The following is a 136,526-nucleotide window of genomic DNA, read 5'->3' on the forward strand; positions in this document are numbered from 1 at the left end:
CGGTGACAGGGAGACGGTGACAGAGAGACGGTGACAGAGAGACGGTGACAGAGAGACGGTGACAGAGAGACGGTGACAGAGAGACGGTGACAGGGAGACGGTGACAGAGAGACGGTGACAGAGAGACGGTGACAGAGAGACGGTGACAGGGAGACGGTGACAGGGAGACGGTGACAGAGAGACGGTGACAGAGAGACGGTGACAGAGAGACGGTGACAGAGAGACGGTGACGGAGAGACGGTGACGGAGAGACGGTGACGGAGAGACGGTGACGGAGAGACGGTGACAGAGACGGTGACAGGGAGACGGTGACAGAGAGACGGTGACAGAGACGGTGACAGGGAGACGGTGACAGAGAGACGGTGACAGAGAGACGGTGACAGAGAGACGGTGACGGAGAGACGGTGACGAAGAGACGGTGACGGAGAGACGGTGACAGAGACGGTGACAGGGAGGGTGACAGGGAGACGATGACAGAGAGACGGTGACAGAGACGGTGACAGGGAGACGGTGACAGAGAGACGGTGACAGAGAGACGGTGACAGGGAGACGGTGACAGAGAGACGGTGACAGAGAGACGGTGACAGAGAGACGGTGACAGGGAGACGGTGACAGGGAGACGGTGACAGAGAGACGGTGACAGAGAGACGGTGACAGAGAGACGGTGACAGAGAGACGGTGATAGAGAGACGGTGACAGAGAGACGGTGACGGAGAGACGGTGACGGAGAGACGGTGACGGAGAGACGGTGACGGAGAGACGGTGACAGAGACGGTGACAGGGAGACGGTGACAGAGAGACGGTGACAGAGACGGTGACAGGGAGACGGTGACAGAGAGACGGTGACAGAGAGACGGTGACAGAGAGACGGTGACAGAGAGACGGTGACGGAGAGACGGTGACGGAGAGACGGTGACGGAGAGACGGTGACAGAGACGGTGACAGGGAGACGGTGACAGAGAGACGGTGACAGAGAGACGGTGACAGAGAGACGGTGACAAAGAGACGGTGACGGAGAGACGGTGACGGAGAGACGGTGACGGAGAGACGGTGACGGAGAGACGGTGACAGAGACGGTGACAGGGAGACGGTGACAGAGAGACGGTGACAGAGAGACGGTGACGGAGAGACGGTGACGGAGAGACGGTGACGGAGAGACGGTGACGGAGAGACGGTGACGGAGAGACGGTGACGGAGAGACGGTGACAGAGACGGTGACAGGGAGACGGTGACAGAGAGACGGTGACAGAGACGGTGACAGAGAGACGGTGACAGGGAGACGGTGACAGAGAGACGGTGACAGAGACGGTGACAGAGAGACGGTGACAGGGAGACGGTGACAGAGAGACGGTGACAGAGAGACGGAGCTCTCTCCCACGTGACTTACGGAGAGCGGTACGAGGTGTGGAGATTCATGGAGATCCCGCTGGGGGGTTTTGTCCGACTGCTCCGGACAAAAACCACGCAACCGCCCACCCGCCCGGAGCTCAGCTCGGACTCACTCAGGGATGGAGGGGATCAAGACAGGCGAGAGGAGAGAGCGGAGGCGGGGGGGGGGGGGAACGATAGTAGGGAGGAGAGAGACAAAGCGGAGAGTGGGAGCATGGGCCCGAGTGAGAAGAGAGGCAAACGAAAGTCCATCGGTGAGAGACGCGGGGAAGAGAGAGAGAGAGAGGAGAGAGACGGAAGAGTGAGCGGGGTAGAAACAAGAAGGGAGCCATCGCTCGAGGCGGAGGAGTGCGGCAGGGTTGGTGGCGGGGGGGGGGGGGGGTCACAGCGCCTGCTGGGCGAGGGCGGCCGACACGTCGGAGGCGAGTGTGGAGAGGCGCGGCGACTCGAGGAGGTTGGCGCTGCCCGCGGAGCTCACGTTGCTGAGGCGACGCGGGGTGTGACCCGCCGACACGATGTCGGCGCCGTGGTCGGTGCGCGAGCGCGCCGACTCGCGGAAGTTCAGCTTGTGGCTCTCGATCTGCAGCGACGCGCACGGGAGTAACAAAACACACGGGAGACACGCACACACACACACACGCGACACGCGGAGACACTCACGCACACACGCACACACACACACACGACACACACGGGAGACACTCACGCACACACACGCACACACACGCACGCGGGAGACACTCACGCACACACGCACACACACACACGACACACACGGGAGACACTCACGCACACACGCACGCGGGAGACACGCGCGCGCGCACACACGCACACACACGACAAGCACGGGAGACACTCACACACACACACACACGCGCACACACGCACACACGCACACGCACACACACACACGACACGGGAGACACACACACACGCACGCGGAGACACTCACGCACACACACACGCGGGAGACACGCGCACACACACACACACGACAAGCACGGGAGACACTCACACACACACACGCGCACACACGCACACGCACACACACACACACGACACACACACACACACACACGACACGCACGAGCATGTTTACGCGCGAGACGGCGGTGGGGCCCCACTCGAGCCGCCCGGGGGAGCCAAGCGCGGGCCGACGTGAGAACCACGTCGCTCGCTCGCACGGTGTCCACCGCTCACTCGCGGAGAGGGAGGGAGGGAGGGGACGACTCGGGGAGAGAGAGAGGGAGGGGACGACTCGGGGAGAGAGAGAGAGAGGAGAGGGCTACTTGGGAGGCGCCAGGAGGAGGTGACGAGAAGCCGGCACTAAGAATTTCCCGAGCTCTGCAGTCCTCTACCCCATCCAAACAAAAAAGGCGGAGTGTCTACGTGTCGCTATCTTCTCCCGGCGAGCCGGCGTGTGGCTCCTCCTCGACTCCCATGCGGAGGGACTTTTACAGCGTGGAGTGAGAGGGGAGGGTGGGGTGAGAGTGGAGAGAGGAGAGGGGGTGAGAGGTGCTGGCCACCAGTCCCCTCACGGGTGCTGCTCGGCTAACAGCACTCGCCCCCAAGTCTGCTAAGACTACACGGGGGGGGACTTTGTCCCTGTACGAGCGAGCGAGCGAGCGGTGGCTTCACCCCACGCCCTACCCCGCCGGTCACGTTACATCCACGCCCAGTGGCCGCGACGCGACCGTTCGCACCGCCGGCGTCCAGGACCCACGTTACCTTGATGTTGCCTCCGCCGGGCGTGTGGGTCGTGTTGTCCAAGGACCCCACCTTGGACTTGGCCTTATCCTTGAACTCGAGCTTGTGGCTCTGGATCTGCACGTTCCCTCCGCCTGCACGAAGACAAAGATCCCCCCCAACGCGCGTGGCCTCAGCGGAAATGTTTGTCGGGCCGAGTGCCGTGAACGCCTACGGCGCCGACGGAGTGGGGGGGCAGAGGGCGGCCGGGACCACGCGTGGCGGATGTTGACGCGGCCTCATCGGAGAGGCCGCGGTGACGAAGGGGAGACGCGGGGACCGGTTGGACTCGGGTGTCCGTGTTCGTGGTGCAGCGCGCCGGGGGAAGTGCTGGCCACCCACCACCCCTCCCCACCCTCATGCGCCGTGCCGGCCTTCGTAGGCGCCGGCTGCCGCTCACTAACGGCGCCCGCCCTAGCAGCCGGCTAATCCTCTCCTGTTCCGAGACGCACTGCAAGTCGCGGGGCGGGTGGGCGCGTCTCCCCGTCCGCCGCAGAATCCTGGGTACGCGCGAGCGGCTCGGCGTTCAAGTCACTTAGAGAGGCGTAGCAGCAGCGGCGCCGTTGATTTTCAAGACGCCGTTACTCACCGCGGAGAACCGCAGCGGCGCCACCGACGCCGCTCTACGATCGCCGGCGACAAAACTGGTGCCAGGCGCCGTCCCGCGTGGCCTTTCACCTCCGATGCCGTTCCGATGACGCACGACGCGTTGTAGGGCGACGTAACACGTGTACGATGACGTAACACGCGTACGATGACGTAACACGTGTACGATGACGTAGCACGTGTACGATGATGTAACACGTGTACGATGACGTAGCACGCGTACGATGACGTAACACGCGTACGATGACGTAACACGTGTACGATGACGTAACACGTGTACGATGACGTAACACGTGTACGATGACGTAACACGTGTACGATGACGTAACACGCGTACGATGACGTAACACGTGTACGGTGACGTAGCAACGTGGACACGTACACATGGCAACGTACAGGTACCCAGTGGCGTCTCGTGACCTCTCCGCTAGATGGCGCTGTTGTGAGTGACCTCTGAATATTCGGTGTTCTAACAAGGGAAAACCTCGTCGTGTTATTGGCCTGCCCGTGAAAGCGATGCAACTGTCTTATCTACCAACGGTGAGGCATTTATAAACAAGGCGAAACAAAACAACATAGCACTCAAACGCTGTCCTCGCGGTCCTCAAGCCCACACTACACAACACATTTGACACTGCCAAAAGCCGAGAGGGTGCAAGCCGTGAGCTGCTATGTTTGCACAGTGCAACCTCGCGTCGTGACGTCGTCATTACAGCCACGGGCGCCTTCCTCACCCACCCTGAATGGGGTCTCAAACGGCGTGGCTACAATGCTCGAAGCTCATCATCGCAACGAACGAAGGGGAAATCTCTCTCACTCGGAGGACGCCTTCACAGCCGCCCCGACACCTCCCCGAGGCACAATTCAGACTGCGGCGTAGCAGCGGTTTCTAACACGAACAACTTTAAATGTTATCTTCATTAGGCAATGCGGATGTGTATGCTTTAACTTAGCTATTTCAATGCTAAATTCTATGCTAACTCCTTTGTCAAGGGGTGCCTCTGCGGATGTGTATGCTTTAACTTTAACATAGCCATTTCTGTGACCAGTCACAAGCTAATCACTCGGCCATTTCAATGCTAAATTATATGCTAATTCCTTTGTCAAGGCGCTTTGTTTCTTCTGACACAGCTTAAAGGTCGTGATCTGAACGTGGCTTTTTTCACTCCAGCGCTGTACTACCAGACAGTCTCGTCCCTTCACCTGATGAAGGCCGCTTGTGTTGTGGCCGAAACGTCGTGAGAATATTATTGTGTTATTTTATTTTATCAATTTATTATTTTATTCTCATTCTACGTGGTGACTTTACCGAAAGAACCAAAGAAGATGTATCGAGAAATATTTTCTATTGGAATTTTTTTTTCCCATCTCCAGCTGCTTGTTGGGACGGCGCCCCAACGCCCCGAGCGGACGAACCGCGCCTGCACGTAAACACGACGACGTACGTGCATCGGAACGGGAACGGGGTTAAAGGCTACGTGGGGGACCTTTGTGTTTGTGTGTATGTGTGCGTGTGTGCGTGTGTGTGTGTGCCTGTCATCTCAGTCATCTCAGTCATCTCAGTCAGTCGACCCGTGCCACCTGGGTCTGCCCAGTGACCTCCTGCCAGCGGGCGTTCGACACTTCACGTGGCCTCACGGTGCACATAGCCTGGCACAAGCGTCGTGGTGACGTCACCGCCACTTAGTGGCGAATGGCGGTTGTTGTTGTTGTGTGCCTGTGTGTGTGTGGACGGGTTCCGCAGGATTGGAAGGATGCCCTGGTGGTCCCCCTCTTTAAGAAGGGGGACCGCACAGACTGTAACAACTACAGGGGCATCTCACTCCTCAGTCTGCCGGGAAAGGTCCTGGCAAGGATTATTCAACATCGCCTTGCCAGGCACGCTGAGGAGAGGCTTGCGGAGCCCCAATGCGGTTTCAAGAAAGGGCGGTGCTGCACAGATGACATATTTTCTGTCCGTCTGCTACAGCAGAGGTGTAGGGAATTCCAACAAGACCTACATCTCTGCTTTATTGACCTGGTCAAGGCCTATGATACCATCAGTAGGCCTGGGCTCTGGGTTGTTCTTCGTGCTTTTGGAGTCCCTGACCCTCTGCTCACGATCATTAAGGACCTTCATGATGGTGAGCGGGCCCGGGTAAAACTACGTGGCCGGCAGTCAGAGCCATTCCCTGTACACCTTGGGGTGTGACAGGGATGTCCTCTGGCCCCCACATTATTTAACATCTATTTTGACCACGTAGTTCGTAAAAGCCTTCAATAGCTGTACCGGGGGAATCTCAATTTGGTACAGATATAATGAGAGGCTAATCGATGCCCGGGTGCGGTCAAGGGATGGCTCCCTATTGCTCATCCACGTTATGTATGCCAATGATTTGGTAATAGCTGCTCATTCAGAGGAGGAGTTGGAGACGCTGCTGCTGAGACTGGAACGTGCCACTAAGAGATGGGGCCTTACCATCAGCCCCACTAAAACTAAGCACCTGCCTGGGTATTTTGTACCATCGGACACTCCACCCCCACAACTCCCAATCGGTGATGGGGCAGTTGTAGAGAGAGTGGAGAGTTTCCCATACCTGGGCAGTGTGCTTATGACTGGCTCCAGTTTAACAGCAGAGGTCTCACTCCGAATCAGTCGAGCGGCAATATCTTTTCATCGGTTGCGTAACGCTGTGTGGAAGCTACCTGGTCTGTCGCTCCGCACTAAGCTTCAGGTCTTCTCGGCCACGGTCATTCCCTCCCTTCTCTACGCTTGCGAAACGTGGACCCCCCTAATGGAACATCTTCGCCGGTTAGAAACATTTAGGCTGGCCTGCCTACGATCCATCCTGGGTTTAACCAAACTGGATTGTGTGAGGAGCTCACAAATCCTTGAAAGATCTGGGCAGGGTCCCATCGGTGAGCTCCTCCGGCAGGCAAGGCTGCGATAGCTGGGTCATGTAGCCCGCATGCCCAGCCACCGCATGCCGAAACAGCTTTTGTTCGGCCGGATTGAGGGGGCTAAGCGGGCGCGGCACGGGCTAGAGAAGAGATGGAGTGATGTGGTACAGGAGGACGTGGAGCTGAGTGGACTTGCCGATGACTGGTACCAGCGGTGTCAAGATCGGCCTCTGTGGAGGAGGCTCGTGAAGGACGCTACTGGGCAGTTGGAGGCAGTCGCCCTCCAACAACAACGGAGGGCGGAGGAGCGACGCTCACAACAACGAGCGGAGTGCCGGGTGGCTAAAACACAGCAGGTTGGCACAGTAGGGGGCACAGGTGGTGCATCAGCCAGTCATCTCAGTCAGTCGACCCGTGGCACCTGGGTCTTGCCCCGTGACCTCCTGCCAGCGGGCGTTCGACACTTCACGTGGCCTCAAGGTGCACATGGCCTGGCACAAGCGTCGTGGTGACGTCACCGCCACTTAGTGGCGAATGGCTGTTGTTGTTGTTGTGCATGTTGTTGTGTGCGTGTGTGCGTGTGTGCATGTGTGTGTCCGTGTGTTTGTGTGTGTGTGTGTGCGTGTTGTTTCTGGAGAAAAAAAAGCGTCGTGATGACGTCACCGCCACTTAGTGGCGAATGGCGGTTGTTGTTGTGTGCGTGTGTGCATGTGTTTGTGCTTGTGCACGTCGCGAGGACACGGGGAGGGGGAGGTGGTGGTGGTGGTGGGGGGCGGGGGGGCGGCGCCGACGCACCAGGCTTGTGTCGCACGTTGTTGAAGGAGCCGCACTTGGAGCTCACGTTGGACAGGTCGATCTTCTTCGTGGTGATCTGGACCTGGATGCGCGGGCGGCACAGACGACACACCGGCGAGGAGGAGAGCGCCGGCCGTCGGCAGCAAAATCCGCACCGCGTTTTCACTCAAACCACCGCAACCCCCCCGCCCCCCCCCTCTCACCGGTCGCAGCAAAACGACGGTGACAACGAGATTTGCACCCGGAGGAGAAAAAAAGACGACATTAAATGTTTTCTATCGCCGCAGCAATAATAATAATGATGATGATGTTGATGTACACGTTGTCAATGTCCTTTCGCAAGACCATCCACTACCCAACATGGGAAAATTTGTTTTTACACAAAACAAAAGTTTCGACGAGGGGGGTGAGGGGGGGGGTGAGGGGGGGGGGGTGAGGGGGGGTGAGGGGGGGGTGAGGGGGGGTGAGTGAACAGAGAGAGCGTACACTCACATTCCCTCCGCCGGGCGAGTGCCTCAGGTTGGCCATGGAGTTGCACTTGGAGTTCACGTGGCTGTAGTCCTGCTTCTCACTGAAGACCTGCGTCTGCGTGGGACACGCGCCCGTGGATTAGCAAGCGAGCTGGTGGGGGGGAGCGATCGCTGGTTCACACTGCGGGTGACTGATCGCTGGTTAACACTGCCGGTGACTGATCGCTGGTTAACACTGCGGGTGACTGATCGCTGGTTAACACTGGGGGTGAGCGATCGCTGGTTAACAATGGGGGTGAGCGATCGCTGGTTAACACTGCGGGTGAGCGATCGCTGGTTAACACTGGGGGTGAGCGATCGCTGGTTAACACTGCGGGTGAGCGATCGCTGGTTAACACTGGGGGTGAGCGATCGCTGGTTAACACTGCGGGTGAGCGATCGCTGGTTAACACTGTGGGTGAGTGATCGCTGGTTAACACTGCGGGTGAGTGATCGCTGGTTAACACTGCGGGTGACTGATCGCTGGTTAACACTGGGGGTGAGCGATCACTGGTTAACACTGCGGGTGAGCGATCGCTGGTCAACACTGCGGGTGAGTGATCGCTGGTTAACACTGCGGGTGAGTGATCACTGGTTAACACTGCGGGTGAGCGATCGCTGGTTAACACTGCAGGTGAGTGATCGCTGCTTAACACTGCGGGTGAGTGATCGCTGGTTAACACTGCGGGTGAGTGATCGCTGGTTAACACTGCGGGTGAGTGATCGCTGGTTAACACTGCGGGTGAGTGATCGCTGGTTAACACTGCGGGTGAGCGATCACTGGTTCACACTGCGGGTGACTGATCGCTGGTTAACACTGCCGGTGACTGATCGCTGGTTAACACTGCGGGTGACTGATCGCTGGTTAACACTGGGGGTGAGCGATCGCTGGTTAACAATGGGGGTGAGCGATCGCTGGTTAACACTGCGGGTGAGCGATCGCTGGTTAACACTGGGGGTGAGCGATCGCTGGTTAACACTGCGGGTGAGCGATCGCTGGTTAACACTGGGGGTGAGCGATCGCTGGTTAACACTGCGGGTGAGCGATCGCTGGTTAACACTGTGGGTGAGTGATCGCTGGTTAACACTGCGGGTGAGTGATCGCTGGTTAACACTGCGGGTGACTGATCGCTGGTTAACACTGGGGGTGAGCGATCACTGGTTAACACTGCGGGTGAGCGATCGCTGGTCAACACTGCGGGTGAGTGATCGCTGGTTAACACTGCGGGTGAGTGATCACTGGTTAACACTGCGGGTGAGCGATCGCTGGTTAACACTGCAGGTGAGTGATCGCTGCTTAACACTGCGGGTGAGTGATCGCTGGTTAACACTGCGGGTGAGTGATCGCTGGTTAACACTGCGGGTGAGTGATCGCTGGTTAACACTGCGGGTGAGTGATCGCTGGTTAACACTGCGGGTGAGTGATCGCTGGTTAACACTGCAGGTGAGTGATCGCTGGTTAACACTGCGGGTGAGTGATCGCTGGTTAACACTGCGGGTGAGCGATCACTGGTTAACACTGCGGGTGAGTGATCGCTGGTTAACACTGCGGGTGAGTGATCGCTGGTTAACACTGCGGGTGAGTGATCACTGGTTAACACTGCGGGTGACTGATCGCTGGTTAACACTACGGGTGAGTGATCGCTGGTTAACACTGCGGGTGAGCGATCACTGGTTAACACTGCGGGTGAGCGATCGCTGGTTAACACTGCGGCTCGTGCCGCTCACAACCTGACCCCGACCTGACCCCGGCCTGACCCCGGCCTGACCCCGACCTGACCCCGACCTGACCCCGGCCTGACCCCGCTGCTTGGAGCCCCACGGCAGACTGGAACTGTGGAGGCCGCTGCCCTTGCACTCACGAGCCGGCGGCGGCCAGCGGGTGGCGCTGAAGAGTCGCAGAGCCCCGTGACAAACCACACCACAAAGCTGAGAGCCCCACGTGAACCCAGAGACCCCCACCTGAACCCAGAGACCCCCCACGTGAACCCAGAGACCTCCACGGAGACCCCCCCACCTGAACCCAGAGACCCCCACCTGAACCCAGAGACCCCCACGTGAACCCAGAGACCCCCACCTGAACCCAGAGACCCCCACCTGAACCCAGAGACCTCCACGTGAACCCAGAGACCCCCACCTGAACCCAGAGACCCCCCCTCACCTGAACCCAGGAGACCCCCCACCTGAACCCAGAGACCCCCCCTCACCTGAACCCAGAGACCCCCACCTGAACCCAGAGACCCCCCACCTGAACCCAGAGACCCCCCTCACCTGAACCCAGAGACCCCCACCTGAACCCAGAGACCCCCCACCTGAACCCAGAGACCCCCCTCACCTGAACCCAGAGACCCCCACCTGAACCCAGAGACCCCCCACCTGAACCCAGAGACCCCCACCTGAACCCAGAGACCCCCCACCTGAACCCAGAGACCCCCACCTGAACCCAGAGACCCCCACCTGAACCCAGAGACCCCCACCTGAACCCAGAGACCCCCCACCTGAACCCAGAGACCCCCACCTGAACCCAGAGACCCCCCCACCTGAACCCAGAGACCCCCCACCTGAACCCAGAGACCCCCCCCACCTGAACCCAGAGACCCCCACCTGAACCCAGAGACCCCCCACCTGAACCCAGAGACCCCCCCTCACCTGAACCCAGAGACCCCCACCTGAACCCAGAGACCCCCCACCTGAACCCAGAGACCCCCCCTCACCTGAACCCAGAGACCCCCACCTGAACCCAGAGACCCCCCACCTGAACCCAGAGACCCCCTTCACCTGAACCCAGAGACCCCCACCTGAACCCAGAGACCCCCACCTGAACCCAGAGACCCCCCACCTGAACCCAGAGACCCCCCACCTGAACCCAGAGACCTCCACGTGAACCCAGAGACCCCCCCCACCTGAACCCAGAGACCCCCCACCTGAACCCAGAGACCCTCCACCTGAACCCAGAGACCCGCCCAGAGACCCCACCTGAACCCAGAGACCCCCCACCTGAACCCAGAGACCCTCCACCTGAACCCAGAGACCCTCCACCTGAACCCAGAGACCCCCCCCACCTGAACCCAGAGACCCCCCACCTGAACCCAGAGACCCTCCACCTGAACCCAGAGACCCTCCACCTGAACCCAGAGACCCTCCACCTGAACCCAGAGACCCCCACCTGAACCCAGAGACCCCCCACCTGAACCCAGAGACCCTCCACCTGAACCCAGAGACCCCCCCACCTGAACCCAGAGACCCTCCACCTGAACCCAGAGACCCCCCACCTGAACCCAGAGACCTTCACCTGAACCCAGAGACCCCCCACCTGAACCCAGAGACCCCCCCCACCTGAACCTAGAGACCCTCCACCTGAACCCAGAGACCCCCCACTACCAAGCTGAGACCCCCACCTGCCCCCCTCCCCTACCTGCCCCCCTCCCCTGCCCCCACCTGCCCCTCCCCCACCTGCCCCCCTCCCCCGCCCCCACCTGCCCCTCAGCAGGCTGGTGTTTGCCGTTGCCGTGGGAGGATATCTTAGAGCGCACGTGTGAGAGGTCGAGCTGGGCCGGAGGGGTCGTGACCTCGCGGGGTCGAGCGGCGCGGGGCGCCGATCGAATGATCGCCACCTTGTCCCTGCGACGCGCACAAACACAACAGGAGGCCTTTGACGGGCTGTCGGGGCGACAGTTGATGGCCGGCGCTTCAGGAGCCCCGGCACCGCGCCGCGCCCGGCCGCCTTTGTCTCCCCGGTGCCGATGTATGAGGCACGGCACCGGGGGGTGCTCGCTTAAAGGCTGAGTCGACCTAGGGGAGGCCGAGGGGCGGTTCAGATAAACGTCGCTGGCGTTGGCCGCGGGCGGGAATCGAACCTCGTGCCGTGGAGTTGGTAGAAGCGCGGCACGCTAACACACACACACACAGACACGTACACACACACACACAGACACGTACACACACACACACAGACACGTACACACACACACACACACAGACGCTAACACACACACACACGCTAACACACACACACTGACACGTATACACACACTAACACAGACACGTACACACACACACACACAGACGCTAACACACACACGTATACACACACACGTACACACACACGCTAACACACACACGCTAACACACACACGTACACAAACACACGTACACACACGTACACACACACGCTAACAACAACAACCGCCATTCGCCACTAAGTGGCGGTGACGTCACCACGACGCTTGTGCCAGGCCATGTGCACCCTGAGGCCACGTGAAGTGTCGAACGCCCGCTGGCAGGAGGTCACGGGGCAGACCCAGGTGCCACGGGTCGACTGACTGAGATGACTGGCTGATGCACCACCTGTGCCCCCTACTGTGCCAACCTGCTGTGCTTTAGCCACCCGGCGCTCCGCTCGCTGTTGCGAGCGTCGCTCCTCCGCCCTCCGTTGTTGTTGGAGGGCGACTGCCTCCAACTGCCCAGTAGCATCCTTCACGAGCCTCCTCCACAGAGGCCGATCTTGACACCGCTGGTACCAGTCATCGGCAAGTCCACTCAGCTCCACGTCCTCCTGTACCACATCACTCCATCTCTTCTCTAGCCCGTGCCGCGCCCGCTTAGCCCCCTCAATCCGGCCAAACAAAAGCTGTTTCGGCATGCGGTGGCTGGGCATGCGGGCTACATGACCCAGCCATCGCAGCCTTGCCTGCCGGAGGAGCTCACCGATGGGACCCTGCCCAGATCTTTCAAGGATTTGTGAGCTCCTCACACAATCCAGTCTGGTTAAACCCAGGATGGATCGTAGGCAGGCCAGCCTAAATGTTTCTAACCGGCGAAGATGTTCCATTAGGGGGGTCCACGTTTCGCAAGCGTAGAGAAGGGAGGGAATGACCGTGGCCGAGAAGACCTGAAGCTTAGTGCGGAGCGACAGACCAGGTAGCTTCCACACAGCGTTACGCAACCGATGAAAAGATATTGCCGCTCGACTGATTCGGAGTGAGACCTCTGCTGTTAAACTGGAGCCAGTCATAAGCACACTGCCCAGGTATGGGAAACTCTCCACTCTCTCCACAACTACCCCATCACCGATTGGGAGTTGTGGGGGTGGAGTGTCCGATGGTACAAAATACCCAGGCAGGTGCTTAGTTTTGGTGGGGCTGATGGTAAGGCCCCACCTCTTAGTGGCACGCTCCAGTCTCAGCAGCAGCGTCTCCAACTCCTCCTCTGACTGAGCAGCTATTACCAAATCATCAGCATACATAACGTGGTTGAGCAATAGGGAGCCATCCCTTGACCGCACCCGGGCATCGATTAGCCTCCCATTATATCTGTACCATATGGAGATTCCCCCGGTACAGCTATTGAAGGCTTCACGAACTACGTGGTCAAAATAGATGTTAAATAATGTGGGAGCCAGAGGACATCCCTGTCGCACCCCAAGGTGTACAGGGAATGACTCTGACTCCCGGCCACGTAGTTTTACCCGGGCCCGCTCACCATCATGAAGGTCCTTAATGATCGTGAGCAGAGGGTCAGGTACTCCAAAAGCATGAAGAACGACCCAGAGCCCAGGCCTACTGATGGTATCATAGGCCTTGACCAGGTCAATAAAGCAGAGATGTAGGTCTTGTTGGAATTCCCTACACCTCTGCTGTAGCAGACGGACAGACGTAGACACAGACACGTATACACACACGTATACGTATACACACACGTATACACACACACGCTAACACACACACGCTAACACACACGCTAACACACACACGCTAACACACACACGTAAACACACACACGTAAACACACACACGTATACACAGACACGTACACACACACACGTACGCATCACCCTATATTGCTATATTTTATGTAATTAATGGATTTTTTTTTACTTTGCTCATTTGAATATCGAACAAAAAATTTGTTGATGGGGGCGGGGGCCTTGAGGGAGGGGGGTGGGGAGAGGGGGGGGCACGGGTGGGGGGTGGAGAGGGGGGGGCACGGGTGGGGGGTGGAGAGGGGGGGGGCACGGGTGGGGGGTGGAGAGGGGAGGGGGCACGGGTGGGGAGGGGGGCACCTGTAACTCTCCCCCCACGCTCCCCCACGCTCCCCCTCCGCCCCACTGACCCACACCCCCCCGTGCCCCCCAGCCCCACACCCCCCCCGGCTCACCGCACGGGCGTGGGCGTGGAGTGGGGGCGGCTCAGCGGGGTGAGGATCCCGCTCCAGTGGTTGAGGCTCCCGGGAGTGCCCGGGGTCGTGGGGGTCGTGGTGCCGCTCTTCTTGCGGGGTCGCGACGGCTTCGACGACGACGACGACGAACTCTTCCCTCCCCCGCCTCCCCCGCCTCCCCCGCCCCCCGCCGCCGACGATGCCGCTGATGACGGCTGCGAGGAGCTGGCGCCGCCGCCGCCGCCGCCCCGTGCTGACGCTGCTCCCTGCGGTGGCGAGGTGATGCCTGCGGGGTGAGAGGGGAGAGGGGAGAGAGGGGAGAGAGGTGAAAGGGGAGAGTGGAGAGAGGAGAGGAGAGAGTGAAGAGAGGGGAGAGAGGGGAGAGTGTAGAGGAGAGAGGGGAGAGAGGTGAGAGGGGAGAGGAGAGAGTGGAGAGAGGGGAGAGAGGGGAGAGGGGAGAGAGTGTAGAGGGGAGAGGAGAGAGTGAAGAGAGGGGAGAGAGGGGAGAGTGTAGAGGAGAGAGGGGAGAGAGGTGAGAGGGGAGAGGAGAGAGTGGAGAGAGGGGAGAGAGGGGAGAGTGTAGAGGAGAGAGGGGAGAGAGGTGAGAGGGGAGAGGGGAGAGTGGAGAGAGGGGAGAGAGGGGAGAGGGGAGAGTGGAGTGTGGGGCGAGCGGGGAGAGAGGGGAGAGAGGTGAGAGGGGAGACGGGAGAGTGGAGAGAGGGGCGAGAGGGGAGAGAGGGGAGAGAGGGGAGGAGAGAGGAGGGGGGAGACGGGAGAGTGGAGAGAGGGAAGGAGTGTGGGGCGAGAGGGGAGAGAGGGGAGAGAGGTGAGAGGGGAGAGAGGGGAGGAGTGTGGGGTGAGAGGGGAGAGAGGGGAGAGAGGTGAGAGGGGACAGGAGAGAGTGGAGAGAGGGGAGAGAGGGGAGGAGTGTGGGGTGAGAGGGGAGAGAGGGGAGAGAGGGGAGAGGGGAGACGGGAGAGGGGAGAGAGGGGAGGAGTGTGGGGTGAGAGGGGAGAGAGGGGAGAGGGGTGTGGTGCTGGTCACCCACCCCCTCATACGGCGTGCTGGCCTTTATAGGTGTTACTCGCTTTCAACACTTGCCCCAAGTCTGTTGAGACTATACGGGTGAGCGACTGTGAACGGCGTGTGAGAGTGAGTGCAAGTGAGAGTGAGTGCGAATGAGTGAGCGAGAGTGAATGAGTGAGCGAGTGTGAGTGAACAAGAGTGAATGAGCGAGTAAGTGAGAGTGAGCGAGTGAATGTGAGTGAGTAAGAGTGTGTGAGTGAGTGAGAGTGTGTGAGTGAATGTGAGCGAGTGAGTGAGCGAGTGTGAGAGAGCGAGTGAGTGAGCGAGTGGGTGAGCGAGTGGGTGAGCGAGTGTGAGACAGCGAGTGAGGGAGTGTGAGTGAGCGAGTGAGTGAGCAAGTGTGAGAAAGCGAGTGAGTGAGCGAGTGTGAGTGAGCGAGTGAGTGAGCAAGTGAGTGAGCGAGTGTGAGAGAGCGAGTGAGTGAGCGAGTGAGTGAGTGAGTGTGAGAGAGCGAGTGAGTGAGCGAGTGAGTGAGCGAGAGTTAGAGAGCGAGTGAGTGAGCAAGTGAGTGAGCGAGTGAGTGAGCGAGTGAGTGAGCGAGTGTGAGAGAGCGAGTGAGTGAGCGAGTGAGTGAGCGAGTGAGTGAGTGTGAGTGAGCGAGTGAGAGAGCGAGTGAGTGAGTGAGTGTGAGAGCAAGTGAGTGAGTGAGTGTGAGAGAGCAAGTGAGTGAGTGAGTGTGAGAGAGCGAGTGAGTGAGCAAGTGAGTGAGCGAATGAGTGAGCGAGCAAGTGAGTGAGCGAGTGTGAGTGAGCGAGTGTGAGAGAGCGAGTGAGTGAGCGAGTGTGAGAGAGCGAGTGTGAGGGCGCAAGTGTGTGAGCGAGTGAGAGAGCGAGTGAGTGAGTGAGCGAGTGAGTGAGCGAGTGTGAGAGAGCAAGTGTGTGAGCGAGTGAAAGAGCGAGTGAGTGAGCGAGTGGGTGAGCGAGTGAGTGAGCGAGTGTGAGAGAGCGAGTATGAATGAGCGAGTGTGCAAATTTGTGAGTGTGAGAGAGCGAAGTGAGTGAGCGAGTGAGTGAGTGTGAGTGAGCGAGTGAGTGAGCGAGTGTGAGAGCGAGTGAGAGAGCGAGTGAGTGAGCGAGTGAGTGAGTGACTGTGAGAGAGCGAGTGTGAGAGAGCGAGTGAGTGAGCGAGTGAGAGAGCGAGTGAGTGAGCGAGTGTGAGAGAGCGAGTGAGTGAGCGAGTGAGTGAGCGAGTGTGAGTGAGCAAGTGTGAGAGAGCGAGTGAGTGAGCGAGTGTGAGAGAACGAGTGAGTGAGCGAGTGAGTGAACGAGTGTGAGTGAGCGAATGAGTGAGCGAGTGAGTGAACGAGTGAGTGAGCGAGTGGGTGAGCGAGTGAGTGAGCGAGTGAGAGAGCGAGTGAGAGAGCGAGTGAGTGAGCGAGTGAGAGAGTGAGTGAGTGAGCGAGTGAGCGAGTGTGAGAGAGCAAGTGTGTGAGTGAGTGAGAGAGCGAGTGAGTGAGCGAGTGGGTGAGCGAGTGAGTGAGCGAGTGTGTGAGCGAGTGAGAGAGCGAGTGAGTGAGCGAGTGGGTGAGCGAGTGAGTGAGCGAGTGTGAGAGAGCGAGTATGAATGAGCGAGTGTGAGAGAGTGAGCAAATTTGTGAGTGTGAGAGAGCGAGTGAGTGAGCGAGTGTGAGTGAGCGAGTGAGTGAGCGAGTGAGTGAGCGAGTGTGAGAGAGCAAGTGTGTGAGCGAGTGAAAGAGCGAGTGAGTGAGCGAGTGGGTGAGCGAGTGAGTGAGCGAGTGAGTGAGCGAGTGAGTGAGCGAGTGTGAGAGGGCGAGTGAGTGAGCGAGTGAGTGAGTGAGTGTGAGAGAGCGAGTGTGAGAGAGTGAGTGAGTGAGCGAGTGTGAGTGAGCGAGTGTGAGTGAGCGAGTGAGCATGAGCGAGCGAGCGTTATTGAGTGATAGTGAGTGAGTGTGCGATTGTGAGTGAGCGAGTATGAATGAGCGAGTGTGAGAGAGTGAGCAAATTTGTGAGTGTGAGTGAGTGACCGAGTGAGTGAGTGAGAGATAGTGAGCGAGTGTGAGCGAGTGAGTGAGCGAAGGTGAGCGAGCGAGCGTGAGCGAGTGTGAGCGAGTGAGATTAAGTGACTGAGTGAGCGAGTGTGAGTGAGCGAGTGTGAGTGAGTGAGCAGATTAGCGAGTGTGAGTGAGTGACCGAGTGAGTGGCCGAGTGAGTGAGCGTGTGAGCGAGTGTGAGCGAGTGAGCAAGTGAGCGAGCGAGTGTGAGCGAGCGAGTGTGAGCGAGCGAGTGTGAGCGAGCGAGTGTGAGCGAGCGAGTGTGAGCGAGCGAGTGGACTTCTCACTTGTGGGGCGGGCGGGCGTGCCGGTCTTTGTGCCGGTGGTGGTGGTGGCGGCGGCGGCAGCGGTGGCCGGGATGGGCTTGGGGATGGCGGTCGGCTTGGGAAGGCCGGAGCGCCGCTCCCCCATCTTGCCGTCCTGGGGAAGGAGGGCCGCGCACGGCCGGAGCGCGGTGCGGATCAGGCGAGCCGCCCCGGTCAATACCGGCGACCCGCGCGCACTTAACCGGTAAATGCGCACACCGGGGCCAAATTGGCTCGCCGTGTACGCGACGGAGAACCAGTGCCAGATTAATCGAGGTGCGGGGGCCTGTAAGATGTGTTGTTATAAAGGGACCCTAAATTTAAAAAACAAATATTAAAACACAAATTTTTAACTTGCATGGTAAAGTAATTGTATTTTTTCACTTGCTATACAGCCGGAAATACGACAAATCGCTAACCTTAAAACACCTGGTCATTCATAAAAGTCGAAGGCGGTCTAGTACTATAGTAATAGAGCAAGTGCAGAATCACTGAACCGGAATTGATAGCTTGAAGCATTTAGAGCGGGGTCCTTGAAAGTGCGGGGCCCATAGCTACTACTACATATGTAGGTAGTATGTAGTAGCTACTACTACAGATGTAGTAGTAGCTACTACTACTACATATGTAGAACCTACTACTACATATGTAGTAGCTACTACTACATGTGTAGTAGTAGCTACTACTACACATGTAGCTACTACTACATATGTAGAACCTACTACTACATATGTAGTAGTAGCTACTACTACATATGTAGAACCTACTACTACATATGTAGTAGTAGCTACTACTACATGTGTAGTAGTAGCTACTACTACACATGTAGCTACTACTACATATGTAGTAGCTACTACTACATATGTCGTAGTAGCTACATATGTAGTAGCTACTACTACATATGTAGCTACTACTACATATGTAGTAGTAGCTACTAGTAGTAGCTACTACTACATATGTAGTACTAGTAGTAGCTACTACTACATATGTAGTAGTAGCTACTACTACATATGTAGCTACTACATATGTAGTAGTAGCTACATATACATATGTAGTAGTAGCTACATATGTAGTAGTAGCTACTACTACATATGTAGCTACTACTACATATGTAGAAGCTACTACTACATATGTAGTAGTAGCTACTACTACGTACATTTGTAGAAGCTACTACTACATATGTAGTAGTAGCTACTACTACGTACATTTGTAGAAGCTACTACTACATATGTAGTAGTAGCTACTACTACATATGTAGCTACTACTACGTACATTTGTAGAAGCTACTACTACATATGTAGTAAGACACACGAGTGGCATCTCGCAAGCACACGCAGCAGGCAGCAATACCCCCTCCTCCTCCCCAATCCCACACACTCCTGGTAGACTCGTGCCAGATTTTAGGGCCGGGCGCTGTGCTACCTTGAGCCGCACAGGGACATCTGCCACTGGGGGCGCCCTTGGCGTGATGGGGGGAGGGCCGTGCCCGTAATGTTCGTGCCAGCTGCATGCAAAAGCTCGCAACATTCTGAACGTGACAACAATAGAAATCGGCAATCTTCTCACCCGACACTCGTCCCTGGGTGACTGCGAGCGAGCGAGCGAGCCAGCCAATCGTGTCAGCCAAAACCCCTTGGCACCCTGCCTCTGTCCCGTGGCCTCGTGTCATCGTGGTATCCCACACTTCACGTGGCCTCCTAAGAGAGCAACCTAGCCTGGCACGAGCTCCGCGGTGACGTCACCGCCACGTGACGAGGGAGAGGCGGGACTCATCGGTGGTGCACACACACACAGAGCGAGCCACCGGCGCAGGGCGTGCAGGGCGAGGACAACGGGAGGGGTTGATGTTTGTGATCCGGTTCGAGGCTGACGGGTCGTCGGTCAGCGTGCCACCGTACCTTGCCCGGAGCTCCGTAGGCCTGGTCGCCGCCATCCTCGCTCACGGCTTCTGCAGGATAACGAAGCGAACCAGATGAGAGCGGGAAGGAAAACTCGCAGACGGCGAAACGAGCACGGCCACGCGCCCCGCCCCCCTCCCGACAGAGATGAGCGCTACACGACGGACAGCGGTGTGGGCGGAGCGCCGTGACATCGTCGTAGATGGAGAGAGCCAACAACCCCCCGCTACCCACCACCCAGAGAGAGAGAGAGAGAGGACGACTCGGAGAGAGAGAGGACGACTCGGATAGAGAGAGAGGACGACTCAGAGAGAGAGAGGACGACTCAGAGAGAGAGAGAGAAAGGACGACTCAGAGAGAGAGGACGACTCAGAGAGAGAGGACGACTCAGAGATAGAGAAAGGACGACTCAGAGAGAGAGGACGACTCAGAGAGAGAGGACAACTCAGAGAGAGGACGACTCAGAGAGAGAGAGAGGACGACTGAGAGAGAGAGGACGACTGAGAGAGAGAGCGGACGACTCCGAGAAAGAGAGCGGACGACTCAGAGAGAGGACGACTCAGAGAGAGAGAGGACGACTCAGAGAGGGCGACTCAGAGAGGACGAGAGGACGACTCAGAGAGGACGACTCAGAGAGAGAGGACGACTCAGAGAGGACGACTAAGAGAGGACGACTCAGAGAGAGAGGACGACTCAGAGAGAGAGGACAACTCAGAGAGAGAGGGTGACTCAGAGAGGACGACTCAGAGAGGACGACTCAGAGAGAGAGAGGACGACTCAGAGAGAGAGGACGACTCAGAGAGAGAGAGGACGACTCAGAGAGGACGACTCAGAGAGAGAGGGCGACTCAGAGAGAGAGAGGACGACTCAGAGAGAGAGGACGACTCAGAGAGAGAGGATGACTCAGAGAGAGGACGACTCAGAGAGAGAGGACGACTCAGAGAGAGAGGGTGACTCAGAGAGAGAGGATGACTCAGAGAGAGAGGACGACTCAGAGAGAGAGGGCGACTCAGAGAGAGAGAGGACGACTCAGAGAGGGCGACTCAGAGAGAGAGAGGACGACTCAGAGAGGACGACTCAGAGAGAGGACGACTCAGAGAGAAAGGACGACTCAGAGAGAGAGAACGACTCAGAGAGAGAGAGGACGACTCAGAGAGAGAAAGGACGACTCAGAGAGAGAAAGGACGACTCAGAGAGAGGGAGAGGACGACTCAGAGAGAGAGGACGACTCAGAGAGAGAGGACGACTCAGAGAGAAAGGACGACTCAGAGAGAAAGGACGACTCAGAGAGAGAGGACGACTCAGAGAGAAAGGACGACTCAGAGAGAAAGGACGACTCAGAGAGAGAGGACGACTCAGAGAGAGAGGACGACTCAGAGAGAGAGGACGACTCAGAGAGAGAAAGAGGACGACTCAGAGAGAGAGGACGACTCAGAGAGAGAGAGGACGACTCAGAAGCGCCAGGAGGAGGGACCGCAGAATAGGAGCAGGAAGGCAGCAGTAGTCAAGCGACGAGTTGGCACCACCAACATTGTTTAAGCTCTGCGTTCCTCTACATATCAAGGTGTTATCTGACAATGGAATGTTTACACTTGGGAGGAAACCAGAGCAGCCGATGGAACAGACGGAGTCCACAATTGTTGTACCGGCTGGAGAGCTCGAGCCTCCTGATGATGATGGTGACAGTGGTGATGATGAAGGGGATGGTGGTGATGATGATGATAATGATGATGGTGACAGTGATGATGGTGACAGTGGTGATGATGGTGATGATAGTGGTGATGATGACAGTGGTGATGATGGGGATGATGACAGTGGTGATGATGGGGATGATGGTGATGATGAAGGGGATGGTTTTGATGATGATAATGATGATGGTGATGATGATAATGATAATGGTGACAGTGATGATGATGGTGACAGTGGTGATGATGGTGATGATAGTGGTAATGATGACAGTGGTGATGATGGGCTGATGACAGTGGTGATGATGGGGATGATGGTGATGATAAAGGGGAAGGTGGTGATGATGATGGTGATGATGATAATGATGATGGTGACAGTGGTGATGATGGTGACAGTGGTGATGATGGTGATGAAAGTGGTGATGATGACAGTGGTGATGATGGGGATGATGGTGATGATGAAGAGGATGGTGGTGATGATGATGATGGTGATGATAATGATGACGGTGACAGTGGTGATGATGGTGATGACAGTGGTGATGATAACAGTGGTGATGATTGGGATGATGACAGTGGTGATGATGGGGATAATGGTGATGATGAAGGGGATGGTGGTGATGATGATGATGATGATAGTGATGATGGTGACAGTGATGATGATGGTGACAGTGGTGATGATGGTGATGATAGTGGTGATGATGACAGTGGTGATGATGGGGATGATGACAGTGGTGATGATGGGGATGATGGTGATGATAAAGGGGATGTTGGTGGTGATGATGATGGTGATGATAATGATGGTGACAGTGGTGATGATGGTGATGATAGTGGTGATGATGACAGTGGTGATGATGGGATGATGACAGTGGTGATGATGGGGATGATGGTGATGATAAAGGGGATGTTGGTGATGATGATGGTGATGATAATGATGATGGTGACAGTGGTGATGATGGCGACAGTGATGATGATGGTGATGATAGTGGTGATGATGACAGTGGTGATGATGGGGATGATGGTGATGATGAAGGGGATGGTGGTGATGATGATGGTGATGATAATGATGATGGTGACAGTGATGATGATGGTGACAGTGGTGATGATGGTGATGATAGTGGTGATGATGACAGTGGTGATGATGGGGATGATGGTGATGATGAAGGGGATGGTGGTGATGATGATGGTGATGATAATGATGATGGTGACAGTGATGATGATGGTGCCAGTCGTGATGATGGTGATGATAGTGGTGATGATGACAGTGGTGATGATGGGGATGATGACAGTGGTGATGATGGGGATGATGGTGATGATGAAGGGGATGGTGGTGATGATGATGATAATGATGATGGTGACAGTGATGATGATGGTGACAGTGGTGATGATGGTGATGATAGTGGTGATGATGACAGTGGTGATGATGGGGATGATGGTGATGATGAAGGGGATGGTGGTGATGATGATGATAATGATGATGATGGTGACAGTGGTGATGATAGTGGTGATGATGATAATGATGACAGTGGTGATGATGATGGTGATGATGATAGTGGTGATGATGATGCTAATGACGAAGATGGTAATGATGATGATGGTGATGATGGTGATGAAGATGGTGGTGATGAAGATGGTGGTGATGAAGATGGTGGTGATGATGATGGTGATGATGGTGTTGATGGTGTTGATGGTGATGATGACTGATGATGGTGATGATGGTGTTGATGGTGAGGATGATGATGGTGAGGATGATGATGATGATGGTGGTGATTATGGTGGTGATAACGATGGTGGTGATGGACGATGGTGGTGATGAAGATGGTGGTGATGGTGATGACAGTGGTGATGGTGGTGATGATCGTGATGATGGTGATGATGATTATGGTGGTGATGACGATGGTGGTGATGATGGTGTTGATGGTGAGGATGATGATGGTGAGGATGATGATGATGGTGGTGACGATGATGATGCTGATTATGGTGATGGTGATGATGATGGTGATTATGATGATGGTGGTGATTATGGTGGTGATGATGATGATGGTGATGATGGTGATGATGGTGATGAAGATGGTGGTGATGAAGATGGTGGTGATGAAGATGGTGGTGATGATGATGGTGATGATGGTGTTGATGGTGTTGATGGTGATGATGACTGATGATGGTGATGATGGTGTTGATGGTGAGGATGATGATGGTGAGGATGATGATGATGATGGTGGTGATTATGGTGGTGATAACGATGGTGGTGATGACGATGGTGGTGATGAAGATGGTGGTGATGGTGATGACAGTGGTGATGGTGGTGATGATCGTGATGATGGTGATGATGATTATGGTGGTGATGACGATGGTGGTGATGATGGTGTTGATGGTGAGGATGATGATGGTGAGGATGATGATGATGGTGGTGACGATGATGATGCTGATTATGGTGATGGTGATGATGATGGTGATTATGATGATGGTGGTGATATGGTGGTGATGATGATGATGGTGATGATGGTGATGATTATGGTGATGATGACGATGGTGGTGATGATGGGGATGACAGTGGTGATGATGGTGATGATAGTGGTGATGATGACAGTGGTGATGACGATGGTGGTGATGAAGATGGTGGCGATGGTAATGATGACAGTGGTGATGATGGTGATGATGGTGATGAAGATGATGATGGTGAGGATGATGGTGATTATGGTGGTGATGATGATGATGGTGATGACGATGGTGGTGATGATGATTATGATGGTGATTTTGGTGGTGATGACGATGGTGGTGATGATGATTATGATGGTGACTTTGGTGGTGATGACAATGGTGATGATGACAATGGTGATGATGATGGTGGTGATGATGATGATGGTGGTGATTATGGTGGTGATGATGATGGTGGTGATGACGATGGTGGTGATGGTGATGATTGTGATGGTGTTTATGGTGATGATGGTGAGGATGATATGATGGTGAGGATGATGATGGTGGTGACGATGGTGGTGATGGTGATGATGACAGTGGTGATGGTGGTGATGATGTTTCGTGATGATGGTGATGAAGATGATGGTGAGGATGATGGTGATTATGGTGGTGATGATGATGGTGATTATGGTGGTGATGACGATGGTGGTGATTATGGTGGTGATGACGATGGTGGTGATGATAATCGTTGTGAAGCTCAAGGGAAAGGATGCAAACGCGACGAAACTAAATCTCACTAAAAAATAAAAGTGCGTATTTTTTTAAAAAGAAGTGTATCCCTGGGAGAGGGGGCGGATGGGGGTTAATTGTGGGTTTCGCGATCCTCACGCACGGCACATCACGTCCAACATCGCTCTCTCGCTCCTCTCGCGATGGGGCCATGGCATCTGGTGGTCACGTGCCACCGACCAAAATTCTGCCAGCGAGCCGGAGAATATTCCGGGAGAGATTTAAGTCCCAACCGCGGGTCGAATCTCCGTCCGACCCGCTGTCCACACTGCTCGCCCGATGCTCGCCCGGTGCTCGCTCGCTCGGTGCTCCCTCGATGGTTTTACGCGGCAGAGAGGGAACCGGACATTACAGAACATCGTCCGAGTTTGTCAACGAGCCTCGGCGGTTGCCGGGAGCGACGCAACGACGTTGCAGAGCACGCGGAGAGAGGGAGGGAGGCACGCGGAGAGAGAGTGGGGAGAGAGCGGGGAGAGAGCGGAGAGAGAGTGAGAGCGGGGAGAGAGTGAGAGCGGGGAGAGAGAGAGCCGGGAGAGAGCGGGGAGAGAGAGCGAGAGCGGGGAGAGAGAGCGAGAGCGGGGAGAGAGAGAGAGCGGGGGAGAGAGAGAGCGGGGAGAGAGAGAGCGGGGAGAGAGAGCGAGAGCGGGGAGAGAGAGCGAGAGCGGGGAGAGAGAGCGAGAGCGGGGAGAGAGTTAGAGCGGAGAGAGTGAGAGCGGGGAGAGAGAGAGCGGGGAGAGAGTGAGAGCGGAGAGAGTGAGAGCGGAGAGAGTGAGAGCGGAGAGAGTGAGAGCGGGGAGAGAGAGAGCGGGGAGAGAGAGCGAGAGCGGGGAGAGAGAGAGCAAGGAGAGAGAGAGCGGGGACAGAGAGAGCGGGGAGAGAGAGAGAGAGCGGGGACAGAGAGAGCGGGAGAGAGAGAGAGCGGGGAGAGAGAGAGCCGGGAGAGAGAGAGAGAGGGGAGAGAGAGCGAGAGCGGGGAGAGAAAAAGCGGGAGAGAGTGAGAGCGGAGAGAGTGAGAGCGGGGAGAGTGAGAGCGGGGAGAGTGAGAGCGGGGAGAGAGAGAGCGGGGAGAGAGAGCGAGAGCGGGGAGAGAGAGCGAGAGCGGGGAGAGAGAGAGCAAGGAGAGAGAGAGCGGGGACAGAGAGAGAGGGGAGAGAGAGAGAGAGCGGGGACAGAGAGAGCGGGGAGAGAGAGAGAGCGGGGAGAGAGAGAGCCGGGAGAGAGAGAGAGAGAGAGAGGGGAGAGAGAGCGAGAGCGGGGAGAGAAAAAGCGGGGAGAGAGTGAGAGCGGAGAGAGTGAGAGCGGGAGAGTGAGAGAGCGGGGAGAGAGAGAGCGGGGAGAGAGCGAGAGCGGGGAGAGAGAGAGAGCGGGGAGAGAGAGCGGGGAGAGAGAGAGCGGGGAGAGAGCGAGAGCAGGGAGAGAGAGAGCGGGGAGAGAGCGGGGGAGAGAGCGAGAGCAGGGAGAGAGAGAGAGCGGGGAGAGAGCGGGGAGAGAGAGAGCGGGGAGAGAGAGAGCGGGGAGAGAGAGAGCGGGGAGAGAGAGAGCGGGGAGAGAGAGAGAGCGGGGAGAGAGCGGGGAGAGAGAGAGCGGGGAGAGAGCGAGAGCGGGGAGGGAGAGAGAGCGGGGAGAGAGAGCGGGGAGAGAGCGGGGAGAGAGAAAGCGGGGAGAGAGCGAGAGCGGGGAGAGAGCGAGAGCGGGGAGAGAGCGGGGAGAGAGAGAGAGCGGGGAGAGAGCGGGGAGAGAGAGAGCGGGGAGAGAGAGAGAGCGGGGAGAGAGAGCGGGGAGAGAGAGAGAGAGCGGGGAAAGAGAGAGAGCGGGGAGAGAGCGGGGAGAGAGCGGGGAGAGAGAGAGAGCGGGGAGAGAGAGAGCGGGGAGAGAGAGAGAGCGGGGAGAGAGCGGGGAGAGAGAGAGAGAGCGGGGAGAGAGAGCGAGAGCGGGGAGAGAGAGCGAGAGCGGGGGGAGAGAGAGAGCGGGGAGAGAGCGTGAAGAGAGAGCGGGGAGAGAGAGAGCGTGAAGAGAGAGTGGGGAGAGAGAGCGGGGAGAGAGAGAGAGCGGGGAGAGGGCGTGAAGAGAGAGCGGGGAGAGAGAGAGAGCGTGAAGAGAGAGCGGGGAGAGAGAGAGCGGGGAGAGAGAGAGCGGGGAGAGAGCGTGAAGAGAGAGCGGGGAGAGAGAGAGCGGGGAGAGAGAGAGAGCGGGGAGAGAGAGAGAGCGGGGAGAGAGAGAGAGCGGGGAGAGAGAGCGGGGAGAGAGTGAGAGCGGGGGAGAGAGAGAGAGCGGGGAGAGAGAGAGAGCGGGGAGAGAGCGGGGAGAGAGAGAGAGCGGGGAGAGAACCAGCGGGGAGGGAGAGAGAGCGGGGAGAGAGAGAGCGGGGAAAGAGAGAGAGTGGGGAGAGAGAGAGAGCGGGGAAAGAGAGCGGGGAGAGAGAGAGCGGGGAGGGAGAGAGAGCGGGGAGAGAGAGAGCGAGAGCGGAGAGGGAGAGAGAGCGGGGAGAGAGCGAGCGAGAGCGGGGAGGGAGAGAGAGAGGGGGAGAGAGAGAGAGCGGGGAGAGAGAGAGAGAACCAGCGGGGAGAGAGAGCGGGAGAGAGAGAGAGAGCGGGAGAGAGAGAGAGCGGAGAGAGAACCAGCAGGGAGAGAGAGAGAGAGAGAGCGGGGGAGAGAGAGAGAGAACCAGCGGGGAGAGAGAGAGAGAGCGGGGAGAGAGAGAGAGAGAGAGCGGGGAGAGAGAAATGAACAGCACTGCTTTGTCCCACGCTGCTCCCCCTACCCCCATCTCCTGTTCCAGCACAGCCCCCCCCCCCCCATTAAGAGTCTAGCGAGAGTTGGGGGTGGGGGAGCAGGGATTATGGAGACAGAGAGGGGAGGCAGGAGAGTGCGTGGAGGGGAGTGGAGTGAGATGAGAGGGGAGAGGCAGGGGAGTGCGTGGGATCTTGCGATAGAGGGATCGGGCCTGACATGGTCTCATAAATTAAACCAATTAGTTATAATCTGTAGCGAGCGCAGCTTCTCGTTAGCCTGAACGAGCGACAAAGATGAGAGAGAGAGAGAGACAACGAGGCACAGGCAACCACAGGCAGGCGATAAAGGCGGCACCCAGAACCGGCGCCACTAATAATTCCCCGAGCTCTGCAGTCCTCTAATACGATGTGCGGTGGCCAAACAAACTCCTGCACCTTGAGCGGAGCGTGGTGGCGATCCGTTGTGCGCCTCCTCCCTGGGGCCGCCCGCTCCGCCCACACCCCCAGCGGCAGTGGCACACAGAGACGAAGATCCCCCAGGTAGCCTCGAGCAGACTGTTGGGGCAAGGGCTCTTGGCGAGCGGCACCTGAGAGCAGGGCCGTCCGTATCGGGGGGTGAGGGGCTCCGTGGTGGCTAGGAGATGTTAACTACCTCGCCTGGTACGCAGGAGGTCGTGGGTTCGATCCCGACCCTGACGCCTGCTGCTGTATATTTGGAGTCTGCGTGTCTCTCTCTCATCATCATCACGGTGCCTAGGAGATGTTAACTACCTCGCCTGGTACGCAGGAGGTCGTGGGTTCGATCTCGACCCTGACACCTGCTGCTGCTGTATATTTGGAGTCTGCGTGTCTCTCTCATCATCATCATCATCACTACCTCGCCTTGTACACCCGGGTCCTCAGATGTTCCCCCTCCACACTAGGCATCAACGCCGCGCATTCATAGTATTCGGGCCGCTCCACGTTTCCACACGGCGATAAGCCACTCCGTTGAGCGATCACTTGCGATGGCCAGGTCGCTTCTGAGAAAGAGCTTCTTAGTAGCGCGGTGGGAGCCTTACCCGGTAAGAATAAAAACATGGTCGAGCGTTACTTGTTGAGTTTAAATCTCAGCGTGTGGGCAGCCCCACACCAACGCCTAAAAACGAAACCTGACCCCGGCGTGGAACCTCCACGCTGGGGTTTCCCCTCCAACACAGGGGAGCCATTTGAGCTCCCATTGCTGCTGATGGAATTCACGTCCCAAAACAAAACCCGAATGTAACCGGCACCCTCCTCTGATAACAATTGGTGTTGTGAATGCGTTTGTCTCATAAGTGTGTAGCGAGGGAGGGAGGGGGGGGGGGGCAGCTTTAGAAACACAACCCTCGGGAAGGCGTGAGACAGAAGCGATTTCTGTTTTCAACTAAAGTCCGAAATATTCCCACAGCCCCAGATCCACCACCCCCAGATCCACCCCCCCCAGATCCACCCCCCCCCCCCCAGATCCACCCCCCCCCCCAGATCCACCCCCCAGATCCACCCCCCCACTCCACCCACCACTCCACCCCTCACTCCACCCACCACTCCACCCCCCACTCCACCCACCACTCCACGTGCTTCCCTTGACTACTAATGCCACACAGAGCAGCAGGGAAAGAGAGAGAGAGAGTGTGGGGAACAAGCGGTGAGCTGGAAGAGTGGAGAGAGAGGAAAGAGTCAAGGGAGAGTTAAGGGAGAGTTAAGGGAGAGTCAAGGGAGAGTTAAGGGAGAGTCAAGGGAGAGTCAAGGGAGAGTTAAGGGAGAGTTAAAGGAGAGCTAAGGGAGAGTTAAGGGAGAGTTAAGGGAGAGTTAAGGGAGAGTTAAGGGAGAGTCAAGGGAGAGTCAAGGGAGAGTTAAGGGAGAGTTAAGGGAGAGTCAAGGGAGAGTTAAGGGAGAGTTAAGGGAGAGTTAAGGGAGAGTTAAGGGAGAGTTAAGGGAGAGTGAACAGGGGACGAAAACGGAGGGAGTGGGGGAGAGGAGAGAGAAGGGAGAGTGGAGACAGTGGATGTAGATGCTGACTCACACTAACATGCTGAATACATTAACACTGGTGGGGAGAGACGAGGGAGAGTGGGGAGAGAGGAGGGAGAGGGGGGAGAGGGGGGAGACGGGAGGGAGAGAGTGGGGAGAGATGCGGGAGAGGGGGGAGAGACGAGGGAGAGTGGGGATAGTGGGGAGAGAGGGGAGGGAGAGAGTGGAGAGAGAGTGGAGAGGGGAGGGAGAGAGTGGGGAGAGAGGCGGGAGAGGGGGGAGAGACGAGGGAGAGTGGGGATAGTGGGGAGAGAGGGGAGGGAGAGAGTGGGGAGAGAGTGGAGAGAGGAGGGAGAGAGTGGGGAGAGAGGATACAAAGTGCGAGGAGGGAGAGGGAGGATGTGGAGAGAGAGAGAGGCTCGGTATGAATGTTCCACTCGGAATCCGGCAGGGAGCTCATCGCTGGGCGAGAGAGAGCCCGCGAGCGGGCCCTGCACCCTCCCTCCCCCCACCGACCCCAGATCTGCCCCTCCACATCAAACACAAAGAGAACGATTCGACCCATCCCATCAGCCGCCGCGGGCCCGGCCTTCCCGTCCGCGGGCGGCCACTCTGGCAGCGTTGGGTCAACGCGAGGAGGAGCCGTGGGGAGCGGTTTCGACGTATCGGCGTCTCATCAGCATGCCGGGTCGGGGCAACCACCGGAACCATCCGCTGGTCACGCTGCCAGGCGTCATGGGCAAGGATCCCCGGCCTCTCCCAACTGCGTTCGACGCGACGAGCCCCCTCCGGCCCCCCCCCCCCCGGGACGAACCCCCGACCCTGCGGTGCGGAGCGAGCGCTCCGTCGTTGCATCGGGACGACGGAGCGCTCCGCCACGCGCGACGGGCGTCGTGAGGCGGACACGTGACACGTGCACACGCGTGACTCGCCAGCGGCACTGCGTGCGGTGCGTCTGTTTTGCGAGTGCACGTGTGTGGGTGTGGGTGGGTGGGGTGGGTGGGTGTGTGGGTGGGTGGGTGCGTGCGTGCGCAGAGCGCCGGGTGACTAAAGCACAGCGCGTTGGCAAAGTAGGGGGCACGGGTGGTGCATCTACGGGTCGTCTCAGTCAGTCGACCCGTGGCACCTGTTGGGTCTGTCCCGTGACCCCCTCTGTCAGCGAGCCGTCGACACTTCACGTGGCCTCGACGTGCACCTGGCCTGACACAGGTGCCCTGGTGACGTCATCGTCACTTGGCGGGTATTGGTGTACGTGTGTGTGTGCACGTGTAGCGGTTAGCGCTACGCTGCGCTATGAACCTGGCGACACGGGTTCGATTCCCGCTCACGGCCAACACCCAGTGACGATTATCTGAACCGGTCCCGGGCCTCCCCTAGGTCGACTCAGCCACAAATGAGTACCTGGTGCGGTGGATAAAAACATTGCCACTAGGGAGACAAAGGCGGTCGGGCGTGGTGCTGGCCACCCACCCCCTCGTGTACCGTTCCAGCCTTCATAGGTGCTGCTCGCTAACAGCACTTGCCCCTACAGTCTGTTAAGGCTATATGGGGGATCTTTGTGTGTGTGTGTGTGTGTACGTGTGTGTGTGTACGTGTGTGTGTGTGAACGTGTGTGTGTGTGTGAACGTGTGTGTGTGTGTGCACGTGTGTGTGTGTGTGCACGTGTGTGTGTGTGAACGTGTGTGTGTGTGTGCACGTGTGTGTGTGTGCACGTGTGTGTGTGTGCATGTGTGTGTGTGCACGTGTGTGTGAACGTGTGTGTGTGTGTGAACGTGTGTGTGTGTTGGCGAGAGGTGGTGTAGCGGTTAGCACGCTGCGCTATGAACCCAGCGACCCGGGTTCGGTTCCCGCTCATGGCCAACACAAGTGACGAATATCTGATCCGGTACAGGGCCTCCCCAAGGTAGACTCAGCCTCAAATGAGTACCTGGTGTGGTGTGTCAACATCGCCACTAGGGAGACAAAGGCGGCCGGGCGTGGTGATGGCCACCCACCCCCTCGTGTGCCGTGCCGGCCTTTATAGGTGCTCGCTAACAGCACTTGCCCCTATAGTCTGTTAAGGTTATACGGGGGATCTTTGTTTGTGTGTGTGTGCGTGTGTGGGTGGAGCTGAGTGGACTTGCCGATGAGTGGTACCAGCGGCGTCGAGATGGACCTCTGTGAAGGAGGCTCGTGAAGGACGCTACTGGGCAGTTGGAGGCAGTCACCCTCGGGAAACAACGGAGGGCGTAGGAGCGATGCTCACAACAACGAGCGGAGCACCGAGTGACTAAAGCACAGCAAGTTGGTAAAGTAGGGGGCACAGGTGGTGCATCTACCGGTCATCTCAGTCAGTCGACCCGTGGCACCTGTTGGGTCTGTCCTGTGACCCCCTGTCACACTTCACCTGGCCTCGGAGTGCACCTAGCCTGGCACAAGCGCCCTGGTGACGTGGCGAATGGCGGCTGTTGTTGTGAAGCGTGGCCGTGCACGTGTCTGTGTGTGTGCGTGTGTGCGCGCGCATGTTTGTGTGTGTGTGTGTTTGTGTGTGTGTGTTTGTGCGTGTGTGCGGGTGTTTGTGTGCGCGTGTGTGTGTGTTCGCGTGTGTGTGCGCGTGTGTGTGCGCGTGTGTGTGTTTGTGTGTGTGCGTGTGCGTATTCGTGCATGTGTGGCTGCTGCTGCTGCTGCTACAACAGCAGCAGCAGCCAGTCCTATATGGTAAAGGAAGGTCCCAAAACCACCACCGCCACCACCAAGACCACCACCACCACCAAGACGACTACCGGCCTCCCCTCCTCCCTGCTCAAAGGGTCCCCAAGGAGACCCCCAATACAGACCCCCCCCCCACCCATCTCCCCCCCCACCCATCCCCCCCCACCCATCCCCCCCCCCCACCCCGCCAGTAGCACACACAGGGCCAGTGTTGGTGGTGGGGGCCGCCGCCGCCTCCGCCGCGTGTGAACGAAACTCGCGGTGAAGAATTCCCTGGGGCCACAACAGGAAATGGTTTGGAGTGAGAGGCGAGTAGGGGCTGCACACGTGGCCTGGGGGGGGATCCCTGTTTGTGGGGGGAGGGGGGGCCCGGCATGGGGGGGGTACCCCAGTGGGATAGGGGGGAGGGGGGGTTGCCGAGGGAAGAGGGCGCCCACTCAGCTATGCAGTTCTTTTTTTCAGAAGCGGCTTTCACAGGTGGTAGCAGCTCAACCACGTGGCTCAGCGTCGTCAACACGTGGACATTCATAACAGCAGCCAAAACAACTCTAAACGCGCGTTGTCGATTCGAACGCGCGGAGGGAGAAAGCGGAGGAGGACCCGGAGAAAAATCCACGCGACCACGGGGAGAGAGAGAGAGAGAGAGACACGCAAACTCCAAATAATATTACATGCAGCAGGCGTCAGGGTCGGGATCGAACCCACAAACCTCGCGTATAGCAGGCGAGACCTCCGAGCCACCGCGATGATGGTGATGATGGCGATGATGAGAGAGAGAGAGACACGCAAACTCCAAATAATATTACATGCAGGAGGTGTCAGGGTCGGGATCGAACCCACAAACCTCGCGTATAGCAGGCGAGATCTCCGAGCCACCGCGATGATGGTGATGATGGCGATGATGAGAGAGAGAGAGAGACACCGCAAACTACAAATACACGGCAGGAGCCAGGGGTCGGCATCGAACCCTCGCCCTCCTGCACACCGCCAGGCGAGGGTGGCCAACACCGTCCCAGCCACCGCCGGCCTCACCTGGAGCCACCGAGAGGTGAGCGCCGCCGCTCCCGAAGCCGTTCTCCTGGAGCCACGGGGCGGCGTCCACAGCCCCACCGCTCCGCTGGCTCCCCCCCGCCGGCGCTGCCGCAGCGCCCCCCCCGGTCGGGCTCCCCCCCTCCACCTCCTCCAGCCCCGCCCCACGCTGTGCCCCACCGTCCTCCATGTGCCCCGTATCACCTTCCGACTCCTTCCGACTCGCTCCTCCTCCTCCTCCGCCTTCTCCTCCTCCTCCTCCTCTTCTTCCGCCTCTGCGTGCGTCACGCGCCGGCCTTGCCCTGCGGGGGTGCGGGGGGGGGGGGGATGCCCGTGAACTGCTGCACCACCCCTCCACCCGTCCCCATCGGGCCCCGAGCAATCCACCACCTCGGGAAAACTGATGCCCTATAGCCTCACACAAGAGACCCAGAGACTGGGGAGACAAAGGCGGCCGGGCGTGGTGGTGGTGGTGGCCACACCGCCCCCCTCGTGCACAGCTCTGCTCGGCCTCCATACAGATTCTGCTCGCCGATAGCACTTGCCCCAACGGCCAGTGTGGGCTACCCGGTGGGTGTGGAGGACCTTTGCCTCTGTGTGCGCGCCGCGCCCGTGCGGAGGCATCGGTGCCCGCCGCCGGCGAGGGATCGCGAGATGATCAAATGAGAGCGGGGCCTGTCGGTGAACCGTTACGGTTAAACCGCGGTTCACTTGCGGGGCGCTCGGCCAGGCAGCTGCCCACGGCACGGCACGTCGTGCGAGCCGGAGGCTTCCCCGGTCCGAGTCCATCTCCCGGCGTGGTGGTTGAAGCGCTGGGGGGGGAGGGGGGCGAGTTTCTTGAACCCGGGCGTCAGCTCGGCAGGGCCACGCGGCGGGGGAGCACCCACGCGGGGTGACGCCGCGAGGGTGCTCCCCCGCCGCTGCTTCCCGGACGCGGTAAGTTGCCCAATGTGGGAGGGAAGGCCAAAGATCCCCCGTGTAGCCTTTCGCCGACCGGCGGGGCAAGTGCAGTTAGGTCGGAACGGTGCACGCGGGGCGGATGGATTGATGGATGGTCGGCAACACGCACGGCCACCGCTGTCATCCCATTGGCGACGTTTGCACACCGCTCCTCTACCAACACCACAACCGCCACTACTACCATTACCATCACCACTACCACCACTACCATCACCACTACCATCACCACAACCGCCACCACCTACAACCGCTTCTCTACCAACACCAACACCACCACCACTACCATCACCACAACCGCCACCACCTACAATCGCTGCTGCTGCCACCACCACCGCCACCACCACTACCATCACCACAACCGCCACCACCTACAATCGCTGCTGCTGCCACCACCACCGCCACTACCATCACCATCACCACAACCGCCACCACTACCATCACCACCACTACCATCACCACCACCACAACCGCCACCACCTACAACCGCTGCTGCTGCCGCCACCACCGCCACCGCTCCACGCAATCTCATGATGCGAGCGACGAGACGCTCCGCTCCACAGTCTCTTTTTAAACGACTACACTATGTTTTTTTTTATTTTTACGAGGAAAGGCCCCGCTGAGCTACGTAGCTGTTTTTCAGACGCGACCTGGCCACAAACGATAGCTCAACGAAGTGGGTTAATCATAGCAGGCAGCGCCTCTAAACGCGTGACGTCGATTATAAATGCGGAGGGAACAACCGGAAGACCCGGAGTAAAATCCACGCGACCACGGGGAGAGAGAGAGAGAGACACGCAGACTCCAAATATACAGCAGCAGCAGGCGTCAGGATCGGGATCGAACCCACGACCTCCTGTATACCAGGTGAGGTAGGTAACATCTCCTAGCCACCGTGATGATGAGAGAGAGAGAGAGACGCAGATTCCAAATATACAGCAGCAGGCGTCAGGGTCGGGATCGAACCCACGACCTCCTGTGTACCAGGCGAGGTAGTTAACATCTCCTAGCCACAGAGAGAGAGGGGGAAGCGGAGTGGGGGGTGGGGGGGTGGTGGTGATTGCCACCCCCCCACCCCCCACCGCAACGCGTGGGTGCCCCGGGGGTCGAGGCGGGCCGGGCCCCTTAGCAAGGAGACGGTGCCACGTGGGGGCTTCCAGTTATATAAACACCGCTTGCTCCGCCTGCTGCTGCTGCTGCGATCGGAACCCGTTGGGTGATTTATCGTCTGACGTTGCATGACAGCAACCCCCCGCCCCGCCCCCGATCCCCCGGGGGGGGGGGGGTGAGTGGCTGGGCGGGTCTGGGTGTGGACGAGACAAAATAACAATGATCACACCGCACTGTAATGATCATCATTATTATAATTAGTGGCCAGACGAGAGGCGGCTAACGATTTGTCGTCTCCGGGCGATGTCGAAGTTCGTAAACCGACGGCGGTTGGGCGGCTGCCACGGTCTGAGATGTTGGGCGGCTCAGCGTGGAGGGCTCCGGCTCCATTCCATCTCCCGGCGCGGCAGTGTGCAGAGGAAACAATGCGAATACGTTTCCAAGATGCTCCCCAGCACCGCATCTGTTCAAATCCAAGGGCCCAGATCACAATAACCAGATCACAAATTCCAGGACCCAGATCCCAAGTTACCAAGTCCCAAACCCCAAGTGACAGATCCAAAATTCCAGATCCCAAGTACCAGATCCCGAATCCCAGGTTCCAGATTCCAGTTATGGTCCCTTATCTCAAATCCCAGGGCCCAGATCCCAGATCCCAGGTACGAGATCCCAGGATACCAGATCCCAAGTAACATGTCCCAGATCCCAGGGACCAGATGCCAAATCCCAGGGCCCAGATCCCAGGATACCAGATCCCATGTCCCATGAAGTACCATGTCCCAGATCCCAAGTAACCAGATCCCAGGGCCCGAACCCCAAATCCCAAGCCCCTGATCCCAGGTCCCGGATCACACCAAGAGTGCGCGGAACCCCGAGGGGGTCACACTGCGCGGGGAGGCAAATGGCTCGTCCCACCGGCGTCGGTGGTGACCGTGCGCTGCAAGTGAGCGGCTGCGCGCGCGAGACTCTGACCCGACGTGGAACTCTCGTCCGACTTGGGAACCCAATCGGCTGCGCGGGGCTGGGCTCGACACAAGCCACGCCCAATGCCGGCTCTCCGCAGCCCACGCGGAACCCCACCGGGGGGAGGGCGCGGGGGGAGGGGTGGGGGGAGTCGCACCACGGGCGCCGTCTTCCCGTCGACGAGCCCCCCTCCCTCTGCGACGCCGAGACGCCTCGAGCGGAGCGGCGGACCAACCGCTGTCACGGCGATGTCACAGCGCCTCCATTGTGCCGTCAAGCGTCTCACAAAGGTCCCACCCACCCCCCACCCACCCCCCCATTGACACCGCGCAATCGTTCCCTCCCGTATATACGCTTCGTAATTCCATACTTTATTTAAATACTTGTCTTATTATTATTATTGTCCCTTCTCATATCTCACCGAGCAAGCTGTTGAGCAAAGTGTTCATTTTGCTGCAATCGGTTCGCGCTGGTTTTGGCCACGTGGGTCGTTACACCGCGGGAATCGCTTGCAGGAGGGTCGCCCGTCTGTTCGGGGATAGAGCGTTGCTCCCTCGCACAAAGCGTGGGGGTTTTCTCCGGGCGCTCCGGTTTTCCTTCCTCCCACGTGAGTAATAATAAGTAAGAATCAAACACGCTTCGTCGCTAATTGGGCCAAAAACATTGTACTAATAAACAGCACAATGTAGCTGTTTGTTACATCTGTAGAACATGAAGAACCAGTGGCATCTACATCTGCAGAAGTGAAAAACCAGTGGCATCTACATCTGCAGAATGTGAAGAACCAGTGGCATCTACATCTGCAGAACGTGAAGAACCAGTGGCCTCTACATCTATACAACGTGAAGAACCAGTGGCATCTACATCTACAGAACGTGAAGAACCAGTGGCATCTAAAGTATTTGACCCCCTCTCAATCAGAAATATTTCTGGCTCCCAGGTGTCTTTTATACAGGTAACGAGCTGAGATTAGGAGCAGACTCTTAAAGGAATTGCTCCTAATCTCAGCTTGTTACCTGTATAAAAGACACCTGTCCACAGAAGCAATCAATCAATACGATTCCAAACTCTCCACCATGGCCAAGACCAAAGAGCTCTCCAAGGATGTCAGGGACAAAATTGTAGACCTACACAAGGCTGGAATGGGCTACAAGACCATTGCCAAGCAGCTTGGTGAAAGGTGACAACAGTTGGTGCGATTATTCGCAAATGGAAAAAACACAAAAGAACTGTCAATCTCCCTCGGCCTGGGGCTCCATGCAAGATCTCACCTCGTGGAGTTGCAATGATCATGAGAACGGTGAGGAATCAGCCCAGCACTACACGGGAGGATCTTGTCGATGATCTCAAGGCAACTGGGACCATAGTCACCAAGAAAACAATTGGTAACACACTACACCATGAAGGACTGAAATCCGGCAGCACCCGCAAGGTCCCCCTGCTCAAGAAAGCACATATACATGCCAGTCTGAAGTTTGCCAATGAACATCTGAATGATTCAGAGGACAACTGGGTGAAAGTGTTGTGGTCAGATGAGACCAAAATGTAGCTCTTTGGCATCAACTCAACTCACCGTGTTTGGAGGAGGAATGTTGCCTATGACCCCAAAAACACCATCCCTACCGTCAAACATGGAGGTGGAAACATTATGCTTTGGGGGTGTTTTTCTGCTAAGGGGACAGGACAACTTCACCGCATCAAAGGGAAGATGGCCGGGGCCATGTACCGTCAAATCTTGGGTGAGAACCTCCTTCCCTCAGCCAGGGCATTGAAAATGGGTCGTGGATGGGTATTCCAGCATGACAATGACCCAAAATACACGGCCAAGGCAACAAAGGAGTGGCTCAAGAAGAAGCACATTAAGGTCCTGGAGTGGCCTAGTAGTCTCCAGACCTAAATCCCATAGAAAATCTGTGGAGGGAACTGAAAGTTCGAGTTTCCAATCGTCAGCCTCGAAACCTTAATGACTTGGAGAAGATCTGCAAAGAGGAGTGGGACAAAATCCCTCCTGAGATGTGTGCAAACCTGGTGGCCAACTACAAGAAACGTCTGACCTCTGTGATTGCCAACAAGGGTTTTGCCACCAAGTACTAAGTCATGTTTTGCAGAGGGGTTAAATACTTATTTCCCTCATTAAAATGCAAATCAATTAATAACATTTTGACATGCATTTTTCTGGATATTTTGTTGTTATTCTGTCTCTCACTGTTCAAATAAACCTACCATTAAAATTATAGACTGAGCATTTCTTTGGCAATGGACAAACGTACAAAATCAGCAGGGGATCAAATACTTTTTTCCCTCACTGTAATCTGCAGAGCGTGCAGAACCAGTAGCATCTACATCTGCAGAACATGAAGAATCAGTGGCATCTCCATCTACAGAACGTGAAGAACCAGTGGCATCTACATCTGCAGAACATGAAGAATCAGTGGCATCTCCATCTGCAGAGCGTGCAGAACCAGTGGCATCTACATCTGCAGGAGATTATACAACTTTTAAAACCATTCCCCGTGTTTAGTGTACACACGCCGCACAACGTGTTTGGAATTGACAGGAGTAAAGTTGGGACTTGCGAACAAATCGACTTACGAACAGCACCTCTGTACCCTAACTCGTTCGTAAGTAGACGAGTCCCTGTATTAGTTGACGAGGCGTTGAAGGTAATTGTATTGATATTGATTATGTAAATACTGGGGAGTTGGCCGGCTGAGGTTTCAGAGACGCTGAACCCGGCAGCCGCTGCTGCTGTGCCGCTGGCTTCCCCATCCGGCCGGGTTTCCGCCACTGCCCGGAGGTCAACTGGGTTTCTCAACCTCTCCGGCGAGCCGCTGGGCTGACCGCGAGCGGGGTGGAATCCGAAACCCAACGTTGGTCTTTTGTCGGGACGGCGGGAAGGCAAACACAGACAAAGATGCCCCGTGTAGCCTCGGCAAGCTCTTGGGTCAAGTGCCGTTGGCGAGCGACTTTGAAGGCCGGCGTGGCGCACGTGGGCGTGGCCAGCACCACGCGCGGCCACCTTTGTCTCCCCAGTGGCTACGTTCACACGCGTCACCGGGTGCTCGTACGAAGGCCCAATGTCGGTTCGATTATTCGCCGCTGTTTATTGGTGGACGTTAGCGGGATTTCTTCCTCCGCGGGTCGTGGGGTTCATGGCACGATGCGCCGACTGTTGCGCCGCCGTTCCCCACGTGCACGCGCGGTCGCAGGAGAGGGTGGGAGAGGGTGGGGGAGGTGGGGGAGGTGGGGGAGGTGGGGGAGAGGTGGGGGGGGTGGGGGGTGGGAGAGTCCAGAACGGAGCGGGCGATATGGCACAATTTTTCGCTATTGCCACCACTTACCGCCGCCGCCGCCGCCGCAGCTGCAGACCCCCGGTTCCCCGATCCTCCGCTAATCGCCGAATTTGCCCGCTCGATTTCACCGCGGGCGGGCGCTCGGGCGAGGACACGGGCCGCGATCATCGTCGTCGGCACCACGCCAGCCCCCAGGGCCGCGCGTCACCCCAACATCGTGGCACCGCTCGCATTAACCCTTTCGTTTGGGTCGCGACCTTCGCCTGACCCATGACCCAACGTGCCGCACTCGGGTTGGTAAACCGGTGTGAACGGGGCGAACAATCGGTAATCAAAATCGGTTCGCGGTTTGGTCGCCAAAGCCCGGAACCGGGATCTTTAACGTCCACCGTGACGTCAATCAGATCCGGTGACGTCGCTCGACACCGAGGTGGCCTTTTTGTGCCTGCCCAAATCGACACGTGACGACAACAATGCCAACAACAACAAAATTCCACTCGATTGGGATGGCATGCGTCACAACATCACCCCCCACCCCCCTCCCTAACCAGGAGAGGGTATCCCATCTGTGCAAAAACAGCAGCGCCAACTCCTCCACAATGGCTCCCCGCATGCGTTATGAGAACGGCAGTCAACACCAAACCTACTAAGTCATCGATATTCTCATCGTTGTCGTGATTATTCGCGGGCTGCCCTTACAGCCTCACCGTCATCGCCATCGTTGCAACCGCCGCCGCCACGCCCACCACCATCTGCCCATTAGTTTCACTTCCCCTTGCAGCCACCCCACTTCCGCCATCTGCATCATCTCAGCCCGCGGTCGGAAATTACCGCCTGCATCGTGGCGGAAGAGCCGGCTTGCCATGCGCGTAATTCATAAATTAAATCGCATCCCATCTGCTCCGCTGCTGCTGCTGCTGCTGCTACTGCCGCGGTGGTGGTGGTGGTGTGACAGTGTTGGGCACCACGGCGGCCTGCAATCCCCAAGGTGCGTCGGTTCGATTTCCATCTCCCGGCGCGGCAATTGAAACGAGCGGTGGACATTTCTCAAACCCCTTCACGCCACCGGCGCCACCTCTGTCCCACCCAGCGGTGTCATCGGACGCGTCACAGCTGGTCTGCGATCGGCAGCGTGGAAGAGTAGAACAAACGCCCTCGATATTACACCTCTCGAGAGAGAGAGAGAGATCATTCGAGTGGACTGCCGCAGGGATGTGAAATTCCACGATTCGATGGCGGGCGACGAGTGTGTCTGTAGGACAAGCACAAAGTGTTGCCTATTTTATCCGCCACAGAGGGAGGGAGGGATGATGGCCGCAAGCGATTCAATCGGCAGAATGCAGCGGCAGCGCCCTCCCGCTTCCTGCGAGACTCAAAACCGGAGCGGATTCCATTCCCTCCCCAATGAGAATTGAGGCATTGGTGATCACCCCTGTTTACAGCCCCGGAGCCAGTGGTGGAAATTCCACATTCCTATGGCGGGGTGGGGGGGGGAAGTCTATCCACAGGACAACCGTTGTTGACTTTCCCCCACAACGGGGGTACCTATTTTATCGACCCCGGATGGAGGGATGATGATGATGATGATAACGGGCCGTGTCAAGCGTACCCCCACCCACCCTCGCCCTGCCAGGTTACGAACTCGCGACCTTCGACCTCCGGGCCACGTGGGCCGTGTCGAACCCCTTGCACCGTGCACACGAGGCCGTGACGGCGAAGCCGACAGAGAACGCCGACGGTGCCCGGGCTGATCGATCCGGCGGCGACGGGAACCGAGGAGGAGCAGCAGCAGCAGCAGCAGGAGGAAGAGAAGTGGGGCTCAACGCGCCGGCAGTTAAACGGAGCAGTCCACTCAAGCGCGCTCCATTAATTATTCAAGCCCGCAAGCTCCCGGAGCATTCATGGGGCGTGGGGCGCGGTTATGGGTGGCGTGGGTGTGTGCTGTGTGTGTGTGCTGTGTGTTCTGTGTGTGCTGTGTGTGTGTGCTGTGTGTGCTGTGTGTTCTGTGTGTTCTGTGCGTGTGTGCGCGTGTGTTCTGTGCGTGTGTGCTGTGCGTGTGTGCTGTGTGTGCTGTGTGTGTGTGCTGTGTGCGCGTGTGTTCTGTGCTGTGTGCTGTGCGTGTGTGCTGTGTGTGTGTGCTGTGTGCGCGTGTGTTCTGTGCGTGTGTGCTGTGCGTGTGTGCTGTGCGTGTGTTCTGTGCGTGTGTGCTGTGCGTGTGTTCTGTGCATGTGTGCTGTGTGTGTGTTCTGTGTGTTCTGTGTGTGTGTGCTGTGCGTGTATTCTGTGCGTGTGTGCTGTGTGTTCTGTGTGTTCTGTGCGTGTGTGCTGTGCGTGTATTCTGTGCGTGTGTTCTGTGCGTGTGTTCTGTGCGTGTGTTCTGTGCGTGTATTCTGTGCGTGTGTGCTGTGCGTGCTGTGCGTGCTGTGCTGTGCGCGAGACGCACACACAGCACACACGTGCCACATACGCACGCACACGCACGCGTGTGTGCGCGTGCGTGTGCGTGCTGTGGCTGTGTGCTGTGCGTGCTGTGTGTGCTGTGCGTGCTGTGCTGTGCGCGAGACGCACACACACAGCACACACGTGCCACAGACGCACGCGCGCGTACCCATTACCATACCACCCTTACGCAGGATTCTTGAACGGCAGCCAAGCCCACCCGAGGGCACAGACGAGCCAAGCTCGATAAACGCACCGCGAGTCCCGTTCGCTGCGAGCCGGGAGTGCTTCGCATAGCCACGCAAGCTCCAATCTGCTCATCTCCCACCTCCGCAGTACTGCAGAAGCCAGGGGCAAGCGTTCCACATTCCTCTGGCAGGGGGCGAGTCAATCCACAGGACACCAAACGGCATCCACAGTATCACCCGCGAGCATTTTGTCGTCATCATTATCGTGATGCCGCACGCCAACGCGTTGTGCGATTCCGTGCGACTGAACTTCGGCGCCGGCGTGTTCCTGGCCAGCCAACCGGCACACCACATCCATGCCAACGCTCGCTCGGAGCTGCTGCTGTTGCTCCTTGGTCACGTGACGATGCTGCTGCTGCTATGATGATGATGATGCTCTGATGATGATGATGATGCTAATGACGGTGATGCTATGACAGACACCGCGCGCTTCGTTTGATGAGGTCACCACGCAACCGCTGATTGAGTCATTCTCGTCTGCCGAACGCATATACGCCGAATGATACATTCATTAACGAGTCACTGTTTCTATGGGATGGGTTGGGCCCCCCCGCCAGAGGAATGTGGAATTTCCACGGAGACATCAATGACTGATCAGGAACATGGATTAGAGTACAGGGCAGCGTAGGAAGGTTATGGATTCGTCAATACCACCATCAGCAGCAGTACTGCCATCATCATAATCATCACCACTAACACCACTAACACCACCATCACGAACACCATCACAATCATCATTAGTATTACCCCTCCGGGCCATCACCATCACCACCAACACCATCAATCAATCCAGAGAGAATGTCGCAGCTGCTCAATTCACTGCCTGAAGAAGCTCCCGGCACGTGCAGTGAAACGTCGGACATCGCGACACAATCAGCAATCGCGTGGCAGAGGCACACGGCACCACCACCGCCAACACTACAGCGAAATCCGGAATCGTGGTGCCGAGCAGGCATCGAGTGGAGACACCACCACGCGCCACTGACTACGCTCATCACAAACGCCACCCCACAAAACACAACAAAGAGGAAGACCCCAACCCCCCTCCACCCCGTGTAGCCTTCACAGACTGCTGGGGCAAGTGCTGTGAGCGAGTAGCAGCACCTACGAAGGCCGGCACGGCACACGAGGGGGTGGGTGGCCAGCACCACGGCCGCACCAGGTTCTCATCAGAGGTTGAGTCGACCCCAGGGGAGGGCACGGGACCGGTTCAGAGAATCGTCACTCACCTACCCAGCCGACTCACCTACCCAGCCACTCACCGACTCACTTGCGCGCTCACCTACCCAGTCACTCACCTACCCAGCCACTCACCTACCCAGCCACTCACCTACCCAGCCACTCACCGACTCACTTGCGCGCTCACCTACCCAGCCACTCACCGACTCACTTGCGCGCTCACCGATCCAGTCAATAACCCACTCACTCACCGATAAACTCACTCATCCACCCACCCACTCGATCAACTAATGACTCACTCACTAACCTACTCACTCTCCACACTGCAGATCATCTCACTTCAATTGTCTCTGTCTCTCTGCTTCTTCACTCGCATCGCTCCACTCTGGGATTCCCTTTTCCACCCCCAGCCCCAAGGATCTCACTCCAACAACAACCTCGCTCACACTTCACAACGGTGCGGTTTGTTGCTGGCCGTTTGACGCCGCGGGCCTCTTGCCGAGCACTATACGACCCAGCAATGAACGCAATTTCGTGCCCACAGTTGCCCACGTGGCCCGCACACGCGCTTGTTGGGGCCACCCCAGTAGACATGGAACGTTGGAGGCCGACGTCGAGCCAACGTTGAGGCGGCACGGGAAGGCCGAAACAGATGGGCGAAGGGGCTCACAAAAGGTCGTGTGGTGGAGGGAGCGGCGGCACACTGGGGCAGAGAGACGCAGGGCAGACGCCACGGGGCCAGCAGCCAGGGAGGGGGGGGGGCAGGGAGGGGGGCCAGGGAGGGTGGCAGGAAAGGGGGGGCCAGGGAGAGGGATAGGGAGGGCGGGGCCAGGGAGGAGGGGGGGCAGGGAGGGGGGGGCAGGAGGGGGCGGCCAGGGAGGGGGGGCAGAGAGGAGGGGCAGGGGGGGGGGGCTGGGGGGGCAGGGAGGGGGGGCCAGGGAGGAAGGGCCAGGGAGGGGGGGGGGCAGAGAGGGGGGGTCAGGGGGGGCAGGAAGGGGGGGCAGGGAGGGAGCAGCTCCAACAGCGACAGTTAAAGCCGCCCAGGGCGAGTCTGCAACTCATACAAAGACAAAGGTCCCCGTGTAGCCGCGACAGGCTGTTGGAGCAAGTGCTCATCTATGACGACGCCCGATGAGGAGGCGTGAGAAGTACCCACGCCCGGCCGCCTTTGTCTCCCCAGGGCTTCACGGCTTTTCTACACCCGCCGGAGAATCATCGCCACCGACGTCGCCTCGTGAGCGGGGAATCGAACTCGGGGTCGCCGCTGCGAGCGTCGCGCGGTGCGCTAACCACTGCGCCACCGCTCCCCACTCACACTCAGTGCGCTAACCACTGCGCCACCGCTCCCCACTCACACTCAGTGCGCTAACCACTGCGCCGCCGCTCCCCACAAAGAGACAGGGGGGAGGAGGGGAAGATCGGTAGACAGAGAGGGAGGGAGAAAGGAGGACGGAGAGACAGGGACATGGGACACGGGGGAGACAGAGAGACGGGTAGAGAGACAGGGAGACGGGGAGACAGGGTGACAGAGACACAGAGAGACAGAGAGATAGGACGACAGGGTGACAGAGAGACAGAGAGACAGGGTGACAGAGAGACAGGGTGACAGGGTGACAGACAGAGACAGAGAGCCAGAGAGACGGAGAGACAGACACAGAGAGATAGGGTGACAGGGTGACAGACAGAGACAGAGAGCCAGAGAGACGGAGAGACAGACACAGAGAGATAGGGTGACAGACTGAGACAGAGAGACGGAGAGAGAGACAGAGAGATAGGACGACAGGGTGACAGAGAGACAGAGACAGACAGAGACAGAGAGACAGACAGAGAGACAGGGTGACAGAATCGGCCTACACAGGGTCAGGGACAGGCAGACCAAGTGGACAGGCAGACACAGGAAAAGGAGAGACAAAGAGACAGAGACAGACGGTCGGAACGACGAAGACACGCAGAGCCAGGGAGACAAAGAGGGACGGGGAGAGACAGAGAGAGGGACAGAGAGACAGGGATGGAGAGACAGGGATGGAGAGACTGACGAGAGCCACAAAGAGGAGGGAGGAGGCGGTTGGAGAGCTCGGAGCGAGGCGGGGAGGACAATGGGAGGGAGAGATGGAGATTGGGGGAGACGGGGCGAGAGAGCTGGGAGACGGGGGACATTGCAGAGACACGGAGTGACGGGAAGACACGGGGAGACACGGGGAGACAGTGGGCGAGAGAGACACGGGGCGAGAGAGACACGGGGCGAGCGAGACAGGGGGTCAGAGAGACGGAGGGAGTTAGAGAGACAGAGGGTGACGGGAAGACACTGGGAGCCACGGGGAGACACTGGGCGAGAGAGACACGGGACGAGAGACAGAGGGTGACGGGGAGACACGGGGAGACAGTGGGAGATGCGGGGAGACGCGGGGAGACACTGGGCGAGAGAGACGCGGGGCGAGAGACAGAGGGTGACGGGGAGACACTGGGAGACACGGGGAGACACTGGGAGACGGGGCGAGAGAGACAGGGGGCGAGAGAGACAGGGAGACGGAGGGAGTTAGAGAGGCAGAGGGTGACGGGAAGACACTGGGAGACGCGGGGAGACACGGGGGAGACAGGACAAAGGGAGACAGAAACAGAGGGGATAGAAAGGCAGAGGGGAGAGAGACACCGGGAGAGGAGGAGACAGGGAGAGTCGGGGAGATCGGGAAGCACGGGGAGACGGAGAGACGAAGACGCGGGGGGAGACGGGGGAGACAGAGGGAGAGGTACAGAGATGAGGAGAGATGCAGGGAGACAGACGGAGAGACAGAGGCAGAGAGGGCTCGCAGAGCGCAACATCACAGAATGGGCGACCCCTGATCGCCGCCACCACCATCGCTATTGTCACCACCATCATCACCACCATCGCTACTATCATCTCCACCACCACCATCGCTACTGTCATCACCACCACCATCACTATTGCCACCACCATCACTATTGCCACCACCATCACTATTTCCACCACCATCACTATTTCCACCACCACCATCACCACCATCGCTACTATCATCACCACCACCATCACTATTTCCACCACCACCATCACCACCATCGCTACTGTCATCTCCACCACCATCACTATTGCCACCACCATCGCTACTGTCATCACCACCACCATCACTATTGCCACCACCACCATCACTATTTCCACCACCATCACTATTGCCACCACCACCATCACTATTGCCACCACCACCATCACTATTTCCACCACCACCATCACCACCATCGCTACTGTCATCTCCACCACCATCACTATTGTCACGACCATCACTATTGTCATCTCGATCATCACCGGAGCATCGCCTGCTCAAGTGATGATGGTGATGATGTTAGCGATGGTGCAGGCGATGGCGATGACAATGGTGACGATGATAACGATGCTGGCGGTGGTGGTGATGGTGCAGATGCTGGAGACAATAGTGGTGGCGATGCTGCTGGTGGTGGCGATGGTGGTGATTACAGCAGTGGTGTTGGTGGTGACAACGGTGATCGCCCCCCCACCCGGCCCCCCCTTTACCCCCCCCGGGCCCCCCCCGGGCCCCCCACGGGCCCCCCACGGGCCCCCCACCTTCGTTCGCAGCTCGTCGGATGAAGGCGCAGCAGCTCCGCTCCCACTCCTCCTCCGCTCGGCTCCTCCACGCGGCGACGTCACCGCGAGAACTCTCGACGCGGTGACGTCACCATCGCTCCGTGCCGCATCTCGCTACGCCGTGACGTCAACGCGCAAAGCGCCAGCGGCGACGTCACAGCTCAGAGAGACACGCGGCGCGCCCAAACCCCCGACGGCGCGGTGATTTACAACACCCCGCCCCCCCACTTGCCGGGGCCACGCGGTGACGTCACAGCGAAACGTATCGCTTAGTGACGTCGTCGCGTAATGAGATTACGTCAGAACGCAGAGCGCCGCTCCTCCCCACGGCGCGTTATGACGTCATCAGTACTCATAACGAAATTTCAAATCGGCGACTTCGAGGAAGGCACCGCGCTAATGACGTCACATCGATGTGAATAAATGACGTCACGACGAGGTCCAATATTCATGATGTCATGAAGAGTTTAAAACCGGGTGATGCCATCGAAGTTCACATTCCGATAACGTCATAAAATTGCCGCCACGCGGTCAGACCCCATCACAGGAACGTGGAATTTCCACCGATGACTCGAGCCATTCGGGTGCCTGCATTTGGCGGAGTCAGTGGCCAAGGCTGTTGATGTCTCCGATATATTGGTGCAACAGATCACCATCATCTTCATCATCACCACCAGCTGCAGCAACATCAAACACCATTAGCACCACTACCATCATCAACACAACCATCATCTTCATCAGCACCACCATCATCATCATCATTCACCAGCAACATCACCCACCTATTAGCACCAGTGCCGCATTACCCTAGTAGCAAAAGTAGCTACATGTGTAGTAGTAGCTACTACATATGTAGTAGCTACGGGCCCCGCACTTTCAAGGGCCCCACGCTAAATGCTTTCAAGATATCAATTACGGTTTAGTGATTCTGCACTAGCTCTATTACTATAGTACTATACCGCCTTCAACTTTTACGAACGACCGGCTGTTTAAGGTTAGCGATTTGTCGGATTATCCGGCTGTATAGCAAATGAAAAAACACAATTACTTTACTATGCAAGTTAAACATTTGTGTTTTAATATTTACGTTTTTTTTTATTTAGGGCCCCTTCATAACTTATGCTACAGGCCCCGCACTAGCTTAATCCGGCACTGATTAGCACCACCACCACCATCATCTTCATCACCGCCATCACAAGCAGCAACCACCGTCAACCACCACCCTCCTCTCCGTCATCACCAGCAACTCTCCATCGCCACCGCCGCCACCGCCCGAGACCTCAAGCCCACCGGCCGCCACTCGTTCCTCGCCGACCGCGAGTGGTCACACAGCGTGGCCACACGGAGCCAACCTCGAAAACGACGCCTTTATTGACGCAACGCGTTTCTCCATCCGCAGCGCGCAGCAAAGTGACGGGCAGCTCCCCAGTGAGAGCAAGGCGGCGGTGCGGGGAGAGCCTCTCAAAAGCATTTTCACTGAAAAATAATGATGGTCTTCTTTGGTTCTTTCGGTAAAGTCACGTAGAATGAGAATAAAATAAAATAAGATAATAAAATTCTCACGACGTTTTGGCCACAACACAAGCGGCCTATCTCAGGTGAAGAAACAGAGTCTATCCTCGGGCTCTGTCTCCTGGATCGACCTGTTTCTTCACCTGAGGAAGGCCGCTTGTGTTGTGGCCGAAACGTCGTGAGAATTTTATTATCTTATTTCATTTCATTATTTTATTCTCATTCCACGTGACTTTACCCGAAAGAACCCAAATAAGACGAATCCTTGCAGTCACGAAAGCTTTAAATCGAAAAAATAAGAATGGGTTTGTCCCTCTCTGGCAACGAAACAGGTGCTGTGTTAAGACGTTCGCCAAACAGAAACTGTTATCAAGGAACTGAGCACTGCATTAACCACGCGGCACTTGTGGTGAACATGCAAACGTGCCCCAGATGATACACGCATTGTTTTTTTTTTAAAACTGATTTGGCCTACACCAGAGACAGTGGCTTTCTTCATGGGCCTAGTCTCACCAGCAGTGTCAGACCAGAGAACAGCGCCAAAAAGCGAACCGGTACAAGTACAATGCCACACGGAGCGCGGAATTTTTAGCTCGGGGTGTGAGCAGCTGTGTCGTGGGGTACCTTTTTTTGCACAGTATCAAAGTATGGAAAATAAGAATAGGTTTCACCTTTTCTGGCAATAAAATTCTTATTTTTCATACTTTGATACAGTAAAACCTTGGATTGCGAGCATAATTCGTTCCGGAAACGTGTTTGTAATCCAAAGCACTCGTATATCAAAGCACTCGGATATCAGTTGTGATCACGTGACGCTCGGCAGACAAAGCGTAGACGTGCTACTACTCGTATTGCAAGACCTCGCTCGTTTATCAAATTAATATTTATTTACAAATGTTTGCTCATCTTGCAAAACACTCGCAGACCAAGTTACTCACAATCCAAGGTTTTTACTGTACTGGCAAAAAAAGTTATCCCATGATAATATTTACACTGTCTGGGGATGACAAAAACACTCTTATTTGTTTTAAATCGCCCCCCAAAAAAACCAAGCAAATTTGGTTAAATGATCATTTCCGCGAGCAAATGTTAAAACGTTTCCCGACGAGACTGTAGAAATGCCACTTTGGGCGACGGACGTTAAACACGTCCAAAAACGTCGTCGGTACACACGGAGCACACACGTCTCCCGGAGACGCGCACTTTCCACTCAACATTTTAACAATAACTATCATAATAATAATGACCTCAACTTGTAAAGAACAGCAACGACCACAACAACAACAACTCGCTCTCGATGAGAGAAACGGGCTCAGAGGCGCGACGAGCCGCCATAGGCGAGCGGGGGGGAAAGTCAGCCGCGTGGCGAGCGGTTACCAACAACTGTCCCCCCAAGCTCTGCGGGGTCCTCTACATATCAGGGCGTTATCGGCCAATAAATGTTTATGCATGTGGGAGGAAACCGGAGCGCCGGAGAAAGCCCAGGCATTCGTCGTGAAGCAGTGCTTCGAATTAACCAGGGGGTGCACGCTGCACTCCCTGGGGGAGCGAGATGCCCTTTCTGGGGGTGCGAGACATGGCCAGGTATTTTTTTAGACGGTAAATCATCGAAAACACGAAATTAAGCACGGGGCAACGTAGGTAACGACCTACTTTATTTCAGTCAAACCCTCTGCATTTATTAACATTGTAATTTGTTTTACGATTGAGAACCAATGGGGTGCAAGGCTGGCAATAAAGTTTAAGAACTACTGGCGTTTAGAGACGGAACAGGTGTGGAGGGGTCCGCAGGGAGTTTCACACAATCCGTGCGTGATCCACCAACCCTCGGCGCTGCCTTCGCAGCGCCGGGTTACAGGCAGCCCACGTGCGCCAAACGCCGGGCCCGCCAAAATCGCCTCCACCCAAGTCGCGCGTTGCACCCGTCACAAAACCTCGTGGTTCGAATCCGGCGTCCGCCCTGGTTATGTAAACCGCGGTGTGCGACAACCGTGGGAGCAGTCGTAGTAACGACACTGCCACGCGCCGGTCACGCTTCGCTCACAGCGGACGTGGACCGTCGTGCGCCGGACGTCACGATCGAATCAAATTCGGAAATTTCACAAAATTCGAAAAGCGCGCCGCAAAAGTGACTCAATCGGGATTGGACGCACAGCGGCAATCACGGCCCCCTACGGGCAGACGGATGTCCCAGGTCACTCCTGCAAATATGACACTCACCCTGACCCTCTCTTTTCGGAGTTCTCAACCGGGTTAAACAAACTTTGAAACGTTGAAAACTGAAAGTGGAGGATCATACGCGGAGGAAATTGTTTTGCTCAGCTCCGCACCACGGCGAGGATGTGAGAGGTCGTCGCAGCCCGTGCCGCTGTGGTCTCTCCGGGGCTCTACGGAAGGCGAATCGAGGCCGACGTTGTCCAACGATCCGTCCGGGACGATTCGTCTTGGGGACGGGTCACGGAGAGAGGGAGGGAGCAAGAGAAGACGGTGTAAGACCACGGGGCAGCCCAAATGAGCGTCTTCCGTCAAAAGCAAAAAACATTTTCAAGAGTCGGCCCCGAGGTTAGTTCCATTTCCCAGCCTCGCTAACGGGGTTGCTCGTGAGCGACCCCCACACAAGGACGTCTGGGGTTCGACCCATACCCAGCAAACCAGTGGGTCAGCTCTCTAAACCGCTCCAGAGCAGAGGCACGGCAGATGCCGTCCCCTCCTCCATCAACGGAACGTGAAGAACGGCGGTTCGCAACGTTGATAGCAGCTGCAGTTACCAGAGCCAGGGCATGGATCATCACGTGGCCCAACACTGCCCCCTTCCACAGCGTAATTGCACACTCATGCAAACGAGACTGTATCCAGCTCTTTTGAGCTCCCAACTGGAAACCTGAAATTGTTAACACCGATCTGGACCCCAATCGGTCAACCCGCTCACCCCCCACCATCCCACTCACCCACCCACTCACCCACCCACCCACGCACCCCTACACCGTCTCATTCCACTCGTGTCGTGTGCCTTGCTCTCATCGCCGCGTGACGAGGCTTCCCGCAATCCCGGCGTCGCGAGCTCTCGCCCGGCACCGCCACCGTCGACGACAACCCCCCGAAACGAACTCGACACTCACGGCAGGCGCCATCAGAAGTCCCAGTCGCCGTCGCCGTCGTCGTCGGCGGCGGCGGCCTGCATGCGCTGCAGGCCGCGGACGACCCCGTCGAGGCCGTTGTCCGGGTGGGCGTGCGTCGCCGCCTCCTGCTGCTCCGTGAGCGGCGCCACGGGCCTCAGCAGCTCGGGAAGGGCGTCGCACTGCCGCTTGCGCACCTGCACGCGCCGTCAACGTTCCAGCAACGTTCCAGCAACGTTCCAGCAACGTTCCAGCAACGTTCCAGCAACGTTCCAGCAACGATTCCGCTGCGTTGGGTTTCCTCGGCGTTCACAGTCAAGTGTCCCAAATAATGTATCTATCGTCACCGCCGCGAGGACAGGGCGGTGGCGGTACCCATAGGGTAGATGGAGCAGCAATGTAAGCATGTCGACCTTTGATACAGAATATAAGTAAAGGGGACCAGAGGTCGGGAAGAATGCGCGATAGGCAGCAGCAGATCGCACTGTTACTTGGGGCTGCCGGTAGGTAGTGGTTAGATTATAGACAGGGGACACAAATTGCCTGCCCGCATGTATGCAGAACTTTTTTCGCACCGTATGTAGCCAACCGTGTTAATCGTAGGTGTGGAGGAACAACAACAAACTAAGCACAAAAAGCAGTTCTAAAGAAATTACTTTTCAATCCAGATTGAAAAGTGTCCATAGCTCCAGTGGCTGCCTAATATCAGAAGGCAGAGCGTTCCAGGTGGCCGCAGAAGTGCGTCTGAGAGCGCACGATGCGGTGACCGTCTACGTTCAATGGCCAGCTAAAGGCCGCTGCTAGGATGGCCGGAGTGCGCGTGATGGTTTTACGCTCCTTGACGAGGTGGGCAAGATATTGTGGCTCATTTGTGGCAAGCACTTTGCGTGTAACGAGTGCGACCTCATGACGTATTCGTTCGGCAGAAGTGAACACCGATGATTGTACTGGCCCGATGAGCCCTGCTGAGGACGAGGCCGGTCTACAGCTGTCGCGAGTTTCACTGCGGGCCCGTTGGAACGGCTACACTCTTCCAACTCCTCCACCAATCTGGCGGCGGCCTTCCTCGCCTCGCTGTCTTGCTGAACGTCGAAAGTCAAAAAAGCCAACCCAGATATTCGGATATTTAGCAAGCAGCGGAGGCCCAAACGACAACCGTCTCCAAGCATTCAGTCTCTCAAGCTGGCGAGGGGGCGGACGGCTGGGTCAGAGGTCAGATCAGAGATGTCGAGCCGGCACCGCTCAAATCCTGGATTTGAATCTGCAGGATCAGCCGCCCTGATCGATATGTCGGCACGTATAAATCATAATAATAATAAAAATGTGTAATCGTGTACGTGTGTATGTCGAACTTCTTTCGCACCGTACGTAGCCAACCGTGGCAATTGGAGGTGCGGTGGCAGGACAACAAAATAAAAAAAAGTGGATAATCTTGCCGGGTTGCCGAAGGGTTAATGACGAGAATAGGCAGGGCTAACAGACGCACGTGGATCGGTGTCACGAGCGTTCACGGGACTACCCGATGCTCCGTGGATGACGGCGACTGCTCACCTGCTTGAAGAACACGTGGTTCATCAAGGCTGTCGCCGACGGCCTAGATAGAGGAACAAGAAAACTGTGTTTTTAATAAGCCCCCCCCCCCGTTTGTAAGTACGGCACGACGCCGCACATCCGACTCACCGGGGGACGCACGTGTGAGCGGATAAGTCGAGGTCGGATACGTGAACATTGTTGCGATGTCGAACTTCTTTCACACCGTATGCAGCCAACCGCGCGAATCGGAGGTGCGGGAAATGTTGTGGGCCATCGGCCGTTCGGCTTTCCAGGACCAATGTTATCCAGGCAGCAATTATTTAAGCAAACAAACTCTGGACCGGTCCCCGAACCTTCTGGGTCTCATCAGCAGAGTCAGACTGGTCAGATCGGTCACACCATCCGTGCAACAAATAGGGCTTCGGGACAAAACATTGAAACTGAACCTGCACGAAGCAGGAAACGCTTCACTGTAGAAATCCGAGCTGCTTGAGAAGGCAAAACTTTCGCTCGGTTTGCGAGCGCCCAGCGCCGAACGTCACTTGAGGCAGGGGGGGGGAAGGGGGATGGTCGCTGAAGAAGAGGGGAAACGCGCCGGTACCGTCTGTCGGGGTCCCGCTGCAGGCAGATCTCGGTGAAGTTGTGGAAGGGCGCGGAGAAGGTGCGGTTGTACGGATGTGAGAACTGGTCGGGCGAAGACGCCGCCGGCCAGCCCGCCGCCCCGCCGCCTCCCGCCCCTCCTCCGCGGAGACGTGACGAGTCACCAGCGTCGCGCGCGGCGCACGACGGGAGACAGCGAGCCGATCGGACTCCAGGTAAGATAAAGCCGATTTCTTTTTTTCTTTTCATGTCAAGTGTGAGTTATGTTTTTCTTACTATGAAGCAGTGGTTCTTAGCCGTTACAGCAGCCCTTGCACCCCTTTGGTTTTCAATCGTAAAAAAAAATGCACGTTAATAAACGCGTAGGGTTTGCTGAAACAAAGGAGTTGCCCGTGCTCAATTTGTGTTTTCGATTATATACCTCCCAAAAAAAAAACCTGGCCATGTCTCGCACCCACAGAAAGGGCATCACACACCCCCAGTGATGCACCCCAGATCAAGAACCACTGCTGTCGAGTATGTATGACAGTATCACGTGCAACGGTAAGATATCTCTTCTCATTCGTGAGTTTAACAATGCATCATTTTTTGTTGAACCGTAATACATTTTATAACATACAGTCAAATATTGCGTTTCGAGATTACAAAGAGACACGGACTTACGAACGGGCCTCAGGAACGTAAGCCGTCGTTCATAAGTGGAGGGCTGCCCCGTGTACATATTTATTGTTTAAAATTTCGCGTTGCTGGCCCACTGAGAGGCGTACCTTCCACTCCGTGGGAAGCACGTGCGTTTTGTAAATTGAGATCCTCCGCGGGAATGGTGTGCGTGTCCAGCAGGCACGGCACGGTTCCGTTCAACTTTTCCAGCAACATCTGAGTTGATCGCAACATCGCACGCACACACAAAGACCCCCCCACACAGAGCCTCAACAGGCTGTTGGGGCAAGTGCCGTTAAGAGAGCGCCTATGAAGGCCGGCACGAGCGGGTGGATAGCAGGCACCACGCCCCACCAACCTTTGTCTCCCCTAGTGGCAAAGTCCACACGCCGCACCGGGTGGGGAAATAAAATTACGGCAACCCTGAAAACGGATGTGCTGCGATGCGACTGTTACCTGTGTGGTGGGCATGTCTTTAAAGGGCACGTGGGCGTTGGCAAGTTCACAGGCCATGATGCCCAGGCTGTAGATGTCCGACTTCGTGTCGTACCCTTCCAGGTTCTGCAAAGCAACAAAGCCGACAACGCTTCACAGCAGCGCCGCCGCCACCACCAAGGCTGAACGACGCCCCCACGGGCCCCTCCTGCTCAAGCCAACACCGAGGCATGAAAAATACGAATGGGTTTTACCGTTTTTGACAATCAAACAGGAGTTGTGTTAAGTTATTCAAACGCCAAATGGAAACCTTTTGCAAGGAATCAAGTCACTGCATTCACCACGCAGAGTGATTGTGGCGAACGTGCAAACAAGCATGCTCTGACAATGTGTGGCATCGTCTTTGAAACCGATTGGCCTATATCAGACAGCCTTCTTTAGGGCCCAGTCTCACCAGTGTCAGACCAGAGAACGCCAAAAAGTAAACAGTACAAAGACAATGTACGTATCTGAGCATTTATAGCTTGGGGTGAGTAGCTATATCATGGGGACCTTTTTACCAGTATCAAAGACTGAAAAATAAGAATAAGTTGTACTCTTTTTGGCAATAAAACAGGAGGCCTTAAGATTTTCAAACGCCAAATAGAAACCTTTTGCAAAGACCCAAGTCTGCATTAACCACACCCAGTACTTGTGGTGAACACCGAGGCATTGGTTCTCATCTCCTGCTTACAAAGCTGCAGGGGCCCAGCGGTGGAAATTCCACATTCGTACTGCATGGGGCGAGTCTCTCCACAGGACAGCCATGATGAAACGATGTCCGGCAGTGACCATCCCTGGTCCTTGGTGGTTAGAGGGGAGGAGGTTGGAGGTTGGTGATTGCACTGCTGCTGCTACTGCTGCGGAGAGTTCTACCATGAGCTGTGGTGCAGGCAGACAGGAGCGAGGAGACAGATGTGGATGACTAAGAGTAGAGGTGCCGTGATGGCGCAGGCAGGAGATCCTGTAGCGGACCCTACTGGTGATGGTGGGGAGCCAGTGGGGGAGAGAGTAGAGGCAGGAGATCCTGTAGCGGACCCTACTGGTGATGGTGGGGAGCCAGTGGGGGAAGGAGTGGAGGCAGGAGATGTTGTAGCGGACCCTACTGGTGATGGTGGGAAGCCAGTGGGGGAGAGAGTGGAGGCAGGAGATCCTGTAGCGGACCCTACTGGTGATGGTGGGGAGCCAGTGGGGGAAGGAGTGGAGGCAGGAGATGTTGTAGCGGACCCTACTGGTGATGGTGGGAAGCCAGTGATGGGAGAGAGTGGAGGCAGGAGATCTTGTAGTGGACCCTACTGGTGATGGTGGGAAGTCAGTGGGGGAGAGAGTGGAGGCAGGAGATCTTGTAGTGGACCCTACTGGTGATGGTGGGGAGCCAGTGGTGGGAGAGAGTGGAGGCAGGAGATCTTGTAGTGGACCCTACTGGTGATGGTGGGAAGCCAGTGGGGGAGAGAGTGGAGGCAGGAGATCTTGTAGTGGACCCTACTGGTGATGGTGGGGAGCCAGTGGGGGAGAGAGTAGAGGCAGGAGATCTTGTAGTGGACCCTACTGGTGATGGTGGGAAGCCAGTGGTGGGAGAGAGTGGAGGCAGGAGATCTTGTAGTGGACCCTACTGGTGATGGTGGGAAGCCAGTGGTGGGAGGGAGTGGAGACAGGAGATCTTGTAGCAGACCCTACTGGTGATGGTGGGAAGCCAGTGGTGGGAGGGAGTGGAGGCCGGAGATCTTGTAGTGGACCCTACTGGTGATGGTGGGAAGCCAGTGGGGGAGAGAGTGGAGGCAGGAGATCTTGTAGCAGACCCTACTGGTGATGGTGGGAAGCCAGTGGGGGAGAGAGTGGAGGCAGGAGATCTTGTAGCGGACCCTACTGGTGATGGTGGGAAGCCAGTGGTGGGAGAGAGTGGAGGCTGGAGATCTTGTAGTGGACCCTACTGGTGATGGTGGGAAGCCAGTGGGGGAGAGAGTGGAGGCAGGAGATCTTGTAGCAGACCCTACTGGTGATGGTGGGAAGCCAGTGGGGGAGAGAGTGGAGGCAGGAGATCTTGTAGCGGACCCTACTGGTGATGGTGGGAAGCCAGTGGTGGGAGAGAGTGGAGGCAGGAGATCTTGTAGTGGACCCTACTGGTGATGGTGGGAAGCCAGTGGTGGGAGGGAGTGGAGACAGGAGATCTTGTAGCAGACCCTACTGGTGATGGTGGGAAGCCAGTGGGGGAGAGAGTGGAGGCAGGAGATCTTGTAGTGGACCCTACTGGTGATGGTGGGAAGCCAGTGGTGGGAGGGAGTGGAGGCCGGAGATCCTGTAGCGGACCCTACTGGTGATGGTGGGAAGCCAGTGGTGGGAGAGAGTGGAGGCAGGAGATCCTGTAGCGGACCCTACTGGTGATGGTGGGAAGCCAGTGGTGGGAGAGAGTGGAGGCTGGAGATCTTGTAGCGGACCCTACTGGTGATGGTGGGAAGCCAGTGGGGGAGAGAGTGGAGGCAGGAGATCTTGTAGCAGACCCTACTGGTGATGGTGGGAAGCCAGTGGGGGAGAGAGTGGAGGCAGGAGATCTTGTAGCGGACCCTACTGGTGATGGTGGGAAGCCAGTGGGGGAAGGAGTGGAGGGAGGTGAAGAAATCCAGGCGAGAATGACAGGTGCTGAGGATGATGGGATCGAGATGGTTTTGAAACCATCGGGAGTTTCTTGAGGTTGCTCGTATGTTGAACTTCTTTCGCACCACACGTAGCCAACTGTGCTCATCGGATGAAGATCGAACAAGGCCGAAGTTGCAAGAGCCGAGGTGAGACCAGACGATGCTGCAGCCGTGGGTGTCCGCGATTTCCCTGGTGACGAGTGGCTATATATACGTGTGTGCGTGTGTGCGCGTACGTGTGTGTGCGCGCACGTGTATGTCCGCTAGTGCGGAAGACCGCACCTGCTGCAGCAGCTCCGGGCTGAGCCAGGGCAGGGTGCCCACGCTGTGGCGCGGGAAGGTGTGCACCGCTCGCAGCCGGTGCCCGTCCAGGATCATGCTGAGCGCGCTGCGTAACCCCGTGAGGTACACGCGGCCGTCCGCCGACACCAGCACGTGGCTCGCCTTCACGCTCCTAGCACAACACGGAGATCCCACCACCCACCCCGCCGTGCAGCCTCAACAGACCGCGGTGGCTAGGAGGGTGTTAACCGCCTCGCGTTTAAATTATTTCGAGTATTATTTTGCTGCTCTAAATGTCCAAGTGATGGGCCGCTCTGTTGAGCGGTCATTTGCCGTAGCCAGGTCGCTTCCAAAAACTAAGTCGATATCTCAGTGGGCTTTGCCGGGTAGGATGGGGATGGTCACGCGTTGTATTTGTTTGTGTGTGGGTGATTTGTTTACCTTTCTTGCACTTAGCGCTACCATCGTGTTTTTGTACTGTTCATTGCAGTAATGTTTTTTCCCGCCCCTACTGGACATCTGTGAAAAAGAGATGTATATCTTGATTTGAAGCTTTCGTGACTGCAGGAATCAATACTCTTTGGTTCTTTCGGTAAAGTCACGCAGGCAGAAAATTTTAATTAAATAAATAAAAACAAATCACGACGTTTCGACCGCAACACAAGCGGTCGTCCTCAGGCGGAAGAAAATCATCCAGCAGTGGAACTGCTGAACCAGCGAGAGAGCTGTTACAACAACAAGAGGTGATTTACATGTATATTTGGAGTTCGCATGTTCTCCCTGTGGGCGCGTGGATATTTCTCCGGGCTCCTCCGGTTTTTTCCTCCAAATTTAGAATGAACGCCACACGTTTTAGAGTATTTGGCTGCTGTAAATGTCGACGTGATGATGATGATGATGACAATGAGCCACTTCACTGAGCTATCATTTGTGGTCACTTTTGAAAAAAAGCTATTCAGCTCAATGGGCCTTACTTCCTGAAATAAAAATTCGTTTAGTTTAGTTTTTCACACTGCTGGGGCAAGTGCTGTTAGCGAGTAGCACCTAAGACGGCCGGCACGGCGCACAAGGGGGGTTGAGGGGTGGCCAGCACCACGCCCGGCCGCCTTTGTCTCCCCCAGTGGCGATGTTTACACACCGCACCAGGTACTCATTTGAGGCTACATCGACCTTGCGGAGGCCCAGAACCGGTTCAGATAATCGTCACCGGCGTTGGCCGTGAGCGGGAATGAAACGCGGGTCGCCGTTTCGTAAAGTAGCGCGCTAACAACGCAACAACAACAACAACCGCTGTTCGCCACTCAGTACCGGGCACCCCCCCCGCCTCCCCTCCAACCCCTCCATGGGGGCCCGTCTAGCCGACGTTTCAGCACCGCCGCGGTCGTCTCGCACGTTGGCCTCCTCTCACCTGTGCACGAAGCCCATCCTGTGGACGTACTCCAGCGCCCGCAGAACCTCGTACAGGACCAGGGCGATGGCCGGCTCCGGCAGGCCGTCCGTGAAGTGCGCCGAGATGAGGTCCTTCGCCGAGCCTGCGCCGCCACCTCCCAACAGGGCAACTGCTTGCTGTTGTGTTGTTTGTGTTTGTTGTTGTTGTTGTTTGTGTTTGTTGTTGTTGTCGTTTACGGTCACGTGACGCTCGCGACAACGCGCGGCGCGGGGCGGCCCCGCGTCCAGCAAAGTGGATGGGCGAAACGGGCCCGCGGCCTGCCGATCAGATGTTCGTGGTTTGAGATCCGGCAGGCCGCCCCGGTTAATCGGTGCGGCGCGTATCGAAGGCAAAGATGCTGCTGCGCGCCGTGGACGTTCAACGGTCCCCACGCGGCGGCGTTCCAAACAGGCGGCCCACCGCTGTGCCGGCAAAGCGACCCGCATTCGAAAAATTGCTCCGCGGGCTACTCGTTTGGGAATACACATCAGCAGCAACAGCAGCAGCAACAATCATCGCCCCTAGAAGGTGACTCAGCACCTGGCAGGCCAGGTGGCAGGCCAGGTGGCAGGCCAGGTGGCAGGCCAGGTGGCAGGCCAGGCGGCAGGCCAGGTGCTGAGACACCTTGTCTTGCACGGGGACCCGCCGCCAACTGGCAAGATGAGATGTGATGCAAGTCGCTTATCGCGTGTAGGGCCCTCCGAGAACAGCGCCATCGTGATCACGTTGCGGTAGTTTATTTTCACACGTGTAGCGGCGCATTTCTCACCATAAGCCATGAACGGAGTGATGATCCAGAGTTCGTTGTCCACCACAAAGGACGCCCAGTAAGGCAGGATGTTTGAGTGGTGGAAAAGCTTGGCGATATGAAGCTCATCCTGAAAGTAAACGCACACAATTCAAACTAATCTTTCAACTCGGGTTCCCGCCTTTTATCCACGAGCCAAAAAAAGCGCTCCAACCTCGTGTGGTGCGTGCAGTGGGCACAGCGCTATTACGAGGTGGGGTGGGGTGGGGGGGGGGGCATCAGCTCTTATTGAACGGCGCGTCAGGACACCGGGCGCATCGCAACGGCACGGCGTCACAACGCCCCGCTCGGCCCCGTCACGCCCGCAAACCGGTACGAGACACGTCACACGAACACGACATGCACAAATGACAAACACAAGACACACACACACGACACAGCATACGACACACACACGCACCCAAGGGTACGCAGGTGAACACAACACAAACCGGATGTTAAAACGCTCAAGCTCTTGATGATATCAACGAAGGTCTAGAGAGACTAGAGGACATAACCAGGTTTTAAAGACTTCATATTGACCGTTAATGGCGTGGCTTAATGTGACAGTGGGAGAGAAATGATGGAGGGGGAGCCACTAGGAGGGAAAGTGCCCCCAGAGAATGTCCACCATAAAAATTGCGCAAGTTATCGGAGAGTTAAAGGTGTTGGTACCACTCAAGCATGGCCTTCCCAGGTGGAACCAAACACAGACCGTGACGCCGTTCGAACGACATCACTGGTATTTGAACGTCTGCTGTGAAGCAAACGGCCTGCGGTATTTATTTTGTTTTCCGCGGTCAACACGCCCGCGCCATTGACCGGGCCAGCCCGTCGGTTTCGAACCATGAACCTCTGCAACGAGTGGGAGAGCTTTGGACCTCTGGGCCCACGTCACCGCCAAAACGTGCGTCTGGGGCAGCCGAGGAACGTGGGAGCACGCCGGCGAAACATCCGTCAGTCAGGCTCTCTCACTGCCCTGGATCTGCAGCGGCCATGCCACTGCCTTTCCTGGGTTTCACTGTGCCGCTCCTTCGGGGGGGGGAGGGGGGGGGGAGCGCATTTCGCGAGTCCTCACCTGCAGCAGCGAGAAGAGCTCATGGGAACAGCCCTCCAGGTTGATATGGCGCACGGCGACGTAGCTCCCCGAAGGCACGTGTCGCGCCAGGCGAACGGACATCAACTCCTCAAATCCGTTCCCTGCAACGGGGACAGGGTTGGCGATGCAAGGCGCGAAAGAGGCTCCGACATACGTACGTACAACGATCCCCCCAACCCCACCGGCCCACCCCGATCCCGAGGTGTAGACTTTTTGTCTCACATAATTGCAGAGGCCGAAAGGAGTTCTGCGCCGGGAATGGGATCTGATGCTTTTCAGATTCGTATCGCGCCTTTTTCCGAGGCGCTTCACAGCAATTATACAATTGCACAAAGCGTGATAGTAATTTGAAAACGACGAATTGGGTTATTGTAAGCGGTGGTGTAGTTCTGAGCGGGAGAAGGAATGGTGGCGACAAGATGTCAGGGATGATGATGGTGACGATGATGGATGATGATGACGACGACGATGATGAGAGGGAAGAGGGGGAGAAGCGAGAAGGAGCGATCAAGACGTGAACTGGCACGGACGGAGCAGCGTCTGTTTCCACAGGGGGCGGCGGTGACAGCGGAGGGGTTCAGAGCTGGGGGTGGCCACAACGGAAGTCGCGTGGTTTGCGGGAGACTTCAGCTCGAGAGGTACAGATTACTCGGAGCATTATTATCGTCGTCGTCACGCACCCAGCATGCTGATCGTCTGGTAGTGGTTGCGCTCGGGCAGGTAGGTGGTCATTGTTCTTTTCCCCCCGCACCTCTTCGGTCCGACAGACCATCAGCCTGCAGCGAAGGAGCAACGAGTCAACGCAACGCGAGCACTGCCGTACAGGGCACAGCACGCAGCAGCAGCAGCAGCAAAATCGACTGCCAGTGCAAGTGCCACAACACTGATGTAGCTTTTGATTTAAAGCTTTCGTGACTGCAGGGATTCATAATCTTGGTTCTTTCGGTAAAGTCACCACGTAGAAGGGAAACAATAAAATAATAAAAATATAAAACAATAAAATAATAAAAATATAAAACAATAAATTTATCATTATTTTATTGTTTCCCTTCTACGTGACGTTAACCGAAAGAACCAAGAATATTGATGTAGCTGTTGACCCATACGGTTTACCCCGTACTCTTGTGCAGGGAAATTTAGTTTTTTAAGGTCCATACGGTGGTACAGCCGTTTCAATACGGGCAACAACAACAAAAAGTGTCTTTGTGTTTCTCCCTTGTGATGGGACTTGGTAGGATGAACGTTGAGATGTATAAAGGCACGGGGTGACCAATAAGGCGTGAGTTGGTCTGCAATAAGGTAGGGCTCTGATAAGCGGTTGACAGGTATGGAATTTATAAGCGGTCAATGTTCCTTCCAAAAAAATGTCCCTTCACACACACAATTTTTTTTACGCATCCCCTCGGCCACACGGCGCTACCCTCTGGCAGTGCACAATCTCGGGCAGCATCGGTTCAACCAGGAGCTAAAATCTCGGACGGGTTTCGACGTGCAGTGTCTCATCAGCAGTCAGGCTCGCTTGAACCGGTGCTGGCGAACTGCCCAGATGTTCCCAGGCAGGCAACCTCGTGTTTTATTGCAGGAATACTTTGTTTGGCAGCAACACGTTCTCATTACGGATTGAAGGGTGTGCACGTTACTCAATGGCCACTAATATTGTAACTGTTCACGCGCCTATTTAACCGCTGGGGTCATCCGGTATTGGGCGTGAAATGCGATACTCATCATACCACCCCCCCCCTCCTCCATGGTGGAACCTCCACTCTCTCCAACTGTTTCATGTGCCATGAACAAGGACCGTGCCCCGAAACGTCGCCCATTGCACGCGTGTCCCCTTCTCAAGGCCACACGCACGACGTCGTTGTTGACAGGGAGCGTGTTGAGAGTGTGGGTGCAGCGGTGTAAGTCTGGAGTCAGGTCTGTTAAGGTCTCGGTGCGTGTACTTGGTAACTCTTCCATAATACAGGGTTTTGTTGGGTTAGATCACGTAAATATTAAAGTGTCGTTAAACCCGCCACCACCCGACACAGTCAATTAGTACAGGTTAGTCACGTAAACAGAACGTGGCCAATTCGTTACTAGTACAGCACTAACCGGTGTGTTGGAGAGCAAATCCACAACATTAACAATGAGTAGATTGTGAATGGAGATCAAAGCCACAACATTCACAATGAGTAGATTGTGAATGGAGATCAAAGCCACAACATTCACAATGAGTAGATTGTGAATGGAGATCAAAGCCACAACATTCACAATCTGAGTAGATTGTGAATAGAGATCAAAGCCACAACATTCACAATCTGAGTAAATTGTGAATGGAGATCAAAGCCACAACATTCACAATCTGAGTGGATTGTGAATGGAGATCAAAGCCACAACATTCACAATGAGTAGATTGTGAATGGAGATCAAAGCCACAACATTCACAATCTGAGTGGATTGTGAATGGAGATCAAAGCCACAACATTCACAATGAGTAGATTGTGAATGGAGATCAAAGCCACAACATTCACAATCTGACTGGATTGTGAATGGAGATCAAAGCCACAACATTCACAATCTGAGTGGATTGTGAATGGAGATCAAAGCCACAATATTCACAATCTGATTAAATTGTGAATGGAGATCAAAGCCACAACATTCACAATCTGAGTGGATTGTGAATGGAGATCAAATCCACAACATTCACAATCTGAGTAAATTGTGAATGGAGATCAAAGCCACAACATTCACAATCTGAGTGGATTGTGAATGGAGATCAAAGCCACAACATTCACAATCTGAGTAGATTGTGAATGGAGATCAAAGCCACAACATTCACAATCTGAGTGGATTGTGAATGGAGATCAAAGCCACAATATTCACAATCTGAGTAAATTGTGAATGGAGATCAAAGCCACAACATTCACAATCTGAGTGGATTGTGAATGGAGATCAAATCCACAACATTCACAACCTGAGTAAATTGTGAATGGAGATCAAATCCACAACATTCACAATCTGAGTAAATTGTGAATGGAGATCAAATCCACAACATTCACAATCTGAGTGGATTGTGAATGGAGATCAAATCCACAACATTCACAATCTGAGTGGATTGTGAATGGAGATCAAATCCACAACATTCACAATCTGAGTGGATTGTGAATGGAGATCAAATCCACAACATTCACAATCTGAGTGGATTGTGAATGGAGATCAAAGCCACAACATTCACAATCTGAGTGGATTGCGAATGGAGATCAAATCCACAACATTCACAATCTGAGTGGATTGCGAATGGAGATCAAATCCACAATATTCACAATCTGAGTGGATTGTGAATGGAGTTCAAATCCACAACATTCACAATCTGAGTAGATTGTGAATGGAGATCAAAGCCACAACATTCACAATCTGAGTGGATTGTGAATGTTGTAAATTTGCTCTGCAACACACAAGCGGTTAAGTGCTGTACTAGTAACGAATCGTCCGCACGTTCTGTTTACGTGACAAACCTTTACCAATTGGCTGTGTCTGGTGGTGGCGGGGTTAACGACACGTTCATATTTACGCGAACTTACAAAAAAAACGATATTACGGATGACATTGGTCGCGAAAGCTCACCACAACGTGTTTAAAGTCTGTGGGCGTAAAAAACAAATCGCTGTCTCCAGCCACCCCACCCCCCGTCTCTCTTCCTGGCCCACTCTACCCATGTGCGCTGCATATGCATGAGGGTCGTTGCCCGAAACGTCGCCTATTATTTCGTGCCCTTTTAAGGCCACGCGCGTTCGCGCTCGCCCCGTGTCGTTATCGCGAGACGGGAGGCGCCCCCCACCGCCGACGAATGCAGCCCGCCCCTCTGTCGCTACGGAGGTCCGTTGCCCGAAACGTCGCCTTGTTATACATACACACACACATGCGCGGTAGTCTGTCTATAGGAAGGCCCGGATCGAGCGAGTGGCGTTGACAGGCGAGCGGGTCGAGTTGCGTACAGTAGAGCGGACGGGCTCGGGTGGAAGAGTCAACATTTCAGTGTGGCTCGGCGTGCCGCTCCTGGGCAACCACAACCACCAACCCCGGGGTAGCCGCACCTCACCTCGAGCGCCCCACCACCACCGTCGTCCACAACAACAACCACCACCACCAGCTGCTGCTGCTGCTGACTCCCTGCCGGACAGTGCCGAGCGTGCAAGAGCTCGGCTCCACCGGCTGACTGATGACGGCACCGTGACGCCATTCAAACTCCTCCCCCACCCCCCACTTCTAGCACCCCCACCACTTCTAGCCCCTCCCCTACTTCTAGCCCCTCCCACCACTTCTAGCCCCCCCCCACTTATAGCCCCTCCCACCACTTCTAGCCCCTCCCCCACTTCTAGCCCCTCCCCTACTTCTAGCCCCTCCCCCACTTCTAGCTCCTCCCCTACTTCTAGCCCCTCCCCCACTTCTAGCCCCCCACTCCACTTCTAGCCCCTCCCACACTTCTAGCCCCCACCCCCCACTTCTAGCCCCCACCCCCACTTCTAGCCCCTCCCCGACTTCTAGCCCCTCCCCTACTTCTAGCCCCCACTCCACTTCTAGCCCCTCCCACACTTCTAGCCCCTCCCCCACTTCTAGCCCCCACCCCCCACTTCTAGCCCCTCCCACATTTCTAGCCCCCACCCCCCACTTCTAGCCCCTCCCCCACTTCTAGCCCCTCCCACACTTCTATCCCCCCCACCACTTCTAGCCCCCACCCCCCACTTCTAGCCCCCCCCACCACTTCTAGCCCCCCCCACCACTTCTAGCCCCCCCCACCACTTCTAACCCCCCCCCACCACTTCTAGCCCCCACCACTTCTAGCTTATCCCCCCCACCACTTCTCGCCCCCACCACTTCTAGCCCCCCCCCCACCACTTCTAGCCCCCCCCACCACTTCTAGCCCCCCCCACTTCTAGCCCCCCCCACCACTTCTAGCCCCCCTTCTAGCCCCCCCCCCACCACTTCTATGTGGTGGGGGGGGGCTGTCCGCCTGATGATGCTGGTTGTAATTACTGACGAAACGTCGTACTCGAATCGTAAATGTTGTTGATTTGCTCTTCAACACGCAAGCGGTAAGTGCTGTACTAGTAACGAATTGGCCACGTTCTGTTTACGTGACAAACCTTTACTAATTGGCCGTGTCGGGTGGTGACGGGTTTAACGACACATTTAGGCGATTTAATCCCTCCCCCCGCCCCCCCCCCGCCCCCCCCCGCCCCCCAAAAAAACAACCTGTATTATAGTCGATATACATTGTGGGTGAAATCGCTAATCTGAAATAAAAAAAAATATCTCGGGCCGCGAATAATAGTGGCCAGATGAAACGAGTCCACACTTTGCCATATCGCATTCTCCTGATGAGCGCGGTGATGTTGCACCTCGTCGAAGCACGGGGCCGATGTCGCAGATCGGATTTGAAATAATTCAAGATAAAAAATAAAGCAATGTAAATCTTGATTTAAAGCTTTCGTGACTGCAGTAATTCATATTCTTAGTTCTTTCGGTAAAGTCACGTTGTTTCCCTTCAACGTGACTTTACCGAAAGAACTAAGTATACAATGTAAATCTTCTTTGGTTCTTTCGGTAAAGTCACGTAGAATGAGAATAAAATAATAAATTGATAAAATAAAATAACACTGTCCTCCAGACAGTCTCGTCCCCTTCACCTGATGAAGGCCGCTTGTGTTGTGGCCGGAACGTCGTGAGAATATTATTGTGTTATTTTATTTTATCAATTCATTATTTTATTCTCATTCTACGTAACTTTACCGAAAGAACCAAAGAAGATGAATCCTTGCAGTCACGAAAGCTTTAAATCGAAATTTAAAGCAATGTAAAGCCTACGAATATTGTAAGCGGGCATTCCTTCAACTAAATTTGTAACTACGATGACCATATCGGATCGTGCAGCTCTGAAAGGACGCTGTTCATTTCCATCATGAGCACAAACACGTGCTTGTTCTTTTTAGGCGTAATATGGCTCGCTTACGAGTCGACGATTGGTCACCACTGCAAAGGAATTGCAACACGCAGCCAACAAATAGTGGCAAAAATAAAATAAAAACATTTTAACAAAAAAATATTCTAAAATGCAGGGTGTTTAAAAAAAAGATGGACCAAATTTCAAAGCGGTATATTTCACGATGGCAACACGTTACAATTACACGAAAAAAGTTACAAACGGTTTAATGAGTTATCAAGTTTCACTAACCATTTTATAAATGCTCTATGTGCCCTCCCACCTGCTGTACGGACAACATCGAGACGATAGTTGAATTCGTCCCAAACGCCTCTCAAAGTGCCTTCTCTTCCGCTGAAGTCACCGCTGCAGTGATTCTGTTTCTGAGGTCATCCAGATTAGTCGCTAATGGTGGCACAAAAACACCACGGGTCTTTGACGTATCCCCACAATGTGGCGGTGCTCCCTCTTGCTGAAAAATGTGGTCATCGGAATCGTGGAAAGAGCCATTTCTGCAGAATTGCGAGATACGCCTGCCCCATAATTGTGTTTCCTTCGAAAAAGAAAGGGCCGCAAACCTTTCCTTGAGAGACAGCACAAAACACGTTCACTATCGGGGAATTACGCTCATGCTCTGCAGTTTCGTGTGGATTCTCTGGTCCTCATATGCGCACGTTGTGACGGTTAACTTTACCGCTGAGATGGAACGTTGCTTCATCACTAAAAAATCTAACGCGGCAAGAAGCTGTCGCCCTCCATGTTCTGTAACATCGCATCACAAAATTCTACACGCTTTCCTTTGTCACCTGCACGAAGAGCCTGTACCGTCTGTAACCGGTATGGCCTCGTGATTAAACGTCGCCTTAACACACGCCAGCCAGTCGTACGAGGGATCGCAAGTTCTCGGCTGGCACGTCGAGTGGACTTGCGCGGGCTACACAGAAAACTCTCTTGAATTCTTCTCACGTTTTCCTGAGGTGCGTGGTCGCCCCGTGCTCTGCCCCTTACATAAACAGCAGCTCGCTTCCTCAAATTGTCGGTACCAACGACATTGGCGGATCAATGCCAAAACGTCGTTAAAACGCACGCCGCACCGCAATTACGGATTAAGTCTTGCTGAAATGCAGAACACAAAACGCCCCTTGTGTTTGCGGGGTCACCGTCTTGCGAATGACTGAGGCTAGGGGCTGTTTGTGCGCTGGGAGAGGCATCTAGCGGTAATAATTTGAATTTATATGCCCTGCCCTTTCAAGTGGTAAGAGTTTCATTCATGGGCAGTTCGTGGTTGCAGAGATATAGCGATTTCAAATCGGGTCCATGGTTTTGAAACACCCTGTACTACACTTTGTCAAAATTACTGTATTGAAAATGTTTGCCATATTTCCCCAAGTTTTCCTTACGTATTATCATTTCAGAAGTGGCAGGGACTTGGGCTATTTTAAGCTAAATTATAAAAAAAACATTAAGCGCCTTTGATTAGGCGCGGTCCGTCCACTAAGGGCATTGGGGCGCCGCCCCACCGAGCAGCTGGAGATGAGAAATTATTCTTTATCATCAAAAATACTTTTCTATAAATTTGTTTAAAAAATAAATATGATTCTCTCAACGTGAATTGCCTAATGAGGATAACATTTAAAGTTGTTCGTGTTAGAAACCGCTGCAACGCCGCAGTCTAAATTGTGCCTCGGGGAGGTGTCGGGGCGGCTGTGAAGGCGTCCTCCGAGTGAGAGAGATTTCCCCTTCGTTCGTTGCGATGATGAGCTTCGAGCATTGTAGCCACGCCGTTTGAGACCCCATTCAGGGTGGGTGAGGAAGGCGCCCGTGGCTGTAATGACGACGTCACGACGCGAGGTTGCACTGTGCAAATATAGAAGCTCACGGCTTTTCACCCTCTCGGCTTTTGGCAGTGTCAAATGTGTTGTGTGGTGTGGGCTTGAGGGCCGCGGGGACAGCGTTTGAGTGATTTAAAGCTTTCGTGACTGCAGGGATTCATATTCTTGGTTCTTTCGGTAAAGTCACCACGTAGAAGGGAAACAGTAAAATAATAAAAATATAAAACAATACAATTCTCTCGACGTTTCGACTGCAACATCATCTTAACGTTAAGAAAAAACCGCCACTTTTTTCAAATTTTCTTGCCGTGGTTTTTCACACCTGATGATGATTGCTCGTGTTGCAGTCGAAACGTCGTGAGAATTTTATTGTTTTATTTTGATTACTTTATTATTTCCCTTCTACGTGACTTTACCGAAAGAACCAAGAATATCATTTGAGTGTTTTGTTTCGCATTGTTTATAAATGCCTCACCGTTGGTAGATAAGACAGTTGTATCGCTTTCACGTGAAGGCCAATAACACGACGAGGTTTTCCCTTGTTAGAACACCAAATATTCAGAGGTCACTCACAACAGCCCCATCTAGTAGACATGTCACGAGCCACCACTGGTCTATACTTAATCGAATTCAAGTTATCATTGCATTTTTCCTTTCGTAGTAGTCTCTTATATTCCTGTTTGGCATAGCTGTTCAGGGATTGTTACTGGCTTCTTGCTTTGTGTATTTATTTAAAATAATTTACTCATATGTAATTTCTTACGCTGAAATTTTGCAATATTTTTAATCAATTAGTATGATCTATATACTTTAGGTGATCTCACCCTCCCCAGTCTTCCAATATGTCAGATGGATATAAAAGAATGAGTCAGGACACGATAAGAGGGAGAAACGAGAAGTAAACGATGAAGCATTGAAAGAGATCAAGGGATCTATTCTGAGGTTCATGAACAAGGATGTGAAGAGTGATAGTGCAAAACCTTCAATGGAATCATAGCTGATTAATGATACAGTTGGATCATAATAGTGAACCGTGTGAAAATGTTGTTTTTGAAACAGAATCTCATTCGTACATAGAGGGTAGATCAAGTGAAGAACAGGCTAATGCCCCTTTGGGAGCAAATGATGCGGTGGATAAAACATCACAAGAGACTCCAAAGGTAACATCAGATGCTGACTTTTCTAGAAGGCCTGCCAATGATCCTGCACTCTTGAGATGAAAAAACGGCAAAATGCATTTGCCAGATTGAATGATCGATTCAGTTTCCTTGTATCAATGTTCACAGATGAAATAGCTGCACGGGCCAATGCATTGGTGGCTGCATATCCAACAGATCTTGAAATATCATTCACTGATGAATTTCTGTTGTTCCTGCATCTGTATGCAGAGAAAAAAAAAGTGGCAGATGTGCTCAAAGCCCAAATATCCAACAAGCTGATGAGCAGCATTCGGAATGTTTACATTGCTTTGAGGATGTATCTTGCCATCTTGGGAACGAATAGTGAAGGAGAGCGTTCTTGTGCATGTTTCCTTGGATCGGGACGTTGCAAACCGAAATGTGTTGTCCCGTCCACTGTTTTGGCCGCCGCCACTGACGCGCCGGCTCTGGGTAGCTCTCTCTCTCTCAAACGGGTGGGGATTCGTTGTTTAATTTGACCCTCGCTGACTGGGGTCGGCTTCAAATGGGGGACGCGTCCCTGCTCACGCTACGTCGTAAGGCTGACGGCTCCACGGACGGTCGGAGAGGGGTCGATTCTTGGATAATGCGGGAGGGACTCCTTATGAATTGGGACGGAAAAGCCCTCCGTTACAGAATCGTCATGCCGTCTGCCTTGCGGGGTAGGGTCATTCTGGCCGCTCATGAGCGGCTGTTGCATTTAGGGTTTCACAAGACCCTAGCCATGCTAGGGTCTTGTGAAACCCATTGAAGCTCTGTCGTCCCGACAGGTCTGTTCCTTTCACCTGAAGACGGCGGCTTGCGTTGTGGCCGAAACGTCGTGAGAATTTTATTGTTATTTTATTGTTTTATTCTCATTCTACGTGACTTTACCGAAAGAACCAAAGAAGACGAGCCATGCTCTGCCTTGACATCTTCTGGCCGGGCATGGATAAAGATGTGTCGATTGTTCTCAAGGGCTGTGTGCAGTGTGCCCAACGAAAACCGCCAGCCAAAACGGGCCTGTCCGCCGTTACAATCCATTCGAGTCTCCCGCGTCAATGAGCTCGTCGTTCTCGACTTTTTTTTGCCATTCCCGGCAACGCCTAGGGGTAATAAATACCTGCTGGTTGGCCTCGAATATTTAACTCGATGGCCCATGGCCTGGCCACTTGCTAACCAGTCGGCAGCGGCCGTCGCCGAAGCCTTTGTCCAGGGCTATGTCCTAGACAAAGGCGCACCGGAACGGCTGCTGACCGATCGGGGAAAACATTTCTCGAGTTCCCTACTGCGTGAGGTGTGCGACCTGTTGGGTACAAAGAAAGTGCGTACCTCCCCGTACCACCCGCAGACGGACGGGATGGTGGAGCAGCTCCACAGGACGCTCACGTCCATGCTGTGCCATCAGGTGTGCGAGTCTCAGGTGGATTGGGACCTCCAAATCCCGGGTGTTCTTGCCGCCTATAGGATGGCTCCCCACGCGGCAACTGGGTATTCCCCCTTCTTCCTGATGTACGGCAGGGATACTGATCCACCGGTGGATGCCCAGTTGGGAATTTCGGTGCCCCACCCTAAATCCAAGTTGGCTGATCATGTCAAATTCAACCTTTTTAAATTGGCCGAGGCACGGGAGGCTGCGGCACAGCATTCAAGCTCTTGCCAAGTGGCGAACGAGCGGTTGCGTGCACACCGCACACACACCCACGAGTGGAAGCCTGGCGATAAGGCCTGGCTACACTGTCCGCAGGTACCGCTGGCAACATCCCCTAATCTGCTGAAGCCATGGAGAGGGGCGGTTGAGGTTGTGAAGGTCGCACGACCACAATGTGTTCGGATTAAGAGGGGGAAACGGCTATGGTATGTTCACCCCTCACGACTGAAACCGTTCATTTCACCGCATACCTACCATGGATGTCCTAGGGGCTGAGCATGTGATGTGTCCGTCGACTCGGGGAATGTGGTACCGTCGCCTGATCCTCACATGCCACTGCCTGTTCCACTTCCAGGAACACCGGAATTGACGGCTGACAAAGCTCATCGGCCACCGGAGCCGGACAATGAACGTGGAACCAGGCAGCCCACACCGTGCCCTCAGGGGCTGCCTGCCTCAACCCCCAGACCACCATTCCCTGCCCCGTACGACGGGCCAGCCAGTCGGACTCGTGCTAAATCACGCCGGTTTTCGTGAGGGATGGTTGCTCACTGTCCGGGCGTTCTTCTTCTCCTCACGAACTTCGCGTCGGGTCGGTCGTGTTGCGTTGCGGGCTACGGTGCCGGGGAGGGGGGGGGGGATATATATTTTCTATATATTGTGCATAGTGTCTATTTGTACAGGTGGGTTGGGGTAATTTGTTGTTGTTGTTCTGTTCTTGTTATTGAGGCACACGAAATTCGGGTTCTTGTTGAGCATTTTTTTAATTTTATTGTTGTGTTGTTGCAGCCGGGACAGCTGCGGGCTGTACAGGGGGGGGGGGGGGGGGTGATGTAGAGGTGTTACGGGAGGGGGACACGCGGTTGTAGGGCGGTGGCCACAAACACGTCCGCTACGGCCACCACCCTGGGGGGCTGTGGGGGACGCTGTGATCCCTCCCAGCCCCACCCCTCAGTGAGGGACTGTATAAAAGGTGGGACCCGGAGAGCTGAGGGGCAGTTCGAATCAAGCAAGATGAAGAGCCAGTGAAGAAAGAAGATCGACTAGCCAGACCCTGGGACTCCTTTGGCCCGCTGTCCTTTTGAGGGCCGGGCAAAGCAAGCCAGGGTGCGAGACCAGAGCCGTGTGGGCCGATGACCTTCTAAGGGCCGGGCTCGTGGGGCTGGTGGTCGGGACCTGCGCCGAAGCTGGGCCAGGTCAGATAGCCTCCTGCGAGAGGACCAGGATTGAGGGAACCAGGGAGCTAGCGTGGGCTAAAGCTCGGGGAACGTTCCCTCTGTAGGGTACGGGTGAAGAGGCCGTTACCTTTTCAAGTATCAGATTCGCCACTGTAATTGAAGTCTGTAATAAATACGTGTTGCCTCCAAAGAACAGTCTCCGACGTCAATAAGGCGACTACACTTGCAATGTAAATATATTTATCCAAGAATATATCTTGGTTGCATTTTTTTTATCATACAACCAGAAAAACATGGTAAAAAAATGTTTTTTGGTAGGCCCTTGGCACGGTGCCTACTGTGCCTATTGGATAATACGGCCCTGGTGACCACCACCGCCAAGCCATATCTGGACAACACCTAAGAACACTGGTATTATGGAACGACATAAAAGCAAACAGTATTCCAATACTTGGCCCACATTAGTATCAAATACGTTTAATGATACTGTAATACAAACGGCGATTTCGAAACACCAAGAGGCACAATCGTGATCGACCGATTCTCCCATCATGCATTGCTTGGCACGTGACATCATAATCATAGATATTATGTCAAATATTTTGTATTTTCAATCTCTCATGTTGGCTACATACAGTGTGAAAGAAGTTCAACGTACATTCTTAATGCTTCATTGCTGTGTAGCACTTTGTATGAATTTCTTTGGTTTGTCATTTTGGCGACCCTGGTGCCAATTGCAAATCCAGGTATCTCTTCACCTGGTTAATCAAAATCTTGACTGATTTCTTGTATCACCAGTGGTCAAAATGTAAACTGTACAAGTACCGGTATGAACCCTATTTGTCCTGCAGCCAATATTCAGGAAGAGACACACACCCTCAATCGCACCCTCGCTCTCATGCACATACCCTCACGTTGACACCCTCACACTCGCTGACACTGGCGCACACACACACTCGCACTTATAAACCCTCATACACAGACACTCTCACACATCCTTACACTGACACACACTCGAGTACTCACACCCCCATAACAAACCCTCACACGCAAAATCATACTCACAGACAAACCCTCGCACACTCACACCAACACTGTTACACATTCACATCCTCTCAGCCTTACACAGCGACACGCCCGCTCAACACTCTCTCACACACACCACCATCGCCCCCCCCTATGGAATCATTGCTGTATAGGAATGGGAAATGTTCAAGAAAGTGCCAGTATAGTGTACCGTGTACGGGCAAATTTCCATCAACGCGTATCGCCATATCGCCACAACCTTAAACACAGTCACCATTATCCGACAATAAGTTTGCAAAAACAGATTACCGCGTGCTCTTCTGCCGTACGACATGCACCGCGTAGTGTCGCGGAAAACCCGGCTGGTTGATCACTGCTGATGATACACAAGCGGCACGTGAGCTCCGCGGGCACTCGGGTGGCCGTGGCGGAGAGGGTCGAAACCCAGGCGCGTGGCCACGGGGGCGACCTGCGCTCGCTGGTAAGACAGATTCCTCAGCTCCAGTGTGGCTTGCTTGATACCCTGATACCGCAGCAGTTGCATGCTGGAAATTACAAACACACGGTGCGCGTATTAGTTCGTCCAGCATTGGGTTCAAAGCAAGGCTGACGAGGCACAGAATGTCGAAACCGCTCTGCGGTTTTTCTCGTTTTTAACCAGTGCTGTTGAAACTAGGCACTCCCAGAAGGCCGTGTGGCCAATGGGATGTGTAAACAAAAACATGTATTTTTATAATTTTGTGATGAAGAGGGGCACAGCTCTTTGCCAATTAAGTCATTTGTAGGTAAGGGGCCGTCCATAAATGACGTCACGCGATTTTTGACTCCCCCCCTACTCCCCTTCGTCACACGGCGTCACAAAAAGTCAGATCCCCTCCTCAAATATGACGTCACAAAGCTCTGCCCCCCCCCAAAAAAAATAAAACATGCTTCAAATCGCTTTAAACTATTGTCATCGTAGTGCGTATTTAATGTGGCGCTGCACTCTGATGTTGTAGGAGACAACATTTATTGAAAAATCTATTTAATTAAGTAGAACGTGTTGTCTATATTTATTTAAAGTTGCGCATTTTTACGTGACGTCACATTTCTCAAACCCCCCCTCCTCGTCAGACATCGTCACAAATGTCTGACCCCCCCCCCCCCCCCCCCCCAGGTGCGTAACGTCATTTATGGACGGCCCCTAAATTATCCGATTTTCAATTTGAACCTTGACGCCGGTACCCGGCCTGCTCTATTCAAATGACGTCGCCGGCTCATTAAATATCCCCTCTGAAGGAGGATGGTATAATTTTGATGGTTGATTAAGAAAAAACTGCAGTAATAACCAGGGCAGCCTGCCGGCTTGCAAACGCGAACCTCTGCAGCCAACGCGCTACCGCTGGGCTCCGTCCTTGTCCATCCCCCCCCCACCCCCACCTCCGTTTAGCACGGTTGGCTACGTACGGTGCACAAAAAGTTCAACGTACGTACATGCAAACGTATAAATGTAAGTTGTACATCTCTCAATCTAACTCGCCTTGAGCCTCCCGTATATCACGCGACTTCTGTGTGTCCACCCCCCCTCTGAACCCTCCCCGTCCCCTGTGGAAACGTTGCTCGTCCGCGCAAATCACTTCTGCCCGCTCCCCATCTCTTTTCTCTCCCTTCCCTCCGCTCCAATCGTCATCATCACCACCACCACCGTCTCTTCCCCGCACATCTTAGTCCGGTCATTCCCTTCTCCCCCACTTCCTTCCCAGCACTCCTTCACCGACAGGATCTAAACCCATAATAAACACATTTTCGCGTGTAATATCATTATTGCTAGTGCTACTAAATAATGGGTGTTAGAAACACAACACTTACCTTGGAGTTTGTTTGTCTCGCTTGGATCTGAGTACAACAAAAAAGTAAACATTTATTATGTAATGTGACATTGTTCGTAGGTACTGTACAGATTTATTTGGCCAACGCTGCCGCTGCTAAGTGCGTTTGCAGTGGTGCACCAGCACAGCTAACAACAACAACACCTCAACGCACTCGAGTGCTGGACCATCAAACCACACTTATCGCCGCTGCACGCTAAACTTCTATCCGGTGCAAACGAGGCAGGAACTGGGTGCATCAAACCCAGACGTGACAACGGCCGCATCGACTAAATACCAAACTCCCCGTGGGTACGCTTGGAAGTGATCGATGCCGTCATTGATTTGTCTTCAAGACTACAGCGCATGCCAACGTTACAGCGATTTGCAACTAATGTACAACACCAACCGGGCTGAAATGAGCTTAGCTTTTCAGTATGCAGTTTCCCGATGAGAACATAATAGGCTTCTGCCTTTTTGCAATCATACAGGGGGTGTCAAGATGTCCAAACACCAAATAAACACCTGTAGCGAGGCGCCAAGTCTGCATTAGCCACACAGGCTTGTGGTAAAACAGGCAAACAAATGTGTTAATAACACATTCTCCTGCGGAGGGAGGAACTGATAGGAACGTTGGGTTGCTCGGTCAATGGCCAGGGTCAACGGCGGCACCACGTGGTGTATTCCGCACAATATGCCCGACTGTGAGGGCGGGCACAAGCCGGCGTGAGTAGGTTAAACGTTGAGTTTTATAAGGGCACCACGGGGTGACCAGACCCTCCCCACCCAGCCCCACCCCTCCCACCCCCCACCCAGCCCCACCCTCCCCACCCAGCCCCTCCCCACCCTCCCCTCCCCACCCAGCCCGACCCCTCCCATTGTTTGGATGCACGACGGATGGACGGACACAATAATCCCCTGTGGGCTGGTGTAACCAGGAGGTTCCTACCAGTATAATGTACACATCGTTTGTGAAACTGATTGACCTACACCAGAGACAGCCTCCTTTATGGCCTCGTCTCAGCACCGGTGTTCGACCAAAGAATCCCAAAAGGTGAACAGCACAAAGGCAATTCAGGTATCAGAGCGTTAGTAACTCGGGGGTTGAGCAGTTGCATCTACGGGACCCTTTGATCTCGGTAAAATAAGGGGTCCCATAGGTATCCGGCTTCCCGTTCGCCTGCGCAAAGAGAACCGCTAACGGGGAGCGGAACCCACTGGGGCCCACCTGCCCTCGCGGCGGCAGCACATGACGTGGGCAAGGACGAGCGAGGCGAGCAGCGCGGCGCCGCAGGGCACGCCGAGCGCCAGCGCGAAGTCGCGAGCGAGGTGGCGCGCGGCGGCGGGAGCGGCGACGGCGTCCGGAGGGCTGAACTCCCCGAGCTCCTCGAGGCCCGTCCACCGCTCGGCCGGCACGGCCGCTCCTCCCCACCCCCTGGCCGCGCTCGCCTCTGCCGGTACATCGAGCTGGGTCGGAGAGGTCGGAGAGGGAGGAGAGCAAGAGGAGACGTAGGGTAGCGTGCTCGTTGCTGAGGTTCGCCGGTCAACGTCCGGCGTCCACCCTGGTGGCGGTCACTGCGGCGGCGCGGTGTTAACCGCAAGTGGCAATGCTACGCGCCGTCTGCTTTGCTCACTGTGGACGTTGACAATGCAGTGACGTCGCCCGTAAGAGTAGGCCATCGTGTGCCGGCATCTTGGTCCACATTTGCAAAATGTTAACAATTACACCGCTAAGTTATTCAATTCGTAGTTACATAGCAATGGTCGCCCCCCCCATCTACTGCGGGAACTCGGCACGACCCTCCTGAAAAAGAGTTATGAAACTCAGGCTCTCCTGGGAAAACAAACGCAATAATAATAGTTGCTTACATGAGGTCTCTCAAGATGTACTGCATGGGAGGTGCGCCGTAAATAATAAGTGATCACGACGTTTATCGTGCTGGCGATGACGGTGGTGATGATGACGGTGACAGGCGAAGTGAAGCACCAGGTTACCAGCTGTGAGCGGCACCAGTCCACCTCCATGCCCACGGCTCTCAAGCGCAGGTCCACGTCCAGCCGCGGCGTATCCCCACGACGGCACGTGTCCCGGATCTCCTGGCGTCTCAATGCCACCAGCTGGGGAGGGAAGGACTGCGGACTCCCGGCTCGTACGTACAGGCTGCGCGCGGAGCACATTGTAAACACCATTCATTTCAATATTTGATCCCGATATCTTCGCCGTCATCATCATCGTTGGATATTTTTTACTGCGCCTCCGATGGGCTGCATCTCCGAGGCGCCCTGCTACAGTTTAGCCAAGGGGGACCCCCCCCCCCCCAGCGGCAGCTGTCCCTGTGCAGCACAGGGTGGTAACGCGGCCCGGCGGTAGCGTGTTCGCCGTTTGATGCCGAGGTTCACGGTTCAAATCCAGTAGCCGCCCTGATTATTACTACCGTACTAATACGACTACGTGCCATCTGCTTCACCCGCATTGGTCGTTAAAGATCCCCTGACGTCATTCGCAAGAGCAAATTTGCCAAATTCAGACATTGCACCGCAAATTACTCTATTGGGACTAGACACAGTAGCAACCATGGTCCCTGACTGGTTCACAAATGCCCCAGGTCACTCCTGCAAATGAGACTCATCCTGCTCTCTCGCATTCTCCCCTGAAACTTGAGCTCGTCGTGGGAATAGAGAAAATCAGGCGCTGTGTTTCACAAAGTCTGCAGTAGTTTTACAGTATGGGCCATGTGGGTAATTAACCAAAATTGCCGGCGCACGATGGCCGACTCTCTTTCGAATAACCTAAGATCTTTAACGTCTACTGCGGGTTAAGCAGACGGTTGAAGCACACACCACAGTATTAACCAGGGGCGGCCGCTAGGCTTGAACCGCGAACCTATGCTACGAGCTGCAAACGGGCTTACCTACCGCTCGGCCGCGTCAGTGGCCCGCAGGAGCGGGCCGCCCGCCCGCCCGCCCGCCAGTTGAGCGAATAAATAACTAAATAAAAGCGGCTGCGATGGAACGCACCCTTCGGCGTGGGCATGAGCGGAGGGCACGGGGACCCGGCCCCCTCTATCGGAGGGGGTGGCGGCGTCGAGAATGCGCAGGTCGACGGTCGGCCGCAGCCCCCACAGCCGGCGCAGCAGATTCACAAACTCCGTCCTTGAGCTGCCGTTCATGAACCGCTCCAGCTGCCAGTTGCGCAGGAAGAGCTCCACCTGGTATGGGAACGGAACTACACGCGGACCCAGGTATAATAATAATTATAATAATAATTATAAATTACATTTGACAATATCAAGAGACACTCTCCCGTGTGCGACTGTGGTTATGAACTCCAAACCGTGGACCATGTAACTTCGCTTTTATCTTCATTGGCCATACGACGGAAGGTTGGCACATTTGCCATTGGTGTCGCTCACATGGGATAAATTGCCTTATCTTCTTTTGGCACACCACGAGTAGGGTCAAGTTTATAATGTGAGAGAAAAATGACCAGGAACGGGAAGGGGTGCCAGAGCGAAAGTGCCCAAGAGAGGGACGAAGAGGAGGAGGAGGTCACGGGTCATGATGAGCAGCAGGAAGAAAAAGCAGAAGTGCAGAAAGGGGAGGACAGTTTCAGCTTTCAGTTTATTTTGGTATAGCCCTGTGAGCCATTCGGCTCTTGAATCGGGTGCAACCACAACAAACAAAAAAACGAACAAGAAAACATCTTAAAGTGACTATGTGTTGACTGTGCAAACAGAAAATCCATGAAAAAAAACAACAAAATATTCCTGAAAAAAGCACTGTACACCAACGCTGTGTGCAAAAAATCCCAGTGGGATGCAAGTCAAACAACAACAACCACAAGACAACTTAGATTAAGGCCATCAGTCTAACTCCGTACTACAACAAAACAAACATGTCCAAACCAAAAAACTTTTAGAAATCACCAAAAAATAAAGCCATACTTGCAACGTAACAGTGATCATAGGGACTGTGACCGAATTTTTACAATAAACTACATAAATAACATGTAACACCAAATCCTAGAGCCATAGCTGGCTACATGAGTTACTCCACAAAAACAGAAGCATCAGTCGGAGTATTACATTTTTCAATGCACCTTCAAGATCAGCACGCCAAATCAAAATGCAGATAATACTTTGCAGCGTCATCCGGAGCGAAAACATTTTATTTTACGCCAATGAATAGCAGTGGCAGCTAGGGGTGTACAACTCCTCTAGAGCAGTTTTGAGAGAAGATCTCATTGGTAGCGATTCAAGTTGCAGTTTATTGGCAATAGCATTCCAGACCCTTGGGGCATCAATAGCAAAGGCCCTTCCTCCAGTTTTTGTACGGCAATAGGGAATGTGAAGCTGGTAAATGAGCAAAGACCTGAGGTCAAATTTGTTCTTTGAAACAGAGAGGAGATCCAGCAGGTAGTCTGCGGATTTTTTTGTAAGTACATCGTGAATAAAAAAGATCTGGTGCACAAGCCGTCGAACATTAAGAGATGTTAAGTTTGACCCAATGTAGAGATCACAGTGGTGAGTCCTATATGGGCAGTTCAATGTAAATCTTAAGGCCGAGTGATAGATGGAATCAAGCTTCTTCAGTACAGTACTTGGGGCTGACACGATGTCACAGTAGTCAAGTAGAGGCAGTATGGTAGCTTTTATCAATTCCAAACGGAACATTGGGGGGAAGCAGTGATTGTGTCAATGCAGAAAACCAATTTATATTTTTGTCTTTTTACCAATATAATCAATGTGATCTTCAAAATTCAGTTTTGAATCCAGGATGACCCCAAGATACTTATAGATCTTGACTTGCACTATTTGATAATTATTTAAGGACTGTCATTGGGGAAAAATAACTCTCTGCTTTAGTCCTGGTGAGAAGCATAGCACCTTGGTTTTGGAGGGATTCAGGACTAGTTTAAGAGCAACTAGCTGATGTTGTAGTTTGTTAAAATCACCCTGTAGCTTAGCAATCACATCATCTGGAGAGCGGCCAGCAGTAATCAGTATTGTGTCATCTGCAAAAAGATTTACCTTGGAATGATCCAGGTCAGTGCCCAAATCATTGACATAAAGATAGAATAAAAGGGGGACGAGGATGGAACCCTGTGGAACCCCTTTTGTTATCTTAACACTGTTTGACCTCCAACCATCTGTGAATACAGTTTGGGTGTGAGAAAAGAGGTAATTTTGTAACCATTTTACTGCGTTTTCGGAAAAACCGAGGCAACTTAGTTTACTAACCAGGGTGTTGTGGTTTACTGTATCAAAAGCTTTGGACAGGTCTAGAAAAAGACAGGCACAGTACTGCTTATTATCAAGGCTACTGTAAATGTGATTCAGAGAGTCTAATGCAGCAAATGTGGTGCTGTATTTTTTTCGGAACCCAGATTGTTTTAGATGTAGTAGATTGTTGAACAGGAAACTGCTAATTTGGTAGGTCAATAATTTTTCAAAAATTTTCATCAACGGGGACAAAATTGAGATAGGTCGGTAGTTATTTGGATCATCATTAGGGCCCCCTTTGTGAAGTGGACAACCATAGGAATATTTCCATTCTAGAGGAACTGATGCTTCTTTGATGGACAGGTTAAAAATATGGGCTATGGGTTTGTATATTAGGTGACCAACAGTTAGTAGAGCAAAGACGGGAATACTATCTGCTCCGGTAGAGGAGGACCCTTTGAGGTAGGACAGTTGTTTCAGAACATTACTTTCGTGGATTGGCTGGAAACTTAATTCGTTTAATGTTTGGACAGCGGTGTAGGAATTTGCATGAGCAGGGGTGACTTCCAATACAGTACATTATCAAAAAGATTACCAGCTTCAGAAAAATGAAGGTTAAAATTGTCAACTATTTTTTGGGGATCTGAAAAATATTCCCCATTTCAGTTAAGCTCAACGGGCAGATTGTCTGTTTTGGATGCCTTTTCGATAGATTTGATTGTTTTCTAGAAAATCCTGGCATTTCCATGTGATTCCAGGAGAGTGGAGGAAAAGTAGGCATTTTTTGCATGCCGTATTTTTTTGACGCATCTATTCCTTAAAATCCTGTATTCTAGCCAGTCATTGACCAAATTACTTTTCTGAGCACATGCCCAAGCCTTGTCCCTAGTTTTCATGAGCTTTGTAATCAAAGGATCAAACCATGGTTGGCGGTTGCCTTTAGTTTTAAATATAACCAACGGAGCATGTTTGTTAAGAATTTGGAGAAACGTGTACCTGAAGGTCTCCCAAAGTCATAGTCAGGTTGGGGATATCACAGACCTTGTCAATATCCGAGTGAAGCACATCATTAGTAAATGCCTGAGTGCTGAAGTGTCTCATAGAGTGCTTCTCAACCAATTTAGGGGGGGCTTTGGGTCTGGCTGATGATCTCACCCCAAAAATGAAGGAGTGATCACTAAGGTTATTACCTAGAACACCAGTCAGTGTGAAATTGTGAGGGGCATTTGTCAATAGGACGTCAAGCAGAGATGACTGTCCCGGATTTTTTATGTTGGGTCTTGTGGGGACATTTATTAATTGAAACAGATTAAATTCATCTGCAAAATTTGTGGCCACGGCCGGCGGGTTTAGCCAATTCCAATTTATATCACCCAATAAAACTATTTCACCTTTAGGGAGGCCCCCAAAAAGCTCTCTCAGTGCAGATGCAGCTTCAACATCCTTCCCACTAGGCGGTCGATAGCAGCACACTCCCAATATCTATTGATTATTTGGGAGAGTTATTCTGAGAGCCAGACCTTCAAAGCAACATTTTTTAAACATGGAGTGAGCTAGTGAACATGCAATAGTATCACGAATATAGATGGCAATTCCACCTCCTTTAGATCCTCGGTCAAGCCGAAAAAGGTTGTAGTTGTCAATCGCAATCTGCAAGTCATTGACGGCAGGAGTGAGAAATGTTTCTGTTAGGCAAAAATTGTCCGGGTCAAGATTTGCCAATTCTAGTTTTAGTTGACTTAATTTAATCACAAGCCCTCTGATGTTGACATGTAGAACACCAACACCTTTTCTGCAAGAAAAATCTACAGAATTATACGAGTTCTTTACATTTGGGCCAGGATGAAGCTCAATACCACCCAGAAATAAGAAAAGTAGAATTAATAGTTTGCACAAGTATTTTCTGTGAAAGAATGAAGAGCGGCGAACCTTGGACGAATAGCTGTAGCTCGCAGATGGTGTTATTTTTAAGAGCAGAATGAAGTTTGAAAGGAATGCTGAAGTAATGGGACAAAGATAGGGTTTAAAAGGATACAATGATGGAGTGTAGACGTGTCTATGAGCTGTTTCATTAGCAGGTGTAGTGGCAAATCGAGCAACAAGTATGGATGCAAAGTAACGAGGGTAGCTGTTTGTAGAGTTGAGTGTGGCACTAGATATGGCTGGGAGGGACAGCAGTAGGATACACAGCAGGAGAATTGCCATCTCTAAAATATCCGGGGTAAACACAGATTAACTCACAAGCGGAAAAGAAAAAATATATATACTTGTAGGCCGAGCGCGAGAAAACGTCTTGCCACACTCGTCACACATGCACGGCTTCTCGCCCATGTGCTAGGGTTGAACAGCGCGCCCCCCCCCCCCACCCCGAGACAGCAGATTTTTGTCTGTTGTGGGCTCGGCAGAACCGCTTGCACCACCTCCTTTCCCTGCCGCAGGATGGTGCTCGAGCTAGCCCTCCTTGAGCTCAGCCCACAACTGGAATGTCATTTCTTGGCCTCTCGTGTCTCTGCTGCCCGACCAGATGACCCCACTGAAGCCCACACAGGGGACTCTTCATTCACGACCCTTGGCCGTCTTGACGATCTCCGTGAAGTTTTCCAGGAACACAGCTTGGGGTCCGTGGCAATGTTGCCTTGGCAGGAACACAGCTTGGGGTCCGTCGCAATGTTGCCTTGGCAGGAACACAGCTTGGGGTCCGTGGCAACATTGCCTTGGCAGGAACACAGCTTGGGGTCCGTGGCAATGTTGCCTTGGCAGGAACACAGCTTGGGGTCCGTGGCAATCCCGCCTTGGCAGGAACACAGCTTGGGGTCCATCGCACTATTAACTAGGCCTCACTCAGGCTGCGCCATGGGCGCAATCAACCAGGCCTCACTCAGGCTGCGCCAGGTGCACGATTTACTAGGCCTCACTCAGGCTGCGCCAGGTGCACTGTCAACCAGGTCTCACTCAGGCTGCGCCTTGTGCATGATTAACCAGGCCTCTCTCAGGCTATGCCAGGTGCACGATCCACCAGGCCTCACCCAGGCAGTGTCATGTGCACTACCAGGCCTCACTCAGGCCGTGCCACGTGTATGACCAACTAAGCCTCACTCAGGCTGCGCCTTGTGCATTATTTACTAGGCCTCACTCAGGCTGCGCCAGGTGCACGATTAGCTAGGCCTCACTCAGGCAGTGTCATGTGCACAAATTACTAGGCCTCACTCAGGCTGCGCCATGTGCGCGATTAATTAGGCCTCATGGCTGCGCCACGTGTATGATTTACTAGGCCTCACTCAGGCAGCGCCAGGTGCACGATCAGCTAGGCCTCACCCAGGCTGCACCACATGCACGATTTACTAGGCCTCACTCAGGCTGCGCCAGGTGCACAATCAGCCAGGCCTCACTCAGGCTGCGCCACGTGCACTATTAAATAGGCATCATTCAGGCTGCGCCAGGTGCACGATTAACCAGGTCTCACTCAGGCTGTGCCAGGTGTACGATTTACTTGGCCTCACTCAGGCTGTGTCATGTGCAGTACTACCTAGGCCTCACTCAGGCTGCGCCAGGTGCACGATCAGCCCGGACGAGGGGGGCGACAGAATGACTGGGCCGAGATGTCCGGAGATCAGCAGGTGGTGATGATGATAGGGGAAGGAAGAGAGGGATAAGAGACGAGAGAAGGAAGGAGTGAGCAGAAGTGAGCTGCGTGTAGGAGCAACATCTGTTTTCACACGAGGCGGCGGGCAGAGGTGAGTGGCCACACATACGTCTCCTTGATTTGTGGGAGGCTCGAGCTGATTTAGATTTGACGTATGTGTAATGTGAAGGCTCACCTGTAGAATTACGAACTTTAAATTCGATGGTGTGTCTGGCAGTACCATAAAGCCTCCTGTTGTACCCTATAACCTGTGAAGCAAATAAAATATATAAAAATGTGGGGAGCGGTGGTGCAGCGGTGGGCACATTGCACATACAACTCTAGGCAAATGGGTCATATTCCCAGCCACAGCTAACATCAGTGGCGACGGATATCTGAACCGGCCACCCAATGATCGGTGAGGTGAAATATGGTCAAACATCCCCCATGGTCGACACAGTATGGGGTCACTTTAATGCAGCATAGATCACAAATATGCACTCAATAAACAAACTCCTTCATAAGCAGGTGAGAGCCCTTAGACGTAATGTCACTTTATCAAGGTAGTCCAAGATTGAATACAGTGCTGTACAATGTTAAATACAAGGGAGCTGCCCTGCAATTGCTTGCTCACGCCACTGCTGACAGAATGGGCCTACCTTGGAAAAGAGGCAATATATTGGGTGTCTAAACTGGCCTAGGTTTCATCTCATTAAATCCTGTACACCACATGACAATTCAATTTGTTTGGCCATGTTGGGTGTGGGAGGGTTCTTAACGACAAAAACGAGGCTGGATCATTTACGAACCTGGAAGGGGAGAGGAGGGGGGGGGGTTCCTTACCCCAAAAAAAACCCATTTAATAATAACTTAATTATAGCGTCCGTCATTATGACGTTACCTCCAGCACGGTCGTGCCAGCGTGGGCCGGGTTGAGGGGGCCGTAGAGGACCGCGTCACTCTGCTGGGTTCTCTGCAGGTAGCGTAGCCACTGCGGTCTGTCGGGCGACCCGGCCGCGCTCACGCGGAATGTCACTGGGTCATCTGCACACACGGCGCAAGCACGCGGAGTGGTTCGCTAAAGTCCTAGGAGGCACGCGGTACGGAAAATTATCTTAAAAGGGTTCATCGTGAAATCCGGCAGGTCACGATTGTGGTACGATCCCAAATGTCGGAAGGGACAACAGATCTTCTTTGGTTCTTTCAGTAAAGTGACGTATTTTAGTCTCATTCTACGTGACTTTACCGAAAGAACCAAAGAAGATGAATCCTTGCAGTCACGAAAGCTTTAAATCGAAAAGGACAACAGATCGTAAGTGAAAGTAAAATATGGGCCTCGGAGTTGCATCATAACTTTTGGAAATTAAATTGGCCACGCCACGTACATCCCGACATATTGTCCAGAAACCATCTCGGTAAACATGCAGCGTTGGCATTTGGTGGTTGGACAGCCCGACGTTCCATGTTTACTCGCCATGTGGCGGGGGATGGTCCATCATGTGGCCAGCCCTTGAGTCGAGGAAGGGCCGCGAACGGGAAACGGAAAGAAAAAGGAGACTCACTGCTTCTGGAATCGGGAATCGATGTCAGGTAGTCGGCTCTTTTCAGCGTGTAGTAAAACAGACTGTTGGCTTCAATGTTGTGCAGCACCTCCATGCTTGACACACACGTAACCAGCCAACCTATGAAGAGATGACCGCGTGAGTTAGGAGTGAACGTGAACACCACCGATAACACGTGTTTGCATAATTGGTCTGGAAAGCGAAGAGGCCGATGGGCCAAAAAAAAACAAACCCATTGCATTCATATCCACATCAGACGTTGCACCCGTGGCACCACACCACGGGAAGGAGAGTTGAGTCGGTTGCGCAAAAGGGCAGTAGCCAGGGGAAGGGAGCAAGGTTGAAAGGGAAAGGATACTGGCACGGAAGTCCCTAAGACAGTCAACGAGGTGGGGGCACGGCTCAAGGTGAACAGCAGGAAGAAAGGTGCGATAGGCAGGAATGGGACGAGGGGGAGAAAGAATAACTGGGCCAAGATGTCAGGGGTTGGGAGGGTGGTGATGATGAGAGGGTGGTGATGATGAGAGGGTGGTGATGATGAGAGGGTGGTGATGATGATGAAGAGGGTGATGATGATGAAGAGGGTGGTGATTGATGGATTACAGGGTGGTGATGATGAGAGGGTGGTGATGAGAGTGGTGATGATGATGAGAGGGTGGTGATGATGAGAGGGTGGTGATGATGATGAGAGGGTGGTGATGATGAAGAGGGTGGTGATGATGAGAGTGTGGTGGTGATGATGAGAGTGATGATGATGAGGCTGGTGATGATGAGAGGGTGGTGATGATGAAGAGGGTGGTGATGATGAGAGGGTGGTGATGAAGAGGGTGGTGATGATGAGAGGGTGGTGATGATGAGAGGGTGGTGATGAAGAGGGTGATGATGAGAGGGTGGTGATGATGAGAGGGTGGTGATGAAGAGGGTGATGATGAGGGTGGTGATTGATGGATTACAGGATGGTGATGATGAGAGGGTGGTGATGATGAGAGGGTGGTGATGATGAAGAGGGTGATGATGATGAGGGTGGTGATTGATGGATTACAGGGTGGTGATAATGAGAGGGCGGTGATGGATGAGAGGGGAGGAGCGGTGTGCGTTGCATGCTGGAGCGGCGGGGATAGGGGAGGGATGTGGAGTGGTGGTGGCCACATCACAAGCCATGCGATTTATGGGAGGCTTGATCTAACGTAGATTTAGAGATGCGGAGACACAGAACGGAGTTCGACTTATGCAATTCTGCGTAAGTTTGTATCTAAGGTGTTTCCACAAGGCAGTGAGTGCAGTGTTGGTTTTCATTTGCGTTCTATATTGTGACCCAGAGTGTTGACATGGGAGTGCAGTTGCCACGGAGAGCTGGGCACGTCAAAGGATCGTTTTGCAAGATCGCGGTCCGATTGCCCCGCTAAAATTACTCATTTGGGATTGCAGAGTGGCGGCAGCAGCGATCACCTCAAGGCACTTGTTATTATTACTTACACGCTTTTATTTAACTCACACTGTCTGTTGTCGTTGTATCATCAAATCTTGTAACTCAATTTTAACCCCATTCCCAATGTGGTATCGACTGCAAACTTGGTTATACTTATGTCATACTGATGACAATAATATATTCTATCATTAAAAATATATATTTTTAAACAATCTTTTTTACATGTTATGTTTCGGCTTGGGTCTAATTGTCCACGGTCCCCTTATGTTGTGGCAAGCTTTGGGGCCACTTCCTGGAGTCGTGGAGTTCTTCCATTACTAGTACGGTACATTTCATTAAAGCTTGTTTTTAAAAAAAAGGTTTTTTTAAATATATTACTTGTTTTTCAGGAGGTTCCTGCCAAGTTTTCGCCGGAGGGACGGGATGTTGCTGCTGTTGATGTGTGTAATCCCAACAGAGTGATTTGCAGGTTATATTTCAGAATTGGAACGATTGGCCAAGATCAGTTGTGGACAATAGGGGCCGTCCATAAATTACGTCACGCACCTAGGGGGAAGGGGGGTCAGACATTCGTGACGATGTGTGACGACGGGGGGGGGGGGTTTGATCAAAATGCGCAACTTTAAATAAATATAGACAACACGTTCTACTTAATTAAAAATACTTTTTAATAGATGTTTTCTCCTACAACATCAGAGTACAGCGCCACATTAAATATGCACTACAATGACAATAGTTTAGAGTGATTTGAAGCATGTTTTATATTTTTTTGGGGGGGGAGGGCAGAGCTTTGTGACGTCATATTTGAGGGGGGAGGGGGTCTGACTTTTTGTGACGCCGTGACGAGGGGGGGGAGGTCAAAAATCGTCCAAAATCGCGTGACGTCATTTATGGACAGCCCCTTACTGCACTGTACCATGGTTTTTTAAACCTATAAGCGGAAACTGGGGGATACTCCATGCGGAACAGAGGGAGGGAGGGGGGAACGTTGGTTTTAAACTCCACACACTCTCAGTCACTCACTCACATAAAGACAAAGATCCCCTACCGTGTAGCCTTCAGCAGGCTGTTTGGAACAAGTCGCTCACTCACATAAAGACTAAGATCCCCTACCGTGTAGCCTTCAGCAGGCTGTTTGGAACAAGTCGCTCACTCACATAAAGACAAAGATCCCCTACCGTGTAGCCTTCAGCAGGCTGTTTGGAGCAAGTCGCTCACTCACATAAAGACTAAGATCCCCTACCGTGTGGCCTTCAGCAGGCTGTTTGGAACAAGTCACTCACTCACATAAAGACTAAGATCGCCTACCGTGTAACCTTCAGCAGGCTGTTTGGAACAAGTCGCTCACTCACATAAAGACTAAGATCCCCTACCGTGTGGCCTTCAGCAGGCTGTTTGGAACAAGTCGCTCACTCACATAAAGACGAAGATCCCCTACCGTGTAGCCTTCAGCAGGCTGTTTGGAACAAGTCGCTCACTCACGTAAAGACCTAAAGATCCCCTACCGTGTAGCCTTCAGCAGGCTGTTTGGAGCAAGTCGCTCACTCACGTAAAGACTAAGATCCCCTACCGTGTAACCTTCAGCAGGCTGTTTGGAACAAGTCGCTCACTCGCATAAAGACTAAGATCCCCTACCGTGTAGCCTTCAGCAGGCTGTTTGGAGCAAGTCGCTCACTCACATAAAGACACAGATCCCCTACCGTGTAACCTTCAGCAGGCTGTTTGGAACAAGTCACTCACATAAAGACTAAGATCCCCTACAGTGTAGCCTTCAGCAGGCTGTTTGGAACAAGTCGCTCACTCACATAAAGACACAGATCCCCTACCGTGTAGCCTTCAGCAGGCTGTTTGGAACAAGTCGCTCACATAAAGACAAAGATCCCCTACCGTGTAACCTTCAGCAGGCTGTTTGGAACAAGTCGCTCGCTCACATAAAGACTAAGATCCCCTACAGTGTAGCCTTCAGCAGGCTGTTTGGAACAAGTCGCTCACTCACATAAAGACACAGATCCCCTACCGTGTAGCCTTCAGCAGGCTGTTTGGAACAAGTCGCTCACATAAAGACAAAGATCCCCTACCGTGTAACCTTCAGCAGGCTGTTTGGAACAAGTCGCTCGCTCACGTAAAGACTAAGATCCCCTACCGTGTAGCCTTCAGCAGGCTGTTTGGAACAAGTCGCTTACTCACATAAAGACTAAGATCCCCTAAAGTGTAACCTTCAGCAGGCTGTTTGGAACAAGTCACTCACTCACTTAAACACAAAGATCCCCTACCGTGTAACCTTCAGCAGGCTGTTTGGAACAAGTCACTCACATAAAGACTAAGATCCCCTACCGTGTAGCCTTCAGCAGGCTGTTTGGAACAAGTCGCTATCAGCGAGCAGCGCGCCTATGAAGCCCGTCATGGCAACACGAGAACGGCGCGGTTCGTGCGCGGCCAACAGCAACCACCGCGCCCGGCCGCCTTTGTCTCCCCAGTGCCGAAGTTCACACACAGTCAGCGGGTACAGTGGTTATTTATGACCGAGGCGACCTAGGGGAACGGGGTGGTTCGTACGCTACGTAGGTGCGTTTTTTCCTGGAAGACTTAGTAGTTTTTTTCCCTGGATTTTTCTGTTTGCGCGTAGTCACTTTAAGATGTTTTATTGTTCATGTTTTTTTGTTTGTTGCGGTTGCACCTAAATCAAGAGCCGAATGGCTCACAGGGCTCGACCAAATTAATTAAACTGAAATAAATGAAATTGAAAGGTGCGCGCACACGTTCTGCAGAACACATCATACAAACTCAACAGAGACGGAGAGAGAGTGAGGGAGACGGAGAGAGAGAGACGGAAAGAGAGAGTAAGAGACGAGGAGAGAGAGACTGAGAGACGGAGTGAGAGGACGAGGAGAGAGAGACTGAGAGACGGAGTGAGAGAAAGAAAGAGTGAGAGACGGAGTGTTCCTGCACGCCGCCCCTGCACCGGCCTGGAGCGTCACGGCCTCCTTCCTCCTTAAACAGCTGGGGGGTCTGCAGTGCTCCAAGCAACTATTCTACATGGACCTGCAGGGCCTCCCACTGGGACAGCTGCCACCCTTCTACAGAAGCGTCCTGCAGACATGGAGCTCCCTCGCCGTCAGGAGGCCGAGGATCTGGTCTTCGAACCGATCCTCAGGAACCCACAGACAAAGCTGTCATCCACCACCACCACCCCTGGCATGGAGAGGCGCCTCACCAACGCGCGGCTCACCAGGATGGGAGATCTGGTGGAGCCTGAAACACTGGGCCGGTGGCTCGGACCAGCAGACGTAGCCGCAAAGAAAGGGCTGCAGTCGCTCCGGGTGGCTGCCCGGATCCTGGCCGAAGCCAAGGGGGCCTTCTCAGCGCAGCGGGGAGAACGCCCCCCATCGGCGTTGGGGATGACGAGGCCCCTCTCCAATCGGAGCTCTCAGTCGTGCCACTGCATCGCCAATGCCGACAAACGAAGGCGGATCACAACCTGTGTCGGCTAGAAGACTTACCGGAGGTGGCCTTCGCAAATGTAAAGAGGAAGGTGCTCTACTCCTACATGGTCCGGTTCCACCAACAGGACACCCTGAGGAGGCAACTCTACTGCAGACCGACGTACAACCGCATCGGCGACCTCAACTGGAGCATCGCCCACGGCACCGTCACCACCGTCTCCCTGGCGCGCTTCACCGACACGTCCCCGGAGTGCCGGTTCTGCGGTAAAGCGGAGACGGTGGCGCACCAATACGTGGAGTGCAAGAGCCTGAACTCGCTGTTCAAGGTCCTGAGAAACATCCTCCTAAGGTTCAGCCTCCACTTCTCCCCGACGGTCCTCATCTTTGGATACCCGAAGGGCGACGGACCCCAACATCTTCAGGGGCTGGTCAACGTGCTCTTCGGCTATGCCAAGCTCGCCATATACAGGGCGAGGATGGTGGCCCTGGAGGGGCAACGTCCAGCCAGCAGCCTGGGCATCTTCCGCGCTCTGGTCGGAGCCAGGGTGTGGCCGGAGTTCCGCCACGCGCGGCTGACCCACGCCGTGCCGGCCTTCAAGGAGCAGTGGGCGCTGGAGGAGGCCGTGTGCTCGGTGGCAGATGACGGTAGAGAGCTCTGCATGCAGATCTAAGCTGCCCGTCGGAGGCCGTTTGACTGTGGGAAGGGCTGAGTGCAGATGCAGCACTTGTCGTAGTTATAAAGAAAAAAGAGAGCGAGAGAGAGCCAAATGGAGTAGGAAGAGAGGCGGCAGAGAGAAAGGGGGGGGGGCGGAGAGGGGGTAGAGAGGAGAGGCAGAGAGGGGGGTGGAGAGAGAGGGGGGGCAGAGAGGGGGGTAGAGAGAGAGGGAAGGGGAAAGAAAAAAGAAAAAAAATGTTGGGTCTTTCATTTAAAAGGGGGGGGGGGGGGTTACATAAAGCAAAGCATTAAAAAAAAACGAAATGATGAACGGAGCAAAGTGCCGACTACACCGAGCATCTTCTTGTTTCTTCTGATCGTAAAAAAAGAGAGAGAGACGGAGTGAGAGACTGAGAGACGGAGTGAGAGAGAGACTGAGAGACGGAGTGAGAGACTGAGAGACGGAGTGAGAGAGACAGAAAGAGTGAGAGACGGAGTGAGAGAGACAGAAAGAGAGACTGAGAGACGGAGTGAGAGACAGAGAAAGAGTGAGAGACGGGGAGAGAGAGACAGAAAGAGAGAGTGAGAGACGGGGAGAGAGAGACAGAGAGTGAGAGACAGAGAGTGAGAGACAGAAAGAGAGAGTGAGAGACGGAGTGAGAGAGACAGAAAGAGAGAGTGAGAGACGGGGAGAGACAGAAAGAGAGACTGAGAGACGGAGTGAGAGAGACAGAAAGAGTGAGAGACGGAGTGAGAGAGACGGAGTGAGAGAGACAGAAAGAGTGAGAGACGGAGTGAGAGAGACAGAAAGAGAGGGTGAGAGACAGAAAGAGAGAGTGAGAGACGGAGTGAGAGAGACAGAGTGAGAGACTGAGTGAGAGAGACAGAAAGAGAGAGTGAGAGACGGAGTGAGAGGACAGAGAGAGTGAGAGACTGAGAGAGACAGAAAGAGAGAGTGAGAGACGGAGTGAGAGAGACAGAAAGAGAGAGTGAGAGACGGGGAGAGAGAGACAGAGAGAGTGAGAGACGGGGAGAGAGAGACAGAGAGTGAGAGACTGAGAGACAGAAAGAGAGAGTGAGAGACGGAGTGAGAGAGACAGAGAGAGTGAGAGACGGGGAGAGAGAGACAGAGAGTGAGAGACTGAGAGTGAGAGACAGAAAGAGAGAGTGAGAGACGGTGTGAGAGAGACAGAAAGAGAGAGTGAGAGACGGGGAGAGAGAGACTGAGAGACGGAGTGAGAGAGACAGAAAGAGAGAGTGGCTCCCTCGGTTCGGGGAATTCGAACCCCGGGTGGCTCCTTCAAGCGCTGCCGCTAGAAGCTCGCCCCAAGCTGCGGCCGAAGCTTCAACAGCGGCCACGTCGCTTACCAACACAAAGCAGCAACTCCCGCCGTGCGCCCTCTAAACTAAAGTGTGGACAAGGAGAGATGGAGAGAGATAAAGTGGTGGGGGGATGGTGAGCACCCACATCCCAGCCAGCGGGGGTGGTGAACTCACTCGTGCAGAGGAGCGCGACTCGCATCTTCTCGCAGGCCCACGGACTCGGCAGCGTCCAACGTCGGCCACCGACAGAAAAAAAACCCTAAACGGTGACGACTTCTAAACGAGAAACTGATGCAACTTTTCCCTCACAAAAACGTTAATTTTTTGTTTTAAAATGTTTTTTTTTTAAATGTCACCCGCCCGCCTCAAACTTCGACTTCGTCTGCTCGCGAGCCCGAGACGGACCGCGCGAGGTGTAACGCGGAATTTGGCGCCAAAATTGTTTTAGTTTTTGTGCTTAAAAGTAAAAAAGAAATTTAACCGTTAGAAGTTACGCTTGCGACGTAGCGGAGATGAAACAATAACAACAACAAACGAAAGAGGCAACAGCTGAGTAATGCGAATCGATTCTTGATTTTATTTTTAAAAATGTAAAGGAGTCGTTGAATCGTGGCTAGCGCCATTCATAAACATTCCTCACGGGGCGCGCCCACAGTCAGGGACCATCGATCACCGGCCGTGGTCAATCCACTGCTAGATGAAGACCTCCTGAAGCTCTCACCAACTCTCATCATCATCGTCGTCAGCCATGGTCAATCTACTGCTGGATGAATACCTCAAGTTCTCACCAACTCTCATCATCATCGTCAGCCATGGTCAATCCACTGCTGGTTGAAGACCTCAAGCTCTCACCAACTCTCATCATCGTCGTCAGCCATGGTCAATCCACTGCTAGATGAAGACCTCAAGCTCTCACCAACTCTCATCGTCGTCAGCCATGGTCAATCCACTGCTGGATGAAGACCTCAAGCTCTCACCAACTCTCATCATCATCGTCGTCAGCCATGGTCAATCGACTGCTGGATGAAGACCTCCTCAAGCTCTCACCAACTCTCATCATCGTCATCATCGTCAGCCATGGTCAATCCACTGCTAGATGAAGACCTCCTGAAGCTCTCACCAACTCTCATCATTATCGTCGTCAGCCATGGTCAATCCACTGCTAGATGAAGATCTCCTCAAGCTCTCACCAACTCTCATCATCATCGTCAGCCATGGTCAATCTACTGCTGGATGAATACCTCCTCAAGTTCTCACCAACTCTCATCATCATCGTCAGCCATGGTCAATCCACTGCTAGATGAAGACCTCAAGCTCTCACCAACTCTCATCATCATCGTCAGCCATGGTCAATCTACTGCTGGATGAAGACCTCCTGAAGCTCTCACCAACTCTCATCATCATCATCATCGTCAGCCATGGTCAATCCACTGCTAGATGAAGACCTCAAGCTCTCACCAACTCTCATCATCATCATCAGCCATGGTCAATCCACTGCTAGATGAAGACCTCCTGAAGCTCACCAACTCTCATCGTCAGCCATGGGCTATCCACTGCTGGATGAAGACCTCCTGAAGCTCTCACCAACTCTCATCATCATCGTCAGCCATGGTCAATCCACTGCTGGTTGAAGACCTCAAGCTCTCACCAACTCTCATCATCGTCGTCAGCCATGGTCAATCCACTGCTAGATGAAGACCTCAAGCTCTCACCAACTCTCATCGTCGTCAGCCATGGTCAATCCACTGCTGGATGAAGACCTCAAGCTCTCACCAACTCTCATCATCATCGTCGTCAGCCATGGTCAATCGACTGCTGGATGAAGACCTCCTCAAGCTCTCACCAACTCTCATCATCGTCATCATCGTCAGCCATGGTCAATCCACTGCTAGATGAAGACCTCCTGAAGCTCTCACCAACTCTCATCATTATCGTCGTCAGCCATGGTCAATCCACTGCTAGATGAAGATCTCCTCAAGCTCTCACCAACTCTCATCATCATCGTCAGCCATGGTCAATCTACTGCTGGATGAATACCTCCTCAAGTTCTCACCAACTCTCATCATCATCGTCAGCCATGGTCAATCCACTGCTAGATGAAGACCTCAAGCTCTCACCAACTCTCATCATCATCGTCAGCCATGGTCAATCTACTGCTGGATGAAGACCTCCTGAAGCTCTCACCAACTCTCATCATCATCATCATCGTCAGCCATGGTCAATCCACTGCTAGATGAAGACCTCAAGCTCTCACCAACTCTCATCATCATCATCAGCCATGGTCAATCCACTGCTAGATGAAGACCTCCTGAAGCTCACCAACTCTCATCGTCAGCCATGGGCTATCCACTGCTGGATGAAGACCTCCTGAAGCTCTCACCAACTCTCATCATCATCGTCAGCCATGGTCAATCTACTGCTGGATGAAGACCTCCTCAAGCTCTCACCAACTCTCATCATCATCGTCAGCCATGGGCAATCCACTGCTGGATTAGTTTTTTTGTTTATTTTGTTTTGGTATAGCCCTGTGAGCCATTCGGCTCTTGAATCGGGTGCAACCACAACAAACAAAAAAAACACGAACAAGAAAAACATCTTAAAGTGACTTTGTGACTGTGCAAACAGAAAATCCATGGAAAAAATCAGCAAAATATTTCTGAAGAAAGCACCGTACTAGGTACCAACGCTGTGTGCAAAAAATCCCAGTGGGATGCAAATCAAACAACAACAACAACCACAAGACAACTTAGATTAAGGCCATCGGTCTAACTTCGTACTACAACAAAACAAACATGTGCAAACCAAAAAACTTTTCGAAATCACCAAAAAATAAAGCCATAAATGCAACGTAACAGTGATCACAAGGACTGTGACCGAATTTTTTACAATAAACTACATAAATAACATGTAACACCAAATCCTAGAGCAATAGCTGGCTGCATGAGTTACTCCACAACAACAGAAGCATCGGTCGGAGTATCAATTTTTTCAATGCACCTTTAAGATCAGCACGCTAAATCAAAATACAGATAATACTTTGCAGCGTCATCCGGAGCGAAACATTTTATTTTATTTAACGCCAATGAATAGCAGTGGCAGCTAGGGGTGTACAACTCCTCTAGAGCAGTGTTGAGGGAAGATCTCATTGGTAGCGATTCAAGTTGCAGTTTATTGGCAATAGAATTCCAGACCCTGGGGGCATCAATAGCAAAGGCCCTTCCTCTAGTTTTTGTACGGCAATAGGGAATGTGAAGCTGGTAAATGAGCGAAGACCTGAGGTCAAATTTGTTCTTTGAAACAGAGAGGAGATCCAGCAGGTAGTCTGCGGATTTTTTTGTAAGTACATCGTGAATAAATAAGATCTGGTGCACAAGCCGTCGAACATGAATAGATGTTAAGTTTGACCCAATGTAGAGATCACAGTGGTGAGTCCTATATGGGCAGTTCAATGTAAATCTTAAGGGCGAGTGATAGATGGAATCAAGCTTCTTCAGTACAGTACTTGGGGCTGATTTATACACGATGTCACAGTAGTCAAGTAGAGGCAGTATGGTAGCTTTTATCAATTCCAAACGGAACATTGGGGGGAAGAAGTGCTTGTATCGATACAGAAAACCAATTTTTAGTTTTGTCCTTTTACCAATGTAATCAATGTGATCTTCAAAATTCAGTTTTGAATCTAGGATGACCCCAAGATACTTATAGATCTTGACTTGCTCTATTTGGTAATTACAGTGAGGGAAAAAAATATTATATCCCCTGCTGATTTTGTACGTTTGCCCACTGACAAAGAAATGATCAGTCTATAATTTAATGGTAGATTTATTTGAACAGTGAGAGACAGAATAACAACAAAAAAATCAAGAAAAACGCATGTCAAAAATGTTATAAATTAATTTTCATTTTAATGAGGGAAATAAGTATTTGACCCCTCTGCAAAACATGACTTAGTACTTGGTGGCAAAACCCTTGTTGGCAATCACAGAGGTCAGACGTTTCTTGTAGTTGGCCACCAGGTTTGCACACATCTCAGGAGGGATTTTGTCCCACTCCTCTTTGCAGATCTTCTCCAAGTCATTAAGGTTTCGAGGCTGACGTTTGGCAACTCGAACCTTCAGCTCCCTCCACAGATTTTCTATGGGATTAAGGTCTGGAGACTGGCTAGGCCACTCCAGGACCTTAATGTGCTTCTTCTTGAGCCACTCCTTTGTTGCCTTGGCCGTGTGTTTTGGGTCATTGTCATGCTGGAATACCCATCCACGACCCATTTTCAATACCCTGGCTGAGGGAAGGAGGTTCTCACCCAAGATTTGACGGTACATGTCCCCGTTCATCGTCCCTTTGATGCAGTGAAGTTGTCGTGTCCCCTTAGCAGAAAAAACACCCCCAGAGCATAATGTTTCCACCTCCAAGTTTGACGGTGGGGATGGTGTTCTTGGGGTCATAGGCAGCATTCCTCCTCCTCCAAACACGGCAAGTTGAGTTTATGCCAAAGAGCTCCATTTTGGTCTCATCTGACCACAACACTTTCACCCAGTTGTCCTCTGAATCATTCAGATGTTCATTTCGTGAGCAGGGGGACCTTGCGGGCAATGCAGGATTTCAGTCTTTCACGGCGTAGTGTGTTACCAATTGTTTTCTTGGTGACTATGGTTCCAGCTGCCTTGAGATCATTGACAAGATCCTCCCGTGTGGTTCTGGGCTGATTCCTCACCGTTCTCATGATCATTGCAACTCCACGAGGTGAGATCTTGCATGGAACCCCAGGCCGAGGGAGATTGACAGTTCTTTTGTGTTTCATCCATTTGCGAATAATCGCACCAACTGTTGTCACCTTCTCGCCAAGCTGCTTGGCAATGGTCTTGTAGCCCATTCCAGCCTTGTGTAGGTCTACAATGTTGTCCCTTACATCCTTGGAGAGCTATTTGGTCTTGGCCATGGTGGAGAGTTTGGAATCTGATTGATTGCTTCTGTGGACAGGTGTCTTTTATACAGGTAACAAGCTGAGATTAGGAGCACTCCCTTTAAGAGTATGCTCCTAATCTAAGCTCGTTACCTGTATAAAAGACACCTGGGAACCAGAAATCTTTCTGATTGAGAGGGGGTCAAATACTTATTTCCCTCATTAAAATGCAAATCAATTTATAACATTTTTGACATGCGTTTTTCTGGATGTTGTTGTTATTCTGTCTCTCACTGTTCAAATAAACCTACCATTACAATTATAGACTGATGATTTCTTTGTCAGTGGGCAAACGTACAAAATCAGCAGGGGATCAAATACTTTTTTCCCTCACTGTATTTAAGGAATGTAATTGGGGAAAAATAACTTCCTGCTTTAGTCCTGGTGAGAAGCATAGCACCTTGGTTTTGGAGGTATTCAGGACTAGTTTAAGAGCAACCGGCTGATGTTGTAGTTTGTTGAAATCACTCTGTAGCTTAGCAATCACGTCATCCGGAGAGCGGCCAGCAGTAATCAGTATCGTGTCATCTGCAAAAAGATTTACCCTGGAATGATCCAGGTCAGTGCCCAAGTCATTGACATGAAGAGAGAACAAAAGGGGGCCGAGGATGGAACCCTGTGGAACCCCTTTTGTTATAATAACACTGTTTGACCTCCAACCATCTGTGAATACAGTTTGGGTGCGAGAAAAGAGGTAATTTTGTAACCATTTTACTGCGTTTTCGGAAAAATCGAGGCAACTTAGTTTACTATGCAGGGTGCTGTGGTCTGCTGTATCAAAAGCTTTGGACAGGTCTAGAAAAAGACAGGCACAGTACTGCTTATTATCAAGGCTGCTGTAAATGTGATTCAGAGAGTCTAATGCAGCAGATGTGGTGCGGTACTTTTTTTCGGAACCCAGATTGTTTTAAATGTAGTAGATTGTTGGTGGACAGGAAACTGCTAATTTGGTAGGTCAATAATTTTTCTAAAATTTTCATCAACGGGGACAAAATTGAGATAGTTCGATAGTTATTTGGATCATCTTTAGGGCCCCCTTTGTGAAGTGGACAGACATAGGAATGTTTCCATTCTAGAGGAACTGATGCTTCTTTGATGGACAGGTTGAAAATATGGGCTATCTGGTTGTATATTAGGTGATCAACAGTTAGTCGAGCAAAGACGGGAATACTATCTGCTCCGGTAGAGGAGGACCCTTTGAGGTAGGACAGTTGTTTCAGAACATTGCTTTCATGGATTGGCTGGAAACTAAATTTGTTTAATGTTTGGACAGGGGTGTAGGAATTTGCATGAGCAGGGGTGACTCCAAATACAGTACATTATCAAAACGATTACCAGCTTCAAAAAATGAAGGTTAAAATTGTCAACTATTTTTTGGGGATCTGAAAAATATTCCCCATTTCAGGCATTTCCATGTGATTCCAGGAGAGTGGAGGAAAAGTAGGCATTTTTTGCATGCCGTATTTTTTTGACGCATCTATTCCTTAAAATCCTGTATTCTAGCCAGTCATTGACCAAATTACTTTTCTGAGCACATGCCCAAGCCTTGTCTTTAGTTTTCATGAGCTTTGTAATCAAAGGATCAAACCATGGTGGGCGGTTGCCTATAGTTTTAAATCTAACCAACGGAGCATGTTTGTTAAGAATTTGGAGAAACGTGTGCCTGAAGGTCTCTCAAGCCGTAGTCAGTTTGGGGATATCACAGACCTTGTCAATATCCGAGTGAAGCACATCATTAGTAAATGCCTGAGTGCTGAAGTGTCTCTTAGAGTGCTTCTCAACCAATTTAGGGGGGGCTTTGGGTCTGGCTGATGATCTCACCCCAAAAAAGAAAGGGGTGATCATTAAGGTTATTAACCAGAACACCAGTCAGTGTGAAATTGTGAGGGGCATTTGTCAATAGGACGTCAAGCAGAGATGACTGTCCCGGATTTTTTAGGTTGGGTCTTGAAGACCTCCTCAAGCTCTCACCAACTCTCATCATCATCGTCGTCAGCCATGGTCAATCCACTGCTGGCTGAAGACCTCCCCAAGCTCTCACTAACTCTCATCATCGTCAGCCATGGTCAATCCACTGCTGGCTGAAGACCTCCTCAAGCTCTCACCAACTCTCATCATCAGCCATGGTCAATCCACTGCTGGATGAAGACCTCCCCATAGACGATCCTGCGATACCCTACATGTGTAGTCCTCCTCTCTCTGCGCATGTGTGTGCGTGTGGTGTGCGACGCACATGCTCAGTCGGAGACGAGGTAGCTGCAGGAGGCTCCGTCTTCCTTTTTGTCTTCATTATCCTGTCACACCAACTCCGGCCTCCTCCCTCTCGACCACGCTGCCGTACAGCCCGGCCTAGACACAGCCTTGACTACGTTGCACCGACGGCGTCGACCGAGACAGTCCCAGCCACTGTCCGCCCGCGCAATTGTCGGGTGAAGGCGGCCGCGACGACGAGATGAGTCCACTCCCAGTACCGGCAGCCCGGAGCTCTCGCTCTCCGCTGCTTTTATTCCCCTCGACGCGACCTGGCTCCGCCCCGGGCCCCGCCTCCCTTCTCGAACCCACCAGAGGCTTCCGGGGGCCTCCCGATGAGGTCTTCCGTGACCCTTGTCCCAGTCCCTCCGCCCTGCCGGCACACACACCGTGTATGTGTTCGACGGCAGCGTGTGCGCTAACTGTCCACCGCAGTTGCCGCTGCTGGACAGCAGTCGGCGCTGCGTCACTACACATGTAGCACAACATCTACCCTTCGCCACTTTAAGTGGCTGGGAGACGTCAACCACGATGTTTGTGCCAGGCTAGGTGCACTTTGTGGCTAACTCGTCGTGTGTGGAAGGCTCTCTGGGCAGGTTACGGGAACGGCGCAGGTGCTGTGTGGGTTTATACTAAGAAAGCCGTGTGCGCCACCTGTTTAACATGAAGGCTTTCGCATACCTGTCAACCTCTTATCAGTGCATACCTTATTGGTCACCCCCTGCCCTTATAAATCTCAACGTTCATGCGACAAAGTCCCATCACAAGGGAGAAACACAAAAAAATAGACTTTCACCACGACTACACTCACCACTACTACACTCACCATTACACTCACCACTACATACCTGTCAACCCCTTAGCAGTGCCTACCTTTTTACTGACCTTATTGGTGACCCCGTGGTCTTTTAAATCTCAACGTTTATCCGACGAAGTACCATCACAAGGGAGAAACAAACAAATAGACAATCACCACGACTACACTCACCACTAGTACGCTCACCACTACTACACTCAACACTAGTACACTCACCACTAGTACGCTCACCACTACTACACTCAACACTAGTACACTCACCACTAGTACACTCACCACTACTACACTCAACACTAGTACACTCACCACTAGTACACTTACCACTACTACACTCAACACTAGTACACTCACCACTACTACACTCAACACTAGTACACTGACCACTAGTACACTCACCACTAGTACGCTCACCACTACTACACTCAACACTAGTACACTCACCACTAGTACGCTCACCACTACTACACTCAACACTAGTACACTCACCACTAGTACGCTCACCACTACTACACTCACCACTACTACACTCAACACTAGTACACTCACCACTAGTACACTCACCACTACTACACTCACCACTACACTCACCACTAGTACACTCACCACTACACTCACCACTAGTACACTCACCACTACAAACCTGTCAACCCCTTACCAGTGCCTACCTTATTACAGACCAGTTCAGACCTTATTGGTCACCCCGTGCCCCTGATAAATCTCAACGTTCATCCTACGACGTCCCATCACAAGGGAGAAACAATCACCACTAGTACACTCACCACTACACTCACCACTAGTACACTCACCACTACATACCTGCCAATCCCTTATCAGTGCCTACCTTTTTAGACCAATTCAGACTTTAAGGGTCACCCCGTGGCCCTTATAAATCTCAACGTTCATCCTGCAAAGTTCCATCATAAGGGAGAAACACAAACAAATAGGCATTTTTGTTGCCCGTATTGTAACGGCTGTACGCTGTATGGAGCAGAAAACTCACTTTTCCTGTGTAGTGACATCTCAGATGCCACTGTGTGGTGCCGGCCCTCGAGAGGCAATGGCATCCGATGTACTCACATCGTGGACACCCCGTAGGTGGGTGTAGTACCAGCCCTAGAGGGGGCTCGGTGAGCGCTGGGATAGCGCTCAGTGGCACCACGCGTGGCGTGCAGTGCTGACTCTTACAGGAGGGAGTGCGAGAGTATCAGCCATGGGATGAGGTTACCCTGGGCTATGGCACTCTGGTTGACCCTGGAAGGCACGTGACAAGTAATATCTACACAGGGGCCCCAGGCGGGGGCTAGGGGGTGGTTACTTGTCAGGGTGAGATCCTACGGGAAGGGTCGAGAGACGGCAAGAGGTTTCTCGAAGGTGGTCGTGGCCAAGGGCAGGGCCAGCCACGACCCGGGAGCATTTAAACCGGGGTCCCCACAGGGACCGGGGCTCGGCGTTGCTGTTGTCATCTGAAGATCTACCATCTGCGTTCTACGTCTAAGAGAAGAGATCACCAACACGTGGATGAGGACCCAAGCCAGGGTCCTGTCCGTTGTAGCTACTCCCAGTAACTCGCGTAGTTAGCCTGGTGGTCCACCACCATAGGTTATCTGGTAAAGGGGTAGTAACCCATTTGTGTTAATGTGTTGTTGTAAATAAATATATGTTGCCTCCAAGAAGTACGTTTGCGACTCAGTTGAATCCACTACACCTGTACAAGAATACCGGGTAATCCGTATGGCTTGACAGTTATGGCTTTCGCGACCAATATTATCCATAATAAAGGTTTTTTTGGGTTCAATCTCGTAAATATAAATGTGTCACGTTAGCAAAACGTGCCAATTCCTTACCAGTACAGCACACCGGTGCATTGGAATGTGAATCCACAACTCGCATCAACCAGCATTATCAGGCGGATAGCCAGAAGTGTGGAGAAATCCTCCTCCTGCTTTGGTCTTAAATAGACGGGGGATAAATGTGATGTCTTAAATAGAGGGATACATGTGATGTCTTAAATAGAAGTGTAATGACGACTTGACACACATTTCTTGAGATGTTTATTTTTTATTGAAGACACGTTCAATTGAACAGGCGGAGACCCCAACTTCAGCAGCCCCGAGTCTCCCGGGCTTCTCCCTGATATACGGTCCGAGGCCACGACCCCATTCCCAAATCTTCTCGCTGGTTATAGACACTCGCTCTACCAGCAGATTCTATCGTCCTCTTCCGTCACCTGGCCACGCTCCTATTCTCCATCAATCCCATAGCCACCAGTCTATTAGCACTGTAGACTGACTCCCCTGTCATTACCTCCCGTGGCCACTAGTCCATTCGCACTGTAGGCTGACTCCCCTGTCATTACCTCCCGTGGCCACTAGTCCATTCGCACTGTGGGCTGACTCCCCTGTCATTACCTCCCGTAGCCACCAGTCTATTCGCACTGTAGGCTGACTCCCCTGTCATTACCTCCCGTAGCCACCAGTCTATTCGCACTGTAGGCTGACTCCCCTGTCATTACCTCCCGTAGCCACCAGTCTATTCGCACTGTAGGCTGACTCCCCTGTCATTACCTTCCGTGGCCACTAGTCCATTTGCACTGTGGGCTGACTCCCCTGTCATTACCTCCCGTGGCCACTAGTCAATTCGTACTGTAGGCTGACTCCCCTGTTATTACCTCCCCGTTGCCTCTAATCCATTCGCACTGAAGGCTGACTCCCCTGCCATTACCTCCCGTGGCCACTAGTCCATTCGTACTGCAGGCTGACTCCCCTGTCATTATAGAAGGATAAATATGATGTCTTAATAGAGGTGTAGTGGCTAACCCTAGCTCACCGTAGTTGTCCTGTATGAGGCACGACACACGCCGCTCACACCACTTACAGCACTGCAGTGGGAATGCAGGACCGGCCCTAGCGGGGGGCCGGCTGAGATCGCCGATCAAGGATGGATGGCACTGCACTCCACGTGCAGTGCCATCCATCCTTGAGTGAGCTAGGGCGAGCTATGGTGAGCTAGGGTGAGCTAGGGTGAGTTAGAGTGAGCTAGACTGGCTAGGGCGAGCTAGGGTGAGCTAGGGTGAGCTAGGGTGAGCTAGACTGGCTAGGGTGAGCTAGAGTGAGCTAGGGCGAGCTATGGTGAGCTAGGGTGAGCTAAAGCCAGCTAGGGCGAGCTAGAGTGAGCTAGGGCGAGCTAGGGTGAGCTAGGATGAGCTAGGGTGAGTTAGAGTGAGCTAGGGGCGGTGTAAGCCCCACCACGGGCAATAAAAGCCGGAGCCCTGAACGGGTCTGGCTGGCGGTGGCAAGAATCAAGACCGAAGCCGTCACCTAGAGAAGACCCGCCCGACTACAAGACCCAGATCCGAGCCGAGGTCTGGTCCGAGATAGCAACCCCGTGTGAGCTAGGGTGAGCTAGGGTGAGTGAGGGTGAGCTAGGGTGAGCTAGGGTGAGTTAGGGTGAGTTAGGGTTAGCCAGGGTGAGCTAGGGTTAGCTAGGGTGAGCTAGGCTGAGCTAGGGTTAGCCAGGGTGAGCTATGGTGAGCTAGGGTGAGCTAGGGTTAGCCAGGATGAGCTATGGTGAGCTAGGGTGAGCTAGGGTTAGCCAGGGTGAGCTATGGTGAGCTAGGGTGAGCTAGGGTTAGCCAGGGTGAGCTAGGGTGAGCTAGGGTGAGCTATGGTGAGCTAGAGTGAGCTAGGGTGAGCTAGGGTGAGTTAGAGTGAGCTAGGGTGAGCTAGGGTTAGCCAGGGTTAGCTATGGTGAGCTAGAGTGAGCTAGGGTTAGTTAGGGTGAGCTATGGTGAGCTAGAGTGAGCTAGGGTGAGCTAGGGTTAGCTAGGGTGAGCTAGGCTGAGTTAGAGTGAGCTAGGTTGAGTTAGAGTGAGCTAGGGTCAGCTAGGGTGAGCTAGGGTGAGCTAGGGTGAGTTAGGGTGAGTTAGGGTTAGCCAGGGTGAGCTAGGGTTAGCTAGGGTGAGCTAGGCTGAGCTAGGGTTAGCCAGGGTGAGCTATGGTGAGCTAGGGTTAGCCAGGATGAGCTATGGTGAGCTAGGGTGAGCTAGGGTTAGCCAGGGTGAGCTATGGTGAGCTAGGGTGAGCTAGGGTTAGCCAGGGTGAGCTAGGGTGAGCTAGGGTGAGCTATGGTGAGCTAGAGTGAGCTAGGGTGAGCTAGGGTGAGCTAGAGTGAGCTAGGGTGAGCTAGGGTTAGCCAGGGTTAGCTATGGTGAGCTAGAGTGAGCTAGGGTTAGTTAGGGTGAGCTATGGTGAGCTAGAGTGAGCTAGGGTGAGCTAGGGTTAGCTAGGGTGAGCTAGGCTGAGTTAGAGTGAGCTAGGTTGAGTTAGAGTGAGCTAGGGTCAGCTAGGGTGAGCTAGGGTGAGCTAGGGTGAGCTAGAGTGAGCTAGGGTGAGCTAGGGTGAGCTAGGGTGAGTTAGAGTGAGCTAGGGTGAGCTAGGGTTAGCTAGGGTGAGTTAGAGTGAGCTAGGGTGAGCTAGGGTTAGCTAGGGCTAGCTAGAGTGAGCAAGGGTGAGCTAGGGCTAGCTAGGGTGAGCTAGGGTGAGCTAGAGTGAGCTAGGGCTAGCTAGAGTGAGCTAGGGTGAGCTAGGGTGAGCTATTGTGAGCTAGGGTGAGCTAGGGTAAAACTTCATTCTGCTCTTAAAAATAACACCATCTGCGAGCTGCTGCTATTCGTCCAAGGTTCGCCGCTCTTCATCCTTTCACAGAAAATACTTGTGCAAACGATTAATTCTACTTTTCTTATTTCTGGGTGGTATTGAGCTTCATCCTGGCCCAAATATAAAGAACTCGTATAATTCTGTAGATTTTTTTCTGGCAGGAAAGGTGTTGGTGTTCTACATGTCAACATCAGAGGGCTTGTGATTAAATTAAGTCAACTAAAACTAGAAGTGGCAAATCTTGATCCGGACATTTTTTGCCAAACAGAAACATTTCTCACTCCTGCCGTTAATGACTTGCAGATTACGATTGACAACTACAACCTTTTTCGGCTTGACCGAGGATCTAAAGGAGGTGGAATTGCCATCTATGTTCGTAATACTATTGCATGTTCACCAGCTCACTCCTTGTTCAAAAAATGTTGCTTTGAAGGTTTGGCTCTCAGAATAACTCTTCCAAAAAATCAACAGATATTGGTAGTGTGCTGCTATAGGCCACCTAGTGGGAAGGATGTTGAAGCTGCATCTGCACTGAGAGCTTTTTGGGGGCCTCCCTAAAGGTGAAATAGTTTTAGTGGGTGATCTAAATTAGAATTGGCTAAACCCGCCGGCCGCGGCCGCATATTTTACAGATGAATTTAACCTGTTTAAATTAATAAATGTCTCCACAAGACCCAACCTAAAAAATCCGGGACAGTCATCTCTGCTTGACGTCCTATTGGCAAATGCCCCTCACAATTTCACACTGACTGGTGTTCTGGGTAATAACCTTAATGATCACTCCACATTTGGTGGGAGATGATCAGCCAGACCCAAAGCCCCCCCTAAATTGGTTGAGAAGCACTCTATGAGACACTTCAGCACTCAGGCATTTACTAATGATGTGCTTCACTCGGATATTGACAAGGTCTGTGATATCCCCAACCTGACTATGGCTTTGGGAGACCTTCAGGTACTTGTTTCTCCAAATTCTTAACAAACATGCTCCGTTGGTTCGATTTAAAACTAAAGGCAACCGCCCACCATGGTTTGATCCTTTGATTACAAAGCTCATGAAAACTAGGGACAAGGCTTGGGCATGTGCTCAGGAAAGTAATTTGGTCAATGACTGGCTAGAATACAGGATTTTAAGGAATAGATGCGTCAAAAAAATACGGAATGCAAAAAATGCCTACTTTTCCTCCACTCTCCTGGAATCACATGTTAATGCCAGAATTTTCTGGAAAAGAATCAAATGTATCGAAAAGGCATCCAAAACAGACAATCTGCCCGTTGAACTTAACCGAAATGGGGAATATTTTTTAGATCCCAAAAAAATAGTTGACAATTTTAACCTTCATTTTTCTGAAGCTGGTAATCTTTTTGATAATGTAGTGTATTGGGAGTCACCCCTGCTCATGCAAATTCCTACACCCCTGTCCAAACATTAAACGAATTTAGTTTCCAGCCAATCCACGAAAGTAATGTTCTGAAACAACTGTCCTACCTCAAAGGGTCCTCCTCTACCGGAGCAGATATTATTCCCGTCTTTGCTCTACTAACTGTTGGTCACCTAATATACAAACCTATAGCCCATGTTTTCAACCTGTCCATCAAAGAAGCATCAGTTCCTCTCGAATGGAAACATTCCTATGACCGTGCACTTCACAAAGGCTGCCCTAAAGATGATCCAAATAACTACCGACCTATCTCAATTTTGTCCCTGTTGATGAAAATTTTTGAAAAATTATTGACCTACCAAATTAGCAGTTTCCTGTCCACCAACAATCTACTACATGTAAAACAATCTGGGTTCCGAAAAAAAGTACAGCACCACATCTGCTGCATTAGACTTTCTGAATCACATTTACAGCAGCCTTGATAATAAGCAGTACTGTGCCTGTCTTTTTCTAGACCTGTGCAAAGCTTTTGATACAGTAGACCACAGCACCCTGCATAGTAAACTAAGTTGCCTCGGTTTTTCCGAAAACGCAGTAAAATGGTTACAAAATTACCTCTTTTCTCGCACCCAAACTGTATTCACAGATGGTTGGAGGTCAAACAGTGTTAAGATAACAAAAGGGGTTCCACAGGGTTCCATCCTCGGCCCCCTTTTGTTCTCTCTTTATGTCAATGACTTGCGCACTGACCTGGATCATTCCAGGGTAAATCTTTTTGCAGATGACACGATACTGATTACTACTGGCCGCTCTCCGGATGACGTGATTGCTAAGCTACAGGGTGATTTCAGCAAACTACAACATCAGCTAGTTGCTCTTAAACTAGTCTTGAATACCTCCAAAACCAAGGTGCTATGCTTCTCACCAGGACTAAAGCAGGAAGTTATTTTTCCCCAATTACATTCCTTAAATAATTGTCAAATAGAGCAAGTCAAGATCTATAAGTATATTGGGGTCATCCTGGATTCAAAACTGAATTTTGAAGATCACATTGATTATATTGGTAAAAAGACAAAAATAAAAATTGGTTTTCTGTATCGACACAAGCACTGCTTCCCCCCAATGTTCCGTTTGGAATTAATAAAAGCTACCATACTGCCTCTACTTGACTACTGAAGAAGCTTGATTCCATCTATCACTCGGTCTTAGATTTACATTGAACTGCCCATATAGGACTCACCACTGTGATCTCTACATTGGGTCAAACTTAACATCTCTTAATGTTCGACGGCTTGTGCACCAGATCTTATTTATTCACGATGTACTTACAAAAAAATCCGCAGACTACCTGCTGGATCTCCTCTCTGTTTCAAAGAACAAATTTGACCTCAGGTCTTCGCTCATTTACCAGCCTCACATTCCCTTTTGGCGTACAAAAACTGGAGGAAGGGCCTTTGCTATTGATGCCCCCAGAGTCTGGAATGCTATTGCCAATAAACTGCAACTTGAATCGCTACCAATGAGATCTTCTCGAAACTGCTCTAGAGGAAAATTTTGATTTAAAGCTTTCGTGACTGCAGTAATTCATATTCTTAGTTTTTTCGGTAAAGTCACGTTGAAGAGAAACAACAAAATATATATAAAACAATAAAAAAATTCTCACGACGTTTCGACCATAACTCAAACGGTCATCATCAGGTGTGTCGGTTTGCATAAATTTATTTTGAAAACGGCATATTTATTTATATATATATATAAAAATAACGTTTGCGTCACGCGCAACGATTGGCAGTTTGCCCAGGACTAGTCCATCTATTTTTTGAAAAGAGGAGGGGGGAGACGAAATTTGTTTTTATGTATGCTGTCTGAAAGCCACTGTAAGCGTGAACAATCAATCAAGAACTGAAATGATTTATCAAATCTTTCCAATGATTGCTAAGATAGAATCCATCTTCTCGGTTGAAATTGTCTCTGTGCTTGTATATGTGGATAGCCTCATGAACGAATCTCTCATGGAAGCCAGATGGCTTACAAAGAACCTCCGTCTTGGAAAAGTCAATGGCATGTGAGCCTACTGAATTAGAACAATGATCTGCTACGGCCGAGGTGTTGGTCACGAAAGCTTTAAATCAAAATTTAATCGCCTCTACGGGGAGGGTTTTCACATAACTTTAAGATCCTTCAACAAACTCCGGGATAAGAAAGCTCAGCTGATCGAGTCTCTCACCTTCCTGAAGAGATGCCGCGACTCTGGGGTAATACCAATCGCATTTACACTCACCTCTGCTACTGTAACTTCTTCTAATGCGAAACGAATTCTTTTCAAAACTAGCTTAGCTCTTATCTCAGAAAAAATCAGACTTATACGCACAGAACTAGATCAGTTAGACAAGACACTCTACAAATCACACTTATCATTGACGGCAATAATGTCCACATCGGATTGGGAACATGTAGACAATATGACTGCCTCTTCAGCTGCTACTATGTCGACCAAATGTAAGGAAAACCTGATTTCCAAATTTAACCTCCTCTTCAACAAAAGACCGGACCCACACACCAAAAAGTTAGACGTTAATAAAGTCGTAATTAATCGCAGTAACAGTTCTATTTCCGATGGTCTGAAATCTGTTTTAGCTAAAGGTCTAAACTTTGCAGTCACACCTAAACACATACCAGTTAATGATATAATTGCCCAAGTAGACGTTGCTCTCAGGGGCCTGGGTCACATCGCTGCAGACGTAGCAAGATCTGAAATCGCTGCAACCCTCAAAAACGCTAAGATGCCAGCTAGCAACCTCAGCAAAGATGAGCATTTTGAATTATATAAATTAAAAAAAGAGGAATGATATTGTAGTTCTCTCAGCTGACAAAGGCAATGCTACTGTCATCATGGATAAAATAGAATACAACAACAAAATTAAAGAATTACTCGACGATGGTAGTTATACAAAAATAAAAAAGAGATCCCACCAACAGCCTCGTCACACAAACCAACAAAATAATTTCTGATTCAACCGCATTAATTGATCAATCTAAACAGTTTTCGTTGAAACCTTCTGCTGCCAGGCCACCAAGATTATACGGCTTACCAAAAATACATAAAGTTGATACACCTCTTCGTCCCATAGTCTCTACTATCAGCTCCCCCACCTACAAACTAGCTCGTTTTTTGTCTGAAATCCTGCGTCCTTTCACCGGAAAGACCACCTCTGCGGTACAAAATTCTACTCACCTGGTATCAACAATCAAGGGTATTTCCCTGTCCCCAGACGACCTGCTTGTCAGTTTTGATGTAGTTTCCTTATTCACCAAGGTTCCTGTACCTGACACCATTGCAATCATTGAAGACTTGGTTCATCAAGGACTAAACACTGAGGTACCCCCCCCTGGTGAGACACTGTTTAACCAATACATACTTCACTTGGAATGGAACTTTCTACAAACAAACTGAGGGCACCCCAATGGGCTCCCCCCTTTCTCCAGTTATAGCTAACATTTTCATGGAGAAATTTGAGACTGACGCCATCCAGACTGCCACTCTGCGCCCAACCTTATGGAAGAGGTACGTGGATGACACTTTTGTCATCTGGCCACATGGCCGGCCTGCTCTAGACCAATTCTTCGACCACATCAATTCCATACACCCAGCCATCAGATTTACCATGGAAGTCGAAATAGATGGCAAGATACCTTTTTTGGATGTCCTAATTAAAATAGACCTGATGGTTCAATGAGCCACTCTGTCTACAGGAAAGCTACCCATACGGATGCTTATCTGAAACCGGATTCCCACCACCATCCATCACAGAAGAATTCTCTCATCAAGACTCTGTATCATAGAGCCCAATGCATATCCGACCAGGAACACATAAGCAGTGAACTCAAGCACGTACACCAAGCTCTTAGGGCTAATGGTTACTCCGACTATACAATCCGCAAAGCTATCACTCAAACCATGAAGAAGAACCCTCTTGAGGAGCCTTTCAAAACCATCACTTTACCCTACATTGCTGGGATCAAAAAAAGATCTCCAAAATCTTGAATAAACACAAGATCCAGGTCCGTTTCAACACATTACATAAAATCCGTGATCTGGTTCCGTCTGTAAAAGATGTGATTCCGGATATACAATACCCTGGTGTCTACAAACTAAGTTGCCTCTGTGGTAGTAGTTACATTGGAGAAACCAAACGCCATATCTCGGACCGCATTCGTGAACATAAAGCAAACCTTAAACACGGTAGGACCAACACCTCGGCCGTAGCAGATCATTGTTCTAATTCAGTAGGCTCACATGCCATTGACTTTTCCAAGACGGAGGTTCTTTGTAAGCCATCTGGCTTCCATGAGAGATTCGTTCATGAGGCTATCCACATATACAAGCACAGAGACAATTTCAACCGAGAAGATGGATTCTATCTTAGCAATCATTGGAAAGATTTGATAAATCATTTCAGTTCTTGATTGATTGTTCACGCTTACAGTGGCTTTCAGACAGCATACATAAAAACAAATTTCGTCTCCCCCCTCCTCTTTTCAAAAAATAGATGGACTAGTCCTGGGCAAACTGCCAATCGTTGCGCGTGACGCAAACGTTATTTTTATATATATATATAAATAAATATGCCGTTTTCAAAATAAATTTATGCAAACCGACACACCTGATGATGACCGTTTGAGTTATGGTCGAAACGTCGTGAGAATTTTTTATTGTTTTATATATATTTTGTTGTTTCTCTTCAACGTGACTTTACCGAAAAAACGAAGAATATGAATTACTGCAGTCACGAAAGCTTTAAATCAAAATTTAATCGCCTCTATGGGGAGGGTTTTCACATAACTTTAAGATCCTTCAACAAACTCCGGGATAAGAAAGCTCAGCTGATCGAGTCTCTCACCTTCCTGAAGAGATGCCGCGACTCTGGGGTAATACCAATCGCATTTACACTCACCTCTGCTACTGTAACTTCTTCTAATGCGAAACGAATTCTTTTCAAAACTAGCTTAGCTCTTATCTCAGAAAAAAGCAGACTTATACGCACAGAACTAGATCAGTTAGACAAGACACTCTACAAATCACACTTATCATTGACGGCAATAATGTCCACATCGGATTGGGAACATGTAGACAATATGACTGCCTCTTCAGCTGCTACTATGTCGACCAAATGTAAGGAAAACCTGATTTCCAAATTTAACCTCCTCTTCAACAAAAGACCGGACCCACACACCAAAAAGTTAGACGTTAATAAAGTCGTAATTAATCGCAGTAACAGTTCTATTTCCGATGGTCTGAAATCCGTTTTAGCTAAAGGTCTAAACTTTGCAGTCACACCTAAACACATACCAGTTAATGATATAATTGCCCAAGTAGACGTTGCTCTCAGGGGCCTGGGTCACATCGCTGCAGACGTAGCAAGATCTGAAATCGCTGCAACCCTCAAAAACGCTAAGATGCCAGCTAGCAACCTCAGCAAAGATGAGCGTTTTGAATTATATAAATTAAAAAAGAGGAATGATATTGTAGTTCTCTCAGCTGACAAAGGCAATGCTACTGTCATCATGGATAAAATAGAATACAACAACAAAATTAAAGAATTACTCGACGATGGTAGTTATACAAAAATAAAAAGAGATCCCACCAACAGCCTCATCACACAAACCAACAAAATAATTTCTGATTCAACCGCATTAATTGATCAATCTAAACAGTTTTCGTTGAAACCTTCTGCTGCCAGGCCACCAAGATTATACGGCTTACCAAAAATACATAAAGTTGATACACCTCTTCGTCCCATAGTCTCTACTATCAGCTCCCCCACCTACAAACTAGCTCGTTTTTTGTCTGAAATCCTGCGTCCTTTCACCGGAAAGACCACCTCTGCGGTACAAAATTCTACTCACCTGGTATCAACAATCAAGGGTATTTCCCTGTCCCCAGACGACCTGCTTGTCAGTTTTGATGTAGTTTCCTTATTCACCAAGGTTCCTGTACCTGACACCATTGCAATCATTGAAGACTTGGTTCATCAAGGACTAAACACTGAGGTACCCCCCCTGGTGAGACACTGTTTAACCAATACATACTTCACTTGGAATGGAACTTTCTACAAACAAACTGAGGGCACCCCAATGGGCTCCCCCCTTTCTCCAGTTATAGCTAACATTTTCATGGAGAAATTTGAGACTGACGCCATCCAGACTGCCACTCTGCGCCCAACCTTATGGAAGAGGTACGTGGATGACACTTTTGTCATCTGGCCACATGGCCGGCCTGCTCTAGACCAATTCTTCGACCACATCAATTCCATACACCCAGCCATCAGATTTACCATGGAAGTCGAAATAGATGGCAAGATACCTTTTTTGGATGTCCTAATTAAAATAGACCTGATGGTTCAATGAGCCACTCTGTCTACAGGAAAGCTACCCATACGGATGCTTATCTGAAACCGGATTCCCACCACCATCCATCACAGAAGAATTCTCTCATCAAGACTCTGTATCATAGAGCCCAATGCATATCCGACCAGGAACACATAAGCAGTGAACTCAAGCACGTACACCAAGCTCTTAGGGCTAATGGTTACTCCGACTATACAATCCGCAAAGCTATCACTCAAACCATGAAGAAGAACCCTCTTGAGGAGCCTTTCAAAACCATCACTTTACCCTACATTGCTGGGATCAAAAAAAGATCTCCAAAATCTTGAATAAACACAAGATCCAGGTCCGTTTCAACACATTACATAAAATCCGTGATCTGGTTCCGTCTGTAAAAGATGTGATTCCGGACATACAATACCCTGGTGTCTACAAACTAAGTTGCCTCTGTGGTAGTAGTTACATTGGAGAAACCAAACGCCATATCTCGGACCGCATTTGTGAACATAAAGCAGACCTTAAACACGGTAGGACCAACACCTCGGCCGTAGCAGATCATTGTTCTAATTCAGTAGGCTCACATGCCATTGACTTTTCCAAGACGGAGGTTCTTTGTAAGCCATCTGGCTTCCATGAGAGATTCGTTCATGAGGCTATCCACATATACAAGCACAGAGACAATTTCAACCGAGAAGATGGATTCTATCTTAGCAATCATTGGAAAGATTTGATAAATCATTTCAGTTCTTGATTGATTGTTCACGCTTACAGTGGCTTTCAGACAGCATACATAAAAACAAATTTCGTCTCCCCCCTCCTCTTTTCAAAAAATAGATGGACTAGTCCTGGGCAAACTGCCAATCGTTGCGCGTGACGCAAACGTTATTTTTTTATATAAATAAATAAATAAATATGCCGTTTTCTAAATAAATTTATGCAAACCGACACACCTGATGATGACCGTTTGAGTTATGGTCGAAACGTCGTGAGAATTTTTTTATTGTTTTATATATATTTTGTTGTTTCTCTTCAACGTGACTTTACCGAAAAAACTAAGAATATGCTCTAGAGGAGTTGTACACCCCTAGCTGCCACTGCTATGCATTGGCGTTAAATAAAATAAAATGTTTCGCTCCGGATGACGCTGCAAAGTATTATCTGTATTTTGATTTAGTGTGCTGATCTTAAAGGTGCATTGAAAAATTTGACACTCCGACCGATGCTTCTGTTGTTGTGGAGTAACTCATGCAGCCAGCGATGGCTCTAGGGTTTGGTGTTACATGTTATTTATGTAGTTTATTGTAAAAATTCGGTCACAGTCACTGTGATCACTGTTACGTTGCATTTATGGCTTTATTTTTTGGTGATTTGGAAAAGTTTTTTGGTTTGGACATGTTTGTTTTGTTGTAGTACGGAGTTAGACTGATGGCCTCAATCTAAGTTTTTGTGGTTGTTGTTTGACTTGCATCCCACTGGGATTTTTTGCACACAGCGTTGGTGTACGGTGCTTTTTTCAGGAATATTTTTGCTGGTTGTTTTTCCATGGATTTTCTGTTTGCACAGTCACATAGTCACTTTAAGATGCTTTTCTTGTTCGTGTTTTTGTTTGTTGTGGTTGCACCCGATTCAAGAGCCGAATGGCTCACAGGGCTATACCAAAATAAACTGAAACTGAACTGAAATAAACGTGTTGCCTCTAAGAAGTCTCTGCCTCCCTGGTGTGAACCACATACAGAGGGATAAATATGATGTCTTATAGAGGGTTAAATATGATGTCTTATAGAGGGATAAATATGATGTCTTATTGAGGGATAAATGTGATGTCTTATTGAGGGATAAATATGATGTCTTATAGAGGGATAAATATGATGTCTTATTGAGAGATAAATATGATGTCTTATAGAGGGATAAATATGATGTCTTATAGAGGGATAAATATGATGTCTTATAGAGGGATAAATATGATGTCTTATAGAGGGATAAATATGATGTCTTATAGAGGGATAAATATGATGTCTTATAGAGGGATAAATATGATGTCTTATAGAGGGATAAATATGATGTCTTATAGAGGGATAAATATGATGTCTTATTGAGGGATAAATATGATGTCTTATTGAGGGATAAATATGATGTCTTATTGAGGGATAAATATGATGTCTTATTGAGGGATAAATATGATGTCTTATAGAGGGATAAATATGATGTCTTATAGAGGGATAATATGATGTCTTATAGAGGGATAAATATGATGTCTTCACCTGCGAGCCAACCAGGTGCGAAGGCTTATTCGTATTCATATTAATATTTATATGAATAAATTTACAATGATATTAGCGCCATCCCACCACCTGTGCCAGTACCGTGTAGTACAACGTCAATGTACGAATCCCATCTCTTCGAAGGACGCCGCCTTAGGCGCGACCATACACGTTTAGTGATTTTGCGTGTTGTTGTTTTTAAGCGCTTCGCTTTCCTCTCCTCTACTTTGCACCTCTCGTCGTGTGTTTTTGTTGTTGTATTGTTTATTGTCGTTATAACGCTCTGAACCCGTGCCCTTACTCGGACGCCTGTGAAAAAAAGAGCTTCACAGCTCATCGGATTTATTCTTGCCGTCACGTGCCCTTGCCTCCAAGCCCACGTGACTGTCCCCCCCCCTAACTCCTCCTCCACTTCCCTCCCCCTCCTACACTGCCCCCCCCCCCCGCTGCCCCCTCCTCTCCCCCACTGCCCCCTCCCCCACTGCCCCCTCCCCCACTTCCCCCTCCCCCACTGCCCCCTCCTCCACTGCCCCCTCCTCCACTGCCCCCTCCTCCACTGCCTCCTCCCCTTCCCCCTCCCCCTGCTCCACTACCCCCTCCCCCACTGCCCCCTCCTCTCCCCCACTGCCCCCTCCCCCACTGCCCCCTCCCCCACTTCCCCCTCCTCTCCCCCACTGCCCCCTCCTCTCCCCCACTGCTCCCCTCCCCCACTACCCCCCCCCACGGCCCCCTCCTCCACTCCCTCCCGCTCGTGACCGGAAGAGCTCGGTCCGTTTCCGGGGTCACGGCGTGTGCAGCGCGCACTGTACAGCGGGGCCTCGCGTGGACGTCGTCGCTGCGGACAGTGCGCCTCACCCAGGTGCCATCGGCTCGCCTCCGCCACTCTCCCCTCGGCCGGCTTCGCGGGGATTATCGCGGGCGCTCTTATTGAGCCCGGCCTAAGTCTACGGCGGGATAATTCTGTCGAGAAAGTCTTTACGGCGGCGAGTGAGGGGTCGGAGGTGGACTTGGTGAGACTCTATTGGAATTCATTGATCGCGGCCGGACCGAACGGAGCATCGAGACGCGTTCAACTCTCGACGCGCATTGCTCGATCGCGTGCTCCCCCCTCTTCACCACCCCTCCTCCCTCTCTCCCTCCCTCCATCATCGGCCTCCGACCTGCTGCACCGCCGAGTTTCTTCACAGCGCCCGACGAGATCTCTACCTCGCCACTTCGCCGCCGACTCGGCCGCGTCGCCCCCGTCGATTTGAGTTCCCGACACCACCGTCGGGTCAGGTATAGAGCACCGAACGAGCTTGCCTCTGGCTGGGGGGGAGGGTGGTGGTGGTGGTGGTGTTTTTGTTTCGTGGGTCGGGAGAGCGAGTGGAAGAGAGACGACGTCGATAAGCGCGGACCGAAGCCGCGCAGCTGCCTAAGTGACTTTCCCTCGCTCACTGCGCGATACAGCTGCAGCAGCAGCCGCAGCAGGCCCCGGCAGCAGCCGCAGCAGCAGCAGCAGGCCCCGGCAGCAGCAGCAGGCCCTGGCAGCAGGACCCGCAGCAGCAGCAGCAGCAGGCCCCGGCAGCAGCAGCCGCAGCAGCAGCAGGCCCCGGCAGCGGCAGCAGCAGCAGCAGGCCCTGGCAGCAGCTGCAGCAGCAGGCCCCGGCAGCCGCAGCAGCAGCAGGCCCCGGCAGCAGCCGCAGCAGCTGCAGCAGCAGCAGGCCCCGGCAGCAGCAGCAGCAGGCCCCGGCAGCCGAGTGAGCCGCGCGGCTGCGATGTTCTTGCCCTGGCCGCCGCGGTGGTTACCGCGCCGTGGCCGAGCGTTTTGTTGTAGAGGTTCGCGGTTCGAAGCGGCGGCCGCCACGGTTAATTAATTATGCGGGTGTGTTGGCAATGCAAATGCCGTGCTATCACCGCTCCACACTACCCCCCGAAACCGCATACGAACATTTTCACACTTATAGTGGAGTAATGTGCATTTTTTCTCTTCCGGTTTGTGTGGTAGTGTGTGTTTAGCGCGAAGACTTAGGGGCTGCTGCGTTCACCGCCATGGGAGTTAAAAACAGACCAAGATGCTTCTTCGACATTGCCATAAACAACATTCCAGGTAATGAATGTAACAACGCGTAAGTCGGCACGTTTCACTTACCCGTGAGAGATACAACACCGCTTCTATTCGAACGGAATAAGCACCGAGCGACCTTCTTAGTCTTTGTATGGCGTCCTGTGGAGGTTGATTCGTTGGATCAGACGTCTGCATCTAGCTTCCGCCTCCTGTAGCTTGACGTGACTTGCGTGTGGCCAGGCCCACTCTGAAATCTCTCCCCTCTCATCTCTCAATCCCGATCTCGCTGTCTACATCAGCTCAAGCTTCCTGTAAACCACGTGACTTCCGAGTGGCCACGTCCACTCTGAACCCTGCCCATCTCCCCGCCCCCTGTGAAAACAGACTCCGCTCCTCCTTGCAGCAGCGTCGAGACCCATATGATGTAGCCTCTTCCTCACCTCACCTGACCCATTTGCTCATTTCTTCCGTTATCTTTCCTTAATTTGCCTCCAATTTCCCTTTCTCCTCTTTCCCGTTCCTGTTTCTTCAACCCGTGCATTATCTCCGTGAGCCTACTCCCCCTTCCCGCGGTGTAGCGGCCACGTGTACACCAATGGACGGGTGTCCGTGCGCGGACGAGTTGTTAAGTGACTGTGAAACTCTCTCCTCCCCGTGCGCAGCTGGCAGGATCGTCATGGAGCTGTTTTCCGACGTTTGCCCAAAAACCTGCGAAAACTTCCGCTGCCTTTGCACAGGTGAGCCGGGAGAGACGATCAGCGGCACCCGTCAACCTCTGCGTGCACGCGCATGCAGATGTTACACACTAAATGTGCGCGTGTTATACATTTTTATTTAAAGCTTTCGCGACTGCAGTGATTCATATTCTTGGTTCTTTCGGTAAAGTCACGTTGAAGGGAAACAATAAAATATTGTTATATATTTTATTATTTTATTGTTTCCCTTCAACGTGACTTTACCGAAAGAGCCAAGAATATTTCGATTTAAAGCTTTCGTGACTGCAAGGATTCATCTTCTTTGGTTCTTTCGGTAAAGTCACGTAGAATGAGAATAAAATAATAAATTGATAAAATAAAATAACACAATAATATTCTCACGACGTTTCGGCCACAACACAAGCGGCCTTCATCAGGTGAAGGGACGAGACTGTCTGGTAGGACATTCATTCTACGTGACTTTACCGAAAGAACCAAAGAAGAACAAAAAAAACCCAAGAATATGTGTTATAGATTGTTACATATTTTAAACAATAGTTTTTTATCCACTGCTGGATGAGGGCCTCTCCTGTGTCGCGCGAGCCGTGGTGGGGTGACGTTTGATGGCACGTCGCCATGTTGGGATGTTTAATATCCGCGTGTTAGATGCCCAAACGTCGCAGTGGCCGGGGTGACTGGGAACGTTGACCCGGCACAGCTGAGTATTCTGGGTACATATCCTAGTGCGGCCATGTGTGACAAAGAGACCCAAAGTGTCGCATAGAGACCCATAGATTCACGTAGACTAAGTTGTGATTAAACCTGGTTCTCAAGTCTAGTAGTGAGCTGAGGGTCCCAGCCCGGTCACCAGCGACTCTCAGAGACCCAGAGATTTGCAACGAGACCCATATACTCGCGTAGGCTGAGTTTAAAATAAACCGGCTTGTCAAGTGCAGTGAGTTGATGGTCTCAGTTGAGTCACCAGTGAATGCACAACAACAACAAAACCCTAATCAACAAGCCATGCTGGTTGGTGGGTGAAGGCGTAGAAGTACAGTACAGCAATTAATTTTGCTGCACTACCCTCTGTAACCCTATAGCCTTGAGAAACCTGCTGTGCAAGGTGTATGCCCATTGTCGCACACAGCTAACATTGGTGACGAATATATGCACCGGTCCTGGGATTCCCCTAGGTAGACTCGGCCTTAAATGAGTACATGATACGGTGTGTATAAAACATCAGCATGGGGAGACAACAGTGGCCGGGCGTCCCCCACGCGTGCCATGCCCACCCAAATAGGTGCTCGCTAACAGCACTTGCCCGAACAGTTTGTTAAAGGCCATACGTGGTGGGGGGGGATCTTTGTCTTTCTTGCAGGAGAACGAGGTGTGGGCAAAACAACACTGAAACCTCTGCATTACAAGGGAACTCCGTTTCATCGCATAGTCAAGGAATTCATGATCCAGGGCGGTGACTTCAGTGAAGGTGAGGACCTCCCGATGCCTTTGGCACAAGACAAGAGCTGTGAAGTCGAGTTTGTAGTTTTGCGGGATTCTAATCGATGTTTATGTGTGTGTGTGTTTAGGAAATGGCAAGGGCGGCGAGTCGATCTACGGAGGATTTTTCAACGGTGAGTTTCGTTTAAAAATTGACGGTTGCGTTCTTTGTTGAAAATTCAGTGCGCGCGACGGTTTGTTTATGAGCTGCTCCTCACTCGTCGCGGGTCGGTGACTCGGCCCCCGCTGACCACAGTCAAGTCAAGCGAGTGAACTTTTAAGAGGCAATAAAAACTGACGTCTCCTGCTGCCTGTGCCGCCGAGCCTCTGCTTACGCTTCTGTCACCCGGCACTTCAACATAAATAAGCAGACAGTACGTCTCACTTCACATATCTCCCTCCAGATACAAAAAACTTTTTCTTACACAAGCCATCAGCCGCACGCCACGGCCTTCCGAAAGTGCATCATGTCAAGCAGCATTGATTCATGACAAGACAAACTCGGCACCGCGTTCGACATTCGGCATCTCACCAGTTGAGTCGTTGGCCTTGCCCCAATCAACATCGGTGAACCGCCGGTGTAAGAGTGTTTGCGTTTCACATTCTGCCCGCTTCTGCGTGTCCTGCGCGTGTTTGTGCTTGGTCATCCGGGCCACCGCTCGGCCCCACCCATCACCCTGGATCATTCAGAGTTGGATTGTTCGATTTTTTTTTAAAGCGCGATTGTTTTAAAATAACGAGCGGCATTGTGTCGCACAACGTGGCCGTCGGCAGACGAGAGCTTTGCGGTGAAGCATGATGAGGACTTCCTCCTGTCGATGGCGAACCGTGGGAAAGACACCAACGGCTCGCAGTTCTTCATGTGAGTTCTTCCCGCGGCCCACGTTCACTGACGTGCACGAACACGTAGTAGGTCCATTATGACCGTGTTTTTTTTGTTCGTTCGGTTAGAGCGCGTAAACACAAATTTGTTGTTAAACCTGATCTAAATAAATAACCTTTTATTATGGATAATATTGTTCGCGAAAGCCTACTACTACTACTACGTGTTAAACTGACAGAGGTTGCCTGTTGAACGCGCTGTTGCGGCAAGCGCTATTATCGAGCGACGGAAGGCCGGAACGGCGTACCTATAAGGGGACGTGGTGTGGCCATGCACCACTCGCGGCCGCCTTTGTCTCCCCATTGCTGATGCATTTACACCAGGTGCTCATTTAAGGCTGTGTTGACGTAAGGGGCGGTTACGGAGACCAGTTCAGATATTCGCTGCCACCGATGTTAGCTGCGAGTGAGAATCGAAGTCGGGTAACCGGATTCGTTAGCGCAGTGCGCTAACCGCTGTACCACCTCTCCCCACTAACACCCACGCGCACTCCTGCACACTCATGCTCTCACATTAACAGACATTCATAGACCCCCCCCCCCCCCCCGTGCTATGAGCTGAGCGAGCACCTATGAAGGCAGGCACGACACGTGGGGGGGGGGGGGGTGTCCAACATACACAACCTCGCAGACTCACAGTGGGTCAAAAATAAGCGGCTGGCGGTGTGGGGAAGGGGGCTTTCTAGCTTTCTAGGACTTCTATTAGCAGTGGCGTGAGCGGGCAATTGCAGGGCCGCACCTTTACCTCTTCATGATGCATGAGAACGACGATTGACCCGTTGGTTTGTGTTTTTTTTTTTTCGCCAGCACCACGCGGCCTACGCAGCATCTGGATGGGTGAGTCTCCCGTTTCACTCCCACTCCGCGCACTCTCATACCTACCGAGCCCTCCCCATCTCAACTCCCCTTGTCCCGCCGCTCCTCCCTGCCGACCCGGTCATTCTCCGTAACCGCCGAACCTTTCTGTGCGATGGCTGCTCGCAGGGTGCATGTGGTGTTCGGCAAGGTGGTGGCCGGGCAGGCGACCGTGCGGGAAATCGAGAGCCAGAAGACCGACCCCAACAGTCGCCCGTATGCCGACGTCCGCATCGTGAACTGTGGCGAGCTCGTCCTCAAGTCTAAGAGTAAGACAAAGGGGCCCCGTGTAGGCCTACGCGGACTGTTTGGGGCGAGGGGTTGCGCAACACACGTAGAACTAAATTAAACTAAAACTATGAGCTCAACTTTTTATTTTACCAGGTAAGGCTCCGCTGAGCGTTTGAGCTCTTTTTCAGAAGCGACCTGGCCACAAATTATAGCTCAAGGAGAAGTAGCTCATCATCACGTGGAAATTTATAGCAGCCAAAACCTCGAAAGCACATGTTGATTCTAAATGTGGAGGGAGAAACCGGAGGACACGGGAGAAAAATCCACGCGACCACGGGGAGAACATGCAAACAAAAGATCCACCCTGTAGCTCTAACAGACTGTTGGGAAGAGTGCTGTTCACGAGCACCTTTGAAGGCCGGCACGGCACACGAATGGGGCGGTGGGTGGCCAGCACCACGCCCGGCCAACTTTGTCTCCACGGCTGTGATGTTTACACACCGCACCCAGGTACTCCATTGAGGCCAAGGCGGATTAGATATTCATTGCCAACGTTGGTTGCAAGTGGTAATCGTGCTCTCGAGTGTTGCCGGGTTTGTGGCCCGGTGCTCTAACCACTGCGCCTCCGCTCCCCACGCACGCACAACTCGCAGCATCGCATTTCATTGTTGTTGTCATTTCCCTCCCATTATATGATCCTCATGGTGGTACCACGGGGTACCAAATAATACAAAAATGGCCGAGGCAATTAAGTATTTTATTTCAGGGACACTATTTTTTCCAGGGAGGTACTTCACTCCGCGACTGGGGTACCAATCAGTCCGAAATCAGTGCCACACTCCGCGATGTCGAAACGCAGCGAGGACCTGGACGCTCGTACGCACCGTACTGCATCGTGTACAGCTCGTCGAGATGAGTCGATTGACGCATCGCCGACCATCAACAGACTAAGAATGACTGCATCACGGACGTTATGCGAGAGTCGGCGTACTATGGTACCCCGGGGTACTGCCATAAGGTTCATATCCTGATTTCAAATGGATTTTGTTGAACCGGCTGAGAACTCAGGATACCGGGATAGAGCCTCATTTGCAAGAATGCCCTTAGGTGCTGCCACAGTGGTTTAATGGTCGGAGGGGGTGGCGTCGTCTCGTCTCATAGCCGCCCGAAACGCGACGTCGTTAACCGACGGATCTAACGCTCGTGGGGCGCCACACGGTGGCGAGATGTTAGTTACCTCGCCTTGTATGCAGGAAGTCGTGGGTTCCATTCCGACCCTGACGCCTGCTGCTGTATATTTGGAGTTTGCGTGTCTCTCAATCGCCCCGTGATCGCGTGCAATTTTCCCCGGGTCCTCCGGTTTTTCCCTCCACATTTGGAATCGACATCACGCGTTCAGAGCATTTGGCTGCAGTATAAATTTCCACGTGGTTAGCCACTTCGTTGAGCTATCATTTGTGATAGCCAGGTCGCTTCTGAAAAAGAGCTGTGTAGTTCAGTGGGGGGGGCCCTACCTGGTGAAATAAAAAAATAGTTTAGTTTAGCATCGGGGGAGCGTGACCACGGCGTCCATGCGTGTGCAAGGTTTGTTCTTGTCCTTTTTTGTTCAATGTTTTTAAATTCCTTTTAACACAGAGAAAAAGAAGAGGGTTACAGCGGCGGGCAGCGGCGAGGAGTCGCCCTCCTCGTCCGAGAGCTCGTCCAGCAGCTCCAGCGAGACCTCCTCCTCTTCGGACTCGAGCAGCGACAGCGACGAGGAGGCCACAAAGAGGAAGAGAAAGCGGAAGACCAAGAAACACAAATCTGCCAAGGGCAGAAAGGAGGGGAAACGCGAGAAGACGTAAGGACGCGGATGTGCAAGGCACTGGCCGGCATTGTAGGGCATCGCTAAGAGTCTAAGGACTATGGGACTCTGTGTGTGAGTCTATGGACTATAGGTCTCTGTGTGTGAGTCTATGGACTCTGGGTCTCTGTGTGTGAGTCTATGGACTACAGGTCTCTGTGTGTGAGTCTATGGACTATAGGTCTCTGTGTGTGAGTCTATGGACTATAGGTCTCTGTGTGAGTCTATGGGCTATAGGTCTCTGTGTGTGAGTCTATGGACTATAGGTCTCTGTGTGTGAGTCTATGGACTCTGGGTCTCTGTGTGTGAGTCTATGGACTCTGGGCCTCTATGTGTGAGTCTATGGACTACAGGTCTCTGTGTGTGAGTCTATGGACTATAGGTCTCTGTGTGTGAGTCTATGGACTATAGGTCTCTGTGTGAGTCTATGGGCTATAGGTCTCTGTGTGTGAGTCTATGGACTATAGGTCTCTGTGTGTGAGTCTATGGACTATAGGTCTCTGTGTGCTAGTCTAAGGACTATAGGTCTCTGTGTGAGTCTATGGACTATAGGTCTCTGTGTGGGAGTCTATGGACTATAGGTCTCTGTGAGTCTATGGACTATAGGTCTCTGTGTGAGTCTATGGACTATAGGTCTCTGTGTGTGAGTCTATGGACTCTGGGTCTCTGTGTGTGAGTCTATGGACTATAGGTCTCTGTGTGCTAGTCTAAGGACTATAGGTCTCTGTGTGAGTCTATGGACTATAGGTCTCTGTGTGGGAGTCTATGGACTATAGGTCTCTGTGAGTCTATGGACTATAGGTCTCTGTGTATGAGTCTAAGGACTATAGGTCTCTGTGTGTGAGTCTATGGACTATAGGTCTCTGTGTGAGTCTATGGACTATAGGTCTCTGTGTGCTAGTCTAAGGACTATAGGTCTCTGTGTGAGTCTATGGACTATAGGTCTCTGTGTGAGTCTATGGACTATAGGTCTCTGTGTGAGTCTATGGACTATGGGTCTCTGTGTGTGAGTCTATGGACTATGGGTCTCTGTGTGAGTCTATGGACTATAGGTCTCTGTGTGCGTGTCTATGGACTATAGGTCGCTGTGTGAGTCTAAGGACTATAGGTCTCTGTGTGTGAGTCTATGGACTATAGGTCTCTGTGTGTGAGTCTATGGACTATAGGTCTCTGTGTGCGAGTCTAAGGACTATGGGTCTCTGTGTGCGAGTCTATGGACTATAGGTCTCTGTGTGAGTCTATGGTCTATGGGTCTCTGTGTGAGTCTATGGACTATAGGTCTCTGTGTGAGTCTATGGACTATAGGTCTCTGTGTGAGTCTATGGACTATAGGTCTCTGTGTGAGTCTATGGTCTATGGGTCTCTGTGTGAGTCTATGGACTATAGGTCTCTGTGTGAGTCTATGGACTATAGGTCTCTGTGTGAGTCTATGGACTATAGGTCTCTGTGTGTGAGTCTATGGACTATGGGTCTCTGTGTGAGTCTATGGACTATAGGTCTCTGTGTGAGTCTATGGACTATAGGTCTCTGTGTGTGAGTCTATGGACTATAGGTCTCTGTGTGTGAGTCTATGGACTATAGGTCTCTGTGTGAGTCTCTGTATGAGTTGATGTACTAAGGGCCTCTGTGCGCGAGTCTAAGGACTTACACAGTGTCGCCACCCTGCCGCCATTGCTTACTGAGCTCTGCCACCACCACAGGAGCGAGCCAGAAGTGGCAGCCAAGGAGGCGGCGGCGGCGGCGGAGGTGAGCGCCCCCGAGCGCCACGACATTGAGAACGATGGAGCGGTGTCCTCGGTGCGGCCTGACGAGATCCCCACGGGGCCGTCCAACAGCTTCCTCATGCGGCGGAGCCCCCAGCGGACGGACGAGCAGAGGTAAGCGTGGGGGGCCCGGCCCCCCCCCCCCCCTCCGCCGTCACCCCCCGGGATGACCGTTAGTGCCGCCCTGGCTGCCCCCTGGTGGTCTCGCCCCCCGCCCCCCCCCCCCTTCCCCCACCCTGTAGCCGTCCGCCACTCTTGAGGTTCATCTTCTTTGGTTCTTTCGGTAAAGTCACGTAGAATGAGAATAAAATAATAAAATAAAACAGTAAAATTCTCACGACGTTCACCTCTTGAGGTTGTCGCGGAAAGACATTCCGCGCGACGTCGTCATGACAAGGGGCAAGGGGGAGCCGGCCGTCGTCCACTGGACGGAGGTTCGATAGAGTGAACCTTCACGGATTTCTGTACCGGGGAAACGCTCAGCGATCTCTGGTGCCCCCCGCCCACCCCCCTCGACTTGGAAAAACGTACGAGGCTGCCGTGGTGTTGTGGTATCGCCGTGATGCCACCCATAGAGTCGCCGGTTCGATTCCATCTCCCGGCGCGGCGGTTGTAACGATGGGGCCGAGTTTCTTAGATCCCTCCCCCCCCCCCCACCGCCGCCGCCTCTGTCCACCCAGGAGTGTCAGTGGGTGGGGTAAAGTGTGGGTACGGCCACCCCTTCCAACCAAGACGTCTGCCCAACGTGGAAGGAGTGAACCCTAACGCCCTCTAGAGGGGGGAGCCTCTGTAGCTCCCTCGGGGTGTCACGGTGGCCAGGAGATGTTAACTACCTCGCCTGGTATACAGGAGGTCGTGGGTTCGATCCCGACCCTGACGCCTGCTGTATATTTGGAGTTTGCGTGTCTCTCTCTCATCATCACCGTGGCTAGGAGATGTTAACTACCTCGCCTGGTATACAGGAGGTCGTGGGTTCGATCCCGATCCTGATGCCTGCTGTATATTTGGAGTTTGCGGTGTCTCTCTCTCATCAGCATCACCGTGGCTAGGAGATGTTACAGTGAGGGAAAAAAGTATTTGATCCCCTGCTGATTTTTTACGTTTGCCCACTGACAAATAAATTATCAGTCTATAATTTTAATGGTAGGTTTATTTGAACAGTGAGAGACAGAATAACAACAAAAGAATCCAGAAAAACGCATGTCAAAAATTTTATTAATTGATTTGCATTTTAATGAGGGAAATAAGTATTTGACCCCCTCTCAATCAGAAAGATTTCTCTTAAAGGGAGTGCTCCTAATCTCAGCTTGTTACCTGTGTAAAAGGCACCTGTCCACAGAAGCAATCAATCAATCAGATTCCAAACTCTCCACCATGGCCAAGACCAAAGAGCTCTCCAAGGATGTCAGGGACAAGATTGTAGGCCTACACAAGGCTGATATGGGCTACAAGACCATTGCCAAGCAGCTTGGTGAGAAGGTGACAACAGTTGGTGCGATTATTCGCAAATGGAAGAAACACAAAAGAACTGTCAATCTCCCTCGGCCTGGGGCTCCATGCAACGTCTCACCTCGTGGAGTTGCAATGATCATGAGAACGGTGAGGAATCAGCCCAGAACTACACGGGAGGACCTTGTCAATGATCTCAAGGCAGCTGGGACCATAGTCACCAAGAAAACAATTGGTAACACACTACGCCGTGAAGGACTGAAATCCTGCAGCGCCCGCAAGGTCCCCCTGCTCAAGAAAGCACATATACATGCCCATCTGAAGTTTGCCAATGAACATCGGCAAACTTCAGATGATTCAGAGGACAACTGGGTGAAAGTGTTGTGGTCAGATGAGACCAAAATGTAGCTCTTTGGCATCAACTCAACTCGCCGTGTTTGGAGGAGGAGGAATGCTGCCTATGACCCCAAGAACACCATCCCCACCGTCAAACATGGAGGTGGAAACATTATGCTTTGGGGGTGTTTTCTGCTAAGGGGGCAGGACAACTTCACTGCATCAAAGGGACGTTGGACGGGGCCATGTACCATCAAATCTTGGGTGAGAACCTCCTTCCCTCAGCCAGGGCATTGAAAATGGGTCGTGGATGGGTATTCCCGCATGACAATGACCCAAAACACACGGCCAAGGCAACAAAGGAGTGGCTCAAGAAGAGTCACATTAAGGTCCTGGAGTGGCCTAGCCAGTCTCCAGACCGTAATCCCATAGAAAATCTGTGGAGGGAGCTGAAGGTTCGAGTTGTCAAACATCAGCCTCGAAACCTTAATGACTTGGAGAAGATCTGCAAAGAGGAGTGGGACAAAATCCCTGGTGGCCAACTACATGAAACGTCTGACCTCTGTGATTGCCAACAAGGGTTTTGCCACCAAGTACTAAGTCATGTTTTGTAGAGGGGTCAAATACTTATTTTCCTCATTAAAATGCAAATCAATTTATAACATTTTTGGCATGCGTTTTTTTTAATTTTGTTGTTGTTATTCTGTCTCTCACTGTTCAAATAAACCTACCATTAAAATCATAGACTGATCATTTCTTTGTCAGTGGGCAAACGTACAACATCAGCAGGGGATCAAATACTTTTTTTCCTCACTGTAATTACCTTGCGTGGTATGCAGGAAGTCGTGGGTTCGATCGCGACCCTTGACACCTGCTGTATATTTGGAGTTTGCGTCTCTCTCTCTCTCCCCGTGGTCGCGTGGATTTTTTCCGGTGTCCTCCGGTTTTGCCCTCTACGTTTAAATATTTTTAAGAGTATTTGGCTGATAGAAATGTCCACGTGATAATAAGCCCACCCCTTTGAGCTATCATTTGTGATAGCCAGGTTGCTTCTGAAAAAGAGCCACATAGCTCAGTCGACCATACATGGTAAGATAAACATAGTTTATAGTCACGTGGAAGGGTGGGTAAACAATTGTTTGACCACATCCTAATTTGTTTTCCGTGTGCATGTGCGATCTGTTTTGTTGCTCTGTGTCTGCACTGTGTGTGTGTTTCTGTGCACGTGCGTGCACTGTGTGTGTTTGTCTGTGCACTGTGTGTGTGTCTGTGCACTGTGTGTGTCTCTGTGCACTGTGTGTGTGTGTCTGTGCACTGTGTGTGTCTGTGTCTGTGCACTGTGTGTGTGTGTCTGCACTGTGTGTGTGTGTGTCTGTGCACTGTGTGTCTTTGCACTGTGCGTGTGTGTCTGTGCACTGTGTGTGTGTGTGTCTGTGCACTGTCTGTGTCTGTGCACTGTGTGTGTCTGTGCACTGTGTGTGTGTGTCCAGCAGCACCATGACAAACTCTGGCGCTGAGTATCCACGTCAGTGGAACCGGCCCAAGTACACGCGATCAGGTCGCAAGATCAAGGGACGCGGACCCATGGTGGGTAGTACTGCATCCTAGCCTTGTGAGGCTTGGAGACGCCGACATGCCACCGCTCGGACGCCGGCTTCCATTCCGCGTTTTAGATGCCGCTGCCCGTGATTAAACCGGGGTTCTCGGGTCCTGTCGTGAGTTTATTGTCTCGGCCCGGTCACCGCAGGCTCGCACAGAGACGCGTAGACTCGCACAGAGAGCCACAGACTCGCATGGACTGAATTGTGAGTCGACCGGGTTCCGATTAGCATGGTTGGCTGCATACACTGCGAAAGAAGTTCAGCCTACATACATGCAAACGCACAAAGCAGTTCTAAAGAAATTACTTTTCAGCTTAGATGCATAACATGTGACGGTGTTACAATCGCTGTAAAGCGCCTCGGATAAAACGCCGCTGCCGTGCAAATCTCGACATCGAGGTCAGATGTTTGGGCAGCACGAGGCCCGGACGACCGGCCACCGCCGGGCCCTCCCGCCCGTGTCCGCGCCTCGCGACGTCGCCGCTGACGCACCCCTCCTCCTCCTCCTCCTCGTCCTCGTTCCGCAGCGCTACCGCACGCCCTCGCGCTCGCGCTCCCGCTCGCGCGAGCGCGGCTCCCGCGGGGGCAGGCGCAGCGACACGCCGCCGCACTGGCGCGCCGAGCTGCAACGCCGGCGCCACAGCTGGCAGCTTCAGGGCAACCGGGAGCCGGGGAAGACGGAGCGGTGGAGCGCCGGCAGCGCGCTCGAGACGTAAGAGCCGGCTTCGCCCGTCGGGCCACCTCGGGTATTGTCGTTGGCGGGCGGGCGAGCGGGCGAGCGAGACGGGGATGATCGTTCGGCCTGCTTCATGACGCCGGCGGTGGTGAAGGCCTCGCCGCTGCACGTGGTCCGCCTGCGGTCCAGCATTGTGGAGGTGCGGAGGCAGCGGACGCGCAGCAAAGTGCAGGCCTAACCTCTCCACCTCACCCGTCACCTATGGGGTAGAGAGTTGCTCCGTCGCACATTTGTGGTTTGCTTTCCGGGTGCTCCGACTTCCCCCCCCATACGTATAGACACGTGTTAATTGGCCCTGTAGCACGTATATAGAGGACTGCAGAGCTTGGGGTGGAATTTTGCTGCCGGCTCCTTAGCGGCTGGTTGGCTGCTGCTGCCTTTCCTGCCTGTTGGTGGCTCCTCCTCCTCCCTCCCTCCTCCTCCCTCCTTCCCCCCTCCTCCGCCCCCTCCTCCTCCCTCCCTCCTCCCCTCCTCCTCATCCCCCCTCCCGAGTCGTCGTCGAGAGAAAGCGGACGAGCGACTCAACCCCGTGTGTGGCGTGCGCCGCAGGCTAACCCATTTCGGACTGGCCTGGCCGCTCGCTCCCCACGTCGCGGCGCCTCACTCTCGTCCTTGCTGTCCGGCGCCATCAGCAGGGGCAAGGAGAGGCACAAGGAGAACCGCAACGACGAGGAGGACGTTGAGCGCAGGAAGAGGAGGAGGAGGAGGCACGGCGACGACGACGACGGCGGCGGCGGCCGGGAGGAGGAGGAGGAGGACCGGAAGAAACCGGCGGGCGACGAGGAGCCGGAGAGGAGGAGGAGGAGGAGGAGCGGCGGCAGGCGGGACGGCCGCCACCGCTCGGAGGACAAGGGAGGCAGCCGGGGGGGCGGCAGGGACGAGGAGAAGGAGGAGCGTAAAAGAGGAGGAGAAAGGAGGGGGAGCAGGAGGGGAGAGAGCCGAGGTGACGTGGGGGGGAATCACGAGGAGGCGAGGGGCGAGAAGAGGTCGAGGAACGCGAGAGTGGGAAGGGGAAAGGGGAGGAGCGGGGGGGGGAGGAGGGGGGGAGGAGGAGGGGGGGAGGAGGTGAGGGACGGGAAGAGGAGGGAGAGGGCGGAGGGGGCACAGCGCGACCACGCGGGGGAGGGCAGGGGGGAGGGCAGGGGGGAGGGCAGGGGGGAGGGCAGGGGGGAGGGCAGGGGGGAGGGCAGGGGGGAGGGCAGGGGGGAGGGCAGGGGGGAGGGCAGGGGGGAGGGCAGGGGGGAGGCCAGGGGGGAGGGCAGGGGGGAGAAGAAGTCGCGTCACGAGGAGAGGAGGAGAGAGGGCAGGGGAGAGGGCAGGGGGGAGAAGCGAGAGGGGAGGGGAGAGAAGGGAGAGGGCAAGGGAGAGGGGAAGGGAGAGGGCAAGGGAGAGAAGGGAGAGGGGAAAGTTGAGAAGGGAGAGGGCAGAGGAGAGAGGCGAGAGGGGAGGGGGGAGAAGCGAGAGGGGAGGGGAGAGAAGGGAGAGGGCAAGGGAGAGGGCAAGGGAGAGAAGGGAGAGGGCAAGGGAGAGAAAGGAGAGGGCAAGGAGAGGGCAAGGGAGAGGGCAAGGGAGAGGGGAGGGGAGAGGGCAGGGGAGAGAAGGGAGAGGGCAAGGGAGAGGGGAGGGGAGAGGGCAAGGGAGAGAAGGGAGAGGGCAAGGGAGAGAAAGGAGAGGGCAAGGGAGAGAAGGGAGAGGGCAAGGGAGAGAAAGGAGAGGGCAAGGGAGAGGGCAAGGGAGAGGGGAGGGGAGAGGGCAAGGGAGAGAAGGGAGAGGGCAAGGGAGAGGGGAGGGGAGAGGGCAAGGGAGAGAAGGGAGAGGGCAAGGGAGAGAAAGGAGAGGGCAAGGGAGAGAAGGGAGAGGGCAAGGGAGAGAAAGGAGAGGGCAAGGGAGAGGGCAAGGGAGAGGGGAGGGGAGAGGGCAAGGGAGAGAAGGGAGAGGGGAGGGGAGAGAAGGGAGAGGGCAAGGGAGAGGGGAGGGGAGAGGGCAGGGGAGAGGGCAAGGGAGAGGGCAAGGGAGAGGTGGAAGAGGGGAGGGGAGAGCGGAAGGGAGAGGGCAGGGGACGGGACAAGGAGCACAGGGAGAGACCGGGACGAGGCAGGAGCAGGTCCGAGGACCGGGAAGACGCTGCAAGAGGACAGCGGGGAGAACAGAGGGCGGACCGCGTGGAGCGGGACGGGCGGGGGGGCGGTAGCGAGGACAGGAGGGGGGCGACGGAAGGGAGCAGCAGCGCAGGAGGGGGGCGAGCACCGAGGGCAAGGCGGGCGAGGGGCGAGCGCACGGCCGAGACGGGGCCGGAACGGAGGGCGACGCTGCCCCTGACGGGAAGGGGGAGGAGAGGCAGGGGTGAGGAGGAGGAGGAGGCAGGGGTGAGGAGGCGGAGGCGAGGAGGAGGCAGGGGTGAGGAGGAGGAGGCGAGGAGGAGGAGGTGGGGGTGAGGAGGCCTCCGAGAGCGCCCTGCGTGGGGGGGTGGAGGTGGAGGAGGTGGAGGGTGAAGCCGGTGAGGAGCTGGGCAGTGGAAATAAATAAAAAGAATGGTAAGCGGTTGCTGACAAAGGCCTGGAGATACCAAGCGGCCGGCAAAACAACAAAATGCACCGTCAACGTCGCCGTCGGCGTGAGTTCACGCTGTGTCCCGTGTTGAGCGAGGTTGTTGTAGGGGGGGGAGGGGGGGGGGGAGTTGGGGGGGGGGCGTCTGCCGCCTGCTGACCCCCTGAGGGCCGCCAGCGCTGGGGCGGGGCGGAGGAAGGGAGCCGACGGCCTCCATGGCCCGGCGGCTCCCGTCGTGGCGTCGCGCTCGCTTGCCCGCTCCGGCCCGCGTGTGTGCCAGGTGGGCGGTGGGTGACCGTCGTGGCCGCCGGCCCGCTGTCTCTGCTCCGGAGCTAATGCGGCACTTTGAGCCACTGTTACAACGACGACGATGACCAAACCGCACCCACCCCCCGCGCCTCACCAGGTTATTGTCTTTGCGCAAAAATATTAAACGGTGGCGTTCGAATCAAATCATCGGGTTAGGTTGGTACGTCGTGAACGTGCGGTCGGGCTTGAGAAGGTTAATGTGAGCAGTTATTCAAGTTAATCCTGACGTAGTAGCCTCTTGTCCTAGTATAAGTCTGTCGTTGGCTTAAAATGTAGACTTGTTTTCGTTTGGTTTGACCATTTGCGTTTGTTTAGTGCTAGTAACTGGTGGTTGGCGCGCTGCGCTACGAACCTGGCGACAAGGGTTCGGTTCCCGCTCACGACCAATAACAGTTGGCGGTCCTGGGTCTCCCCTAGGTCGACTCAGCCTTAAAAATGAGTACTGTGGTGGCGTAGTGTGTAAAATACATCAGCGCTGAAGGGGTGGGGGGGGCGGTGGAGAGACAAAGACGGCTGGGCGTCGTGCTGGCCTGGCCGCCCCCCCCGCGTGCCGTGCCGACCATCATCGGTGCTCGTTGACAGCACTTGACCCAACAGACTGTTAAGGCTATACGGGGGGGATCTTTTGTCTTTACAGCAGAAGTTCAGTTCAAGCAAATTGTGTCGAGATGCAAGGTGCTGAGACGAGAAAGCCAGCCCCCCCTTTTGTGTTAGCGTGCCGGCCCCCCCTTTTGTCTTAGCGTGCCGGCCCGGCTAGTGACGCGCGCGTAAGCTCAAGAACCTCTCTCTCTCGCGCGCGTGAAACCTCCGCTCCGTTGTGTTTGTAACTGTACATAATGTATACTGTTGTATTTTTATCCTGTGAAAATGGTAACGTGCAGTAGGGGCAAGTACGTCTCTACGTGCGCGGGTGTTTTTTTTCCTCTCTTCTGATTTTCCGGGTAAGCGGTCTTGTTTTTACGTCTTGGTGGTGGGTGGGGGGAAGTTTGTACGTGAAACGTGATCCCACGTGCCCGACGTCCGTGCTTGCCCCGCGTTCCCTGGATTGTCAGACGCCACGGAGTAAGGCGAGCCACAGAGTCGTGGTCGGCGCCGGGACGTGTGGTGACGCAGGGGTGTCCGCTCGCTCCTCGCAAGCACGAAAAAAGGGCCCTCTGTGTGCGGTTTGTTCACGGCGGGCAAATACTATAAGCGTGTGGCGTTCATTCTGGATGCGGAGGGGGAAAAAAAAAGAACGGGGGGACCCGGAGATTAAATGCACGCGACCGCGGCGAGAGGGGCAGAGGAGAGAGACGCAAACTCCTCCAAATAGAGAGCAGGCGCCAGGCTAGGGATCGAACCCACATCCTCCTCCATACCAGGCGAGGTAGTTAACATCTCCTAGGCCACCGTGGCGTCAGGGTCAGGATCGAAGCCACGACCGCCTGTTTGCCAGGCGAGGTAGTTAACATCTTCACCACCGCGGTGGTGAAGATGATTTCCTGGGTAAACGTGCACATCGTGCGGAGTAAACACCGGAGGTGGCGGGGGGGAGGGGGCAACTGCGTCGTGTCCGCGTGGGTACACGTCGCGTGTTGCGTCATCCACGTGGGTATACGTCGCGTGTTGCGTCATCCACGTGGGTACACGTCGCGTGTTGCGTCATCCACGTGGGTACACGTCGCGTGTTGCGTCATCCACGTGGGTAAAGTCGCGTGTTGCGTCATCCACGTGGGTACACGTCGCGTGTTGCGTCATCCACGTAGGTAAAGTCGCGTGTTGCGTCGTCCACGTGGGTACACGTCGCGTGTTGCGTCATCCACGTGGGTAAAGTCGCGTGTTGCGTCATCCACGTGGGTAAAGTCGCGTGTTGCGTCGTCCACGTGGGTACACGTCGCGTGTTGCGTCATCCACGTGGGTACACGTCGCGTGTTGCGTCATCCACGTGGGTAAAGTCGCGTGTTGCGTCATCCACGTGGGTACACGTCGCGTGTTGCGTCATCCACGTGGGTAAAGTCGCGTGTTGCGTCATCCACGTGGGTACACGTCGCGTGTTACGTCGTCCGCGTGGGTAAAGTCGCGTGTTGCGTCATCCACGTGGGTACACGTTGCGTGTTACGTCATCCGCGTGGGTACACGTCGCGTGTTGCGTCATCCACGTGGGTACACGTCGCGTGTTGCGTCATCCACGTCGGTACACGTCGCGTGTTGCGTCGTCCACGTGGGTAAAGTCGCGTGTTGTCCGGCGGTCACACGGGGAGGGGCACGGAGGCCATGTGCACACCGCAGCGTCGGCAAAAACGGAATGCTTGAAAATTCTAGGTTCGTTTGAAGAGGGGAGTTTGTGTTTTAAATTAATTTTATGATAATAAAACGTCATAAAAAACCCCGCAAGGAAGTTGCACGCATGCGTTCGTTGTGAGTGTTCGCGCAGGAATGCGACGCCGATGCCGAAGTCCTCAGTTCTCAGGACGGAGTCCCTGCTACGTTGGGATGGTATTTGGCCAATGCCAGGGCTACGTTGTGTGGCCTTTGGGAAGAGACCGGGCAAGCCCTGGGGAATACACTCCACGCGGTACAGGGGCTGGGGGAGAACTTGTCTCCGTTTCCACACGGAGAGAGGGGAACCAGAGTCCGGAATCTTTCCCCGGAGACTTTTCTTGCTGTGCGGCACAAGTGTGTCATACCACTGCGCCACTCGGCACGCCGCGGTTCGGTATGCGGCGTTTTTTTAAAACTACGGGCGGCTCCTCGGACCTATGTCGGGTTTACGTTCCTCGTAAAGGTTGCCGTTAAGTCGAAACTACGTAAGTCGAGACCAGGGGCGGAGCTACAGGGGGGGCTGGGGCTCAGCCCCCCCTCTGAAATTTTTGGAAAGTCGGTAATCGGGATAACCGGATATCCGGCTGATGCAAAATGCTGGCTGCCACCTCGTGCTGCCCTGCAGGCTGCCACCTTGTGTGATGCCCTGCAGGCTGCCACCTCGTGCTGCCACCTTGTGCTGCCCTGCAGGCTGCCACCTTGTGCTGCCCTGCAGGCTGCCACCTTGCGTGCTGCCCTGCAGGCTGCCACCTTGTGTGCTGCCCTGCAGGCTGCCACCTTGCGTGCTGCCCTGCAGGCTGCTGCCACCTTGTGTGCTGCCCTGCAGGCTGCCACCTTGTGCTGCCACCTTGTGTGCTGCCCTGCAGGCTGCTTGAGCGGCAGCCTTTCGAACTTATCGAACTTATTAGCCACATCGGCGGCTCCGACCTATTAATAAACTCCGCGTTCAAATCCAATAAAATTAGTTTTATACATTTGTGGCGCCCATTGGAAAACAAACACACTGGATATCTCAGAATATTGAAGTCAGCCCCCCCACGGGCGACGTGAGTCCGGATCGACGACGCAAATCCGAACAGCACTTAAGTGGAGGACCGCCTGGCACGAGAAAAACAAAACGTCAAGCCACCATCCACTGTTCCGCACCCACCACCCACCCTCCCCTCCCATCTCCACCACCCAAATACCAACTACCCTCCCATCCACTGGTCTGCACCCATCCACCCACCACCCACCCTCCACTGGTCTGCACCCACCCACCACCCACCCACCAACCCTCCCATCTCCACCACCCACCGTCCCCCACGGCGACTTGGTCCATCCCACAGTGCTCTCTTGAGGACGCGCTGACTTCCGCATTTCCGAACGCTCGCTAGCAGGGGACTCGTCACTCGTCACACGCGCGCGCACCAAGGTGAGTTGGGTGGGAGGGGGTGAGTTGGGTGGGAGGGGGTGAGTTTGGTGGGAGGGGGTGAGTTGGTGGTGGGTGGAGGGGTGAGTTGGGTGGGAGGGTGAGTTGGGTGGGAGGGTGAGTTGGGTGGGAGGGGGTGAGTTGGGTGGGAGGGGGTGAGTGGGGGGGAGGGTGGGTGGGGGGGGAGGGTGATTGGGGGGGGGTGGGAGTTTGGGGGGTGAGGGGGTGGGGGGGGGGTGGGGTGGGGGGGGTGAGGGTGGAGGGTGAGTTGGTGAGTAGGGTGGTGGGGGTGAGGGTGGGTGGGAGGGGGTGGGTGTGGGGGAGGGTGAGTTGGGTGGGAGGGTGTGGGTGGGAGGGGGGGGAGGGTGGGTGGGGGGGTGAGTTGGTGGGAGGGGTGAGTTGGGTGGGAGGGGGAGTTGGGTGGGAGGGGTGAGTTGGGGTGGGAGGGTGAGTTGGGTGGGAGGGGTGAGTTGGGGTGGGGGGGGTGAGGGTTGGGGGGAGGGGGTGAGTTGGGTGGGAGGGGTGAGTTGGGTGGGAGGGGGGGTGAGTGGGTGGGAGGGTGAGTTGGGTGGGAGGGTGAGTGGGGTGGGGGGTGTGGGTGGGGGGAGTTGGGTGGAGGGGGGGAGTTGGGTGGGAGGGTGAGTTGGGGTGGGAGGGTGAGTGGGGGGGGGTGGGTGGGTGGGGGGGGGTGGGGGTGGTGTGGGGGTGGGGGGGGTGGTGGGGGGGGTGGGGTGGGGGGGAGTGGGGCGGGGGGGGGG

The 136,526-nt window shown here is 53.2% G+C and overlaps 4 protein-coding genes across 14 annotated transcripts; 1 reads left to right on the top strand and 3 right to left on the bottom strand.

Annotated features, from left to right (window-relative positions):
* Positions 1-1,411: 1,411 nt before the first annotated feature.
* Positions 1,412-46,653, bottom strand: LOC116954723 (microtubule-associated protein tau-like). Of its 4 annotated transcripts, none has more exons than XM_032975470.2 (10): positions 46,499-46,653; positions 32,718-33,016; positions 19,382-19,431; positions 17,466-17,598; positions 14,082-14,367; positions 11,459-11,546; positions 7,909-7,995; positions 7,417-7,498; positions 3,118-3,230; positions 1,412-1,969 (listed from the first exon to the last, which is right to left on the bottom strand). In XM_032975470.2, the coding sequence occupies exons 2-10, from the start codon at positions 32,902-32,904 to the stop codon at positions 1,772-1,774; spliced, it is 1,224 nt and encodes a 407-aa protein (XP_032831361.1). In that variant the 5' UTR covers positions 32,905-33,016; positions 46,499-46,653; the 3' UTR covers positions 1,412-1,771. The 4 variants fall into 4 exon arrangements, with proteins under 4 accessions (XP_032831361.1, XP_032831360.1, XP_032831359.1 ...); XM_032975469.2 differs by having other exon boundaries at positions 7,909-8,001; XM_032975468.2 differs by having other exon boundaries at positions 11,402-11,546.
* Positions 46,654-47,872: 1,219 nt separating this feature from the next.
* Positions 47,873-64,877, bottom strand: STRADA (STE20 related adaptor alpha). 7 transcript variants are annotated; one of them, XM_032975480.2, is made up of 12 exons: positions 64,726-64,877; positions 61,325-61,420; positions 60,624-60,745; positions 59,528-59,636; positions 58,738-58,861; positions 57,330-57,501; positions 54,397-54,501; positions 54,048-54,156; positions 53,282-53,417; positions 52,699-52,741; positions 51,151-51,344; positions 47,873-50,474 (listed from the first exon to the last, which is right to left on the bottom strand). In XM_032975480.2, exons 2-11 carry the CDS (start codon positions 61,374-61,376, stop codon positions 51,162-51,164), a joined length of 1,155 nt encoding a protein of 384 aa, XP_032831371.1. In that variant the 5' UTR covers positions 61,377-61,420; positions 64,726-64,877; the 3' UTR covers positions 47,873-50,474; positions 51,151-51,161. The 7 variants fall into 7 exon arrangements, with proteins under 7 accessions (XP_032831371.1, XP_032831370.1, XP_032831369.1 ...); XM_032975479.2 differs by having other exon boundaries at positions 53,282-53,420; XM_032975478.2 differs by having other exon boundaries at positions 53,282-53,420; positions 58,738-58,873.
* An 8,008-nt stretch (positions 64,878-72,885) lies between these two features.
* Positions 72,886-93,172, bottom strand: LOC116954728 (epsilon-sarcoglycan-like). 2 transcript variants are annotated; one of them, XM_032975481.2, is made up of 9 exons: positions 92,728-93,172; positions 85,704-85,823; positions 85,043-85,185; positions 84,338-84,410; positions 78,316-78,523; positions 77,293-77,458; positions 76,526-76,764; positions 75,299-75,325; positions 72,886-73,995 (listed from the first exon to the last, which is right to left on the bottom strand). In XM_032975481.2, the coding sequence occupies exons 1-9, from the start codon at positions 92,750-92,752 to the stop codon at positions 73,821-73,823; spliced, it is 1,176 nt and encodes a 391-aa protein (XP_032831372.1). In that variant the 5' UTR covers positions 92,753-93,172; the 3' UTR covers positions 72,886-73,820. The 2 variants fall into 2 exon arrangements, with proteins under 2 accessions (XP_032831372.1, XP_032831373.1); XM_032975482.2 differs by lacking the exon at positions 92,728-93,172 and adding an exon at positions 92,599-92,664.
* A 22,834-nt stretch (positions 93,173-116,006) lies between these two features.
* Positions 116,007-131,547, top strand: LOC116954689 (peptidyl-prolyl cis-trans isomerase G-like). Its single transcript, XM_076052420.1, has 15 exons — positions 116,007-116,124; positions 116,453-116,543; positions 117,253-117,354; positions 117,975-118,049; positions 119,386-119,493; positions 119,594-119,638; positions 120,279-120,366; positions 121,194-121,223; positions 121,371-121,510; positions 123,108-123,312; positions 125,016-125,192; positions 128,354-128,450; positions 128,992-129,176; positions 129,833-130,265; positions 131,392-131,547. Exons 3-15 carry the CDS (start codon positions 117,297-117,299, stop codon positions 131,545-131,547), a joined length of 1,797 nt encoding a protein of 598 aa, XP_075908535.1. The 5' UTR covers positions 116,007-116,124; positions 116,453-116,543; positions 117,253-117,296.
* The last annotated feature ends 4,979 nt before the right edge of the window (positions 131,548-136,526 follow it).

The sequence above is a fragment of the Petromyzon marinus genome, chromosome 56 (genome assembly GCF_048934315.1).
Source record: "Petromyzon marinus isolate PM22_M1 ecotype Great Lakes invasive population chromosome 56, UKy_Petmar_22M1.pri1.0, whole genome shotgun sequence".
In the NCBI taxonomy this organism is placed as follows: Eukaryota; Metazoa; Chordata; class Hyperoartia; order Petromyzontiformes; family Petromyzontidae; genus Petromyzon; species Petromyzon marinus.

Coding starts and splice junctions, on each gene's coding strand:
- LOC116954728 (XM_032975481.2), bottom strand. CDS start 92,752: ATGCGAGTCGCGCTCCTCTGCACGA. Junction 85,186..85,703: donor GATTCCCGATTCCAGAAGCA/GTGAGTCTCCTT, acceptor CCGTGTGTGCAG/ATGACCCAGTGACATTCCGC. Junction 78,524..84,337: donor TAAAGTTCGTAATTCTACAG/GTGAGCCTTCAC, acceptor GTCCGCGTGTAG/TTCCGTTCCCATACCAGGTG.
- STRADA (XM_032975473.2), bottom strand. CDS start 61,376: ATGACCACCTACCTGCCCGAGCGCAACCACTACCAGACGATCAGCATG. Junction 60,746..61,324: donor CCAGACGATCAGCATGCTGG/GTGCGTGACGAC, acceptor TCCCCGTTGCAG/GGAACGGATTTGAGGAGTTG. Junction 52,742..53,281: donor CAGCGGGACCCCGACAGACG/GTACCGGCGCGT, acceptor TCCTCTATCTAG/GCCGTCGGCGACAGCCTTGA.
- LOC116954689 (XM_076052420.1), top strand. CDS start 117,297: ATGGGAGTTAAAAACAGACCAAGATGCTTCTTCGACATTGCCATAAAC. Junction 121,511..123,107: donor GCTCGTCCTCAAGTCTAAGA/GTAAGACAAAGG, acceptor CTTTTAACACAG/AGAAAAAGAAGAGGGTTACA. Junction 130,266..131,391: donor GAGGAGGAGGGGGGGAGGAG/GTGAGGGACGGG, acceptor GGGGGGCGGTAG/CGAGGACAGGAGGGGGGCGA.
- LOC116954723 (XM_032975467.2), bottom strand. CDS start 32,904: ATGGAGGACGGTGGGGCACAGCGTGGGGCGGGGCTGGAGGAGGTGGAG. Junction 8,002..11,401: donor ACCAGCCTGCTGAGGGGCAG/GTGGGGGCGGGG, acceptor TGTCCCACGCAG/ACGCAGGTCTTCAGTGAGAA. Junction 3,231..7,416: donor CAACGTGCGACACAAGCCTG/GTGCGTCGGCGC, acceptor GTCTTCGTGCAG/GCGGAGGGAACGTGCAGATC.